The 137,469-nt window shown below is 56.6% G+C and overlaps 3 protein-coding genes, 1 long non-coding RNA gene and 1 pseudogene across 14 annotated transcripts in view; 3 read left to right on the top strand and 2 right to left on the bottom strand.

The window, feature by feature from the left end:
* CARD10 (caspase recruitment domain family member 10) overlaps positions 1-20,905 on the top strand; it is a 25,483-nt gene extending 4,578 nt beyond the window's left edge. Inside the window, exons 5-22 of one of the 4 annotated variants that reach the window (XM_060023944.1) lie at positions 2,505-2,696; positions 3,453-3,545; positions 3,661-3,816; positions 4,537-4,662; positions 5,780-5,971; positions 7,144-7,278; positions 7,624-7,739; positions 8,532-8,560; positions 9,010-9,133; positions 14,479-14,638; positions 15,077-15,185; positions 15,852-16,095; positions 16,258-16,327; positions 17,358-17,460; positions 18,660-18,818; positions 18,912-19,027; positions 19,485-19,597; positions 19,852-20,905. In XM_060023944.1, coding sequence (XP_059879927.1) covers positions 2,505-2,696; positions 3,453-3,545; positions 3,661-3,816; positions 4,537-4,662; positions 5,780-5,971; positions 7,144-7,278; positions 7,624-7,739; positions 8,532-8,560; positions 9,010-9,133; positions 14,479-14,638; positions 15,077-15,185; positions 15,852-16,095; positions 16,258-16,327; positions 17,358-17,460; positions 18,660-18,818; positions 18,912-19,027; positions 19,485-19,597; positions 19,852-20,095 — 2,481 coding nt within the window. In that variant the 3' untranslated portion in view covers positions 20,096-20,905. Of the gene's footprint in view, positions 1-2,504; positions 2,697-3,452; positions 3,546-3,660; positions 3,817-4,536; positions 4,663-5,779; positions 5,972-7,143; positions 7,279-7,623; positions 7,740-8,531; positions 8,561-9,009; positions 9,134-14,478; positions 14,639-15,076; positions 15,186-15,851; positions 16,096-16,257; positions 16,328-17,357; positions 17,461-18,659; positions 18,819-18,911; positions 19,028-19,481; positions 19,598-19,851 lie in introns of all 4 variants that reach the window. The other 3 variants (XM_060023943.1, XM_060023946.1, XM_060023945.1) reach the window with 3 other exon arrangements.
* A 2,916-nt stretch (positions 20,906-23,821) lies between these two features.
* MFNG (MFNG O-fucosylpeptide 3-beta-N-acetylglucosaminyltransferase) lies at positions 23,822-39,065 on the top strand. 3 transcript variants are annotated; one of them, XM_060023939.1, is made up of 8 exons: positions 23,822-24,260; positions 28,808-28,856; positions 29,282-29,384; positions 29,798-29,951; positions 32,728-32,813; positions 34,682-34,847; positions 36,566-36,651; positions 38,113-39,065. In XM_060023939.1, the coding sequence occupies exons 1-8, from the start codon at positions 24,006-24,008 to the stop codon at positions 38,177-38,179; spliced, it is 966 nt and encodes a 321-aa protein (XP_059879922.1). In that variant the 5' UTR covers positions 23,822-24,005; the 3' UTR covers positions 38,180-39,065. The 3 variants fall into 3 exon arrangements, with proteins under 3 accessions (XP_059879922.1, XP_059879923.1, XP_059879924.1); XM_060023941.1 differs by having other exon boundaries at positions 24,124-24,260; positions 28,808-28,866; XM_060023940.1 differs by lacking the exon at positions 36,566-36,651.
* Positions 39,066-42,837: 3,772 nt separating this feature from the next.
* LOC132434651 (small nucleolar RNA SNORA11) lies at positions 42,838-42,930 on the bottom strand (annotated as a pseudogene).
* Positions 42,931-75,509: 32,579 nt separating this feature from the next.
* On the top strand, positions 75,510-133,289 carry ELFN2 (extracellular leucine rich repeat and fibronectin type III domain containing 2). Of its 6 annotated transcripts, none has more exons than XM_060025618.2 (3): positions 75,510-75,601; positions 84,977-85,116; positions 125,360-133,289. In XM_060025618.2, the coding sequence occupies exon 3, from the start codon at positions 125,820-125,822 to the stop codon at positions 128,277-128,279; it is 2,460 nt and encodes an 819-aa protein (XP_059881601.1). In that variant the 5' UTR covers positions 75,510-75,601; positions 84,977-85,116; positions 125,360-125,819; the 3' UTR covers positions 128,280-133,289. The 6 variants fall into 6 exon arrangements, 5 of the variants coding, with proteins under 5 accessions (XP_059881601.1, XP_059881600.1, XP_059881598.1 ...); XM_060025617.2 differs by lacking the exon at positions 75,510-75,601 and adding an exon at positions 76,074-76,121; XR_011246660.1 differs by lacking the exons at positions 75,510-75,601; positions 84,977-85,116 and adding an exon at positions 115,160-116,945 and having other exon boundaries at positions 125,360-130,660; positions 131,179-133,289.
* Positions 104,292-108,002, bottom strand: LOC132434058 (uncharacterized). Its single transcript, XR_009521262.1, has 3 exons — positions 107,830-108,002; positions 105,171-105,716; positions 104,292-104,564 (listed from the first exon to the last, which is right to left on the bottom strand). It is a non-coding gene; the product is annotated as an uncharacterized lncRNA (long non-coding RNA).
* Positions 133,290-137,469: the final 4,180 nt, after the last annotated feature.

Here is a 137,469-nt window from a genome sequence, read left to right as displayed (position 1 = left end):
CAGGTTGACGGGCCCAGGCTGCCAGGCCTACTTTAGCCTCAGCTTCCTCATCCTTGAAGCGCAAGGTCATGGATGCAGATGACATCACAGCAAGACAGCACCTCCTGTGCAGCAGGCATGGTCCTCTGGGCTTGCCGTCCATCAACTCCTTTAATTTCCCAGCAACTCCACTGGAATGGGGGTTGGGGGGGAGCTCTGTTATTATCCCCGTTTATGGATGAGGAAACTGAGGCACAGAGAGGTTGGTTGGAGTGCTTTCCCAAGGTTCGAAGATTGAGCATTTCTGACTTTGCTCTGGGCACTGCTGGGAGTGGGGTGGGGTGGGGTGGGCTGGGGGCTGGTGGGGAGAGCCTGCTCAGAGAGGACAGCACGATGGCCACCGGCCCCCCTGGGTGTTGGGAGGGGCTGTGGCCTGCACGGTTGGTCTCACCTTTGTGACTGGGGTGGGGGATGCCCTGTGTGCGTGTGCAGCTGCCTGGAGTCTCCTGGGGTTGGGTAGGGGGATGTAGAAGAGGTGTCGGAGGTTCTCTGTGTGTCTGCGGTTCGGCTGTAGGTGCGCACAGTGTGGCCCTAGGGGTATGGAGATCTGCCAGTAGGCAGATAATAGCTGCTTTTTGCCAGTTTAGCGATGGAGGGTAAGGGATGAAATTCAATTAATAGATAAGCTTTTCTTTAAATGTAGCTACCCTACATTTGCCTTAACTTACTGGAGCTTTTTGGCAACAAATTAACAAAGGCTTTGCCGATGGAAATGAACAGAGCAGCTGATGGTGCTTTTCCCGGCAGCTTGGGTTCCCTCCCCCTGTGGACGGGTGTGTAGTGGCTGTGATTTAATACTGTGTTTTATAAGGTGCAAATGTAATGAGCTGTTATTCCTAAGCAACATAAACTTAAAGGAACGAATGCTGTAATTTTGTGCTAAGTGAGTTTGTACACCAGGATTAAATGCATCCGTATTTCTTGGCGTTCAGCGGAGACTCCCAGGTGCCCCGTCCCCTGAGCTCATCGGGGGAGCCTGCTGGCCGTGGGTTGGGCGGGAGGCCATGGTGTGTGGCTGCGGTTTGCTGGAGAGGGTGTGACCACATTTGCCCTTGTAACTAGCTGTCTTTCTCTGGCAGTTCACAAAGCGTGTTTTGTGAGGGGAAAGGAATGTGAGAGTCATGAATTTCTTTCTGAGTCCTCTGCGGAGGAGGAGTGGGGGTGTTAATTCGTGGAACGGCCTGACCCAGCCTCCAGACCCTTGCGTGTGTGTGTCGTGGGCGGGGGGAGGAGGGGGTTGCCATGCAGGCTCTGGGGGTGTGGGGCTGCAAGTCCTTTCCAAGCGAGGCCAGGGCACTCCTAGGGCACCAGATGTCAGCATGCCTGAGTATAGCCCCAGAGGTCATTGTGCCCTTTTTCCAACAGTGACTTCATTTTGTGGCCTGCCACCTGCTTCTCCTCTTGTCACTGTCTAGCCATCACAGGTCTAGCCACCTGGACCTGCTGGACACCAGACCCCGCATGAATTTGGAAAATCACTCTGGCCAAGTGCATTCATAATCCAGCAAACTGGCCGTGCATATCTGCCGTCTGCCAGGCGGCCACCACCCAGCCGCCCGCCCAGCACCCTTGGCCAGTTTCTGGCTGCCCACACTGAACCGGTGACAGTTGGGGTCCTAGGATTTTATTTAAAGCTGTAAAGATAGCTGCTGTCACACCCTCAGCAGCTCCATAGTTTAAAGGCCTCCGTCCACCTGCTGTCTTGTTTGATTCCTGCAATGACTTTGGGAGGCAGGTGGTGGAGCAGGGGGATTGAATGGGCCTATTTTCCTGATGGGGAAACTGAGGCTCAGAGGAGGTAAGTGACTTGCTCAGGATGACAGAGGGTAAAATGGTACAATTGAAATATGGATCCGGGACTTGGAATTCACGTTGGGGTGAACCAACCTCATAATCTTCCCAAGTGGAGGCTCTAGTAGGAATATCTTTAAGGGAGGGTGAGACGCACATGTGTTCCATGAGTGTATGTTGAGTGGGGAGGCTGGGTGAGAGGGGGACATCCTGGCCCCTGGGCTGGGTGAAACCCTCAGAATCCTCCTCCTCCTTCTTCCCCCCACAAGGAGATGAGGAGATTGAGGCACAGAGAGGGGCTGTGACTTGCCCAAGGCCACACTGAGTCAGAGGCCGAGCTCGGCCCAGCCCCTGGGTCCTCCTCCTTCCCCTCCGTTATGCTGGTCCTGTGCACAGTGTCAGAAGTGTGGGACAGAAGAGCGTGTTATATACGGCCCCTCCACCCACAAGTCCTTGAGGCAGATTCCCCTGGGAGGGTGGCTTGGCCTTGCTGCCTCCCTTCCTTCCTTATTGTATTTGTCCAGCCTGTCCCTTCTTCCTAGACACGTCTGGGGAGGACACCTGCTTGGGCCTCTCTGGGAATCGGGGAGGCACCCAGGAATGTGGGACAGGACCTCTCCTCTCTGGCCTGGCTGGTACTCCCTCCCCGAGCTGACCCCTGTCCTGGGCCCCAGGTGGACCAGCTGAAGCTCAAGGTGAGCCGGCTGGAAGAAGAGTGCACACTGCTGCGCAGGGCCAGGGGGCCGCTCCCTGGGGCCGAGGAGAAGGAGAAAGAGCCTGACAGCGCGGACCTGGTTTCCGAGCTGCGCGCGGAGAACCAGCGGCTGGTGGCATCGCTGCAGGAGCTGCAGGAGGGCCTGCAGCAGGTACGGGGTCGGGGGTGGGGGCGAGTGGGGGCAGTGCCGGGGGGCGGGGGGAGGCCAGACCCTCCTGCTGCTCACTCGTCCCCCTGAGGCCTGGAGAATGAGGATTCTGGATCCGGGGATCTGAGATCTGGATGGAATCCTGGCTGGCCCCTTGTCTTAAGCTCTGAGTGGAGGGCCTTCAGTGCTCAGCTTGCGCTGGGTGTTGAGTCTGGGGTCTGCGGGGGATAGGGGGGTGGGGTCGGGTGGGGCAGGAAGCCTCTAAACTCCCTGAAACTGGGTACCTGATTTTGTGTGTGAGCATTTTTCCGGGGAGAGGGCCTCAGCTTTCCTTGGCTTTGTAGAGGAGTCTGACCCTGGAAAGCTTGAGACCCCTGGGTGGCCCTGGAGCTTGCGCAGGGTCCTGTGGCAGGTCAGTGGCACTGTGGGCCTACCACCTGGCCACTGCTCCTCCTAGGAAGGGGGAGAGGGAGCCGGGGCTCTGGTGTATTTCACAGGGTGTGGCGTGCCGGCTGGGATGTGGGTCTGTGGGCTGGATCTTAAGCCTTCGGTCTACCTCCCTGGGCCAGGCTCAGACCCTGTGAAGACCCATTATCGGGGTGGGGGGAATAGGCCTTGGAAATATTACCCGTCTGCTGTCCTGGGTGGCAGGTAGGGCCCAGAGCAAGAGAGAACAGGCCTGGTTCTTGTTGAAGAATAAGGTCCTGGTCCAACTTGTCTGAGCACGCCCTCATCCACTTACCTCATTTGTACCCCCAGATGCTCCCTGGAGGGTGGGCAGGGCTGTTGGCGCCACACACACTCTACAGAGGGGGAAGCCGAGGTCCAGAGAGGTCAAGGCCCTTGGCCAAGGTGGCAGAGCTAGTAGGGTGGGGATGAGGGCTGAGGGCTGTTTGTCCCCCTTACCCCACACTCAGGGTGGACCCTGAGCCAGGGGCTGAGGCAGCCCTGAACTCTGACCCCACAGGAGGCAAGCCGGCCAGGGGCCCCAGGCTCAGAGCGCATCCTCCTAGACATCCTGGAGCATGACTGGCGGGAGGCGCAGGACAGCAGGCAGGAGCTGTGTCAGAAGCTGCACACCGTGCAGGGGGAGCTGCAGTGGGCCGAGGAGCTGCGGGACAAGGTAGGACATCTCCCCCCTCCCCTCGCACCTGCCTTGCCCCCACCTGCCTTCTTCTTTTTTAACATCTTTATAACTGCTTTACAATGGTGTGTTAGTTTCTGCTTTATAACAAAGTGGATCAGTTATACATACACATATATCCCCATATCTCTTCCCTCTGGCGTCTCCCTCCCCGCCACCCTCCCTTCTTGCTAACCGCCTGGGGAGGGCATCACCAGTTTGCTTCAGCCAGCCTTCCCCCAGCACCCGCTGTGCGCCAAGTCCTGTGCCCAGAACTGTGCACTCATTTGCTCTCAAATATGTATCGAGATCGATGGGTGAGCGGAACAAAGGTCCCTGCTCCCGGGGAGGGCAGATTCTAGCAGGGGAGACAAACAGGACGCCATACACGTAATCCGCAGTCCATCACCTCATGTCACAGAGGGCGATGAGTGCTGTGGAACGAGTAGAGCGGGGTAAGGGGGCAGATTGCACTTGAAATGGGGAGGCCCAGGTTGGCTGGGACGGGGTTGTTATCCCCATTTTACAGATCAGGCAGCTGAGGCCCAGTGAGGTGATGTCAGTCAGTGGCCCAGGCCACCCAGCTGGGGAGGTGGGCACTCGTTATTGGGGCTCAGGCCTCTCTCCCTGGACCTGCTGGACACCAGCTGGTTAGCTGCCCCTGTCCCCAGCCCTGGGGTCCGGCCTGGGCGCGTCCCACCCCGCTCCGCCTGCCCACAGTACCTGCAGGAGATGGAGGACCTGCGGCTGAAGCACCGTACGCTGCAGAAAGACTGTGACCTGTATAAGCACCGCATGGCCACCGTCCTGGCCCAGCTGGAGGAGATCGAGAAGGAGCGGGACCAGGTGAGCCCGGCCTGCAGTGTGCCCGGCCCTGGTTTTCGTCCAGGGGAAGATGACGAGAGGCAGACGGGACTGGAATTGTAGACAGAGATGAGCAGTACCCTTATCAGTTTAGGAGGGGACAAGTAGGCCAGGAGAAACAGACAGGGGGCCTGAGATGTACCAGCCCACCCCCTCAACACACCTGCCTCACTGGGCTCTTGTGACAGGTATGAAAGTTGGTCCTGGCGGCCTTCGCATCTGAATCCCTTGTTCTCCCTGCCTCAAGGGCAAGGCCTACACAGTGGGAGGTGCTTACAGATACTTGCTGGTGAAGAAATCCTCAAAAGTTCTGGCTCCCAGGCCCTGGGTACCATAGCCCTCATCTCCTGAGGCCATAGGGTAGGCTGAGGACCTCGGGCCAGTTCCTCTGGGCCCGCAGCCCTCCTTGCGTGAGGCTCCCCATGCGGGAAGGGCAGGAGGTTTTGTCCTTGGACCACGTTTGAATCCCACTAGAGGAGTTGAAGTGTACACGTGAGAATAGGCCTCAGGATCCCCTGGAGGGCCTGGTGAAAATGCAGATTTGAGGCGTCGTCCCCAGACATTCTGATTCGTGTGGTCTGGGGTGGGCTCAGGGATGTGCGCTTCACCTGCCTGCTCCCAGCCTGTGGGTCTCTGGCCCCAGCTCCCTCTGAGACAATGGGTAGCAGGTCCTGGCCATGGGCCCAGCTCTCAGGGACCCTGGTCTTCACTGTGGGGAAAGGCACTTTGGGTGCACTGGGCTGGATTTGAACCCTGAAGGCTGGGAATAAAGACCCCTGCACCCAGTGGGTCCCACAGAAGAGTTCTAAGTTGTTTTGGGGAAACGGTACGCGCCTGGACTCTGCAACTCTGTCCCTGCTGGCTTGGTGTCCCTGTCTGTAAAATGAGAATAGTGAGAATCTCTACGTCGGAGAGTTAGTGTGAAGATTAAATGAGCTGATACTTAACACAGAGGGCCCGGCACCCAGGAGGTCCTTAAGAAACGTTAGCTGCTGTTCCTGTTGCCACCCCCGCATCTGAGAGGTCAGAGGCCAGGACAGCTGAGCCGATGCGGCTCCTCAGCTGCTGGCCCAACACCCTCCCTGCCCTCTCTCACCAGGCCATCCAGAGCCGAGACCGGATCCAGCTGCAGTACTCACAGAGCCTCATCGAGAAGGACCAGTACCGGAAGCAGGTCCGGGGCCTGGAGGCCGAGCGGGATGAGCTGCTGACTGCGCTCACCAGCCTGGAGGGCGCCAAGGCCCTGCTGGAGGCGCAGCTGCAGCGGGCCCAGGGTGGCCCCTGCCTCAAGGTGAGCAGGGTCAGGAACCCAAGCTGGAGCTCTTGGCCAGGGCGGGACCTGGTGGGAGAACTCAGCCGGGGGTGGGGACAGGGGGACCCACTGGGAGTCCTCAGCTGGGCCTGGGAAGATGCAGGTTCTGGGAGGAAATACGTGGGTCTTGGCTGGAGCCCTCACCCAAGGTCAAGAACATGCCAGTCTTGGAGGGCCCTGTTGGCCAGGGTGGACAAAATGTTGCTCGGGTAGTTGTGGGTTGGTGTATCAGGGAACAAGACAGGAGCGTGGGAGTCTCTGAGTTTCTGGAGTTGCACCTGGGGCACAAAGGATAGTTTGAAGCCTGGCTTAGCATATACTTGGAGAAGCCCGGCTGCCCGAGGGCCTGTGAGCATCTTAGAATGCAAAATGTGGGCCCTAGAAGTCCCTCAGAGACCAGCTAGTCCAGTTCCCTCATTGCACAGGGCCCAGAGAGGGTCAGAGGCTTGCCCGAGATCACACAGCCAGCCAACGGTGGAGCTGAGCCCCCAGATCCCTTATAAACCAGACACTGGCTCTCAGATCTCTCCCTGGAACTCTGCCTTTTTCTATCTTGGGTTTGCTTAAAGATGATCAGTTGAGTTTGAAGCTTGAAGAAATAGAACAAAGGAAGTGTGACTCTGTGATTTCTGACTTTTAAAAATCCTCAGTGGCTTTTAGGTAAAGGCAAAACCCCTTACCGTGCCCTAGAGGCCCTACAGGGTGCCCCTCCGCCCCTGAGCCTGGTTCTCTCGGTCTCAGCCTTTTAATTCCTGGAACGTGTCACAGTGCTGCCTCAGGGCCTTTGCACATACTGTTCCATCTGCCTAGACCATCCGCCCCAACTTTCACACCTCCTTATCCTTGAGTTCTCAGTTCCAACCACACTTTCTCTGGAAAGCGCTCTTATGCCCCCGGCTGGGTGGGGCCTTTGAGTGCCTTCCCCACCCTGGCTACCTTCCTGCCTGGCCCTCCTGGCCGCTGAGCCTTACTTCCTTCATCTATCTGCTTGTTTATAGCTTATCTCCTCCACTAGGGTGTGAGCTCCACAAGGGCAGAGATCCAGCCCTCCTTCCCCACCACATCCCTGTTCCCAGCAGGTGTTGAGAAAATGGCAGGGGCTGGCCCTGGCCCAGGGCTGCTGACCTCTCCCCACCCCCTTCCTCTCCCAGGCCTGCGCCTCTTCCCATTCCCTGTGCTCCAACCTCAGCAGCACCTGGAGCCTGAGCGAGTTCCCCTGCCCGCTGGGAGGCCCTGAAACAGCGGGGGAGGCGGCTGTCACAGGGGGATCTGAGCCCCACACCTCGGTAAGACACCTGCCCTAGCCCGGACATGGCGGGTATGGATGGCCGTCGTAGAATTACTGACACGTAGAGTACTCTCCAGTTTGCTGACAGTTCGGTTTCACACGAGAGGAAATCGAGGCCCACGAAGGCCAAGTGCCTTGTTTAAGCGCACGCAGAGCCAGCTCAGTGCTGGGCCTGGGCCTGGGCGACGGGAGAGCTGGGGAGCCACTCACATGCCCATAACCTTGCAGAGCCTACCCCTCGGCTCTGGGCCCTAGTTCCCATCTGTGAAATGGGCACAAACTAGGTACGATGAGTTGTGGGCAGGTCCCGTGGGGGTGATCAGGCCCTGCTGTGGCTTTGCAGGAGGAGGCCACGGACAGCGAGAAGGAAATCAACCGGCTCTCCATCCTGCCCTTCCCCCCCAGCGCCGGCTCCATCCTCCGCCGGCAGCGGGAGGAGGATCCCGCACCCCCTAAGAGGTAAACAGCTTCCTCCCAGGATCCCTGATGCCAGAGTCAGGTCCAGGCTGTCACCTCCCTTTACTGCCCTTAAATGGCTGGAGCTCTGGAAACCCAGGTTGCAGGAGTCATAGGCATGAATGAGGTCAGGGGTTAAGACAAGGTCAAAGGGCAGAGTGGGCTCAGTCCCTGATGAGCACCTTGACATGAAAGTCACTGGGGGTCAAGCCTCAAAGATCCTTAATCCAGGGGGAAGCCTGGGTGGTTCAGGGCTAGGAGACATGGAGGAAGTTCCCAGGGGTCAGGGACCTCAAGCAAGAAAGTCAGGCCCCAGATTCAAGCAGCAGCAGAAAATGGGGGCCAGAAAAACTGAGCCGTGTCACTGATGGCAAGACGAAGGGCAGGAGACGCCTCCTGGCATGTGTCGCCCGTCATGGGCTTGGTCCGATGGATGAACTTGCCATGATAGGTGTGTGATGGGGAGATCATGGTCTAGTGTTGGAGGGAGGCAGAGCCCAGAGTCACGAATGACGAAGGTAGAAAGTGAGGCTGAGATGGGGTGTGAGAAGTCAGGGCGGCCTTCCGGGAGGGGGTGGCATTAAAGGACAGGCTAGGGCATTCTAGGTGGAAGAGCCGGGCAGAGGTCAGGATGTTAGCTTCTCCAGTGTGTTTAGGGGACTGGGTGGCACGAGTGCACTGTGCCTGAGATCCCTCCCGGGGTCTAGCCTGCACGTGCTTGGGGGTTGCGGGACATTTGGGAGGCACTGGAGCGCCGTGCTCAGTGCAGGCCCCTCTCGCCCTCTCTCTGCGCAGGTCCTTTAGCAGCATGTCGGACATCACAGGTAAAGGCCTGGGGACTCCGTGGGGAGGGCTCATCTGGGGGCCCACCTGAGGGCTATGCTGCCTGCTCTGCCCTTGGCCTGCGTCCCCCTCCCTGAGGCTTTGCTGTCCTCTGGCCGGGCAGGGAGGCTCTGCTTGGGAGGCCCTGGGGGAGTTGCTTCCCACCTCTCACCCCGAGCCCACCCTGGTCCTCTCTCCTGGTCCCGGCTGTGCTCTATGGGGCCCCTCAATTCCAGCCTGTCCTCCACGCTCTTCTGGGAAACTGAAGGGTCACCCTGGTCAGCCCGGGCCCAGCCCTGAGCCCCGTGAGTCCAACGTGTTCCAAGGGCCTCAAACCTGCCAAATCCCCAGGCCTCTGGGCCATGGGCCATCCCAGGGCTTGAGGGGCTCAACCCCGGGCCCTACCCCATTGCTCAGTCTGGCACCCCTAAACCTCACTCCTCCTCTCCAGGGAGTGTGACGCTTAAGCCCTGGTCCCCTGGCCTCTCCTCGTCCTCGTCCTCCGACAGCGTGTGGCCTTTGGGAAAGCCGGAGGGCCTTCTGGCCAGAGGCTGTGGCCTGGATCTCCTCAACAGGTACTGCAGCTGCCTGGGGTGGGGGTGTGTGGAGCTGGGGGCTAGTTCGGGTTCCCAGAGAGGGGCGAGCAGGGGCGAAGACTTCGCCTCACGGCTGTCACACCATTAAGGTCTTTAGACAGAGTCACACGTCGGATTCATATGCCGTCACCACCGCTTATCGTCTGGGAGACTTGGGCTGGTCCCTTCACCTCCCTGGGCCTCAGCTTGCTCACTGGCTAGAGGGCCACAGTGATGTCTTCCACAGGTGGCGTTCGGAGCTTTAGGACTCGTGGCAGCAGAGCCCCCCACTTTGCCAGGCGCGTGGTGGGTGGATGGTAGCTGTTACTCGTGCTGCTTGCCTGTCCTCGCGGCTTGGGGTTCCCAGCAGGACTGAGCCTCCCGGCACAGTTCACGCTGAGGGTGGGGTGGGGCCCCTGCAGCTGGGCTGGCCCCAGGCCCACAACTGAAGTCATGCATCGCCTCGGCCCAGAGCGTGCTGCAGGCCGTGTGCTCTGTCCGTCTCGGTGGATGCGTGGTCTCCCTGCTCAAGACTGTCCGTGATCTCAGGAGGGCAGGAGATGGAGGAGGCCGGTCTGAGAATGTGGCCTTTGAACTCAGGAGCAGGCATGGGGGTGCCGCTGGGTGACGTGGAAGAAGAGAGAACAGAATCTGTTCAGGGATGGACCTGGAGTTTGGTGGTGACTGGAGCGTGAGGGTGGGGGAGGGGAAAGGCGAAAGGCTAGGGCAGACTTTGTGAGTCAGGATGGGGAAGTGTGGATTTTGGCTTCTGCACCCTGGGAGACCTGGTGGTGGCTGGGGGAGCTTAGCTATTACTAAATGCAGGGCCGGCTGCTGGCTGCCTTACAGCATTCCCTCTGTCCTGGGAGGCAGGCGTTATTATGATTACCCCTGTTTTGTAGAAGAGGAAACCGAGGCTCAGAGAGGTTAACTGACTTGCCTGAGGTCACACAGCTGGGACGTGCCAGGGCCAAGGTGCAGAGTGACCTGATCAGATTTGGGTTTTGGAGGGGGCATAGGAAGCGCTGGTGTCAGAGCTGGAATGCGGGGGATACTGATCCCAGAGTGCAGGTCACAGCAGAGCCAGGGGCCTCCTGCCTCCTGGAAGCAGCTTGGCCAGGCCCCTGCCCCCACTCTCACCCTCCGGCACAGGGCCCAGTGCGACATTGTTTCTCACTGTGCAGGACGTGCTTCTGGGGGAAGGGGCGGAGGCGCCTCCCTTCCTGCCTGCCTCGGCCCTTCCTCCCTTCCTCCGCTCAGGCCTGCAGCAGGGGTCCTGGCTGCTGTCCAGGGGGCGCTGGGATGCAGCAGAGGGAGCTGGAGGTTCTGGCCCAGCCCCCACCTGGGCCCCATGATCACGTGGGGCCACCTCTGCCGCCCACGAAGTTCCTGGGGAGGAGGGAGATGGGGGAAGAACGAAGACTGAGGTGGACCGGGAGAGAAAGGGGTGGAGCGATGGGAGGTCAGGGACTTCAGCGCCCTAAGGGGCTGGCGAGTGCTGTTTGCGTGTGTCCTGGGCTGGAGGCAGGGTTACAGCTCAGAGCACAGGGGGAAGAACAGACTTGGGAGCCAGCTGAAGTCCAGGCTCTGTCACTCGCTACCGTGGGGCCTTGGGCAAGTCATTTAATTTCTCAGTGCCTCAGTTTCCTGCTCTGTAAAATGGGTTCACAATAGTGCCTGTCCCCTGGGGTCATTGTTGGGGGTTCCGGTACTCCTCCTACTAGAGCGCTTAGTACAGTGCCTGGCTCGCGGCGAGCGGGAAGCTAGCTCTCAGCTATTATTATTGGTGCTGTTGTGGCCTAACCCTCAGGGTAGCCCTGCAAGCCCCATTATACAGATGAGGAAAATGAGGCTCAGAGTCAGGAATGTGTCCCATGGCCACTTGGTGGTGGAGCTGGGGCTTCTGTTGTCCCTTCCTCCCGTCGAAGCTGCTTTAACCTCGCACCCGTGTTGAGTGCCCACTGTGCTCTGGGCATTTCAGCCCTCTGCTCTCACCTGCCCCTCTTGGCTCCCAGGGCAGGATGGGAGACATGGATGGACAGGCAGAAAAAGTGAAAGTGAGGTGCTGAATGGGGAGGGCACTGGGAGAGTATTGGGGTGCTGTCTCCCGGGCAGGGCCACCCCTGTCCGCGCTTGTCACGTAGACATTGGGTCTCCAGCACTGGCCGACCCTGCACAGGGAGGGTTTGGATAGGTCATCACCTGACTCCACCACTCACCACGTGTGTAACCTTTGTCAAGTTATAACTTCCCCAGGGCCTCAGTTTCCCTCTTCTCTAATGTGGGGGGAATAACAGGCGGCTCCCGAGGGTTGTCGGGAGGATTCAGTGAGGCAATCTGTGTGACATGCTTAAGTGTCAACTTCAAAGGTCCCTGGCCTGCCTAGGGATCTTCCCACAGTGCCCTGGGGTAGGGCAACACTCATCCAGGCCACTTAGCCCATCACTGCTCAGGGCTGGCAGAGTGAAGGACTTGGCCCCATTCCCCTGTGACCCAACTCCTGACCTGACACTGGGGAAGTGTCCTGGGACCCCATCCTTTCCACCCTCCACAGGCAGGGTTGGGGTCAATCAGAGTGTGCTGCCTGAGACCCAGGAGTCCTGAGAGGCTGGAGCAGGCAGCCCCTGCCCCCTGCGCATTCTTTTCTCTTCCGAACCCACTTGTCTGCTGAGGCCTGGGGCTGAGGGACCTGGCCTGGACCCTGCCCCCAATGAACCGCCAGGTAGTAGCCTGGGGCTGTGGAGGCTCAGAGAAGTCACTTGGTCCCTTGGGGAGGTGGGCAAGGGCATCCTGAAGGAGGAGATGCCTGAGCTGGGTCTCAGTGCCTGAGCTGGGTCTCAGAGCAGCAGGAATTGGCAAGAAAAGCCTGAAAACCTGGGGTGGCTGAGAAATTGCCCTGATCCTGGAATTACAGGGACGGGAGGGGGCGTGCTTAGGCAGGGGTGGGTGGCGAGCAGGTCGGTCCTGGAGGGCCTGGATGCGGGCTGCCCGCTGGGCCCTCGACTGGGGAAGCTGTGATGGTCAGTTGTCTGTGGGTTTGAAATGGGTGGGGAAATGGGGCCACAGAGAGGTGACTAGTCCTGAATCGCACCTGATGACAGTGAATATCTATTATTGAGCACTTAGATTCACTGGGCACTGTTCCAACAACGTCCCTTTTTTTTTTTTAAAGTAATTTTATTTTATTGATTGATTGATTGATTGGCTGCGTTGGGTCTTTGTTGCCGTGCACGGGCTTTCTCTAGTTGTGACGAGTGGGGGCTACTCTTTGTTGCGGTGTGCGGGCTTCTCATTGTGGTGGCTTCTCTTGTTGCGGAACATGGGCTCTAGGCACACGGTCTCAGTAGTTGTGGTTCACGGTCTCAGTCGTTGTGGCTCACGGGCTCTAGAGCACAGGCTCAGTAGTTGTGGTGCGCGGGCTTAGTTGTTCCGCGGCATGTGGGATCTTCCCAGACCAAGGATCGAACCTGTGTCCCCTGCACTGGCGGGCGGATTCTTAACCACTGCGCCACCGGGGAAGTCCCATGTCCCATGTTTTAACTCATTGAGTTGTACAATGAGGTAGGTAGATGCAGGTGGGACTGCTGAGAACGAGGCAAGCAACCTGGCCGCCTGGCCCCAGAGTTCCTGCTGGTGCCCTCCATGCCACTTTTCTCAAGCTCTTCTGACCACAGCCCTCCACGTGAGAAACCCAGTACATGTCCCTGAAGCAAAAGGGTTACAGGAAGATAGTTGGATTTACTTGAAGGGAGGCAGGCTTATGTTTTCTATTCCATTCCATTAAAAAACAGTGCTGGTCATGACCCAGTGAATTTCACAACCCATTTAGTTGGAAGGCCCTGCAGCCCTCTGATTTCCACCTCTACCTGCATTATCTCTATATGGGACCCTCACACCCACAGTGGGAGACGGGTGCCGTCATCGTTCTTGCTTTAGGGATGCGGGGACAGAATCAAGTGGCCAGCTCACTTGTCCAAAGCTAGGCCACAGCGAATGCTGGGGTTGGAGCTGGACTGTGTGGCTTCAGCCATCGGGCCACTGCACAGCATAGCCAGGCCTGGCCTCAGGCCTCCTGTCTCTGCCGAGGCCTTTCTGTGCCACACTGATGTGGCCAGGACAGTCCCGGGGCTGAAGGAGCCTGTAAAGGCAGCCCTGATGCCTCTAGCACCGTGTCTAGCCCCAGCCCCTGGGGCCTGGCTCTCTGTTTGGACTGAGGGGGCAGGAGCCAAGTCGGACTCCCCAGGGCCAGGGTTCCCCCCCTGCATGGGTGCTGATTGGGTTAAGGTCTTTGCAGCCTTGCCCACCCCGGGCTGGCAGCAGGGGGCAGTGTGGCCCTGTGGCTGCAGCTGCCAGGGTGGGTGGGGAGGCGAGTGAACGCCTGGGTTCTTCCTGGGCCCCCTCTCCAGCTGGGGCACACCCATGGACCCTGGTCTCTCTTCTTCCCCAGAACTGTGGGGGCCCATGGGGAGACTTGTGGTCAGTTGTCACTTAGTCTGGCCACAGGGCCTCACCACTTCTCATCCGGGGACACGCAGAGCGCTGCCATGATGGGGGTTTGGTGACTCACTGCCCATGAGAGGAAGGCCAGGCGCCTTCATTCCGAGCCCTCCATAGGCTGGCTCCAGCTTGCCTTTTCTGGGAGTTAATTAGGGCAAGGAGCTTAGCACGGTGTCTGGCACATGGGAAGCACCCAGGGTTTCCTGCTACTATTATTGTTGTTGTTATTAAGTTCTTCCACACTGTATCCTGTATCCTGTCCTCCACACCTTTGCCCATGCCAGCTCTTCAGCCTGGAGCCGTGTGCTCTCTGTTGGGTCCCGAAGTGCTTCTAGTTTTCACCATGATGTATGTAGCCCAGCTGCTGCTTCCTCTGGGAAGCCCCTCCCCTGTGCGCTGCCACGGCCAGCAGTAACCATCTCTGATCTGTTGTGATCTAAAGGTGACCTCCCGCCTAGACTATGAGCATAACAAGCTTATATTAGTCATCTGCTATGTGCCAGACACTGTGTTTGGTGGTAGGGATCTGAACATGACAGCAGGCTTATTCTCAGGGCGTTCTTTCTGAGCGAGGCAACAAATGGGAAAATACAAAAACGCGGGGCTTCAGCAGGAAGCTCCGCCTCACCATGTGCAGGGGTTGGGGAGGGAGAGGTCGCTTTTGACCTGAGCTTTGAAGGATGAGCAGAATTTGCCAGGCAGAGAAGAAGGGGGTGGGCATTCCCTGCAGGTGCAGTGGCCCGAGGTGGGAGTCATGGCATCCTTGGGGAATCACTATGGTTCTCCAAGAATGTTGAACTGAATCAAAATACTGAACGCTAATTCCCATCTCCTTTCTCTCTTCTCAGGTCTCTGGCCATCCGACTGTCTGGCTGGAGCCCCCCGGGGGGGCCTGAGCCCCAGGACAAGGGACTAGATGGCCTGTCGTTCCTCGGGGACAGCTGGTCTGGGGCTGTCGTTCGGAGGGTGCTCTCTGGGCCCGGATCGGCCAGGGTGGAACCAAGAGAGGTGAGGCCCCGCCCCTCTGAGCTGGGGGCGGGGTCAGTGCTTTAGTTGGGGATAGATACCCTCTGATTGGTGGATCTAGGTCACTGGGCGGAGTTTCTACGGATTGGCCGAAGCTGAGGCGGGCTCAGTGACTAGCGGCTGGTTGCCCCGCCTCAGCCAGCATCAAGTGAAATCTGATTGGGCAGGGACTGGGAGGTGGGGCAGATTGACTGAACCTGGACACATCCCCACCCTTACACGTGGGAAAGACCAGACTGAGACAGGCTGGGTGAGGAGGGCAGTTGCCAAGAGCAGTGTCTGACTGGGCACCACCCTGTGAGGTGGGGGCAGCTGAATTTTGAGACATGGTCACCCCCACACCCGATGTCCTCCAGCCCCAGGGCTGTCTTCGGAAGCCCTGGGAAACTCAGTTCCCTCCCTGCCTGGGTTTTCTCCCAGCCAAGGGCAGAGGCTGCTGGTTTGGAGCGGGCAGTCCTGGAAGGCGAGGCGCAGCAGAGAACCTTGCCCTGGAACCAGACATCCACACTCCCTCTGATGGACTTCAAGGGTAAATCTGGCCTGGGGGGAGGGACCTAGAAGGTCAGAACTGAGGGCCCAAGAGAAGACTCATCTGGTCCATAGTGTGGGTGGGACAGCCAAGGCCTGAGAGGGGGGTGCTCCGCCTCCTGACCCCTGGCAGTTCCCTTCCCTCCCACAACCCTGCCTTCTTGCCGGTTGTCCTTGTGCCCTTCCTCTGTCTTGTCCTCAGTAAACAGCTTACAGTGAAAGGAGCACTGGATAGGAGTCCAGAGACCTGGGTTCGGGTCCTGGTTCTGTCCCGAGTGGGCTTGGTGGCTTTGGGCCAGTCCCCCACCCTCTCTGGGCCTTGGACTCTCACTTTAAGAAGGGGAAGGTGGGGACTTCCCTGGTGGGCCAGTGGCTGGGACTCCTCGCTCCCAATGCAGCGGGCCTGGGTTCGATTGCTGCTCGGGGAGCTGGATCCGCGTGCCACAACTAAAGATCCCGCATGCCACAACTAAAGATCCCGCATGCTGCAACTAAGACCTGGCGCAGCCGAATAAATGAATAAATATTAAAAAAAAAAAAAGAAGGGGAAGGTGGGGTCCTGGCCGCTCAGGCCTCGAGAGGGCCACATTTGTGGCCTTTCTGAGGCTGATGCCTGACTTTCCCCTCTCCTTATCCTCCTTGCTGCCCCCTGCCTGTCCATGCCCAGCCTGCCAGTCCTTCCATGAGGCCCTAGACGCCTGGGTGAAGAGGCCGGGGGCTGAGCCCTTCTACATTCGAGCCAACCTCACCCTGCCTGAGCGGACCGACCCCCATGCCCTGTGCGTGAAAGCCCAGGAGATCCTGCGGCTGGTGGACCCGGCGTACAAGCGGCGGCAGGAGTGGTTCTGCACGCGGGTTGACCCCCTCACGCTGCGGGACCTGGACCGGGGCACTGTGCCCAATTATCAGAGGTGACACTTCCAGCAGCCCTGGGAGCTGGGACTGGGATGGGGGACTCTTTCTCCCTCCTTCAGTCCCTCGCCATCCTCTGGGACAGGAATGGGGGGCTGGAGGAGAGAAGGTGAGGGGCTCCCCTTCTCCCTACAAACGCGTGACACGACCCCCTTACACAGAGCCCAGCAGCTCCTAGAAGTTCAGGAGAAATGCCTGCCCTCCAGCCGACACCGGGGGCCCCGCAGTAATGTAAGCAGGGCTGGGGGGGCAGGGCGAGGGCCTGGGGAAGGGGTACTGAGGGGGGCCCCAAAAGGGAGCGGACAGGCTCCATTATCCGGGAGCTGGGGGAGGAGACCCCCCCCATGCTTGGTGGCTCGTCTTCCTGGTGAGCTTCCTGGTTGCCTCTCCACCCAGACTGGTTGATCCTCTCCGATGTGTCCAGCAAAGAGAACAACAGGGCTCCCGTCTGGGTAGTTGAGAAGGGGAGGTGAGGAAGTGTGCCCGCTGCCCAGGAGCATGTGTGGCACGTGGTGAGCACTTAACGGAACAACAGTCACACCCCTTCTCTAATCCCTGGACCAGGGCTGGGCTGGGTGATGGCCCCCACTGTGCGCCTGGGCTGAGTGAGGCTCAGAGAGGTTAAAGCGGTCTCAAGAGCCCACGGTGCTAGAGAGAAGGTGGAGAGCCTGGGCTCTGGAGCCAGGCCACCCAGATTTGCATCCCTGCTCTGCTCCTTCTCAGCCTGTGATCTTGGACAACCACGGGACCCTCCCTTGAGGCTCTGTTTCCTCATCTGTAAAATGGGGGGATTATGCTGCCTGCCTCTTGGGTTCGTGCACGTGGGATCTAGTTAGTGTCTGTCACGTTGTAGGCTTTCAACACCTGTCAGCTATTGGTATAATTAGTGCTGTCCATATTGGTTTCTGTAATCTATCTACCCAATGTCACATTGCTAATTCATTGGAAGAGACCCCAGAGTTTGTCTCTTATGTCTTATTCTGGACCTCGGTTTTTCAGTCTCTAAAGTGGGGGCAGACCTAAGGCTCCTCTAGCTCTAACTGGGTCTGGCAGTCTTGCTTCCCTTGGTCCCTAGTGATGGTTGCCCTTCCCTGCCTCGGGGGCTGTGCTGGGCCGGGTGGGGGCAGGGGAAAGCCTGGTGGGGAGGGGGCTCTTGTGCTGACCCATGAGCCTGGACAGTAGTGGCAGCGGGGCCCTCTCTCCCTGAGAGTGGGATGGAGCTGAGCTCTCAGGTGCCCCTCTTTCCCTACCCGTTCCTCAGCTGAAGAAGCGAGCCCTGGACCAGCTGCGGCTGGTGAAGCCCAAGCATGTGGGGAGTCCTGCTGGGGACTCCCCGGAGCAGCTGCTGCTGGAGCCCTGCTCAGGTGCGTGCGCAGGTGTGAAGATGCAGCCCGTGCTGCTCACGGGGCCCAGGAGTGTGCACATCTGGGTGTCCTCGGCCTTGGTGGGCCCTTTGGCCTGGAAGGGCCTGGGTTCCGGTGGGGGGCAGGGCCCATGCCAGGGGCCTGGTGGGAGATGGGCCACCAGGGTTGAGGGAGCTGTCTATGTCCAGGTGTGACTGTGGGTCTGGGTGAGTTTAGGGCACGCACGAGCACGGGCCTCTCCTTATCCTGCAAAGCATGCGTAGCTGTGTTTCTTGCCTGTGTGTGGTGGCAGGTGCCGTGACGACCCCAGAGGGAGTTTCTGGAGGCAGGAGGGTGAGGCCTTGGGCCAGAGAAGGGAAGAGGGGCTGGGGGAGCCCAGATGAGGGAATAGCAATTCTGAGGGGCAAGGAGGAGAGGGTGGTTAGGGAAGACTTCCTGGAAGGGAGGTTGTTTGAACTGGGGCCTTCACTGATGAAGAGGAGTTTGTGCCGGGCAGAAGGCACAGCTCGTGTGAAGGCTCAGAGGCATGGCTGCATGTACTGTGTTTGGAGGACACTGAGTACAGCAAGTGCATAACTCTGTCATGTGTGTGGCAGTGAGGAGGAGAGAGGGGAGACGGGAGGGGGGAGGGGGAAGGGGTCCCCGGGGGAGGGGGAGGGGGAGGGGTCCCCGCCTACCTGGGGACCTGGGAAAGCATGACCTGGACTCTGAAAGGAGAGTTAACTGGGCCACCCCAGGGCATGCAAAGGCCCTGTGACTAGAGCTGCTGAGCTGTGAGGCAGGAATGGAGTCTGTTGTGAGGGGCACTTGGCTCGCGGCTTCTCCAGGCCCCGGCAGGTCTGGCTCACCCACGAGGAGGATGTGGTTTTCTTCCTGAGAGCTGTGGGGAGTCACTGGTACGTTGAAAGCAGGGGAGTTACAGGATCTGACCTCAGTTTTAAAGCGTCCCTGCAGCTGCTGAGAGGATAATGGCCTGTAGGGGACAAGGGTGAGGCAGGGGATGGGGCGGAGTCTCCTGCGAGGGTCCCAGGTCCCAGCGAGGGAGGGGGCAGCTCTGCTGTGTGTAGGAGGAGCAGCCGGGCTTAGGAAGGGAAAGAAGTTAGGGGCCTTGAGAGTATCAAGGGGCCTGGCTGCCCTAGGAAAGAGGAGCTGGGGCCCTGCCTGCACCCCCATCTCTTCACACTGCCTTCCCTGCCCAGAGCCAGAGCGGAGCCTCAAGCCCTATAGCCTGGTACGGCCCCTGCTGGTTTCTGCCCTGCGGCCCGTGGTGCTCTTGCCTGAGTGCCTGGCGCCCAGGCTCATCCGCAACCTCCTAGACCTGCCCAGTTCCCGGCTGGACTTTCAAGTGTGCCCAGCAGGTGAGCCTGCACGCCCGGAGAGGGGAGGGCTGGGTGGCACCCTGGGGCAGCCAGGCCCACTGGCCCTTCGTTCCTACCTTTCCCTGCCTGTAGAAAGCCTCTCTGGGGAGGAACAGTGCACATCGTCAGCGCCCGGAGCCCCCAAGGCCCGACCTGCCACCCCTGGGCTGGGCAGCAGGATCCGTGCCATCCAGGAGTCTGTCGGGAAGGTAGGTGCTTGGGGTGGGGCGGGGGATGCCCTCTGGGCCCAAGAGCAGAGTCTGAGTGCAGAGTGACCCTGGGCAAGTCCCTTTCCTTCCGTGGGCCTGTTTCCTCACCTGTGAGATGGGTGGCCTGGGGCAGTCGACCTCATGTGGGTCACCCTGGAGAATTTGGCTGGTACATTTCACCTGTTTGTCTTTGCCTTCAAACTTGCCTCTTCCCTGGGAGCTGGGGCTGCCGGGGTCAGCTCCATCCTACAGATAGGGAGGCTGAGGTCCAGTGGGGGGAAGTGACTTATTTCCCTGGGTCTTGGCCCTTCCCCTCCAGTTCTTTCCTTGTTGCCAAGGTCCCCCTGGATGCAGAAGCAGGACCCTGTAGGGGGCTGTGTTATGGGGCCCAGTCAGGGGGCAGGGAGCTTAGGGTCTCTGGCCTGAGAGTAAAATGTAGCCTTGACCCCCGGAGAAGAAGCACTGCCTGTTGGAGCTGGGTGCTCGGGGCGTGCGGGAGCTGGTCCAGAACGAGATCTACCCCATCGTCATCCACGTGGAGGTGACTGACAAGAATGTCCGGGAAGTCAGGTGAGATGGGCCGGGAGGATGGGAAGGACCCCAGCGCTTCCCCCTCTTTGGGTGCCTGTGTCTCTGTCTCTGTCCTTCTCTCTCCATCTCTTCCTCTTCTCCATCTCTTTGCTTGCCTTCTGTCTCTCTCTCTGTCTCCCGCTGTCCATCCTCTCCCTCTGACTCTCCTGTCTTACTCTGTCCCTCTCTCTCTGTCTCACTGTCTATCTTTATCCCCCACTCTGACCACCGCGCACCTTCCTCTCTCTCGGCAGGGGTCTGCTGGGCCGGCCGGGCTGGCGGGACTCAGAGCTGCTGCGGCAATGCCGAGGCTCGGAGCAGGTGCTCTGGGGGCTGCCCTGCTCCTGGGTGCAGGTGGCGGCCCACGAGTGGGGCCACTCAGAGGAGCTGGCCAAGGTGGTGCGTGGCCGCATCCTGCAGGAGCAGGCCCGCCTCGTGTGGGTGGAGCATGGCAGCGGCAGAGGCGGCTGCGGCGGTGGCAGCAGCAGCGAGGCCTGAGGAGTCCCCTCCGACGCCTGTGCGTTCCTCACGCACTTCAGAAACGGCCCCCGGCCCCCGGCGGGGACCCTGGTGTGTGCAGTGGAGCTGGGTCCTCCCCATCCTGAGCCTTCCTAGACCCTGAGACACTCGGCGTGGGGCCCTTGGCTCTGGGCTCCGGGCTCTCTCACCTGGAGGAGCCCCCGGGGCAGAGCTCCCTCCCATCCCTGTACTTGCTGCTCTGGGCCTTCCCGTGGCCCCGTGTCTCCACGGACCCATCTCATGGGTCTCATGCACACGTCTGTGTCCTCTCCCTCGTCGCTCACCTTGGAGCATCTGCGTTCTCACCCCTGTGCACTGGTTTGCACACCCAAGTTCCCATGGGGCCGGCTCGCGTCTGCCCCTCCCCCTGGCACACGAGGTCTCCGGGCTCCACAGCCTCTTCTGCTCACAGGAGCCCTGAGCCCGTCATGCGTGGTGCCCACCCGTCCAGCTCACATCTCTTGCGTATACCTCCACGGGGGCGTTGTGGCTTCCCGGGTCCACTGTCACCTGTGCCCCTCGTGTCTTCCTGTCACACGTGTGTCTGTGGTTCTCCCCTGTGTAAATATCATGCCCCCACCCCCGTGACCCTTGGGCACTGACCCGCGTGTGTTCCTGGTGAGCACGCCCAGGACCATGTTCTCACGGCGCCTGTACCCGGCCCTGCCTCCTGGAGGGACGGCCGGGGAGGGGGCCGGCTGCCCCGTTATCAGAATGTACAGCTCGTAGATTTTTAACGGGCCTTTTTCACTTAGAAGCTGCACATCATGGAGCATTAAACAGTTTGTCATAGAAGCTGGTGGCGTTTTGCTTGCTTGCATCCCTGGCCCGGGGCCCCCTTTCCATCCCCCGCACTTGTTGCCACCACGAGCTCAGGTTGATACCACCTTTCAGGTTCCCGCTCTCCCGTGGGGAGGGTCAGATTTCGCTCCTGACTCATCCCGGAGCTGCCTGCCATCTGTGCTGGCATCACCTTACCTGCCCCGGAGTGACTGAAGGAGGGCCCCACAGATGGGCCACCCCTGCGCTCAGCTCTGCTCGTGTCTGATCATCTAAGGAGTGTCCCCTGGAGTGGGGATGCCAAGCCAGCAGGGTGTGGTCTTAGGCTAAGGGGCCCAGCTGCTGACTAAGGGCAAACCCTCAGTGTATTACCAGGTCCCTGAAACTGCTTCACTGGACAGGATGATCACCTCCAATGGGAGAAATCTAGGTGGCCTCACTGCAGGAGGTGCTGCTTGTGCTTGTGTTGTGGGATTCCTTTCTTCAGGAAGCACCTATTGGACTTCCATGCCTATATGTTCTTGGTCCTCCTGTGACTGTCCTCAGTCGCAGTGATGAATTTGGGCAGGCTCCTAGGAGGTTTTGGGGGAGTGGGTGTACTAGTTGGAGGGAACCTCAAGAGCAAAGGCTCAGAGGCAGAAAATGGGTTGAGATTGGCCACCTGGGGAGTGGTGGGAGATGAGGCTGAGAAGTCCAAGTCCAGGGGTCGGGGGCTGCTTAAATTGGAGGCCAGGCTCAGACACCAATTCCGCAAAGCCTGCCTGATTCTCCCAGCCCTTGGGAATTCTCCTGGGCCATGCCATGCTCTGCTTTGTGGCAGGGTGGTGGGTCTCTGTGGGTGGCTCTGGGCTCCCTGGCCATGGAGACTGGGTCACGCTCATTTGGGTAAACAGACCTCTCTACTTCCTTGCTGTGTGCCTGGTCTAGTGCTTGGTCTATGGACATATGAGTCTGGGTGAAGATGCAGGAGCCCAGCAGCTGGTCCCATCTTAGGTGCCCTTTCTATGGGGGTGGAGAAGCCCACCAATTCTTTAATCGTCACCAAGTCTTATTTTTGTCCCCATCTGACAAATGAAAGTAAAGTTCAGAGAGGTGAAGTAACTTGCCCAGAGTCACACAGCTAGGGAGAGCCCCAATCAGGATTTGAACCCTGGTTTGTGTGGCATGAAGCAGGGGCTCATCCCTTGGTGATGCCATTCTGAGAAGACAGACTGTGAAGGGGCCTGGCACGGGGCTGGCCCATAGAAGGGTGACTCAAAAGGGTTGCTTTTCCTTTCCTCTTCCTTTGTGGGGCTAATGCAATTCACCAGCCATCTGGTACTTTCTTGTGTTTAATTAACAAATATTGATTGAGCTCCTACCATGTGCCGGGCACTGTTCTAGGCACTGGGGATTCAGTGAATAAACAGAAATCCCTGCCCTGATATTCTCATGAGGAAGACAGGCAATAAATAAAATGTACAGGATGTTGGAAGATGAAAAGTGCTATGGAGAAAACAGCAGAAAAGGGGCCTGCTGCGAAGGACGGGCGAGAAGGGATTCCAACTTAAATAAAGTGGTCTGGGAAGGCTTCACATAGAAGACATTTTTGTGTAAACTTGAAAGAGGTGAGGGTGAGGTGTATGGATCTCTAGGGAGAGACCCAGGCAGGAACAGCATGTGCAAAGGTCCTGAGGTGGGTGTGTCCCTGAACTGGCCAGAAGCCCACTGGGTCTGGAGTGAGGAAGCAAGGGGAAGATGGTAGGATATGGGTTTGGAGGTAACAGGGTCCCCCTTACACGGGGCCTGTAGGCTGGTGTCTGATCTTTGACTTTTGTTCTGAGGGAGGTGGGAGCCATCAGGGTTCTAGCGGAGGGAGGACAAGATATGAGTGACCTTGTACAAAACAAGACGGAGGTGGTAGCTGCAGAAGGTCCTCTGTCCACTGGCCTGGCTGGGAGAGAGGCAGCAATGACTGCTGAGCAAGATGGGCTGCAGTGGGCCACGGCAGGACAGGCACCCTCAGGGGCCTCTGGTGGGCCAGACGAGGGCCAGCGACCTGGGTTCTACCTGGCCCTGTGGCTGAGCTGCTGGATCATCTTAGATCATTCTCAGCCTTATGTGCCCAGCTATGAACTGGAAATAATTCTAACACTGTTGTGAAGACCAGAGGAACTGAGCTAACTACTGTGGGAGCCCCAGAGGCTGGGAGGCTTCCTGGAGGAGGGAACCCTTGAGCTGAGCCTTGAAGTCCAAATAGAATTAAGCCTGGTGGAAGGAACGTGGGTGAGGATGGTGGGGGCTGGCGAAGAGCATCCAGGGCGAGGGACAGCGTGAGCAAAAGCTGGGAGGCTGGACACCAGAAGATACTGGGTATTGAGTGAGCTTAGCCGGGGGTCTCTGGGGAGTGGGAAGGCTGGAGGGCCCCTCCCTTCCATCTGGCATGGAGGGGTTGCTTTTTTTTATTTTTAATTATTTTTATTTTTATTTATTTATTTTAACATCTTTATTGGAGTATAATTGCCTTACAATGGTGTGTTAGTTTCTGCTTTACAACAAAGTGAATCAGTTATACATATGCATATGTTCCCATATCTCTTCCTTCGTGCGTCTCCGTCCCTCCCACCCTCCCTATCCCACCCCTCCAGGCGGTCACAAAGCACCGAGCTGATCTCCCTGTGCGATGCGGCTGCTTCCCACTAGCTATCTACCTTACGTTTGGTAGTGTATATATGTCCACGACATGGAGGGGTTGTTGTTGCCCCCACCCCCCCTGCAGCAGCGGGCAGGGCCGGGCTGTCCCTTCCGCCGGGGACACTTTTTCAGCCACCTCTGGGCTCTCCTGGGCCGGCCCCGCCCCTGGGCTGCCCTGGAGGCAGGGGCGGGGCCAGGCGCCCCAGAGCCGGCAGTGGGAGGGCGGGCCCGGGAGCAGGTGGAGGGCTGGCGGCAGCGGCAGCGGGGCTGCCATGGCTCGGCCTCCGGGTCCAGAGCACCGACTGCCACCTCTCCCCTCCTGGCCTGCCCCCCATGCCTGGCAGACCTTTGCCTTTGCCGGGGCTCCCGCCTGACCAGCCTCCCCTCCCCGTCTGGTTGGGATTTGGGGGCTGAGCCGTCTGGGGTCCCAGGGCCAATGCAGTGCCGGCTCCTCCGGGGCCTGGCTGGAGTCCTCCTCACCCTTCTGTGCATGGGGCTCCTCTCCCTACGGTACTACTCCAGCCCATCCCCGCAGGGCGTGCCGGAGACCCCCGGGCTGAGCCCGCCAAGCCCTCGGCCGCCGGAGCTGCAGCTGCACGATGTCTTCATCGCAGTAAAGACAACCCGGGCCTTCCACCGCTCCCGCCTGGAGCTGCTGCTCGACACGTGGGTCTCCAGGACCAGGGAACAGGTGACAAGCGGGTGACTGCGGGCCGCAGGAGTGGCCTCTGGTCTGAGGGACTCACAGAGGACTTTCTACCGAGCTGGGGTCCCTGGCGGCCTCGAGGGAGAAGCTGCTCACCCACCTGCCCCACCTGGGCTGTCTTCTCGCTCCTTCCTGGGAGGACCGGGGGCTCCTGCGGCCCTGACTGTGTCCCTTGCTGGCCCCGGAGCCAGGCGCTTCTCAGGCCCACTGCTTCGTTTCTTTTGGGGCCAGGCTGGGCCCCTGCCCCGGGCTCCTGGGTCCCTTCTGGGAGGTGGTCTCTCTATTCCCTGGTTGTCCTGGCACAGGTTTCGTTCCTGCCCACTCTGGCCCAGCCTGGCATCGGGGGCAATGGGGGCTGTTGGGCAGCTGCGACAGAGGCCCCCGAGAGGTCCTGACTCTGACATGCACCCAGGCCAGGCCGCCCCCTGTCCAGGCCCTGGGTGCTGTCCTTCTGCCCTGGCTGTGAGCGTGGAGCACAGGGACTGAGCCGCTGAAGAGGGGACAGTCTGGGGCGGGGGGGGGGGGGGGGGGGGCTGTTCGGGGAGAGCGGCAGGGGGGCATCCTCTCAGAACTCCTGAGAGTCCCTGCCCCCATGCCTCTGCGGCCCAGGGTGTGCCCAGGGCGGTGCACCTCACCTCCTGTGCTCCATTTCCTGTGGGGCACTTTCCGAGCGAGGGAGGTGGGGCGTGTGCTGTGATGGTGGCGGCTGAGGTAGTGGTGGGCAAGAGGTCAGGGCAGAGGTCTGCCTGGCGTGTGGGATTGTGTGTGTGTGTGTGTACACCCGCGTGCATGCTCACCTGCACGGAGCCAGTGTCAGTGTTAGATGTGCCGTGACAAGAGGCGTGTGTGCCGCAGGGCTGCGTGGCTGCTGTCGTTCTGGGGAGGTGGCTGTGACACGCCGAGTCCCTTCTGGCTCTTGCCCTCCTCACATCCAGTGCCCTCCTCAAGCAAAGTCAGTGATTCGGGGGTGCTGGGAGTCATCCCTGGGGGAGGGAGATACACACACACACACACACACACACACACACACACACACACACACACACACACACACTGTCCCCACTTCGGCTCAGTGGAAGTGACGAGCCTTCAGAGGGGGTTGGGGGCTCCTGGAGACCAAGGAGCGGGGAGGTGGTGCCTGGAAGAGGCCAGGGCCCCCTGGGGAGGGGGCACCCCTGCCCTGATTTCCTAGCACCCTGGATTAACCCTTTCCTTGCTGTACCCCCAGCACCCCAGGCTCCTCCCTGGGGCTCTGCACAGCTTCTCGTCTTGGGCAGATTCTGGCTCCACTGGCGGAAGTCGCCAAGCCTGGCCCTCCCCGCAGACCTTCCTGTTTATGGTGCTGTCTGTGTGTACCCGGGAGCGTGGCCTCATGTGGTCAGAGGCCCTTTCCTGTCTCGTCTTGATCACTATGGTGGTGTGCTTGCTCCGGATGAGGAAACTGAGGCCAGAGAGGAGGAAGTGCTTGCCCCGAAGGCCTGAGGGGGCAGAGCCCAGTAGGAGCCGGCTGCCATCTCCCGCTGGGGCCCCTCCTTCTCTGCTGAGACCCGGGATCCCAGAGCTGCCTAGTCACTTGGGCCTCCAGCCTGGGTGTCTGGGCCTGGCAGGACCAGGCCGGCAGAGGAGAGGCAAGCAGCCCCCCGCTGTGCCCTGAGCTCAGCCCCAGATGCTAACCGGCTGCTCAGCATCTAAGTGACAGCATGTCGGTGCATCGCTCTGTGGAACCTTCACAATAACCCGAGTGGTAGGTATTGACATTCTCAGTTTACAGGTGAGGAAACTGAGCGAGGTTAAGCAGAGGTAGGAGATGAATTCACTCAGTTGGACGCTCCCACCCCCCCCACCCCTGCCCCTAGCACAAGGGGCAGAGTCTAGAAATCTTGTCCTTTAAGGCAGGGTTGAAAAAAGGAAAGATACTCAGAGGAAGAGGAGAGGAGACAGAGAGACCCACTGCATCTGGGCCCCCTTCGTTTCCACCCTTTGGCTCATCTCTTCCTGTGACCTTGGCCAAGGCCTTCCACCGTTCAGCCTCAGCTTCCCCAGCCACACAGGGCAGGAGGGTCTCGGAACCTCTTTCAGCTCTGCTATCAGCAGCGGTCCTGAGCTGGTTAACTCCAGGGCTGGGCACCCGCCCCAGCTGGTTAAGGCAGCCGGGTGGCAGGTGGGCCTTTGTGGCAGCGAGCTGGGGCTCGTGTGGGGCCTTTGTCCCAGGCAAAGGGGGTGGGCTCGGGGAAGGCACATTTTGTGATTCGGGGGGGGTCTTCCTCTTCCCCACAGTCCTCGAGGAGGGCGGGTGGGGGATGGGGGAGGAACAATGGCCCCACATCTCCCCTCCTCTGCAGCAGATGGCCCCCGGCCACCCCTCCCCTGACCCCAGCAGGCTGTCTGTCCCTTTGTTCTCCTGCGAGGTTTTAACCATTGTCAGAGTCCCTCCTTGAACAAATCACATGCAACCTTCAGCTCGGAGGAAACTGCCCGCCGCTCTGTGCCAACCTCAGGATTCCCAGGGACCGAAACACCAGCCTCATGCACCCTGCTCAGCCCCCGGGCCCTGCTGCGGGGACCCCTCCCCTCCGCCTCCCCCCACCGATTCATTCACAGGCATTCCCTGGCCCATTTGGCCCACGCTCCAGACTTGAGAGGGTTCCGCTATCTGGGTGACTGTTTGGTGGCAAAGTTTGCCAGGGAGCAGGGCAAGAAAGGTCAGGCTCCCCCGGGGGCTGTGTTGAAAACAGACTTGGGGTAAGGCAGGACGGAGCAGGGAGAGCAGGGAAAAGGTGACCAGCGAAGCGGGCAGGAGGTGACGAGGGTGGGCTGGACCGAGGGCTGGCCGTGGAGGCTGGAGGGAGAGGGTGCACCCTGGGCAGTTTGAAAGTTGGGTGGACAGAATTTGTTGACAGACTGGATGTGGGTGTGAGAGAAAGAGAGGAGGCACGGTGACCCCAAGGTGTTGGGTTCCAGCAAGATGGGGAAGAGTGAGAGGAGCCCAGGTTCCGGGGGCGCTTGGGTGCTCGGTGTTGTCGCCCTCAGTCTGAGGTGCCTGCTAGACCCCCAGGGAAAAGTCTGGCTGTAGTGGGAGTTGAGGGCGGGGAGAGGTCCAGGCTAGGTTCAAATGCTAGCTCTCCTCCTGCCAACCGCACCGCCTTGCTCCATCACTCAGCTTCCGTTTTGCCATCTGCGAAGCGGACAGATCATAACACCTGTCTGGAGGTTTAGTGAGGTCATGGGGGACCAGGTGTATGAATGCTGTTGGTGGGTCACCTCTCCTACCTGGCAGATGTGCAGGGGCCCCGACACTTGCACAGGGAGTTTGCGTGGCTGTGAAAGTCGTGACCGTCTCTCTAAGTAGTTTGGTGTCCTAGCGTGTGGGTCTGTCTACTGAACAAGTGTTTAGGGTTCTGTATATGTGGAGGGGCCAAGCGGGACTGTGATGTGTGTGAGATGTGATGTGTGATGTGTGATGTGCGATGTGATGTGTGTGTGTGATGTGATATGTGATGTGATGTGTGTGTGATGTGATGTGTGATGTGATGTGTGTGTGATGTGATGTGTGATGTGTGTGTCCGTGATGTGATGTGTGTATGATGTGATGTGTGTGTGTGATGTGTGTGTGATGTGATGTGTGTGTGTGTGAGTGATGTGTGTGTGATGTGATGTGTGTGTGATGTGATGTGTGTGTGATGTGTGTGTTGATGTGATGTGTGTTATGTGATGTGTGTGTGTTGTGATGTGTGTGTGTGATGTGATGTGTGTGTGATGTGATGTGTTTGTGTGTGATGTGATGTGTTTGTGATGTGTGTGATGTGATGTGTGATGTGTGTGTGATGTGATGTTTGTGTGATGTGTGTGTGTGATGTGTTTGTGATGTGTGTGATGTGATGTGTGATGTGTGTGTGATGTGATGTTTGTGTGATGTGTGTGTGTGATGTGATGTGTGTTATGTGATGTGTGTGTGTTGTGATGTGTGTGTGTGATGTGATGTGTGTGTGATGTGATGTGTTTGTGATGTGATGTGTGTGATGTGATGTGTGATGTGTGTGTGATGTGATGTTTGTGTGATGTGTGTGTGTGATGTGATATGTGTTATGTGATGTGTGTGTGATGTGATGTGTGTGTGATGTGATGTGATGTGTGTGTATGTGTGATGTGTGTGTGATGTGATATGTGTGTGTGTGTGTGTGTGTGTGTGTGGTTGATGAAGGTGCGATTCTGCTAAGGGTGTGTGACTCTGGTAGGGACCCTGTGGGTGCTGGTCTGTAAGGGGGCTGAGTGTGAGCCTGATGGGCTGGTGTATACCGCGAAGTTGTACAAAAGCTGGGTTGTGTGTGTTGTATGGCGGGGGTGGGTTGGGTAGTTGAGAAAGTCATGTTGTCCTAAAGGAGCGTGTGACTGTGAGAGGGGTGTGTGTCCATCACTGAAGGAGGACAGAGGTCTGCCATGTGTGTATCCACCTGGACTTGGCTGTGGTGGGCTGTGGGCTGCCCGGGACTCTCCTTGGCCAACCCCAGTCCTGATTCCTTTCTCCTTCCTAGACGTTCATCTTCACCGACAGCCTGGATGAAGGCCTCCAGGAGAGACTGGGTAACTCTGGGTGGGTTGGGGGCCCCTCGGCTGTTGCCAGGGAAAGCTGGGGTGGCTGTCCCCTGGCCTGGGGTTCCCCAGGAAACACGGCTGCCCACCCTTGTCACAGGGGGATTCCCCTTTTGCCCAGGACGGGAGCAGGCTCCTTCCCTGGAAACGGGTATGGGTGTGGGGAGGGACTGTGCGAGACAAGACCCTGGACACCTGGGTCCCAGCCCGGCCTACTGTCCATTAGCTCCAGGGTCCTGGGCAGGTCAGCCCCCCCCCCCCCCCCCCCCCCCGACCTCAGCTTCCCCATATGTAAAATGGGACTGGAGGCACTGCTCCAGGCTTTCTGAGGCCCCGCCTTCCTCTGCATTCTCACGCTGCGCAGGGCTGTTGGGAGGAGCTGGGCAGGGGCCCCTGACCTGTCCTCCCTTCTTCAGGGTCCCACCTCGTGGTCACCAACTGCTCTGCGGAGCACAGCCACCCTGCCCTGTCCTGCAAGATGGCTGCTGAGTTTGATGCCTTCTTGGCCAGCGGACTGAGGTGAGTTCACCTTGGTCTCTGGGGGCAGGCGTGACCTTTGCCTCGGGCCAGTTCCTAAATGAGGTGTCTTGTGGAAAAAGTAAGGTTGTCCGGGCCCTGTGAATTTAATCACATGTAGGGCCTGCTGGGATCTGTCTCTGGACAGACAGATGGGATTCCAATTCTGCTGTTCACTGGCTGTGTGACCTTGGGCAAGTGTCTTAACCTTCCTGAGTCTTGGTTCCCACCTGTGAAGTGGGCACAACTTCCTCATGAGCTTACACCAGACGCTGCCTGGCACAGCACACACCAGTGCCTTCAGTGTTAGCCTCCCCCACCCCATAAGTCTGTTGAGGGCGCAGGGCGGAGTCTGGCTGGCTGGCAGCCCTTGGGAACCCCCTCCAGGTTCACTGTCCCGCGTTCCATCCCCACAGGTGGTTCTGTCATGTGGATGACGACAACTATCTGAACCCGAGGGCGCTGCTGAAGCTGCTAAAAACCTTCCCGTGGACCCGCGACGTCTACATCGGCCGGCCCAGCCTGAACCGGCCTATCCACGCTTCTGAGCCGCAGCCGAACAACCGCACGGTCGGTTCCCTCGCTGCCTCCTTTGTGCATTGGCCGCTGGCCCCGGGGGCGGGGCCATGCGGGGCGGGGCCATGCGGGGGCGGGGCTGTGGAGGGGTCCGGTGGGTTTTCTGGGTTTCAGATTTGGCTGCAACCGGGTGTGTCTCGGCTGGTGGCTTCGCCTGTGATCCTCAGTCTCGTCCTTTATGAAATGGGGAGATTGAGATAATGCAGGTAAGGCACAGAGACTGGTGCTTAGTAGGGCCTCGGCCACGGAGGAGCAGTGGCTCGTCCTGGTCACACAGTGAGCATGGGGGTGGGGGTGAGTTGAGGCTTCCTGACTCCACGGCGGGGCTCCTAGCCACCTGGCATCACCATGTAGTTGTACAGATTATTAAAATGCTGAATCCGCTGGGCCGGGTAGTAAATTGTGGCTGCCGGGAGCCCCTGAACCCTCCCCTCCCCTCCTCTCCTCTAGACACCCCTCGTCTTTCCAGATTTCACTAACCAGCAACTGAGTTGACACCTGGTACAACAGGGTTCCCAGCACCGGCTTCAGCTCCAGACCTGAATGGACAGGTTTAGGTCGCCAGATTTTGCCCCTAGGGCTTCCTTGGCCCCTGTGAAGAGTCAGGCCATGGGTCCCCCTCTCTAGACGTGGTGCCTGGAGCGGGAGCTGGGCCAGTTGTGGGGTTTTCTCCCTCCCAGGGTCACCATCTGCTTCACTAGGGAAACCAAGAGCAGGGAGCACAGAACCTTAATTATCTGCAGCTAATCAGCCTCTGAGCCCTAATTAAATCTTCCTGGGCCTTGGGGGAGCGTGTGTGAGCGAGCTGATGCCAGGTGAGCCGCGGGGTCTTCCAGACTCCCACACCTCCTCATCCCTGACCTAAGAGTTTGAGAGCTCCGCTCTGGAACCTGACTCCCAGGGTTCACACACCAGCCCTGCTACCTCCTGGCTTTGTGACCTTGAATGAAGTCACCTCACCTCTCTGTGCCTTGGTTTCCTTATCTGTAAAATCAGTGAAAACAGTCACTACCTCATAGGGCTGTTGTGAGCAAAAAAAGAATTAAATGCGGTCATCTATCCAAGGGCTTGGAACGGGATCTGCCACGTGGTGGACACTAGAGTGTGTTATCAATCAGCACCCGACTCAGCACAGCCTCATCTCTGAGCTGTGTTCTTCCCGTGCTGGTTCAGGACACACCCAGTCCTGGGCACACCCCGTCCCCGACCTCACAACGTGCATGAATGCCCTCCTTGTCAGACACCCCACCAGCGGGATCCCAGGACTCTGCTCCAAAGTGTCCTGGTCTGTTAAGACCCTGGCATCCCCCAGGGTGGGACAGCAAAGGGGGCAAGGGCTCGGGCTTGGAGTCAGTCCCAGCTCTGGGACCTCAGTTCTGTGCACCTTGGTCACCTCACCTACAGCACAGGGCTCTGCATAGTCAGTGCTCAGGGTTAGGCACTTGCATGGTCGCTGCTGACGTTGCTACAGTTCTCTGGGAGTGGAAGCCCTGCCCTCATCAATTCATTAAACAAGCATTTATTGGGCACCTCCTGTGTGTCAGGTCCTCAAGAAACCATTCATTCTGCCTGGTTGAGGCCTGACCTCTCTCTAAGAGGGCAGAGTTTCCAGAAGTAAGCTCGTAGAGGTCTTTAGGAGGAGGACACCTCTGGGCCAGGAGAACCACCGGATTTCAGAACTGGAGCCAATGTTGTACTCACAGGTGACAAATCTGAGGTACAGAGAGGGGCAGGAACTTTCTCAAGGTTACACAGCTGTGCAGTGGAGGAGGCGGGGGCCCTTCCACTTTCCAGCTCCCTGCCCACGGCTCTTCTCACTGCTGCATCATGGGAGGTGACCCAACCCAATGTAACACGCATCAGTGAAGCACCAACTCTGTACTTGGGAGAAGGTAACTTTAGGGCACTTGTTTGACCAAGAGATGATACAGCTGAAGAGGTTCAGTGTTTCTCAAAAGCCTTAAAGAAATTCATGTGAATTCACAGGTCCTCACAGAGGAGGTAGAAGGGGCCTTGGGCCATGGTGATGTTGGGTGAGGGCAGAAAGTGGTTTACACCCCAAAGGGGTGGTATTGGTTGCTGAGATTGAAATGCCAAGGGGTTTGCTGGCCTTAGGGGCTCACAGGCCTGCCTGCCCTTCTCTCTTTCCTCCATGAGACCTCATTCTCTCCTTTTGCAGAAAAGCTTTCTTGGTCCCAGGAGTTGGGAGTGGTGAGGCCAGTGTTCATGGCCCGGTGTAAATGGCATCAGGATTACCTTTACTGGTGACCCTGTCAAAGCATCTCTCCCTCACAGCATATGGAGCTCAGGCGAGGACTCTGATTGGCTGGCTGAGTCTGTTGCTGAGCCAGTCACTGGGTCAAAGGTGTGGTCTTGTGATCCATCATTCCTGGGGCACCTGCCTGTATCTGTGACCTATGGGAGCAGGTGCTGTGTTGGGCAGTCCCTCCTGAACCACATGGGGATGTTTCTCTGAGGATAGGGATAAGGTGCACTGGGTGGACAAATATGATATGTGTCCTCTTTAACTGAAATCCAGCCAGATTGGGGTCTAATTGTTGTCCCCATCATTCTTAAATAGCTATGTGACTTTGGGTCTCGGTTTCCTTATCTATAAAATGGGCATAATAATGTCAGGCTGTAGGAAGACTTTAGTGAGATGTGAAATAAAAAGTTTTGAGCCATGCTTGTTGGGGGTAAGGGGGGCCCTGGCTGTTGCCCCCACCCCAGGCTCACCCTACGTTTTGGCCCTCCCCATCTCTCCCCGCAGAGGCTGGTACAGTTCTGGTTTGCCACCGGGGGCGCCGGCTTCTGCATCAACCGCAAACTGGCTTTGAAGATGGCCCCATGGGCCAGGTAAGCAGAGACCTAGAGACTGGTGGAAGAGGTGGGGGGGTGCAGAGAGGGGGTGTTGGCTGGTGTGTGGGTGGGGCCTTTGCAGCAGGAAGGGCTTGAGAGCGAGCTCAGGAGAAACTACCTCTCATTCCCGCTGCATCACAGAGTTACACGGTTAGTGGTGAGCAAGCCACCTGTCACCATGCCCTTGGGGGTACACCGCCTAGTCACTCTGCCACACACAGGCAAGTTGTGTAATCTCCAGGAGCCTCAGTGCCCCCATCTGTAAAATGGACCTGATAATACAATGGCCAGTGGTTGTTGTAAGGGTTAAATGAAAAAGTGTCTGGGCTGGCACCTGGCAGGAGCCCGGCAAACGTTAGGGCCCGTTTTCAGCCCTCTTCTGACTGGTCACTGTCACAGGGGAGGTGAAGGCCAACTGGAAGGGCACTCAGAGGAGGGAGTAGGGCCTTCTGCTTGGGGAAAGGAGGGAAGGCTTCCTGGAAGAGGTGAAATTTGAGCTGGGATGGTCCTAGAGGGCTCAGACTGAGGGGGATCGTGGGAGTAGTGGAAGCCCTCAGTACCTGGTGGGGGTGCTGATATTCTAGAGAGGACGTGGCCGAGGTCTAGCCTCTTGAGGTCTGCCGAGCAGGCTGTTATTAACAGCTGCATCAGTGTCGCTACCTTGAATTGAGGGTTGGCTCTGAGCCAGGCCTGTGCTTTGCTAAGAGTATCACAGCCCCCGGGGAGGAAGGGGCGTTGGCCTTATTTCTACTGGGCTGAGGAAACTGAGGTGCTGAGGGGCTAAGCAAAGTAATTGGTTCAAGGTCGCTCAGCTGCTGGGTTTGGCTCTAAGGCCTGCGTGCTCTGTCACTACACCAGCCTGCCGTGCCCTACCCTGGACGGGAGGGGTCCTCCAGGGCCAGTTTGTGCCCTGGCTGGGAGCAGGAGTGCTGTCCTAGCATCTGTCGACAGCAGGCATGTACACACAACCAGGGGTCATCCCTGTGCCTGGGCTGCCCCCATCGAGGCTTCTGTCCACCTCTATGGTACATTTGTGTGAATTAGAAAAATGTACCCACTCTGGGCAGGTGCAGCCTGGGGAGGGGGGCAACGGCTGGGTTTCTGCACCCACTCGACCCCTCAGTCAGGCATCCTGCACAGCGGGGCAAGCTGCCCCGCCTGGCACCCCCGCGGCGTTCGTGGGGTACGCAGTCAGGTGACGCCCTTGCCTGGAACACCGCTCCTCCCCTGCTCGGCACCTGGCTGACTCCAGCTCATCCTGTAAGACTCTGTTTAAAAACTGCTACTGCCACGATTAAGTAAAGAGCAAAACAAAAGACTGCCACATCCTCTGGGAATTCACCTTGTCCTCCCTGTGTCCCCACGCCTCGTGCTTCCCTCTGACTTAGTACCAGTCCTCTGAAATGACCTGCTCATCTATCTGTCTCCCTCCAGAATCGGGGCTGCTGTTGAGGGCAGGAAGCATTTCTTTCTCATCTCTTTGTCCTCAGCCTCTGTGTCATGGTGGCTGGCAGCAGGTAGATGCTCAAACTCAAGAATGAATGAATGAGTGAGTGAATGAATGAAAAGAAAGAGAGAGAAAGAAAGGATACATTTTTTAAAAGGGCTGCCTTTCACCTTTCCTCCACTTAATCCTCGCAACAGCCTTGTGAGGGCAGGGCCATTATCATGCCCATTTTACAGAAGAGGAAACTGAGGCTCCTTGTGACTTGCACAAGGCTACACAGTATGCAAGAGGCAGATGCTAGAGCCAAGCTCCGTTTTCCCAGCTGGCCTGGGCGGAGGCAGGGTCTTCAGGGAGGCAGGGAGGGCTTTAGGTGTCGAGGGCCTTAGGCCAGTGCCTGCAGCATGACTGTGTCCCTCAGTGGCCCCCGCTTCGTGGACACATCTGCCCTCATCCGGCTGCCTGATGACTGCACTGTGGGCTACATCGTCGAGTGCAAGCTGGGCGGCCACCTGCAGCCCAGCCCTCTCTTCCACTCCCACCTGGAGACCCTGCAGCTGCTGGGGGCTGCCCAGCTCCCAAAGCAGGTGAGCCAGCCTTGGGGCAGGTGGCACTGGGGAAGGTGTTTGTGGGGGCTCTCCCCTATTGATGGAGAAACTGAGGCCCAGGGTGGCAAAGGATCCCCTTGAGGGCATGCAGTGACTCAGCTCTCTCCACCTCTAACCCTCAAGGGTCTGCATTTATGATGCTAAAATTATTTGATCTGGTTCCCAAATGCCAGCTGGAGGGACCTGCACACATGAGATGAAGCTCGTCTTGAGGTTCAGACCACCCAGCTCGCCACATGCTACCTCCTTCCCTCTCTCCTCTCTTCAACCTCCCATCCTCCCCGCACCCTCTGAAGGGGCCAGTCCTTTTCACCTGCCTATCGGCAGCCCCCTCCTTCACCAAAGCTTACAGGTGTCACTGGGAAGGACCAGGTCTTCAGCAGGGACATCCAAGTGTAATGTCAGGCTGGGGGAGGGGGAGGGACCCGTCCCACTACCTGGCAAGGAATGACTCTGCTGAGGTCCAACTGGCTCTGCCTTGCAGACACGCCCTCCAACTCATGGGTTTCCAGCCCCGTAGAGGGTCCTGGCTGGGAGGCCCCTGGGATCTTCTGCCTCATGGTGTGAGTGAGTCAGAGCCCTTTTGGCTGCAAGTGACAGAGAGGCAACAGACTAATTAAACAGAAAAGGTCTGTTTAAGTCGCGTACCTGAGAAGCTGAGGGCTTGGCCTGACTTGCTAGATCTGGCAGGGTCTGGGTGCTCAGACCCTGTCCCCTCTCTCATGTGCCCTCCCCCACGTGGGCCTCATTCTCAGGCAGGCTCAACCCTCATGCTGGCAAGGTGGCAGCCCCTGGTTTCCACCCCACCCATGGGAAGAGAGCTCCTCCTTCCACCAGATCTCAGGACTGGTGCTCATTGGTCACATGGCCCACTTGGGTCACATGACCTGTCTCCTACCAGTGCCTAGAGTTAGAGTTGATTGGCCAGACCTAGAACGGGGATGCAGATTGGTCCCATTAGGATCACAGCCAGGAAAGAGGGGCAGATTTTGGACGGCCAAAACCAGGGCACCCTACAGGTGGGGTTTTCAGATCCCCCGCTGTGCCAGGCAGCACACTGGGGCCTTAACTTCTTTAACTCTCTGCTTCCCCACAGCATTCACGTGGGGGTGAGTCCTAACATTATTCCCATTCTACAGATGGAGAAACTGAGGCCCAGAGAGTGGAACTAACTGTGGCACACAGCTAGTAGAGGACAGAGAGGGATTTGAACCCTGCTTGGGTGGCCCCTAAGCCCACAGTCTTTAACCAGTGTGCTTGGCTACCTCTTGACGGGTGTCATCATCCTGTATCCTCATTTCTCGTGGAGTGACCTTAGGCTCCGGGTGGAGACGGATTGCCCAGGCCCTAGAGTGGGTCTCAGGAAACCTCCGTTCAGGCATGCAACTTTCTGGAAAGGTGCTTTCCCGCCTTGAGCCTCAGTTTCCCAATCTGTAGATGAGGGAATCGTTCCAGCCTCCCTAGTAAACTGGACCGTTGGCGGCACAAATGGGATTATGGTCAAAGGGGAGTGGGGTGGGGCCCTCAGCGGAACAGCCATTACTGACGGTGGAATTTCAGGTGCAGAGGAATGCTTTTTGTGCCCCTCAAAATGCCTTCTGTGCCTTCTCTGTTTCTGCCCAAATGCTGCCCCCTTGTGGGGTCGCCAGTGGGACGCCCTGCACCCTTCACTCTCTTCTCTGTGTCTCTCTGCGCAGGTCACCCTCAGCTATGGCGTCTTTGAGGGGAAACTCAACGTCATTAAGCTCCATGGCCCCTTCTCCCCTGAGGAGGACTCCTCCAGGTGGGTCTGGAGGCTGAAACTGTAGGATGGGAGGAGTGGGGCCTGCGTCCAGGCATCCAAAGATGGGAGAGCCAGGAGGGAGGGAAGTGAGAGAGGCCAGTGACTGACAGCGCAGAGCTGGGAGTGGAGGGAGTGGATTTCAGTCTCCGCTCTGTCACTGGCTTGCTGTGTGACCTTGGGCAGGTGCCTTGCCCTCTCTGGACCTTAGTTGCCCCATTTGTAACACAAGGAGGCTGAGCTATGTGGATCTGAAGGGCTCTCCCAGGCCTGATCCTCTGGGAGACTGTGGAAGACTGAGCTCTCTTCACTGAGCAAAGGAGATGCTCTAATGGAGGAGCTCCAGGCAGTCATGGGGAAATGAAAAGAAAATCTTTCTTAGGCTCTTTGTTTCTTTGATGATACTTTTTGATGGATAGAGGGTTGGAATGGGGGCTAGAATGCCACTTAGGCACCTTCCAGGTCTGTCCCCAAAGACTCCCTGGGGGGATTAGGGCTGCTCAGCCCAGCCCCCTCCGTCCCCCCCCAGCCCCACCCCCAGCCCCGATGGCTGTAGGGCAGCTCAGAGCACAGCCAGTGACATACTGTGTCAGGGGAGCAAGACCTGCTTAAGGAAGTAAAAGAAGCCAGTGTGGCTGGAATGTGGGAGGAGAGAGGAGAGTGGAGTCAGATCCAGTTGGGGAGGTGGCGGGGAACACCCTCTCCCATGCCCCCCAAGGCCCTGTGGGCTCTGTCTGGACTTCGGATTTATCCGTAGGGTCATCCTTAGGGGAGCCAGCACTCCTGCCCCTGAAATTCTGCAGAGCTGTCTGGCTGGGGGCAGAGGACTCACAGCTATCCCAAGGCTGCCTGGACCAGGGCTGTGTTGAACAAGTCGGGCATTCCAAGGAGACAGAGTTTGGCTCAATTTCTAAGAGGAAAGGAGCTGCCTTCTAATAGAGTGAACTCCCCATCCGTGGAGGCGTGCAAGCTATGGCTCTACTGCCAAGGCGTTTAAGAATTCGTGTTAAATGCTCTCAAAGCCTGAAGATTTAGAATCTAAAGGCTGCTACCTAATGGGCTGGAGCCAGCTGGGGACTCAGATATGTGCGGTCAGAGGGTGTGGCCTCAGCTGAGGCCTCTTCATGGTTTCTCTGGCTTTTGAAGTCTCTATAAACCAGCCGTTCTCAACCAGGGACCATTTTGCAACTCCCCCCCACGCCCCCCACTAAGGGACAATCGGCAGCGTGTGGGGGCATTTTTGATTGTCAAGACTCAGAGGATGCTTGCTGGCATCTGGTGGGTGGAGTCCAGGGACGCTGCAAAGTGTCCTACGATGTACGGGACAGCCGCACAACAGAATTATCTGGCCCCCCGTGTTCATCGTGCTGAGGTGGAAAACCCGTGCTCCAGAGCGTCTCTGTGACGTGCTCCCCAGGAACCCGTGGGAGTGACCCATCTTGTCCATTTCTGGTCTCTCCACAGGTTTCGCTCCCTCCATTGTCTACTCTACCCGGATACTCCCTGGTGCCCACAGCTGGTGGCCCGATGAACCCTGAACCTCCGGGCAAAGGTTGAGCTGAAGCCTTTGGTTGCCCTTAGCCTCCCAGGCGGCCTTGAGGGCCCGTGGCAGTTCCTGTGTGGGCAGCAGTCCCTGGCAGGGCCTCTGTGGTGGGCAGGCCCAGGATTGGATGGTGGCTGGCGGTAAAGGCATCCCAAGCCCCTGGGAGGTGGGCTGGACAGCCCAGGACCAGGTGCACCATGTGAGGGCCAGAGAGGCCTCAGGGGCTGGACTTCATGGGCCTTGGGTGGCTGGACTGAACAAGGGTAGGGGTCCTTGAGCTGCTCGGGCTCAGGAGTCCTAACTCTCCAGAGAATTACATGGGTCCCTTGGTGCGGTCAGAGCCCCCACCTCTGGTCCCTCAGTTACTCTCCCGGGGTCAAGCGCTGGGCCACCCACTCCTGGCTTCCTCGGCTGGATCCCCAACCACCGAGGGGATGCAGGTGGAAGAAGGGCAGAATCCAGGGTCTGCGGCAGATACTGCTATTGCTGACCAGTCTCCGGTCCCTGCTCCCCACCCGATTCTGTCTGGAGCATCCGCATGTCCAGACCCAGATGATGAATCAGAATGGGTCCTAGCCAATCACGATGATCCTTTTGCTCACTTTCCCAGCTTCCCTTTCTGTTAGGAGCTACTATATGACCCAGCCCTGGCCAGAGCCAGAGCTCTGTCTGTTAGTGCAAATAAAGCAAAACCAATAGAGAGGCTTCTGGGGAAGGTTTTGCGGCCCCAGACCCCATCTTCCTGCTGTGAATGTGGGTGTGATGTCTGGGTCTAGGGCAGCCACTTTGCCACCATGAAGGAAAGGCCAAGACAATCATCCACAGCTGTCCCTTCCAACATCTGGTTGTGTAAGAATATTAAACCCTTATTTGTTTAAGCCTCTCTTGGTTCAGTTTTCTGTTACATGCAGGCAAAGTCGTTCCTGACCGGGGCAGGGTCTTTGATCTGTCTGTCCCTCGGCTAGACAGCCCTGCCCTATCCTTGCTGGCTGTGTGACCTTGAGGAATCCACTTGGTCTCCCTGGCCTGTTGGCTCATTTTATATATGAGAAAAGGAATACCTACCTCGCGGGTTGTAGGTGAAATGATGCAGTTTGTAAAGGGCACAGCATGGAGAAAGGAATGGCTCAGTGAACAGTGATGGAAGTAGCGTGTGCTGGGTCGTTGCATGCCAGGGCATATAAGAGCGCATGTGCCGTACACCCTTCTACGCTCGTCTGTGCCTAAGGACATGTGTGGGGTGTATGGATGTGTTTGTGCCTGTGTCACACCTGTGTGTGTGTGTGATGTGCACGCATGTGAATATCTGTGTGCTATGAGGTGCTGGTTTGCTGGGGACGATTCTTCCTTTTATCTGTCTTCAGGGCCTGGGTTGGTGTGGCCAGAGAATAAGGCAGGCTGAATGGAGCTAAGGGATTCCGCCTCTGGTATCAGATAAAAGGGCACTTTGACAGCCCAGGTAGGAGCTGAGTTAAAGGTAAATGCCCTTAGAATTTCATGTCCCAGAGAGGCTGCATGACTGAATGAAAGTGATCGTGGTGCAATTTCAGGCCTGATGGTGCCTGTGGGGAGGGCTAGGAAGGGAAGTTGTCTGCTCCCCGCCAGCACTGTGCTCAGAGATGTTGTGTAATTGGCGTCACAGTGGGGCTCAGGGCTGAGGGGAGGAGGGAGGGAGGACAAAGGGGCTCTGACCCAGGCAGCTGGGGCTGGGGGCTCCTTTGGAGCACGTCCTCCAGCCCTCGAAGGGCCTCGTCCCTGCCGCAGCTCTGTCTGGGCTGATGGAACCGCCGAGCACCGGAGGCTTAGCACCTTCTTTTCCAAGGAGGAGCCTGACCCAGAGGGAGGCCGCTCTGTGCGTGTTAGGCGCAGGGCTTCCTTTCTTTCTGGGTTGACCTAATGCTGGGTTTGTGGGATGCGAGCCGAGTGGGGCGGGCCCTGGGCCCACAGCCCAGTGGGGATGGGATAGCGTGCTGTACTGCCGCTGTCCTCTCCACCCTGAGCGCGGAAGGCTGCTGGCTGGACCGCTTTTAGAAGCAGCAGCAGTTTTGCAGGTTGCTCCCAGATTCTGAGGGTCGGGTGGAGGGAATAGGACTCGGGCCATCTGCTGCCTCCATTGTCCCAGAATAGCTGCTGTAGGGCGGGGAGCAGAGTCAGCAAGGATCAGAATTGGGATGGAGGAAGGAGGGAGGCTGAGTTTAACCCTCTGTGGGTCCGTATGGGAGGGTGTGAAGCTGCCTGTAGGCTCTGCTAAGGTGACCTGTGTGGGCCCCACAGGCAGGGACTGGGAGCAAGGTTGGACCACCTTGTCTAGGCTTTGCTGTGTACCTTGGGCAAGTATTATTTCCACTTTACAGGTTAGGAAACTGAGGCACAGGGAGAAGGCCCTTGGTCCAGGTCACAGGGCTTTCAGGTGCCAGGGCCAAGGTTTGAGACTCCACAGTGGTCATCACAGCATGGGATGACCCTGCAGGGTCAGAGGGCCTCCTCAGGCCGGGGCTCTATCCTCCTTTCCCCCTCTGCCTCTATGCCCTTGGGCAGGTGACTTCACTACCATTCACTGGCCTCACCTGGGAAATAGGCACAAAGACCTCTACCTAGTGTGCAGGGGCAGTTTTGAGACGCTGCACGGAAAGCTCCTGTGGCGGGTAGTCACTCAATAACCACCGTCTCCCTGCCCTCCCCAAGCTCCGTGTTCTCGGCTGTAAAAGGGGGTGGAAGGGGCGCTGGACTGGCCATCACCTCCACTCCGCCATCCGGTCTGGGTCATGGTCAGTCTCTCCTGTGTTACCATAGCAGCCTCCTCGCTGGCCTCCCCTCAGGTCCACTCACCCTTGCCCACCGGTGCTGAGCACACGCGCCTCCTCGTGACTGCTGATGGGTGCGCAGCTCCTCTGCCTGCCCCAGCTCTCCCTCTCCCTGGAATGCACGACTGGATCGCTCCTGTCAAGCTCCAGTGTCCTCTCCTAGGGAGGCTGTCCTTGATCACCCACCACAAAGTGGCTGCCTGACCACCATCACCTTGCTCTGGGGTAGCTCTCTGCATGGCTCTCAACGTCTCTTGTTGGGGTACCTGCTTGCTCGTGTATTTGTTGTTCGCCCCCATCTGACTGTTGGCTCTGCGATCCCAGGGATTGTGGTGGTTTTTCTCACTCCTGCTCACTGCCTGGTGCATAGTAGATGCTCAACAAATATTTGTGGATGAGTTGAAAAACGAGTGAATGAGTTTCTCAGAGCTATTCCAGCTTTGTCAGCTTTAAGATTTTATGAAAGGTGCTAAAACCCCTTGGGGACCGGGTGATGGGGAAGATTTATAATGGAAGGATCAGGCTGGTAACATTGATCATTTTTAGTGTCACGCACGAAAGGAATATCTGACCTTACTTGCTTCTGATATGGTGCACTAGGAAGGACACAGCTTCACCCAGGAGGTCTGCTTGCCAGAATAATTGACTCTACACAGATCAACCCTCTGGGTCTAAATATCAGTGTCCAGGAAATGGGCGGGGCGCGGGCAGTGGAACATGTAAAAGGACAGCAGGAGGGCTCAATCCACCAAATCAACAATGAGGACGATTCTCCAGGACAAAGAGCCTGGTTTCTTCAACAGGTAAAATGACATAAAAAAGGGAAGGAGGAAGGACTGTTAGAGATTAAAATGGATTTAAGAGTCATAGCAACAAAATGCAGTGCACGGAGCTTGTTTAGATCCTGGTTCATAAAAATGGACCCTAAAAAGACATTTTTTTTTTTAGATTAACTTGTTCTTTTATTTGCCAGTATAACTACAGTAGCCTGCAAACTTTTTTAATCTAAAAAGTACATTTTACATCACAATCCAACAAACACACATATATAATATGTATACATATAGAAAAGTGAAACAAAAGTTTTGCCAAAAACGTCTACCCTCAGTGTTAATTCTTTTTAAGACGTTTTTTGTTTTTTAAACCAAGGCTGAACTGCACTGACACATCATAATCACCAAAGTTCCTAGTTCATCTTAGGGTTCACTTTATGAAGTGAATAATGTTGCACGTTCTGTGGGTTTGGACAAAAGTATGATGACAGAGGGCTTCCCTGGTGGCGCAGTGGTTGAGAGTCCGCCTGCCGACGCAGGGGACACGGGTTCGTGCCCCGGTCCGGGAAGATCCCACATGCCGCGGAGCGGCTGGGCCCGTGAGCCATGACCACTGAGCCTGCGCGTCCAGAGCCTGTGCTCCGCAACGGCAGAGGCCACAACAGTGAGAGGCCCGCGTACGGCAAAAAAAAAAAAAAAAAAAAGTATGATGACATAAAATCATTATGATGTCATACAAAGTATTTTCACTGCTCATAAAAACTTCTGCACTCTGTGTATTCATCTCCCCTCTCCCCTCAAACTCCTGGAAACCATTGATCTTTTCATTGTCTCCATTGTTTTGCCTTTTCCAGAATGGCATATAGTTGGAATCTGTTTTTCGTTTTTCTTTGAAGGGAGGGGTTCAAAGCCTATATGCCTATAAGACCACTCATGGCTCACCCACGTGTGGACAGGACAGGCTGTAGGTGGCAAACTCCCCCACTGAATACTGTAGCTTTCCTTCCAGTACTGAGCCCTGTCTCACTGGTCCTGCATAGCAGCCACGTGGAGGTGCAGGGGGATGGATATGTGTTGGGTATTTGTTCATAGGAAGGCCACAAGGTTTGTGTCCCTTGTCACAATGAACCCAGATTCCTGTCGGGTGTTAAAAAGACATTTTTGATAAAAATGAAGAAATTTGAATGTGGACTTTGCATTATATGGTATTAAGAAATTGTTCATTTTATTAGGTGTGATAATGAGGTTACTTTTTCAGAAATGTTCTAATGTGTGAGAGATACATTCTGAATATATTCTGAAATGATATATTGTCTGGAATTTTCTTTAAAGAGATGCTTGGGGGAAGGAATTAAATAAGGATGTCAAAATGGGGACGGTTGTTGAAGCGGGGTGATGGGCACATGGGGGTTCATTATTCCTATTCCCTTTATTTTGGTGTGTGTTTGAAATTTTCCATTAAAAAAGTAAAATTAAATAAATAAGAGGGCCTGTGGATATTCCATTTTGCTAGCTATGGCCCTCCCCCTTTGCTTTTCCCCTTTCTCTCTCCCCTGTCCCCTCCTCCATGCCCCACATTCAGGCCCAGAGAACATCTGTTCTCATCAGACACTGCTGTCCTGAGTCTACTTCCTGTTCTCCCCAAACACCCAGAGAAAGGAGAGGCAGGCCTTGACCAGAAGCTGACCCCTGCCTGATTTGCATTTTGCCTGTTTTCTGGTTTCCTTGAGGCCCATCCTGACTTCTTTTGGTTCTGAGCACTTGTCCCAACTGCTTCATAACCCAGCAGCACTTTCCTCGGGCACAGTCACTGGGCAGATTCCTCTGCCCACTTATCACTCCCCCTACTCATCCATCCAATAAGAATTTACTGTTCACCTCCTCTGGTGGGGGCATGGGGAGGTCCCGGTGTTAGAGGCTACACAGGGGAGTCAAGGGTAAGCCCTACCCTCAATAGGGAACTTGAATCCCAGTTGGGACAATATTGAAAACATGGTGTATCATGTAATCGATGAGGAACTGTGACCGTGGGACAGAAGAAGGGAGGGCTAAATTCTAGGGGGTGTAAGGGGCAGCAGGAATCAGGAAGATCTGGGTCTTGAGCCATGAGGAGGTGAGCAGGAACGGAATGCATCACATATTGCCTTGAAGATAGGTCTAGGGAGACCCTAAGGAAAGATAAATGTTAGTTATGGTTATGATTACTGTTTTCACGTGCCTGCTTATCTCACTTTGCGGGACAAAGATGAAGTACGTACCTGGCACCGTGTCCACGTAAAACACAGCAAGTTCTCTCCCTCCTTCCCTCCCTGCATCTCCTCCCGAATGACTTTGTAAATTCCCCCAGAACAGAGACCTTGCTCGATGCAGCTCTGTGCCTAATAGTATCTGGCACAGTGCTGGGCACATAGCAGGCGCTTCCTGAAGACCACTGACTATTTAGGTGGGTGAGTCAACCTCAGGCTAGTACCAACCTGGCTGTATTAGCATCACAGGTGCTTGGTAAAAACAGATTCCAAGGCCCCATCTTAGATCCTCAGAATGCAAGTCTCCAAAGAAGGGGCCAGGGAATCTGCATTTTTACCTGGTTTCCCAAGAGGATCTAAGCGGCCGCTGGGTTAGAGAACAAGGATTTGAGGCGCGTTCAGCACCATGGACAGAACCTCACGCCGCTGCCTTTCTCTACTCTCCTTCCTGGGACGAGATGGGGCGAGGGCATTCTAGGTATGTATGCGGCGGGAGTTAATGGTCTAACCCTGATGGAGGCCGTGAGACAACTGTGGCCTTGGCCCTCAAGTGACACAGCCCTTGTCTTTGCTTCAGGAGCACGTTTCGGGGTGGACACTGGTCCTGCTGCGGGAGACAGCTCTGACTGCACAGGGAGAGGCAGGATAGTAAATATTGCCTCTATTTCTTTTGTAAGTTGTAAGCGACCCTCATACTGTGCAAGCGGCAAAGCAGGAAGCCTGAGCCGGTGTGAACAAATCAATCCCCCGACCGTGGTTTGAGCACCTACTGTGTTCAAGGGCTGTGCTGGTAGCCAGGGGGCAGAGGGATGGGTGAGATACAGCCGCCAGCCTCAGGGCCAGCAGCTTGCCAAATACGGTTCATTGACTGTTAGAAAGCAGAGCTGCCTCGAAGATAACCAGACCCGGAGTCAGTGAGTATGCTTACTGGAGAGGCTGCCAGGGGAGTGGAGAGGACAGACACGTGGCAGAAGAGGCTTCCTGGATTTGAGACCTGGCCCTGGCGCACCGACTAGCTGTGTGGCCTTGTGCCTGCTGTTTAGCTTCCAGAGCCTCAGTTTCCTAATCTGAGAAATGGGAGTGACTACGTCCTTCCATCTCCCAGGGCATTTATAAGGAACATGCCTACTCAGCCCGGTTCCAGCGGTGCAGCCCCAGCACCATTCATTCACTCATAGACTCCACATTTATGCCAGGCACGGTGACAGTCACTGTGACCAAGGGGCACGAGAACTGGCACACAGGGGGAGTAAACTGGGGGGTAGGGCCACCTCCAGCCTCCCTTGCAGCCAGAGGGTGGCCACGTGACTGAGTTCCGGCTGATGGATGTGCCCCACTTGCAGGCCTGGCCCATAAAATCCGCCCCCCACGAGATGATCTCTCTCTGTCCTCATCACTGGCTGGATGGGGAGGACTTTGCGTTGTAGGAGCCTGGAGGTGGGAGGAGCCCAGGTCCCAGAATCTCTTCGTGTGAGTCTGTCCATCAGACAGATGCACTGAAGTGTTAGAAGAACCAGAAACAAACTGGTGTTGAGTTGAGCCCTTGGGTTTGGGGATGTTTGTTACAGCACTTAGCCTACCCTGGCTAATAATACAGGGAGATACAGCAAACAAGTAAACAAATGAGCAGGAGTTCTAGAAGCTGATGGAGTGAGGAGAGCCACACACAGGAAGGAGACAGTGGGGGAATGTTTGCAGGATACATTATGGATATATTTTTAAGTTCTTCTAAGCTTAAAAAATAAACCTTTAGCCCCTCAGTGGTCCAGGTCTGAAATTCTCTGGCTTTGGCCATATAACTTCCTTCTCAAGCCTCCTGAAACCCCATCTTGTGTGATGTATGTCACTCATAACTCCACCTTCTGGATTTTATTTCAAGGACCTGCTGACCAAGTTTTGTCTTTAGTCTGGCCCTGCTGGGTCAGAAACCTGTCCCTTCATGCTACATAGCTCCAGTGACCTTTCTCTCTCCCGTAACCTGGCCTTCTGGGAAAAGAGTCTCCAGATGGACCTGTGTTCCCACCTCTCCAGCCCACTGAGCCTCCCCCCACCCCAGCTTTGTTCAGTATTTGGGAGAAAGTATATCTGCACCTTTAATGACTTTACAGAGGCAGGATACAGACCATGAGAGTGAAAACATCCAATTTACCAGTTGGTTTGCAAGAGATATTTATGTAGTCCAAATCTGTTTTATTTGTATGTGATTATTTTTAAATTAAATTGAAATAAATTCTAATACATAAGTAATATGTTTACCATTCCATTTCCCATCGCTGCATAACAAACTACCCCAAAACTTGTGACTTAGAACAGTGACACCACTTATTTTGCTCATGAATCTGAGATTTGGGAAGGATTTTGTGGGAAAGCTTGTCTCTGCTGCACTTGGTGTCAGCTGGGGCAGCTCCGGCTGGGGCTATGATTATCTGAAGGCTCTTCCTCGTGTCTGACACCTGTCTGGGGAAGACTCAGATTGCTGCTCTCATTCTATGAGGCCTCTCTGGTATGACATTGCGGGGTAGAGGGACTTCTTACATGCTGGCTCAGGGTCCCAGGTATAAGCTGGGTTGCCCCCTGTGACCCAACTTAGGAAGTCCAGCAGCATCAACCAAAGCCAGCCCATATTCAAAGAGGGGATTTAGACTTCCCACCCTTGCCTTTAAGAAATTACGTTATTAATTTAAAAAATTGTGTTATAATATATATAAAACATAAAATTTGCCATTTTAATCATTTTAAGTGTACTTCAGTGGCATTAATTGTATTTGCAATGTTGTGCGATCACCACAAAAACTTCTTTGTAATGTTTCATCCATGTTGTAACATGGATCAGATCTCCATTCCTTTTCATGGCTGCATACTATTCCATTGTCTGTATATGTCACATTTTGTTTAGCCATTCATCCATCCGTGGACACTTGGGTTGCTTCCATCTTATGACTATTGTGAGTAATGCTGCTATGAACACTGATGTACAAATATCTGTTTGCATTCCTGCTTTCAATTCTTTTGGGAATATACCCAGGAGTGCAATTGCTGGATCACATAGTAATTCTGTGTACATTTTTTTTGAGGAACTGACATACTGTTTTCCATAGCAGCTGCATCATTTTACATTCCCACCAGCAATGCACAAGGGTTCGAATTTTTCCACATCCTCACCAGCACTTGTTTTCTGTTTTTTTAAAAAATAATAGTCAACCTAATGCATGTGAGGTCTCGTCAATGGGTGGGAACCATCTCATTGTGGTTTTGATTTACATTTCCCTGATGGTTAGTGATTTTGAGCATCTTTTCATGTGCTTATTAGCCATTTGTATGTCTTCTTTGGAGAAATGTCTTTTCAGGTCCTTTGCCCAGTTTTAAATTGGGTTGTTTTTTGTTGTAGATGAGCCCTCATTCTTTTTTGCAGCCACGTAGCATTTCAAAGAAGAGTTATAAAATTCTTTTACTAACCACTCCTCTGCTGATGGCTATTCGGGTTGTTTCCAATCATATGCTGTTCAAGCAATGCAACAATGAATTTTCTTGTACACATGTTATTGTGCTCATGTGTGAGTATATTGAAAGATAAATTCCTAGCAGTAGGATCGGTGAATTGAAGAGAAGCTGCATTTATCGTTTAGGTAGATACTGTCCAACTGCCCTTGAGAGAGGATGTGCGGATTTATATTCCCTGTAGCTATGTAAGAGAGCAAGGTGCAGCTTTAAAACTAACACATATGTTTTCGGCATTGTGCCAGAGATTTCTTCTTCCTTGGGGATGCTAGTCTGACATTTCCTGATACCGATTAAAACATTGGCCTAACGCTGCCCTCTGTTAAGGGATTTGCAACTCAATTGCATTAGTTCATAAAATGGAATTAATATCGAATAACTTGCCAACAACAGAACTGATTTTTGACCCTGTGCTATGACAAATCTGTTCATGGTTTTTGTGTGTGTGTGTGTGTGGTACGCGGGCCTCTCACTGCTGTGGCCTCTCCCGTTGCGGAGCACAGGCTCCGGACGCGCAGGCTCAGCGGCCATGGCTCACGGGCGCAGCCGCTCCGCGGCATGTGGGATCTTCCCGGACCGGGGCACGAACCCGCGTCCCCTGCATCGGCAGGAGGACTCTCAACCACTGCGCCACCAGGGAAGCCCTATTCATGTTTTATGTTTTCAAAATCTATTCAAATTTAAAAAGCTGCTCCTTAATACTATTAAAATGATATAAAAAATTAGACTCAATCTCAATAGGTATGCCAATCTTTCCAAATAGGATGCAATTTATTTTTATCAATATTTTCCCAGAGGTATAGCCATGAAAATTCATGATGGGAAATTCTTTTCTGTTATCAGTGGTATCTAACAAGATAATGGAACAACTCACACATCAAATATTAACTCAACCTGCGCTTTTTAGATGACGTGTGGATTTAGAAGCAAACAGCATCCCTTTCCAAAGCCAACGCCAAACACCTCACTCCTCCAACTTCTAATTAAGAAAGTAACTGAAAGATGTTGTGATCAAACCGGGATCCAATTAAAACAGATAAACAGACTGTAGCCACATTAACTACATTATATTAATATATGTTCATAATTAACTAGACACAGTTTTCAAGAAGAAGGGGATTTTTTTTTTTTTCAGGAGAGAAAACTCCCGTAAACGAACTAACTTGTAAATCAACTCAGGACAGCAAATTCTATATCCTCTGTACGGCAACTAATGTAATATTTATATTAACTGATAATAAAGACATATGTCAAATAAAACATGATGTGCAGCGTGAATAAATGAGAAATACTTAATTAGTATGTTAAAACCATAGTGAACACACATTAACTTTGGACTGTGTGTCAATGTAGAAGCTAGTTCACATAAAGAATAACTCACTTCTCTTTCCTTGCACGATAACTTCAAGTTCATCCAGTCCAATCTCTTACTCAGCAAAGGAGTCCCAGGTCACCCAAGCAGAGCTTTCTTCCTCCAGTGATGAGTTTTACTATCTCAAATGGTAGCGAAGCCATGCTGCTCCTTATAAGTCACCTAGATCGGGTGGTTTGTGTCTTTCGTCTCCTCTGGGAGCTGTCCAGGACACACTGGCTTCTTCCTCAGCCGCCGGAGATTCAAAGACACATACCTGCCCAGACATATACTTTTTAGAAAGTTCCCCCGGTGATCTGTTTACAGCAAAGTTTGGGACTGTCTACTTTCTGCTCTACAAAGAGCATCATAACCTGCTGGTCATCTCCTCATTCATTTATTAGCATTAATTGAACACTTTCTGTGCTAGGTCCTGAGAATACCCATATGTTACTTACTTAATGGTTTTCTTTTTGTACCTAAAGACCTTTGTTTTAAACAGAAAGTTTATATAATGGATTGGATGGGCCAGATCTATTATATCGAACATACATCAAAATAAGTACATAATTCTTAAAATAAACAAGAATTATTATCTAAAAAGTACACTACTATCTAAAAGGTATCTTGTATATTACTAGTGATATTTACACCACCTTTTAGGAAACAATGAATTCATTTCCGCATTTGTTCACTCATTCTTTTATTCATCCATCCCACGTTGCCTGAGCTCCTCTGATGGGTCATGCTTGATACGGGCATCCTCCCCTGCCTTTTTTCTTGACCATACCTAGTGTCCATCTGCCACCCAGGAGCCCCCCGAGCTCCCTGCGGCTGGAACAGGAATGGAGCCATCCCCAATGTCTTCAGGCCCAGATGTTAGACCTGGGGGTGGAGTCCCAGTGGGTAATGTAGGCTGTTACCACCAGGGGGCACTCCTGCCTCACTGCTGGCTTCTCCCCCAGGCCAGGGACCGGCAAGGTGGGCCCCAGCTGGAAGGTTAGGATGCCTGGGATGCTGCTGGGGGCGGGGATCAGGCCAGGTTTGGGAAGAGCCTTGTGGGATAAGGAGGCATAGAAATGGGCCCCCTGCACTCAGATTCTAGGAAGTTTCCCCTCCTCCCCGTCAGGGGAAAAGAGCACACAGTACGTCTTTTTACACAGGAGCACCTGGGGACAGCAGCCATCAATTAAATAATCCTGCCATTTGGTGAAGGGCAAGGCTGCCCCATGTGCAGACGCTGCCCACCATGAGCACCAGACAGCACGCCTGTGGCCGATCCGGAACCTGCCCTGTACCTCAACCCTTTGCTGATTCTTTCCAGGGAGAGGAGAGAGCTGATGGGGGTCAGTGGGGGCCTTTCCTGGGGTCTGAGGCCATTCCTGGGGTCTGAGGCCACACTGATCCCCACCTCCAGCCAGGAAGACCAGTCCAGGTGGACCTTCTACAACTGTTCTTCCCCTGGGTCTCAGTTTTCCCTTCTGTAAAATGGGGCTGAAATCATTTCTGCCCTGCCTGACTCTCTTGGGAGCACGGCTGTGAAAACTGCTGCAAACAGCAAAGAAGAGGTTTAAACAGAAACAAGAGGATCTAAGATGGAACTTGGAGCCTCCCCTCCCCGCCCCCCCACCCCTTCCTGTTTGGAATTTGTGCCAATTTGTAATCTGTGCCAGTGAGTCTGCGCTTCACCACGCCTTGCTGGAGCTGGTAATTAGGTGCGGTGGTGGCTCCTGCTTTGCCCTCCGATGATTTTTCTCTAATTGCTCTAATCTATGTTTTCACGCACTCGCTGGAAAATGAGAAGAGTCGCCAGCTCCACAGAGGAAGGGAGATGAAGAGTGAGCCCCAGGCAAGGGGGAGGGGGAGGTGTGCCGAGCACCTACTGCCTGCAGCCCTGTTCCTGGGAGTTGCGTTAAAGGAGGACATGTGGGAGGGTGGATATTCCTAGGGGGCCTGCGTATCTGGGAAAGGGGATGGGTGAGGATAGGGAATCCTGATTGGGTTTGACTCCTGGGTAGAAGACTAGGGGGGCAGAGCTAGTTAGGGGTAGGAGTGGGGGCACAGGGCAGAGACACCCCAGGGGAGCAGGCCTGTTGGTGAGTGTGTTTCAGGGTGCGTGTCCACCTTGTTTCTGGGAGCGCACAGTTGTGGCTTTCTCTGAGACAGGACGATTCCCTGTGGTCTTTCTGGATTTGTCTTGCCTTTGGGAGGACAGTTCAGTGTGCATCTGTGTCTGGGGTTTTGTCTCTGACTGTGTGTCTGTGCGTGAGTGTGTGTGTGTGTGTGTGTGTGTGTGTGTGACAGAGAGTGAGGTTGTCTGTTACTACCGGTAGCTGCTGGCTCTGGGATTCAGCTTCCAGCCCTGCAGGGTTTCCTTTCTGAACCTCTGGGAACCTCACCTTGGGACAGAGGTGGCTGGTGCAGCTTGGGGGGGGGGTGTTAGCCTAGATAGCAGCTTAAGCCCCTGCTGCTGGGGTAAAGCGATTATCCATGTATGTGTGCATGTGTGTGTGTGTGCGCACGCACGCACACACGCTTGGGTAGGTGGGTGAGACTGAGCTCACAGCTCACCCACCCCAAAGAAGCTGCAAAAATGTTCCCATGGTGTTTCCTTCCCTCCCTTTCCTTGCTGTGATTCGCTCCCCCTGACCTGGATATGTGCGTTTACTCCAAGACGCTCTGTTCCTAAATTGCTTCTCTTCCTAGGGGTTCTCTGGCTCTCATGGTGGCATTTCAGTCAGTGTCAGAGGGGGCCACGGTTTGGGACATAGGGTGCTTCCTGCTGTTGCCTTAGTAACATGGACAAGTTGAGATTCTTGACCCTGTGTTTGACAAATGAACCATGTATAACCACCACTTAGTTTTACTCGCATAAACTTCACCAAGAGGGAAAGCTTTGCTTGCTCTTCCTGCTGCCCGGAGACTCTACACAGGGTTAATTATGATCAGAGCAGTGAGTGTGAAGTCTGCGAATGAAATGTTCCAAAACTGATGAGTAAATTCAGTTTCCTGTAACAGACACATGGTAAAGAAAGTTCTCAGCACGAACATGTCAACAGTGACTGATACTTAATATCTCCTCCTACATATCAGGACTGAGCTCTTCCCAGGTCAGCTGCTAAAACCCTCAAAGCCACCTATGGTGCCCGTTTTATAGATGAGGCACAAAGAGGGTAAGGAATTTGCCTTGAGATCACACAGTTCATGGAGCAGGGACTTGAGCCCAGGCTGGCTGGTACCCTTGCTTAGTACCCAGCCGCTAGGCCATGCATTGTAGGACAGCCCTGTAAGGTGGTCTCAGTGTGAGTTTAATGGTTTCCCCTCTTGCAGGAGACCCACAAACCTTAGTTTCACATGGCAAAGACAGGGGAGGACAAGTTTAAAAGAGACTTTTACCCCACCTGGCTAGTATTCGTTTTGTTTGTTTGCTCTTTGCGAATATCCTCCAGCTTCTCCTTTATTTCTACAACAGGCATGAGTTTCAGCCCAGTGCTTTGCTTTCTCAACTACACTTGTCTCGACAGCTCCAGATGCAGTGACCAGCGTGGAGCACCACTCACCCTGAGTTGTGGGGCGCCCTCCAGGTCAGGCCAAGGCTTTATTTAAACAAAAATTATTTATTTAATTTATTTGTTTTTGGCCGTGTTGGGTCTTCATTGCTGCGCACGGGCTTTCTCTAGCCGCGATGAGCGGGGGGCTGCTCTTCGTGGCAGTGTGTGGGCTTCTCATTGCGGTGGCTTCCCTTGTTGCAGAGCACAGGCTCTAGGCGTGCAGGCTTCAGTAGCTGTGGCACGCGGGCTCAGTAGTTGTGGCGCACGGGCTTAGCTGCCCCGCGGCATGTGGGATCTTCCCAGACCAGGGATCGAACCCATGTCCCCTGCATTGGCAGGCGGATTCTCAACCACTGCACCACCAGGGAAGCCCCCAGGCCAAGGCTTATTCACAGTGTCTGGGAGCTGGGATTTGAATGCTAGTCTTTTGGGCATAATGGAAATCTGAGAGGGAGGCAGGGAGGCCGGGGGTGCACTTGGAAAATGAGGGTGCACAGTAATATCTACCTCACAAGGCATTTGTTTTTTAGTTGGGATTGCTTCCTGTTGCTGATAATAGAGACTGGAAACGACAGTGGCTTAAACCAGATTTAGGCTTATCTCTCTCTTACATAAAGGATGTCAGGAGAAAAACGTCCAGGACTAGTGGGGGGCTCAACGGTGTCATCAGGAACCTGGGCTCCGTCTCTCTTTTAGTCCCGCCAACTTTGGGTTTCCCCAAAGTTGGCGGGACTAAAAGTTTCCCAGCATGTGGGTTTCATCTTTAAGGTCACTTCACGCTCCAAGAATGTTGCTGGATCTCCACTATCACATCTACTATCTGGGTGTGGTGCGCACAGACTGGCTGAATGTCCCCCTCTGTCCCATCTAACAAGTTAGGCTCGCTCCCTCACTGGCCTCTCCTAGCTGCAATGGAGGCTGGGAAATGGAATTTTCTGGCTGGGCCCAAGCGAGTGTTTGTCACTAAGGTAAATGGGAGACAGGATATTGTAAGTCTTTGCCACAGGGTACAGCAGAGTCCTGTGCACCCCAGGGTGAAATCCATCTCTTTTTCCAGGTTCTGTGACTGTTTCAAACCAAACAGCCAGACAGGGTGAGGGGAAGGAGCCCCAGCAGTGAGTGCCAGTTCCCAGGCCCTCCAGAGGCCTGCTAGTTCGGGGGTTTATTTCCCCTTTATAGTATCCAGTAGTGGTACCAGCCTTGGAGAGGCAGATTCTGCTGGACAACCGTGGAGGGCTTTGGGGGAGAGAGGGAGCAAGCTTCCAAGCTCGGGGCTCTGTGCCTTGCAGGTATGTTCCAGAAGGAACTGTGAAGCAGCAGTTATTGTACAGCTTGGCCCTGAGTTGGGAGGTCCAGGTGATCCACCTGGGAGGGCAGGATGGGGTAGCCCGGAGTCTTTTTTTTTTTTTTGCGGTACGCGGGCCTCTCACTGTTGCGGCCTCTCCCGTTGCGGAGCACAGGCTCCGGACGCGCAGGCCCAGCGGCCATGGCTCACGGGCCCAGCTGCTCCGCGGCATGTGGGATCTTCCTGGACCGGGGCACGAACCCGTGTCCCCTGCATCGGCAGGCGGACTCTCAACCACTGCGCCACCAGGGAAGCCCTAGTCTGGTGTCTTGAGGATGTGGGTGCCCTGTCTGGGAAGACCCCCTGACCCTCTCCAGCAGGCCCAGCCAGCCCCCCGCAACCCAGACCCGGTGGCCAAGTGTATGCTCTTCCATCTCTGCTGGGCCCTGACCATCCGAGGGAGCATTTAACTGCTCAAGGCACATTCCTCCATTTCCTCACTGATCCTCTCCACATATTGGTGAGGTTGACAGAGAGTCTCACCCCCATTTTACAGATGTGGAAGTTGAGGCTGAGAGAGGCTAAACCATGGGTTCAAAGTCACACCGTGGTCAAGCTGGGATGGGTCCCAGGTTCTTTGATTCCGAAGTGGGTGAGAGATGGTCTGAGTACATATTCCAAATGTACTATCTCTTCATTTCTTTTTTATTTTATTATTTATGTATTTATTTTGGCTGTCCCAACCAGGGATTGAACCCGGGCCCCCGGCAGTGAAAGCACTGAGTCCTAACCGCTGGACTGCCGGGCGAATTCCCTCATTTCGTTTTTATTTTAAATTAAGAGAAACTTGAGGTATAATTTACATACAGAAAAGGAAAGAAAGTGCCTGGATTCTAAATGTATAGTTTGATGGACTTACATGTTTATCAAATATTCTCAGCCCCCCAGAAGGCTCCTTCATGTTCCCTCCCAGTCACTAGCCCCTCCTCCCCCAAGGCAGCTACTACCCTGAGCTCTATCACTAGAGGTTGGTTTTGCCTGTTCTTACCCTTCATTTAAACAGAGTCATAGAGCGTGTTTTCTTTCTTTTGGCTTCTTGGACTTAGCGTGATGCCTGTGAGATTCATCCAGGTTGTGGCATGTGTATCAGTAGTTGATTCTTTTTCCTTGCTGAGTAATATTCTATTGTGGGGATATACCACCATCTGCTTCTTCATTCATTTGTTGATGACCATTTGGGCTGTTTTCTGTTCAGAGTGTAATAAGTAAAGCTGCAGTGAGGATTCATGTTCAAGTCTCCGTGTAGACACATGCTTTCACTTCTCTTGGGTAAATCCCTGCAAGTGGGTGATCAATGGGTGTAACTTTGTAAGAAACTCCAAACAGTTCTTCAAAGAGGTTGAATGATTAACAGTCCCACTGGCTATGTAGGAGAGTTGATTCTCACTTCCTTCCAATATTTGATATTATCAGTCTTTTTTTTTAATGAATTAATTATTTTTGAATTTTTTAAATTTATTTTTTTATACAGCAGGTTCTTATTAGTCATCAATAAGATGACTAATTTTGTTCTCTACATCTGTGTCTCAGTTATTATCAGTCTTTCTAATTTTGACTATTTGTGTGAGTGTGAATGGTAGCTTATTGTGGTTTCAGTTTGCATATCTCTGATAGTCGCTAATGTGGAGTATCTTTGCATGTGCATATTGGCCATTTTGATATTCCCTTTTGTGAGCTGCCAGTTCATATCCTTTGCCTATTTAAAAAATTGTTTTGTGTGGGTTTTTTTCTTATTGATTTGTGGGAGTTCTTTATATATGCTGGTTACTAGTCCTATGTCAGATATATGTATTGAATTATCTTTTCTGCATCTTTGTTTTTTTTTTTTTTTTTTTTTTTGCGGTACACGGGCCTCTCACTGTCGTGGCCTCTCCCGTTGCGGAGCACAGGCTCTGGACGCGCAGGCTCAGCGGCCATGGCTCAAGGGCCCAGCCGCTCTGCGGCATGTGGGATCTTCCCGGACCGGGGCACGAACCCGCATCCCCTGCATCGGCAGGCGGACTCCCAACCACTGCGCCACCAGGGAAGCCCTTTAATGCATCTTTGGATTGGCTTTCCCTTCTCTTAACAGTGTCTTTTGCTGAATATAAGTTCTTAATCATAATGAAGCCTAGTTTACATTGTTTTCTTTTATGATTAATGTTTTCTGCGTCCTGTTTAAGAAAGCTTTGCCTCCCAAAGGAGTCTTTTTAACATATGACTCCACCCGGCCCCGCCCCATCTGGCTACTCTCTCTGCCTTCTCATCCTCTATGAGGAGTGCCTCCCAGGAGCAAGGGGTGAGGAAGGCAGAGATGGGCTGGGAGATCTGTGGGGAGGAGCAGGGTTAAAGCCTCCCCAGGACAGAGATCTGTGTCTCCCACCCCTTCCTTCCCCTGTGTGGATTTCGGTTGATGCTGGGCTGCAAGATTAAAGCCAAAGAGATTAAAAGATTACCTCTGGCAGGGAAGGCAAATTCTGCCTCTTTGCTCCTAGAGCCATGAGGGGGAGGGGGGAGAGTTAGGGTGGGTGGGGGGTGGTAGTAATGGAGCCGCCTTCACCTCCAGGGCCATCCCTTCCTGCTGAGAGCCGCACCCCTGGAAGGCTGAAGCCTGGGCCACTCTCACCGTGTGTGGCCTTGGGCACTAGCTCACCTCTCTGGGCCTCAGTCCCCAAGTTATAGACGGGGTGGGGGGCTGAGCCGGATACTAAGCACCAACATGGGCTTTAGTGAGTCCTCAAAGCGTGACCCCGACGAGCGGTCCCAGCATCAGCTGGTAAAGTGTTAGAAATGCAGATTCAGGCCCCTTCCCACACCTACTGAGGCAGAAACTCTGCGGGATGAGGGGGGACAGCAATCTGTGTTTTAAAAGCCCTCCAGGGGATTCTGATGCACATGAATGTCTGAGCACCAGTGCCTTTACTTATGGTAACAATTGCTAATTTTTAGGGTAACTGTGCTCACCGGTGACTCTTCTAAAAGAGTATGTACCCACTCACTTATGGTGCTATTACTCACCCGACTTTACACAAAAGGAACTGAAGCACAGAGAGGTGAAGCTGCTTGCCCGAGGTCACACAGCTACTAAATGGCTGAGCCTGGACTCGAACTCAAGGAGGCTGCCTCCAGAGGCCAAGCCACTAACCAGTGCTGTGCATCCTGGCCTTTTCAGAAGCCCCCGGCTTTTGTCAGCTGCTCTAGGGAGTGGTGGCTCCAAAAGGCTGACTCCCTGGGGGCCCCTGGCTTGCGAGTTCCTTTCCCAGCTTCCCCCACGGCCCGCTGACCACAAAGGGCACCTTCCTGCTTCCTCTTCCTGCTGGGAGCCCCCTCGCTGAGGCTGAGGGAAGCGGGTGCCGAGAGCTGACCTCAGCTGCACAGTAAGCCAGACCCACAGACGGGGACCCACGGCTCCACGTCTCAGAAATTCATTCGTGTCTCAGTTCATTCCCTCAATCAGTGTTTATAAAGGGGTCCCGACCAGAGTGAAGTGGGGGCCAGCAGAAAGCTGGAGGCAGAGAGAAGGGAGAGGGGAAGAGGAAACCCGTCCGTTAATTTTATGATTCTCCCTGCGAGTCCCCTCCTGCCCCTAGGGATGGTGCCAAAGCCCAACCCCCGATCGGGGAACCGTGATCAACAGACAGCCAAGGCTGGGATTCATCCGGGCAGCGCTGGGGAGTGCTGCACCCCAGTGGGAGTGAGGGCACCGGCTGCAGGGAGAGAGCAATTCATCACAGCTCTCTAGGAGAGCAGAGAGCCTCCACCGCCTGGACCCCCACTGGCCCGGCCCACACTGGGCTGCCCAGCCCGCCCTGCTTCAGTGAGAGAGGACATATCTTTGGGGCTCCCAGTACCCCCCACTTCTCTTCCCCAGTTCTCTTGTGTCTGTAACCTCTTTGAACCTTTGACTGGGGCGTGGGATGGGGAGGAAAGACCTCTGGATACAACCCTGGGCAAGTGCCTTCTCTGAGCCTCAGTTTCCCCATCTGTAAAACCAGGGCCTCAGCCCAGCTGGCCATCCTCACAGGGCGGTTGTGGAGGAGAAAGGCCGTGGCCATGAGCTGCAAAGCTCTGTCCCACCCAAGAGATGACAAGTGTGAGGTGGGAATGAGGAACCTGCCTCCTACTGCTATGTTCCTGGGCACGTGCTGGGCTCTTCGTGGGGAGATGTGTGCCGGGCACACGGGGCTGCCGCCGCCGAGGGTCTGTGTGCGCAGGTGTGTACACCTGTGCGTGTACACGGTGCGTCCAAAGCTGCAGCTGCACGTATGGAGCATGCGCGAGTATGCATGCGTGTGTGCGGACACGTGTGCGTATGTGCGTGCAGCTCTACTGACAGCTGTGGGCTGAAGCTCTCACGTACTCCCTCCACCCCGCCAGCTTGAGAGGACCCCTCTGGAAGGGTGGGGGGCGGTGCTTATTCACAGGCCCCATCCAGCTGGTTATTTACTGATTAATTCTGCTACCAGCTGCTAGAGGCCAAGCCTGTGCCAGCCGCAGGCCCTGGGCTGATTTACATAATTAAAACCATCAGTAACAAGAGCTTGGCCTCACCCCCCAACTGCTTTCTCTAGCATGACAGGCCGAGCCTCCCTCTTCCACCCACACCCTGTCCTCTGCACCCTCAAGCCTCCCTCTCCTCCCAGACCCCGTCACTCTCCTGGCCTGCTCTGTGTCAGCCTGCTGGCCTGGGCCCCTCCATGACATCAGCCACCGCCCAGTCTGTGATGGAGAGACTGTAGTGTCCTGGGATTCTCCAGTCACTGACTCCAAGATTCTATTAGTCGATGGTTCTAAGGTTCTTTGGTGGAGAGCCTCAGATTATAAGATTCAGCTGTGATCCTCTGAGTATGTGATTTTTCAAGAGTCTGTTACTCTATGTGACAAAGGGGAAAAATGTTTGCTCTCAGCAGTCCTGCCTGCGCTCGGGGAGGTGGGGCTGCTATCTGGAGGGCCCGCCTTTCCGTGGAGGCCGCCACGGTGGAGTGGGTGAGTCACCCCTGCTCTCCAGAAGGAGGAGAAGTGTGTCACCGCAGAGGCCTGGGGGTAGGGTGGGGCTGGGCGCTGCAGGAACCTGGCAGAAGGGAGGAGGACCCAGGGACACCGGAGAGGGCTGGAGGGAGAAATCCTTGGTGGCGTCCCAGCCTCCAAGAGGGACTTTGGAGAATATCGGATCCCGTGGAGTGTGTGATGTTAACCCCCTTGCTGGTGTCACCTTCAGCATCTTCAGAAAAGCCTGAAGAGAGAGGCAGTTTAGGGGGAGGCAGTTTGGGGGGAGGAGTGTGGGCTGTTCTACTTCCCAGCTGTGTGGTCCTGAGGAAGCTACTCAGCGTCTCTGAGCTGCAGTTATCGCCTCGCTTGTGAGAGGGGGATTGTTGTGAGGATTAAATATTAACTTCTGTGAAGTGCTTAGGCTGTAGCTGGCGCCTGGTGAACCCCTCATGACTGGTTGCTGTTGTTGTGTGGGTCCTTTGGGGAGAGGAGTAGCAGGTTGGTCAGACACGGTGAAAGTACAGACACAACGGGGGACTGGGTCTTCCCTTCTCCATAGGTCAGCTCGCGGTGGGGCCGGTGCTCGGAGGAGGTTGGTTGAATGAATGAGTGATTCTCTCTTCTCTCAGCTCTTCCCAAACACGATGCCAGCCCCAGGCAGCCCTCAGCCAGCTTAGTGTATTTGGGACACATGGCTTCTCTCAGGTGGATCCCCAGGACTTTCTCTCTCCTCGACCATCTGTCCCATCTCTGCCTCTTCCTCTCCATTTGCACAGCCCAGCTGCGATGCTGAGCAGGAACTTCTGTCCCTCCCCCAACCACCTCAAAGATTGGTCAACATTTAAAAAGTCGAAATAAAGTAAGTTTAAAATTAATCATAGAATGCAAGATGGTGCAGCCGCTGTGGAAACCAGTTTGGCAGTTCTTCAAAAAGTTAAACAGAGAATTACCATATGATACAGCGATTCCACTCCTAGGTACAGACCCAAAGGAGTTTGGAAGTACATCCTCTGATGAAGCAGAAGCTCAAACAGCTTGTACCCCAGTGATCATAGCGACATTATTCACAACAGCCAAAAGGTGGAAACAACCCAAATGCTCACCTGCAGATGAATGGATAAACAAAATACATAACATATATAAAGGTATAAAGATACAACACAAATACATACAATGGAATATCAGCCTTAACAAAGGAATAAGAGTCTGATTTACATGCCACCACATGGATGAACCTTGAAGACGTTATGCTAAGTGAAGAAAACCAGACACAAAATGGCAGATTTGATTTCCAATCAAATTTCCAAATTCGATTCCAGTCAAATTCGATTTTCCATATTATACACTCATGGAAGTGTATGATTCCACTTACATGAGGTCCCCAGGACAGTCAAATTCATAGACACAGAGGGAGAATAGAGGCTGTCAGGGGCTGGCGGAGGGAGGAATGGGGAGTTAGTGTTTAACGGGTATAGAGTTTCAATTTGGGAAGATGAAGAAGTTCTGGAGATCGATGGTGGTGACTGTTGTACGACAGTATGAACGTCCTTAATGCCACGGAACTGTACATTTAAAAATGGTCGATTTTGTTATGTATATCTTAGCAAAATAAAAGCTTTCATTGAGAGAGATGATGATTTTGTTTGTAATCCTTCTATCTCTTTTATTTTTATTTTTTAATGTCCACCACCCATCCTCCAGGCCCGCATGTCCCCGGCATATAACAGGCCCTCACTCATCCCTTGCAGAGCGGATGAACGAGCCAGGCTTCCCATCTGGCCCCGCGCGGCGCCAGCTTGACCAGCGGCTCAGGGCTCCTGGTCCAGGCAGCTGTTTCTCTTTCCCTCTTGATTTCACCAAACCCTACAGCCCATGAATCAGCCACAGGTGGTCGGGGATGGGGACAAGTGCCTGGTAGCGATTAGGTGGTTCTGGGCTTTGAGGATTAGACACGGCCCCAGGTGACGGAAGAAGCAATTTCTCACGGAGGCCTCTCTTTAGCACTCATCAGAGGAGAAGGCGCCACCCTTGCGAGCTGGAAAACGTGGGGACAAACAGCCAGGCCCAGGCTTTTGTTGCATTTCACACCGGAGAGGATTCCTTCTTGTTCAGCTGGAGCTCTTCGATGTGGCTTTTAATATGTTTGTTGCTGTGTAATCGATTTCTCCCCCTGAGCAAGTGGAGAAAATCATCAAGTGCTGGGACAGAGTCAGGCCCTTGGGGATCAAGAAATGTGCCCCACATTCAGTCTTACAAAACCCTGGTTTTTTTTCATCGGCATCATTGTTTTGTGGGGAAAGACTTTCAATCTTGTCTCTCATTTCAAAAAAACTTGATGTGCACCTTTATTCAATAGCGAGCGTTGCTCAGGTTGCAAACAGATTTTTGTTCGGCCCATCTCTTCTGATAGATGCTGAAAAGACATCCACTCAGTGGCCTTGGTTTGATTGTACTTGCTATTTTCTCCATTTCTCTCGGTGCTGAATGAAGATGGGGAGGTACATTGTTGCCTGCCAGCTTCTCGGTGAACAAGCGCTGAGCGCTGGCATGCCTGAGCTAGAGCCCCCATCCACGGAGCTGTGCCCTTCCCTGCCGCCCGCAGGGTGGCCGAGAGTCAGTGCTGATCTCCGTGTCACTTTCCAGTCCACATCGTGGCTCACAGTGTTACCATCAACTTAACCAAAAAAAGTTCTCTCCTGCAGCATCAATGTTGAGTGATGAACAGGACCCAGATAAATCATGGAGCACATTCCCCTCGTATATGTACCAATCAGGCTGCAGGTGATGGAAAAAATCCAGCTCTAAGTACTTTAATAAATAAAGGTGCATTCCTGAGAATATCGGCCTGTCTGCTATAACAAAAGCCCAATAACAGTGGTTTCAGTAAGTCTGAGCTTCCTTCTCTCTTGATTAACAGTCTGAGCATAATGTGACCAGTGCAGATAGGCTACAGTTTTTTATTTTATTACCTGCCTTCCTCAACCACAGGTGGCTCCGCCATCTGGTTTAAGATGGCTGCTCCAGCTCCTGCCACTGCATCTGCATTCCAGCCTATTGGAAGTGCAGAAAAATAAATGGAGGTATGCATCTTTCCTTTTGAGGGCATGAGTAGGAAACTGCACAACTCCTCTCTACTGTCATTTCACTGGCCAGAATCCAGTCGTAGGATCACACTTACTAGCCTGGTAAACTGGGAAATATAGTCTTTATCTGGGCAGCTATGTACGTATTCAGCAAAACTTCTATGAGTACTGTGGAGGAAGGGGAGCGTGGATATTGGGGGATAACTAGCAGTCTCTTCATTAACTCAGTGACTAAATAGCATTGACCTCCTGTGGGGGTGAAGATGGAACAGTGAACAAGACGGCAAATGTTCTGTTTCTCCCAGAGCTCACAGTCAGGTGGGAGAAGAGCAAGAGGGGAGACTTTCAAGGGGGAGTCGTCAGCCGTGTCTAAGGTGGCTGACCAGACAAGTCAGAGTTGACGTGAGAGCCTGGTGACCTTGACAAGGAGTGGAGAGGAGGGACAAAGATTGACTGCAGGGCCTCCTGGAGAGGCACTGGGGTGGGTGAGCGAATAGAGACAGGTCTTTGGGTGTTTTTTCTTTCTGTAAAAAAAAAAGGAGAGAAATGGGGGTGTGAAGTCAAGACAGTTTTTTTTTTTTAATTTAATTTAATTTATTTTTACACAGCATGTTCTTATTAGTTATCTATTTTATTTGTATTAGTGTATATATGTCAATCCCAATTTCCCAATTCATCCCACCATCACCAGCTCCCCACCTGCCGCTTTCCCCCCTTCATGTCCATACGTTTGTTCTCTTTTTTTTTTTAAGATGGAGAAATAAGTACGTGTGTGGTGATGGGAATGATCTTAGAGAGGGAAAAATGAAAATGAAGATGAAGGAGAAAGAGGAGGAAATGATGGAAGAGCATCCTTGAGGAGATGAGAGGGGTTGGGTCTAGAGCACCATGGAGGCTTGGTCTTAGGAAGAGGGATGTGGGCATTGGTGGAGTCTTGTCTGATTACTTCTGCTTCCTCAGTGAGATAAGAAACAAGGTCATTGGTAGCTTGGGTGAAGGTGGGGAGGAGAGACTGGAGGATTGGGGACATAGGAGAAGTTACGCATCTGCTACCAAGGGGCTGCTCTCCTCACGTGACAAGAAGCCTCCCGGAGGGACAAGATGGCTGCCACCACTGGCTCCAGCATTATGCCAGCATTCCAGGTGGGAGGAAGGTGGAAGGAAGGTGGGGCCCCACCAGTTGTGTCACTTGAAAGAAAAGAAAAGCTTTCTCAGAAACCCACCAGCTGCTTTCTGCTTAGATCTCACTGGTCAGAACTGAGTCACATGGCTACTCCTAGCTGCAAGGGAGGCTGGGAAATCAGGAACAGGATTCTCAAGATTGGCTGAGAGGAGGGCACACTGCCTCATCAAATGCAGCCAGGGTGCAGCTAAGAGGAGGAAGAGGGATTGTCTGCCACGCCCTCCCGTACATGTGCCAAGGTCTGCTGTGCTCTGCCTGCCAGTGGTTTTGTGCATCTGTAAAGAAAGGGAAGTATCAGCCACTGTGCGTGTGTGAGCATTACAAGTCTTGTACATCGTTGGCCATTAATTTCATGGACCACCACCCCCAACTCCAATAGTGGTATTTGATAAAAGAGAAAATAATTTTGCCAATAGCTTAACCTGTTTGCTCTGACTTGGTCACCGTGTGGCCGGCTTTATAATGGTCCTGGTAACAGAGTGGTTTGTACCTGGCTTTTCTATGAGGCCAGCCACCTTGATTAACGCCTCTGTGTTTTTGGTCTCTTCTCTGCCGTTAGTGATGGAAGTCATCAATTTTGTACTGGAAAGCTTTATTTTGTGCTTGTTCTAGAAACACTCCAATGTTTTCCCAGAGTAATGCCTTGATTGTTTTCTGGGGAAACAGATGTGAAAACGTCAAAGGCTCCTACCCACCACCGGACAACCTGACATGAGAGACCCCGCACTGGTCACAGGTATGACACAGATCCACTGGCAGGTACATAGGGTTGTACTTTCTATTTTTACTGTTTGTCTTTGCTGGTGCAAAATCATACCTCTCCAAACCAGCGCATTCCACAGGCATATCAAAATCCTAGTCATGGGCTTCCCTGGTGGCGCAGTGGTTGAGAGTCCGCCTGCCGATGCAGGGGATGCGGGTTCGTGCCGCGGTCCGGGAAGATCCCACGTGCCGCGGAGCGGCTAGGCCCGTAAGCCATGGCCGCTGAGCCTGCGCGTCCGGAGCCTGTGCTCTGCAACGGGAGAGGCCACAACAGTGAGAGGCCCGCGTACCACAAAAACAAAAACAAAAACAAAAAACAAAACAAAACAAAACAAAAAATCCTAGTCACTATTGATGGTTATGCCTTATTCTGAATCATAGAATTTTTGTTAATATTTTCATCACTACTTTCATGTTTCAACAAACCGTTCTGCATCATCAATCCATTTTATTTCGGGCTGTAATACAACACAAACACGTCTGAGGGCTTCCTGTGTGCCAGGCAGTATTCTAAGTGCTTTATATATATTGTGTCAATTTTAAAGCACGCTCCCAATTTTTTGGACAATCCTCCTGTGAAGAGCTGGAATCTCCATCCCTTCCCTTTTCATCTGGGCTGGACTTATTGATTCGCTTATCACCAATAGAAGGCAGTGAAAGTGATGCTTTCTGATTTCCAAGTTCAGGTGCAAATACGCCATGTAGCGTCTACCAGGTTCTCCTGCGACTCTTGTTCTGGAGGAAGCCAGCCGCCAACTCCCCTGATTCTGCCATGCTGGATGCAGGCACCAGCTCCAGCAGAGCTGCCAAACTACAGCAGGCACCAGATGCCAGCCGTGTGAGTGAGCGATCTTGGACGTCCAGTGCAGCCCAGATGATGCATCAGCTGACGGCAGCCGCAGCCGGCATCTGACTGTGCCTGCGTGAGAACCCCCACCGAGAACTGCCCAGCTGAGCCCTTCCAGAATTCCTGACCCACAAAACTGTGAGCAGAATAAAATGGTTGTGTGTGGGATTTTTTTTTTTACCACTAGAATTTTTAGCAGCAATAGTAACCAGAAGATATAGAACTCATCTCATCTCGATTTTTCCGCTGAAGCAATTGAGCCCCAGAGAGATGAAGCAACTTGCACACGTTTTCATGGCAGAGATAAGAGATGAGTGCAGGCAGTCTGATTCTAATATTCTGCCTCTTAACAATGGGGGAAAGCAAAGTTAACCAACAAGCAGAAATGCACAAAATGTAAAAAGTGTGACAGCAAGGCTACAGCACCTGCAAAAAATCACAATGAATATTCCATTTCAAATTTGCAAAATGGAAGTGAATGAAATTCTTCCAACCTTTCCTCTTTCATCTAAAAACTTCCAACTGCCCAGGGAGGTCAGGGTTTTGAGACCACGTGAGGGAAGCCCACACCTCTCGACCCATAGTATCTTAGGCACGGGAGCTCTGAAGCTTCCTGGAAGAAAATATTAGAGCCATAAAATTAGAGGACATCAAATTTAACTGTTGGAAACACCTTGGAATTCATCTCATCCAACCTTCCACCCAGGGCAAGAGAAGGAAAAACCACGGGAGAGCAAAGCAACCTCTTGATACAGTGGCCTGAGCGACATCGGTAGGCAGCTGTGGTCAATGTCCAAGGAGCTGTAGAGGAAATACGGCAGGGTCAGAGCACAGGGTCAGGATGGTCACTGAGGGCGGGGGACTGGGTCGGCCTCGTGGGCATGTAACCTGTGCAGTCACTCAGGGCCTCCTGCCTTAAAGGACCCCACGTTTCATTTAATGCTCTGCATCGCTGTCTTGAAATTCTTAATAATTTTTGAACAAGGGGTCCCGCATTTTCATTTTTTACTGGGTCCCACGAATTATGGAGCTGGTCCAGGCTGGGGAGGTCTGAGAGCTGCCTCAGGAATGAGTATTTCAGCAGAGAGAGCAGGACAGGCAAAGCCTGGAGGCTAGAAAGCCCCAGATCAGCTTGGGAAATGGTTACTTGCCCAAGACCATCTAGGCAGGAAGAGGTAGCACAAGGAATTGAACCCAGTCTTGTCGGACTCCAAGACTCGTGGTCATAAACACTTTGCTCTCCTGTCTCCTGGGACAGAACTCACACCTTGAGCCAGCCTCCTGACTGTTCCTACAAATTGCAGGCTTCTCTTCTAGGGAGCCTTCCTGGATTGCTATGACCCATCCTTCTTGCCATTCCCCCCTTCCTTCATCCTTCTTACCTGGCTGAGCCTGTGCCAGCCTGTCTATTTTCCCTGCCCCTCCTGGCTAGCGTCTACTGTGGCTTCCAGGTCCCCGGGCCAATCCTTCCAGGGCCTTGTCTCTCAAGAAGAAGCCTTGGGCTCAGTCTTCTTGCTGCAAACCTCACGTAGATTCCACGGTGAAGCCTTTCTCACCTTCCCATTCCTAGAGCTAGGCTGCAACTCCAAAGAATTGGCAATGGGAATCAGGCGTGGTTCGCATTCCTCCCACCACTGACTAGCATGAGCACCTTAGCCTCTCTGAGCCTCAGTTTCCCAATCTGTTAAGTGGGCCTAGACCCCACATTAATCACTGGTCCTGTACATCCTGATATGCGGCCATGTCAAGGCCACCACACCTCTGCGCTCTTCCTCCCCACCCATGTCCCAGACCAATCATGAGAAAACTTCAGACACGCCCGAATTGAGGGCCATACTCCAAAATACCTGATCGGTACCCTTTAAAACTGTCAAGGTCAAGAAAAGCAAGGAAAGAATGAGATGCTGTCACAGATCAGAGGAGGCTAAGGAGAAACATGACTAAATGCAACGTGGGATCCTGGATAGGATCCTGGAACAGAAAAAGAACATTAGTGGAAAATGGGTGAAACTGAATGAAATCTGGAGTTTAGTTAATTGTAATATACCCGTGCTCATTTCTTAATTTTGACGAATGCATTGTGGCGATGTGAGATGTAAACATCAGGGGAAGCTGGGTGAAGGGTACATAGCTACTCTCTGGGCTCTATGTACATCTTTCTAAAAATAAATCTAAAATTATTCCAAAATAAGATGTTTATTAAAAAAACAACAAACCTGCACCACTGCTATTGCTTTTATCTGCCGTGTCCCTCCCCCATTCTTCTGCTGACAGGCCCTTCTCTGGCTACAAGGGTGTGGGTACCTGACCCAGCCTGGGCCATTAATCTGCCCTCATCACCCTGGCTCTTGGTCCAAGGGGTAAGCATGTGACCTGCACTGGGCCAGTCAGAGTCCTTCCCTAGAACTGTTCAGCTTGGAATTGGATGAAAATCTCTTCCCATTCTCGCCATGAATATGTAAGGCTGTAAACCTGGGGTCTCCTGGTTTCACTGAGTGGGGACGGTGACCCAAAAGAACTAAGCCTCCGAGAGAGAGAAAGAGAGAGAGAGAGAGAGAGAGAGAATGATGATGGCCTTCAAGGTGGCCTCGTCCTCCTTCCCAGTCTTCCTCAGGCAGACCCTTCCTGCCCTTCCCTGTTATGTGAGCCAATATATCCACTTTTGAGTTTAAATCAGTTAAAACTGGGCTCGAGCTGGGTTTCTGTCACTTGCAACCAATGAGTCCTAACATAACTTCTCAAGTTGTGTGAAGATTCGATGGCGTTTGTATATAACCTGGCACACGGCAGTCACCTGCAAATGGTGAGGAATGTGTTTTCTTCTGCAAGGAGTCTGGGGCCTGCCATGCACTTCCGCTCGTTTGGTTATGGCCCTGACACCTGCCTTGCTCCCCTCCTGGCTCCCACGTACCCTGCTGGGCATCCTGCTTCAGATGAGCCCATCTGGCTTCACACGCCCTCCCCTCTCCAAGCCCTGATCCCAGCCTCCTCCTCTTGATGTTGGGAGCTGAGTTTGCAGCTGAGATTGGGTTTTGCTCTGGGAAGGGTATCAGGGAGGAAGAAATGGAACTCAGCCTCTGGCAGAAAATTTCCTGCTCAGAAGTGGGGGGCAAAATCCCAACACTGGCCTGGCCAGACCCAGTGAAATCAAGGTGTAGCTGAGTGTTCGAATGCCAAGGTTTGTCTAGTGCTTGTTCTGGAAATGAAATGACGGGGCTGTGGAGACTGGAGTTCCATGGGCCCCAAGTGTGAGGTTGTGGGGAGCAGGAGATGTGAGGGGAGGTTTTAGAGAAACCACAGGCAGAGCAATCAGAAGGATTTGAGTGAGAAAGGGCAGAAGTCACTCTTTTATCTCAGGTCTGGGCTGTGGGCCAGGAAGGCTGAGACACCACCAGGGAAATCCAGGGAGAGTACTGAGGGCGTGCAGCCACCTTGCCCTGGAGCTGGGCTGGGAAGGACCTTGCTCAGCCCGAGGAGGGACGAGGCAGGTCCTGGGGTTGCCTTCCTGAGCCTCAGTTGCCCCGTGCTGTCCTGGCCACTTCGTGCATCTGTGCCTTGTCCCTTCCACCTGTCAGGCTGACAGGTAGCTGGAGCACCTCTCTCTCTTCTTTTGTTTTGCGGTGATTTAATTTTTTTTTTTGCGGTATGCGGGCCTCTCACTGTTGTGGCCTCTCCCGTTGCGGAGCACAGGCTCCGGACACGCAGGCTCAGCGGCCATGGCTCACGGGCCCAGCCGCTCCGCGGCATGTGGGATCTTCCCAGACCGGGGCACGAACCCGTGTCCCCTGCATCGGCAGGCGGACTCTCAGCCACTGCGCCACCGGGGAAGCCCAGTGATTTAATTTTTAAAAAAATTTTTATACAATTTAAAAAGTTGACTTTCCATTTACAGTTATTACAAAATATTGGCTGTATTTCCCGTGTTGTACAATACATCCTGGAGCCTGTCTTACACCCAGGAGTTTTTACCTCTCACTCCCACACCTCTGTATTGCCCACCGCCCCGCCTCCTGTAACCACTAGTTTGTTCTCTATATCTGTGAGTCTGCTTCTTTTTTGTTATATTCACTAGTTTGTTGTATTTTTTAGATTGGAGCATCTTTTCTTGTGCGAAGCATTCCTTTTGCCCACCACGCCCCCTCCCCCACCCGGCCTTCAGGGCAGAACTGAATTCGCTTGCCTTTCTGTCCCCATACGTTTTCTTTCCTCATCTGCTTTACTCTTCCTTCCTTCCTTCGTTTGTCCACTCAGGCATGAACTTGATCATTTTATTCAACAAATATTTTTGGAGTGCTGGCTGCATGCCAAATCCTGAGCAAACCGAGGTGAATAGGACGGACCGCCCTTGCCTTTGTGGCAGCGAGAGGGAGGGAAGGGGCTGGGTTTAGGGTACGTTTTGGAGGCAGAGCGGGTAGGAGTTGTTGATGGGTCAGATCTGAGGGGAGCCCAGGGGGCATCAAGGAGGCATCTGGGTTTTGGGCCTGAGTAACTCTGAAGCAGCCGCATACACCTGCCTTTCCCCACAGAGCCTGGGGAACACACAGTTACCCTAACCCTAACGCTAACACTAACCCACCCCCACACTTGGATTCTAGACTGAGAGGACATTAGCTATAAAGGCAAGGTGCTGGGAATGATGAGCCAGATGGGGGCTAACAATGGGGCTACCTGCCTAAAATACCCCAAGAATTCCCGTGGCCACAGCACGCTTCCATCAGCAGGAAAAACTGGGTGAATTGTAGCATTGCCTCTTTCTCACTGTGTGATCTTGGTCAAATCACTCAGCATCTCTGAGCCACATCAGTAAAATGGGAATACTAACAATAAGTACCTAGTGAGATTGCTGTCGTTATTCACTGAGACTTTAATTCACGGGGAACACTTGACATCCAGCCTGAATGAGACAGTAAATGCCTCCATTTTAAGTGATTATTATGATTCTAGGCAGAATGTGGCCAGGTTGCAGAAGACTCCAGATGCTGGTGTAAGGAGTTGGCGTTTTACCCTATGGAGTCAGAGCCTGAACATTTCTGAGCAGAGGAAGGACACAAGGAAAGCAGACAGTCAGCGCTTCTCCAGTCCCTGCAGCATCCGGAGCCTTGGAACCGGCTACAGGTCAGCGGTGACAAGCCCGGCCGCAGGGCCAGTGACTTCCAGCTCCCAGAGCCCTCCAGCTGCCCCACCTCCGGACCCAGGCAGTGGAAGCCAGTCTACCCCCCACCCCCAGCATCACTCCGGGCAGAGCCCGGCTCACTGAGCCAGCTGAGACTCAAGCCACCCCCACGGCCCCGACGCTGTGGCCACAGGGCCCAGGCCTGAGGCTCCAGCCCGACAGAATTCAGGAGCCCCACGTAAGGGTGCTTAGACCCAAATGGCAGACACCGCCACAGTGCAGGGCTCAGTGGCCTCCGGCTAGTGGGCAGTGGAAGTCAGATAGACGCACAGAGCCCTGAGCATCCCCCACCCTCTCCAGCTCTCCCTGGCGGGTGTCTCAGAGGAGACCCCTGGCTCAGAAAGCTGGGGGCAGGTGGTCTGTCATAGGGCTGTAGCGCCTGCAGACCCCACCTGTGTTGGAGCCGGCTCTCCTTGGTTTGACCCTTGCACCATTGGGTGGGGCCACTTTTGTGCCTGGCGAGGGGCTGGGCACCCAGGGTACCGACCAGGTCAGACACGGTGGCGTCTGGGAGTTGCTCGCATTCTAGTGGAGGCACCAGGTGTATCAACAGGGGGACTCACAGTCCTTCCCTGTCCCAGGGTACGCTCCGGGCCTGCTCTACCAAGACTGGCAGGGAGGCGGGCTGTCCAACCTCAGCCCCCAGGAATCTCAGCTCCAAGCCGGGCAAGCATGATGCTGTCGGCACCCCTAACGAGGTTCCCTGGGGCCCCTCCCATAACTGGATCTCTGGACCAAAGGGTATCCACCTGGACATTTCAAAATATCCCCCAGGGTGTGGTCTTGGCCTCTGGCCCTCACAGACACCCTCTCATGGGCGTCACACATGCAGCCACCCGGAACTCTTGTCTGGCCTCATCAGGAATTTTATATTCATTCTTCAAGCTCCGTTGGCCTTGAGCTGCCCTTGATTCATGGAGGATGATAGACTCTCAGAAGCAGAGAATCCTCCAGCTCCTGTATCCGCACCCCTAGTTCTGTTTTTACCTTTGCTAGTGTGCTTGCAGAACACGGAACTTCCCCAATTTTTCCAAATATAATTGATCGACCTCAAGCCCACTGGCCCCCAAGACGGCTCCTGATGATACCTTTCTCCTGGAATTCACACCTGTGTCGTCCCCTCCCACAGTGAACAGGGCAGATCTGTGTAACCAATAGGAGATTGCCTAAACGATAGTGTGTACCTTCTGAGGAGAGGTCATCTGAGAATTGTGGCTTCCTCCCTGTTCTCACTCCGGGAGAAGCAGCCGCCGTGCTGTGAGGACGCTCAAGCAGTCCTGGTGAGAGGTCCATGCGACAAGGAACTGAGGCCTCTCGCCGACAGCCGGCACCAACTTGCCAGCCAGTGTGAATGAACCATCTGGGAAACAGGTCCTCCAGTGAAGCCTTCGGATGAGTACAACCCCAGCCAAACACCTGGACTGCAATCTTATGAGAAATCTCAAGCCAGAATCGTCTGCTGCCAGATTCCTGACCACAGGAACTATGAAATAATAACTATCCTTTGCTGTTTGAAGCCACTGAGCTGCGAGGTAATCTGTTACATAGCAATAGATGATTTATATGACAAGCATGTAGACTTTTCTGAAGACAGTGGTGGGGAGAGGTGGTAGGGGAGGCTGAAGTTGGGGGAGGGGCGTATATTGCCCACCTTTCCTCAATCCCCAGCTCCGAATCCTCTCATCCTTAATACACCCAGCGATTACCTGCTCCCTAAGCCCTACTTCTAACCCGGCACACGCTGACCTTTCACAGGGACTTGCAAACCAAAATGCCCTCAGCTAAGTGACCCCACTTTCCCGAGAAGGCAGCTTGAATCTGTCTCTTTATATTCAATTTGGGATGGTTCCGTGGTGGGCAAGGGGCAGGGGTTTTAGCGGGGAATCTTCATTATTTGTCCTTCTGGGTTCCGTGTCTTATCACTGGCTCGCACCCTCTGTGATCATAGCCCTTGGTTCCAGCATTGGAAGCACAGCAGAAAATCTGATTTTTGGTCTGGATCCAAAACAGGAATATGACACCCCGTCCACGGTCAATGTGTGTGTGTGTTTCTCTAAAAGAACCACTTAACCTAATTTCCTTAGCATCAACTCGAAATGCCATGTAGACCGAGGGAAAAAAAATTCACCTAAGTACAAAGGGTAGGTCTTGTTATTCACCTTAAACAGCCCATGAAGCTTTTCAGCAATTTATGGGTTCCTCACACTCTCACTCCTCTGTTTCCTAAGGCTGCAGAAAGGAAGATCTCCCTGAAACATGTCCTTGTGGCGATACGGCGCGGGCAGTGGGGTCGTTTGGACGCGAGTCACATCTGGTCAACTTAGGACAAAGGTCGCTTGTGGGTGGGCTGTGAGAAGCGGCTCCCAGGCACTGCCGGAAGATCCCAGGGTCTGGGATTCAGGACAGGGGTCCAGGCTGCCGGAAATGCCTGCCCATCTTCTGGCACTGAGGCTTTTGGGATGGTTCTGCTTCGGCTGTTTCTCATGTCCACGCGCCACTCCACTCACGACTCAGCCCAGCTGGGGGCTGGGGGAGGCACCTTGATTCAGATTCCACCAAGACTGTACATGGCAGTGGGGAGAGAGGAAATTGGGAGGCTGGTGGGAGGGAGGAGAGATGCTGGGTTCCCACAAAAACCCCCTAATGTTCGCTTTGTGACTTTTTAATGAGAATAATATATGTTAAGGGCCTTGCACGGTGCCTGGCTCTGAGTGAGCCCCATACAAGCTAGCTACTATGAGAGAGGTGACGGAGTGAGAAATAATTCGGGGGAGGACACATGTGAGAATGAACGATGCAATGTGATGTGTGCTGTCATTAAGATCTGCACTGACTGCTTTGGGGGCTGGTGGAAGAATAAGTAACTTGGCCAGCTCAGCTTAGGGGTGGTCAGGGAAGGCTTCACCAAGGAGGCAGCCTTTGAGCAGTACCTGATGATAGACTAGAAGTAGACAGGTAGGGAAGGAATATGAAAGGAGGAAAGTCTTCCAAGTTGAGAAGGGAACAGCATGCTCAAAAGCACAAAGGTGTGTAGGTTATGGGGTGAGAGATTCATGGGATGTTCTGGAAAGGACGGATATTGGTGTCTGGGACCCAGAACATGTGTGGGGTGATACAAGATGATGCTAGAAGAGTAAGGGCTTGACTGCAGAGGGCCTTATTGGGGCAAGGTGAGGAGTTTGGGTTTTATTCCCTAGCAGAGAGGGCGTACCATTCATCTCTGCGTCTGCACCCAAGGCAGACATCACCAATCGATCATGATGACACTGTCTTCAGGGGGAACACCCAGGTAGCTGCTGCCAATCACTTGGCATCGTCATGCAAAATGAAACACACTGCATCCCTGCATGGGCTCTGGGGAGCTACTGGAGGGTTTAAATAGGGTGGTGATGAGGGAGGATTGCTGCAGGTGTTCAGGTGAAAGACGGCAAGTCCTAGCCTAGAACAATGACAATGGGGATGGATTGTTGCCGCCCACATTTTTCTCAACCTTACCTGTTCAGCTAGAGATTCCGAGCAGTCTCTTCGTCTCCACCTCTCAGGCCTGGCCAGAGTGCTCGGGGTCCCGTGTGCGTGCGTGCGTGTGTGTGTGTGTGTGTGTGTGTGTGTGTATTAGCTCTGTCTGGGCTACATTGTGGGGAGAAAGGTGTTGTATTTCTGGAACTGTGCTAACCCATGTGGTTGCCATTAGCCACATATGGCCATTTAAATCTAAATTAATAAAATCAAAATTAAAAATCCAGTTCCTCAGTCCCACTAGCCACAGTGTCAAGCACTCAATAGTCACATGTGGTTAGTGGTTACTGTACTGGATGATGCAGCTAAATAACCTTTCCACCATCGCAGAAAGTTCTATTGGACGGCGCTGGTCCAGAGAGAGCCGAGTCGGGTGTCCAGATCACCATCCTCAGTTAGCCCAGGTCAACTCCATCTTCTATCTGGTGGTGGTGACTAAGAGTTTGAAAGCCTTGCCAAGTTATGTCTGCCTGCTAAGGACGAAGCCTCCGAAGGGAGACTCTTAAGAACGTTTCAGAGCTTAAAGCCATCTCCGAGCTAAGCCACCAAGCCTGGAGGTTCCGAGGGGAAGGGAGCGCCCTTGCGGTGACCCCCAGCATTGTGCTGGGCACAGGGCTGCTTCTGTTACTCGCATTTCCCAAAGGAGGAAACTGAGGCTCAGAGAGGGGTGTGACTTGCCCTTTGGCAGATGATGGGAAAGTCACGCAAACTGAACCGGAACAGACTGTTTAGCTGCGTGCTGCCTGGTGTTCCTTGGAATCATTGCTCAGTTTCTTGGGCCAGAGCACAACTGGTGGACCTCCTCCAGTGCCCATTTCTGCAAGCCTCTGCACGGGAGAGCCTCAGCCACAGGGGTAGATTGGGGAGATTTCTGCAGTTGCCCCCTAGATCCGCCAGAGGGCGCAGAGGCCGTTGTGCTTCCGCCTGAGGTGGGCGGGGCGGTGAGCGAGTCGTTCCTTCCAGCAAGGACTTTGGGCTGGGACCCTGCTTCTCGCCTGGCCTTATGAAGCGGACGAAGAATGTATTCCATGTGGCCCCTACCCTCTAGGAGAGCTCCGTTTAGCGGGCAGAGACAACATAATGGCTTGTTTGGGTCTGCAGCAAGGGGCCTTGAAGGGTGGATAGGAGTGTGCCAAGTAGCCTGGAGTCCAGTTGTGGAGGGCAGAGGCGGAATGCCCAAGTCTGTCTCCTACTCGGAGAAACCGTGACCTCGGTGGCCTGTGTCTCAGCGCTTGTCTACCCTCCTAGCCTCATCCTGGACCTGCTTTTCTGTTCTCAGTTGACAGGAGGGAGGAATTTCTGAACAGAGGTTCTGCTCTAGTAATACCTAACTCCCTGGAGTTCCTTGCACACACCAGGTGGTTTCATGCCTCTGTGCCTTTGCACATGCTGTTCCCGCGGCCTGGGACATACTTCTCCACCTTCTTCAGTTGACCAACTCCTATTCATCCGTCAAGATTCAGCTCAGGCAATGGCTTTTTCCAGGGAGTCTCTCCCATTCCTGGCCTGGGTGAGATGCTCCTTCTGGGAGTTCCTGCAGCCTGTTCTGCTGTGCACTACTTGAGGACAGGCACTGGCGCACAAGGCCCCATAAAAGTGACTGAGACGCATAGGGCTTGTCCCAGGCAGGGCTTCGACGGGAAGGTTTGTGGGTCCCAGGAGCCGAGATGGCGCCTGTTTCTTCCTGCACGTGACATAAGCCAAATCTCCTCACCAGGTACTTGTGTGCCCAAGTGTGTGTGTGTTGGGTGGGGGTGGGGGTGGAGGTATAGGCCCCGGATGTCAGAGCTTCTTTCTGCATCTCCCACCTCTGTGTGTGTTTACGTGGGGGGCGGTGGCCAGAGAGAGGCTAGGGCTCAAAGGTCTTAGGAAGCGTCTCTGGGCAGCAGCAGAGACCAGTGTGCCCCTGGGCATACTCCGTGAGGGGTGGGGAAAGGTAGTGAGCGGCAGCCCAGAGCCCTAGCCCAAGGGTAGAGAGACCCGGAGTCTACTACTGTCTCTGCTATCAAGCACGCTGTGTGACCTTGGAGGAGTCACTGCGCTCACCAAGCCTCAGTTGTCTCGCCTGTAAAATGGGAACGCAGCAGCCACAGTTCTCCGGTTGTCAGCGGTTGAGCACTGGACGGGCGAGCCGGACGGCTGCCGGGGATGGGGTGGGGTGGGGATCCACCTGTAGTGGGAAGACCAGGGGGCTCGGGCGTCTTCGGGCGGGCGCTGGGGGGCGCTGCGCACCTCCGGCGGCCCGCCCCGCAGCAAGTTTGCCTCCAGCTGTTGAACGCGCCGGCGGCGGCGGGACCCAGTCCCCGCGGGGTGAGCGGGGCTGGGGTCCGGGGCATGCCGGGGTCCAGCCGTCCGCGGGGCCGCGGGTGCAGCTGAGGAGCCAGGCGCGGCCCCCGCCCGGCGGGCGTGTGTCTGCGAGCGTGCGTGTGTCCGTGGCGGCCTCGAGCCGGGAGAGGGGGCGGGAGGGGTCTCGCTGCGGAGAGGCCTGCGGAGGGCGCGGAGGGCTCGGGCGGCTAGGGCGGCGGACAGACCGCGGCCGCGGCCGCGGGCCCTGACGCACGCTGCGCTCCGGCCCCCTCCCGGGCGCGGGTCCCGGAGAGGCAGAGGCGCGGCGGGCGGCGGCGGGGTCTGCGCGCACACGGCGGCTCACAGACACACACCGGCCGCGCCACAGACACACGCCACGCACCGAGCCGCGGCCGGCGCGCCAAGCCCGCCGGGCGCCGCGCGCATCGCTCCGCGCTCGCACTCGCACTCGCCCTCGCGCGCAGGCCCCGCAGCCGCCGCGGCCGGAGGCGGCGCTCGGCCAGGAGCCCGGCTGGGGCTGGAGGTGAGTGAATTCCTCCAGATCCGAGCGCCCGCGGCCGGCGGAGACGGTGGGAGTGGGCGCTGGGACCGGAGGACACCCCCTCCGCCAGTGGGGGTGGGGCTTGGGAGGGGGACACAGCCAGGGGAGGATGAGAGGGGGAAAGCCACCCGCGGCGCCTCCTGGGTCTGGGCATCCCCGTGAGACCCCCGGAGGACCACCCTATGCGGGGCGGCGGTGGGGCGGGCGGTGGTGGTGGTGGGCGGAGGCGGAGTGGGAGGACGAGGAGGACGGTCGGTGAGGTGAGCAGTTTCGGGGGCTGGTGCAGAGGCTTGGTGGTGGACGGTCGTGCCAGCCAGTGCCACAGCGCACCTCTCTGCCCCCATCTTTGCGAATCGGGGGCCCTCGCTCCCCTCTTTCACGGAGTGCTGCCGGGTCAAGGGATTCATCTTCGTAGCTGGTAAGGGGGGTTTGATTGGTGCGGGATGACAGCTCCAGCGGGAGGGGGCCAGGGTGGGGCTTTCCCCCTGCTTCCCCGCAGGAGGGCGATGGGTTTGGTAAGAGGACCGGAATTGGGGAGTGGAGGCTCCCAGCGGGTGGGAACCCTTACAAACGCTTTGCCCCTTTTTCTGGTGGCGCTGGTGTGGGGCAAGCAGGGAGGCGGCCCAGGGAGGCAGCAGAAATCGGCAGAAATCTGCAGACTGCAGCTCTGGCAGGGCCGGGGCCACTGCCGGTGTGTGCGTGTGTGTGTGTGCGTGTGTGTGTGTGTGTGTGTGTGTGTGTGCATGTGTGGGCTCCAACAACTGGCAGAAGAGAGGGGCAGGGGGGTGGGTGTGTTGGCTGGTGAGGCAGTGTGTGCACGTGGGGAAGGATGTGTGTGCTGTGTGTGCACACGGGGCTGTGTGCAGGAGTGGACCCTGTGCTGTCTGTCTGTACACACACACACACACACACACACACACACACACTCTCTTCGTGGCTCAGCAGGGTTTCCTCGGAGTGTTTGGAGGGGAGAGTGCTGTTGTGTTTGTCTGTGTGTGCTCGGGGAGCTCGTGTCCAGGACAGAGGCGGCCAGGCTGTGGTGTGTCAGCCGTGCCCAAGGAAGGAGACGACAGGGGATGGTGGCATTCACCCTCTCTGGGCTCAGCTTGGGAGAAATGGAGAAACGTGGTACTTGAGGGCACTTTCTGCAGCTCTGGGCTCCCTGCTGTGTTCCGTCCACCTGGACCCCTCCCACCCCAGGGGCTGCCTCTGGAGGGCGCTTCGATCCCGTTGCTGAGACACAGGTGTTGGACCGGAGTGTGTGTGTGTTTGTGTGTGCGTGTGTGTGCGTGTGTGTGTGTGTGTGTGTGTGTGTGTGTCCGGGCTGCGACTGTTGGAGGAGAGAAGCTGGGGGGGGAGGAGGGAGGTGCTGGCCGCACCTGGAGGAACGTGGTGGAAGCTGCAGGCCCCAGGCTGCCAGATTTAGTTACTGAGGGACATTTTTATCTGCCTCACCAGGGGAGTAATTTGCATGTCTATGTGTGTGTGCCTGGCTCGAACACCTGTTCTCAGGGCCTGTGGGCACCTGTGGGACGTGTCGTGTCTAGGCCATCAGCAGGGCATGGGGGCCTGCACATGTGTGTAAACGTGTGTCCTAGGAGAGGAATGTCTGCGCACTCGCGTGCGCACACGCGCGCACACACACAGGCACCGTCCGTAGATGCCTGTCCTGAATGAGCTGTGTACATGGGTGGGGACCTCTGGGCCATCGGCCCCTGGGCAGGAAGAAATAGGAGTAGTTGAAGGGGGTATCAGGGAGCTCTGTGTGTGTGTGTGTGTCTGCGTGTGTGTGTGTGTGTATGTGTTTATGTGTGTGACGTCAGTGAGAACCTCTGGGTGTGACATCAGCTCCAGGTTGCCGGTGACATCACTGGGACAGCAGTGTGAGGGGTCACCCCCAAGGACCGGGTGATGTCAGTGGGAGGGTGAGGGAGGTGTCACGGTGAGGGTGTGGGGCTCAGTGTGGTCACATCCCCTGTGTTGTGAGGGGTGAGGAGGGGAGAGGGATGGAGCCTTGGGGTGAGCAGTCCCTCCCAAGAGGTCCCATTTCCTGAGTGGACGTGGGACCCCTTTCCGTAAGGCCTGCCCCCCTAATAGCACATCTCTGTTGCCTACCCCCCGACCCGTGGTGTCCCCCCTCCCCCTCCCCTGCCTGGACCCCGCCAGTTCCTGTTCTCCACCCCATCCCAACGGGGTTGCACAGACCCTTCGGTGACTGTGTTCTGGTGAGTGAATGTATGTGTAAGTGCAGGTGACAACAGAAAACGGCCGCAGCGAGGGAGCCAGAGACCTTAGGTTCTAATCCCATGTTGCCTCTCTGTGTTTTGTGGTTTAGGCATTCCTGTCACTTCTCTGGGCCTCAGTTTCTTGTCTGTCACCTGGAAAGTGGTCAGGGAGGCGAGGGGGGATTACAGGAGTTCATGGGCTTCTGGGGGGCCAGATGCCCAGCACATGATAGAAGGTCAGTCCACGTGAGCCCCATCCCCTAGCCTCCTTTCCCCCAGCCCAGAAGCTGCTCCCCTGTTTTGCTTTAAGTCTGGCTTTGTAAACAACTTTCTCTTCTCTCCTTGGATCCTCACAGCAGTCCTGTGAGGCTGGTAGGCTGGCAATATTATGTGGCCATTTGACAGATGAGCAAACTGAGGTCCAGAGGGTAAAGTAAGCTGTGGTCGTTTCATTCCTTAGTGAGAACTCCCCTGCTTGGTGGGTGGGGGGAGACCCGTTTGATTGGCAGGGCACTCTCATTTAACGGAGGGACAGGGAGCTCTGCGCGGTGGGGGCAAGGAGTGGGAGGCGCCAGGGTGAGGGGCCCAAGGTGGAGCGGTCAGTGGCTGCAGTACAGGCTGCCTCCTGACTCGGTCCAGTGTCTGCTTGTTCTGCCCCATGAGATCCCGAGATGGCCCGGCTGATAGAAATGGCCGCATCCAGCTGCTTAGCCGCCTCTAGTGAGGTCAGCCAGGGGTGCTCACAGGAGGCTCTGTGCCTGCTCCCCAGTGTGGCTCCTTGTCCCCGATATCTGGTGGGGTGGCTGCTGTGGAAGTAGACCTCGTGCCAGTGACACCTCTGCTGTGTCCTGGCCGCGTGTGACGCGGGGATCAGCTCCTGTCTGTGTCCGAGGTGGGGTGGCTGCTGTGGAAGTAGACCTCGTGCCAGTGACACCTCTGCTGTGTGCTGGCCGTGTGTGACGCGGGGATCAGCTCTCCTGTCTGTGCCCGAGGTGGTAGCAGCTTGCCTTGTGGGCTTTGCTGCGCGAGTGTGGCATCCCCGTGCAGGGTCGGGAGTGCACCCATCACAGCTACTCTCACCGCTTCAGCTCCGGTGCCCCTGAGCCAGGTCCTCTCTCCTGCCACCTGCCCCCCACCGAATCTGCTAGGACAGTGCACTGTGCAGACACGACAGCCAGGAAGCAGATTGCCTTGAAGCCCAAGACTCCTTAACAAGTCAGGCCTCTTCGGGGACAGCGTTAATAGTCCAGGTTAACTCAGTCCTCTGTCTCCTGCTGTCCCAGCCCAATCCTCTATTAAATTAACCTTCTCCTGGCTCACTTAGCACCTGGGGCAGAGGCGCTGCCGTTAGTACTGGGGATGGTGTCGGGGGAGGGGGGGTTGGAATGATAGAACCCCCTCCTCCTCCTCCCAGCTCTGCAGACAGTCCCCAGAGAGCCCCTGAGGGCTGGCGAGCCACCTGGGCAAGCTTACATTCAGGGTGCCAAAGGAAGGGCGCTGGCTGCATGATGCTTCTGACGGCAGTAATTATAGTGATAATAATAATGATATTAGCTAATATTCATTGAGTGTGTACTGAGAACCAGGCCTGGTGGGAAGCTCTTTTAGGGGCACTCATTTAATCCCACAAAGCCTTCTGTAGTAGAGCTATTATTCCTCATTTTCCAGATAAGAAACAGAGAGGTTCCAGACCAGCTCAGAGCCACACAGCAGTGGAATGAGGACTGGAAGCCCCACGGGTGGACTCTTTGCATCATTAATTGTTAATTGATGAACCCTTTTGCTAGGGAACCCTGGGCATCTTGGGGTGCCCCTCTCTCTGAGGGACCTCTCAGGGCCTTGCTTTGCTTATCTGTAAATGGGGGCAGTGTAGGGAAGCAGTGGGTGTGGCTGCAGGCAGAGAGGAGCAGAAAGGCTGCTGGGTCTCAGTTCTCTCTGCATTCCTCCTGTGCGCCCCCCCTCCATAGTGACCTGTGACGTTCCCAAAGGTAGCTCCTTGCTCCCCGGTTCTCCCACAGCGCTGGGAGTACAGGGGGTGCTCGGTGGGGGCTCCCCTCAGAGGTGGAGGGGCTGCTGCTCCAGGATCAGTATGTTCCCCAGGCCTGAGTCTGTCGTGGCCTCAGCCGGGGGCCCCTGGCCACTCGGCCACACTCCCCCTGTCTCGCTTGTGGAAGAGCAGGGAGGGGCTCAGGGCCCAAATTCTGCCTCTTTTCATCCTTGATGTGTGTCCTGGGCAAGAGAATTCACTTCCGGAAGGTTCTGTTTCCTCAATGGAAAGTGAGGGTAGTGGTACCGCATTTCTAACTCTGCCGGGTTAGTTATATAAGAGAATGACAAGCGTGTAGCATTGTGTCTGGCACATAGTAGGTGTCAATTAGATGATTTCCCTCCCCCTTCCCATCTGTGTCCTTTATGCATTCCTGGTTCCCTGGAATGGGGCTTGGGCTGCGAGTCTGTGTGTGTGTCCATCCTTCCCTCTCTTTTTAGCCTCCACTTTCATCCCCTGAAATGCATAGGAACTCTTTCTTGGAGCCAGGCTGGGGGGCCCAAGGAAGCATGAGAAGGGCCTGGGAGCTGCGTACCCCACAGCTGGAGCGTGTAGAGGGGCTGGGGGCGGCAGGGCATGCTTTGTGGGTGTGTCTATGCGTGTGTGCGCACACTGGTCACCACCTCTCTCAGGGGCAAGCGGGGAGCCATTCTCAAGGGCCCAACCTCGTGGCTCAAGCCTGACTCAGTTTCCCTCCTTGGCCTGTTTCTATCTTTTCTCTTCCTCTTGGAACTTGGGGAGACACAGGCTGTGGGGTCAGCCTGCCTGCCAGCCTCCCTTCCTTGCCCTTCTCATTACCTGTGGGGGGGTCTCCTGTCTGTCTCTCCTGCAGCGTGTCAGCTCCAAATGGGCAGAGACTAGTGGGCCCTCAAAGAATACTTATTGAACAACTTTCTTTCATTTACGTGCTATGGAGGATGGGCTGATGTATTTTGTATTCAGTCCACACACACACACACACACACACACACACACACACACACAATTATAAGCACGTCTCACCCAAGGATAACTGCTATGCCCAGGACTCAGGTGGAAACCCCCAGAGATGAGCTCCTGTCCCGAGGAGACGGGAGATACCTGGACCATCTGCCAGGTGCCGGGCGTGGGGCCTGCACACAGTAGGGCTTCCTTGACAGGGGGTCCCTGTTAGTCTGTGGCCTGACTGACAGGGGGCTGGTTCTGAGCCAGCCTTGTAAGCAGGGCTGGAGAGGTTGGGACGACTTCTGCTCTGGGCACTGTAGAGCCCCCATGATTGCACACCTGCTACGTGCCAGGCACAGGGCGAAGCACTCTCTATTATCTTGTTTAATCTTGGCTGGAGTACTGTGGAAGAGGTCCAGCCGGCCTCTGGGTAGGGGCATGCCAGGTGGAGACCATGTGAGCCGAGGTCTGGAGGTAGGAAAGCCCGGAGTGGATTTTGGGAAGGTGAGTCTGGACATGTAGTTTGGGGATCAACCACACAACAACCTAAATGACCCTGAAATCTGGACGAAGAAATCCAGCATTATCCTCTTTGCCAGAGCGTGTCAGAGGCTCTGGGTGTTTGTTAAAATGCAGATCCTCGGGCCCTGCCTGCTGAGAGTTGGATTCAGGACGTTGGATGTGGAGCCCAGGAACCTGCATTTTTAGTGCATTTTAGAAGGTGAATTCGCCCATGTTTGCTGGGGGGATAGCAGCTGAGGGGGCTGCTGCGTGTCCCCGGGGATCTCCGGACTCCTCCCACGCAGCCTGGGAGGCAGCAACCCGGTTTCCAGAGGAGCCTGAGCTCAAGGAAGTGAGGTGCCCTGCCTTGGGTGACACAGCAGCAAGACCGAGACCGACACTGACTAATACTAATAATCTTCGTGTTCACTGACTGATGTTCTAAGCTCGAGAAGTCCTTCAGTAAATCCTCAGAACGACCCTCTGCATCATCCCTGTTGCACAGAGGAGAAACGGAGGCAGGGTGTGCGGTCACAGTTCAAGGCCTCACTGCTGGGAAAGGCCTGAAGTGCGGTGGGGATGAGGTGAGGCTGGAGAGGGCCTCCCTCAGCATCTTGGACAGAGCGATGCCCTGATGCCCTACGTCTCCCTTCCTTTGGTGCGAGGGCGCGGGTGGAGCTGAGCCTGCGGCTGTGCGTGTGAGCAGAGGCCAGAGGCGGGGGTGGAGGGGGGAGCAGAGAAGCCTGGAGGAAGGCGGAGAGCCAGGAAGGCGTCCCGGAGGAGGCGGCGACGCAGAGTCCCGTAACGGTGGCCAGAGGCTGTTCATCCGGTGGGCGCTCTGGCCGCGGCAGGTCCGGGTCTGGCGGGCGGCGGGGAGCATCCGTCCCCGGTGCGCGTCCCGGGCTGGTGCAAGCGGGCGCAGCCCCCTGCTGGGCACGTGCGCGGCGGCGGGGTGGGCGGGAGCTCGCATACAGCCTCCGCCCCGGGCCCCCAGCCTCCAGCCCGCGCGGCAGCGAGGCCCCGCGGGGTCCCAGACCCGCCGGCCGCCGCTCTGCTGCGCCCCCGCCCCGCGCGGCAGGCCCGGCTGGGTTTCCGCCTTACTTCCCTGTGCTTAGAATTTGCAGCCGCATCCCCTGGCGCTCGCAGCCAATTTCACGGCCTCTGGGCTCGGCGCGGTGCTCGGGATCTTAAACCGGCCCGCGCGCCTCCGGGGAAGGGGACGGAGGGGCCTACGGAAAAGAGGACCAGCCGAGTCGTTGGCGAGGGGGTGTGTGGGTCAGGTGGGTGTGGACGGCGGGGGGGCGGGGCGCCGCCGTGAGCTGCCCTGGGAGAGCTGGGGCGGGTGCGCAGGCGTGGCCATGTGTGTCCGGAGCCGTACCCCGCTTTGGGAGCTAGCTTGGAGCATGTATGTGTTGGCCTGTGAGTCTTTTCAGGGACCCCTGTGCCCGTGGGCATGCTTGTCTGGGTGTGTATGGTGAAAACTGTGTGTGTGTGTGTGTGTGTGTGTGTGTGTGTGTGTTGGGGGCCCGTCCCCAGTGAGTGGGCGCCTGTGTATTTCTGTGGGTGTGTTGACATGTGTCTGTGCAGTGTCCCCAGGCGTGTTGGCACATGTGCTGGTCTGCAAGTTGGAGCAGACACCCCTGTGTCTGGGTTCTGTGGGCAGCTGGGTACAGTGCATCTGAGTCTGTGTGCACACGTGTGTCGGAGGGAGTGTGAAATTCTGGTGTGTTGGTTGCTGTCTGGGTGTGCCCTGTGGCTGTCTGGGTGTGTGTGTGTGTGTGGGCATATAGTGTGCAGCCTGGGGTGCGTCCCATCCCTGCTGCCGCTGGGCTCAGGGTCAAGTGTGAGCCGGGTAGCTAGGGGGAGGGTGTCCCTCCGGACCTGGACCTGGAGCAAGCTGGCTGCTTCCTCCTCCTCTGCCTCTGGGTGTGGGTGGTGGATTGAGGTATGGCGTGATGGGGGGCGGGTTGGGGGGGTGGCCGAGAGTGTGTTTCTGTTTTGTCGCTGCCCCTGGCTGCCAGCACTTGGTGGGTATACATATGTTTGTGAATGGCAATGTCGAGGGGGCCGAGGTGTGAGCCCCTGCCTGCGGGGGAGGGCCAGGAGTACCATCTGGGCTGATGGGGTGCGGGGCCAGACAGAGAGAGGGGCCTCCGCGGGAAGGGGATGAGTGTGTGTGTGTGTGCACGTGTGCGCACAGATGGGGGGCAGATTCGGCCGAGGCACGTCAGTCCGGGAGTCTGTGTGTCTGCGCACGTGGAGGTCAGGCAGGTACGGTGCTCTAAGGGTGTGTGAGCATGTATGGCGGGTGGTGGGGCCGAGGTGTTACCCCTGGTGGCACACGGGCGGGGGGCCCCAGGGGTGGGTGCCAGTCCTTGCAAAGTTTTGAATAAGAGATGTGCTGGGGGGGAGAGGGGTGCTGGTTCCCTGCAGCAGAGGGGATGGGGCCCAGCTGTAGGAGGGAGTGGGCCGAGAGCGGGTGTTGGGGTGGCCGAGAGCGGGTGTTGGGGTGACGGAGAGGAGGGCGGCGTGGCTGGAGGGGTGTGTGGGGGTGCCGGGCATCGGGTCAGCATGAGGGTGTGTGTGGCCATCCCCACCTGGGTGTGTGTCTGTGACCGGGAGTGAGGTGTGGGGCTGGGACAGTGACTTGGGAGGACCGTCCAGGCTGAGAGGCCCAGCAGGGGCTGAAGAGCACGGATGGGATGAGGTGGGTGGGAGTGGGGGCCCTTTAGCTCCCAGAAAATCTCTCCATCTGTTGCTTGCACCTCCTGCCCAGGGGCCGTGGAGGGATTGGAAGAAGCCCTGCGGCCCTGGCTCCTCCCCTCTCCTCACCCGAGAACCCTGTGGGGTAGGGTGGGGAGTCCCCAACCTTCCTTCTGGGTCTTGAGGCCCTTCCCTTCCCTCTTTCCTGCCCCATCATCTTTCTGTCTCCATCTCTCTGCATCTCCCTCCATTCCTCCCCTCCCTCTGCCTCCCTCCTCTCTCTCACAGTGATATTCATTTGTGGTATATTCGGTTACCATGGGAAACCTAAGAAAAAAGTGAGTGTACCCTTCAAGACTTCAGCATTTTTCCCTCCTCCCTCCCTCCTGCTGTCCCCCCCCTCCCTCCCCGTTCTCCCCCTCGCCTCCTCCCCGCAGAAGGAGAGGACTTGGGTGAGGAGCTGCTGCCGCCCGAGCTGGACCGGGACCTGAGACTCCATCGCCGCCGCCGCTGCTGAGACCAGGCCAGGGACAGGGCTTCGCTGGCCGCAGGGGCTCCCTCTGCCCGCAGAGATCTGGTAAGGACAGGGTCCTTCTGACGGCGTGTGAGTGTGTGGCTGTTGTGAGCACGGCCCACGTGACCTGGCCTTGAAAACCCGTGATGTAGCCCAGCCTCTGCCTCCTGTTTGTCCCTTCCTGCCCTGCCTCACCCCTGCCCCCAGCTGCCGGCACCCCAACTCTGCTCCCCCCCGCCGGCTTCCCTTCCACAGGGCCTCTGAGGCAGCTGGCAGAGTGGTGGGCCTTTGGGGGGCTGGAACAGGTCCACTGGGGAGGGGAGGGAGGCAGCCCCTGTTGGCTCAGAGACCCCACTCCTGCCCCTTTGCCCGGCTGAGAGCCAGAGCCTGGCCTGCCTGCACCCCAGCAGGGCAGGGGGCATCTGTGCCCCAGCTGGGGGTGGCGGGACCGGCCTCCAGGGGTTGCCCTGGAAGAACATGGCCTCTTCTGTCTCGGGTGGGGCCTTTCCACGTAGAGAGGGGCGGACGGAGGGGCCGGGAGTGAGCGGGGAGCAGGGGTAGTGCCGGCAGAGTCAATACCAGGCCTGATCCAGTGTCATTGAATTTGGGAGGAGGCAGGGGAGCAGTCTGACACTAGGAGGCCGCAGGCAGGCAGGCCGGCCACTGGCAGGAGCTGTCCAGGCTGGGGCTGGTGGCTGCCCTGGAGAGGAGAGGCCGAGGCTGTCGCTGTCACTGTGGCTGTGTTGGTGGTGGCCACGTGGAGGGAGCTGTTGTCCAGGCGGGGCGCTGAGTGACGGTGGTTGCTGTTGCCCTGGCGAGGGAGCCGCCTCTGTGGCATTGTGGTCTCCATGGAGAGAGGAGGAAACAGAGGGAGGAGGCTGGCTGTCTGGGCTTGCTGTTGGTGGTTGCTAAGGAGAGGGAGATGCCGTTTCTAAGATGTGGTGGTCCCCATGTGGAGGGGCCGTGGCTGCCAAGGTGTTGGGGTTCTCTGGGGGAGGGCTGGTGATGGGTGCTCCGTGGAGGATGGGGGGGGTGACGGGGGGGGGCTACTGCTGGGGACTCGGTATTGCTGGCACAGGCTGAAGCAGGGTTCTTTGGTGGTTTGGTGGGGGCAGTGAGGCACACTGGGTGGGTCTGAGCTGTGCTCCCCACTTACGTTGCGCATCCTGCCCTGTCCAGGCCAGACTGCGGCCCCTGCTGCACCACTGGCATCCCTCCTCCCATGGCCTTCTGTTGCCTGTCCTTCCCTCCCACTTCGTGGCCAAGCTCTCCTGCCTCTGTTCCTTGAGCCCTCTCCCTCCTCGGGGACTTGGAGCATACTAGCCCCCCATCTGGACGCACGTTCCCTCCTTGTCCCCAAATGACTTCGTCCCCATCCTTCGTGTTTGCTGAGCTCTGGGAAGCCTGGCATTGATGCCTGCCTTTGAGGTATCAGACAGGGGAAGTGACTTGCCCAAGGTCACACAGCATACATGTGCTGGGCCTGGGATTTGACCCTGGGTGCCTGCCTCCCCAAATATTCAACTCACCAGGCCTAACTCCTCCCCCAGGACTCCGGCCCCCCCACCCTGCCTCCCGCTGTTCAGAGTTGTCTCTCTTCCCTCAGTCCCCAGGTATTCATTTCATTTTGGTAACAGTAGGAGGCAGCGTGGAAGAGCACAGAGTTCGGGGTTTGAATCCTGGCTCTGTCACTTACAGCTGTATGACTCTGTGCCTCAGTTTCCCCTTCTGTAAAATGGAGATGATGCACATACCTCTCGAGGTTGCTGTCACTTGGGATAATATCTGATGCTCTGGTTCCTGGCACCGAGTAGACTCTCAGTAAGTGGTAACCACCACCATCATCGTTACTTTCTTTAAAAAATGATTTTCTGACATGTCTGGGGTGGACAAGGTGCCTTCTCACCAGAGATCTGCCTCATTTTTCCTTTCCTGTGTTCACTGAGCAGCGGAGGTATTGACCTGACATCAAGGAAGCAGGAGGCGGGGCTTGGAGAGGAGGAGGGTCATGCAGCACCTTGGTCGTGGAGCCAGGACGGAACTAGGTGTGGCTGGCTCCCTGTCCGGTGCTCCCTGCCTGCTAGCTCCAGGGGCCTGGGTGTGCACTTTAATCATGTGGGCCTTGTCCCCCGAGCTGTGCCTGAGCCCCCAGCCTCCTGGCTTCCTCCCCAAGGGCCCTGTGTTCTGCCAGCTCAGCCAGCCCTGGCTGGTGGTACCCTGGGAGTATCAGGGGAAGTCTGTCCTGTCAACCTTGGCACCACCAGGGGACAAGCCAGGCAAGGGACTGAAAAGGATATCCAAAGAGGACTTTTTAGGGATTTGCGGAGTGACAAGCAGGATGTCTTTTGAGTGACAGAGATCTGAGTTCAGATCCTGCCTCCATCACTGTCTAGGTGGATGGCCCTAGCCACGTTTCTCTACCTTTCTGGACCTCAGTTTCTTTTTTTTTTAAATTAAAAAAAAAATATATATATATATATATATATATATATATATATTTAATTGTATACTTTTTGGCTGCATTGGGTCTTAGCTGAGGCACCCAAGATTTTTGGGTGCAGCACGTGAGCTCTTCATTGCAGTGCGCAGGCTTCTCTCTAGTTGTGGCATGCAGAGTCATTAGTTGCGGTGCGAGGGCTCTCTAATTGTGGCACACAGCCCGCAGCATGTGGGATGTTAGTCCCCTGACCAGGGATCAAACCGGTGTCCCCTGCGTTGCAAGACGGATTTTTAACCACTGGACCACCAGGGAAGTCCCTGGACCTCAGTTTCTTCATCTGTATAATGGGTATGATAAGAATCCTTACCTCACCTTGCCAATGTGAGGCAGGGGAATGAAGTTAAAGCACTGGGCCTGGTGCCTGGGGAGGAGTTTCCTGCAGCGGCAGCTGCTCTCTCTAACCTGTCAGCCTTCTCACCTTTCTGGCTGACTTGGGTAAGAGAAGATAGAGAGCAGTCCTGGGTGGTCCCAAATGGCAGAAGTGGGACCAAGCAGGCATAGGCCTCAGTTCATCACAAGAGACTTTCTAACAGAGCTGTCTTGGGATAGAGAGAAGGAGGTTCTGAGCACTCTAAGTACAGTGAGACCACAGAAGGCTGGCAGGAGCACAGAGTTTGGGATTACAAGACCCAGGTTCACGTCCTAATGTTGCCCTTTATGGGCTGTGGGATCTTGGGAGCCTCAGTTTCCCCACCTGCAAAATTGGAGGAATAATAATGGAACAAGGGTTACTTTGTTTTTTAAATTTTATATATATATATATATTTTTAAGTTAGATTTTAATTTTATTTTAAAATTAAAAAAAATTAAATTTAAAAAAATTTAAAAAAAATTAATTAATTTATTTTTGGCTGCATTGGGTCTTCGTTGCTGTGCGCAGGCTTTCTCTAGTTGTGGCGAGCGGGCATACTCTTTGTTGTGGTGCACGGGCTTCTCATTGCGGTGGCTTCTCTTGTTGCAGAGCATGGGCTCTAGGTGCACGGGCTTCAGTAGTTATGGCTTGCGGGCTCTAGAGCGCAGGCTTAGTAGTTGTGGCTCATGGGCTTAGCTGCTCCATGGCATGTGGGATCTTCCCGGACCAGGGTTCAAACTCGTGTCCCCTGCATTGGCAAGCGGATTCTTAACCACTGCGCCACCAGGGAAGTCCCAAGAACAAGGGGTACTTTAAATGAATTCATGTAAGTGGAAGAGACCTAGGATTCCCTTGAATCCTCACAGCATCTCATTTTCCAGAAGAGGAAAGAAAGCAAGATGCAAGGAGCTTAAGGGGCTTGTAGCAGTAATACCAGTACCTGCTGTTTACTGATTTTCTGCTACGGGCCAGGCATTTTCCCACATGCTCCAGGTGTCATTGAATTCCCCAGCCTTTGCACTTGCTGTTCCTTCTACAGGAGTGGCCGTTCCTTCTGGGCCTGTTGCTGCTCCGCAGGCTTGTGGCGTGCGTGGCTGTCTCCTGTTCTGTCTCACTGTCACCTCCTCAGGGAGGCCCTCCCTGACCACACTGTTCATTGCTCTCGTTCTTCCCTCTCTCTTTGTTTCCTTCTAGCCCCTACCACAACCTATGCTATTTTGTTTATTTGCTCGTTTATTATCCACCCTCCTACCGTGAGAGCTTAGAGTATCAGCTCTGTGAAGGCAGGAGCTTTTTCCGTCTTGTTCCCTGCTCCATCCTAAGGGCCTTGAATGGGGTCTGGCACATAGTAAATGCTCAGTAGATATGTGGTGAAGGCGTGGGCTAACCCTGCCAGCTACCCTGGGAAGTCATCTCATCATTCCCATTTTACACATATGGAAAGTGGCTCTAGGGAAGCTTGGTAAACTGCCTGTGAACACGCAGCTGGAAGTAGGTGGCAGACCTGGCGTTTGACCCCAGATTGGGCTGGTTACGGGTCAAGTGCTTTTCCTGCTGCGCTACACCGCCTTGCCCGGGAGCTTTGCATTTTAGGTTAGAGAGTTTAGACTTTACTCTGAACACAGATGCAGAATCACAGAAAGGCTTTTAAGTAGGGAAGACTCCTGCCTGAAGGAAAACCTTATGTTAGCAGCCAGAATTGTCAAAAGAAATGAGTTCAGCTGCTCACTACCTGTGTGGCCTTAGGCAAATTACTTAACGACTCTGTGTCTCAGTTTACATGTCTATAAAATGGGGATACTATCTTGAATCAGTTCAGCTGCTCACTACCTGTGTGGCCTTAGGCAAATTACTTAACCACTCTGTGTCTCAGTTTACATGTCTATAAAATGGGGATACTATCTTGAATCAGTTCAGCTGCTCACTACCTGTGTGGCCTTAGGCAAATTACTTAACCACTCTGTGTCTCAGTTTACTTGTCTATAAAATGGGGATACTATCTTGGCTGATCTGGGCTGGCTTCTGGGAGGCAGTGGGCTTTGACCTTTGATTTGCAGCCTTGGCTTCAAGTCCCCCTCCCCAGGGTGGAAAGAACAGCATCTGCTGAATCACCCTGGTCCCGGGGGGCCTCACTGCCGGCCCTGAGGGATTTGAGATTTTGACTTCTGAATGGGGGACATTTTAAGTGCTTGGAACAGGCCATTTTCTGCCCTAGCAGCCTGGGCTCTCTTATCCTACCCCAGCCCCACCTCCCTTAAAGAAAGAGAGAAGATCAGAGAGGAGAGAGAAGGTTTTAATTGAGCACCTACTACGCACCAGAGCCATTCTTATTTGTATCCCCTTTCACAGTCACAGCAGCCCCTGCAGAGTATATTCGTTATGCCCATTTTACAAATGACCAGACTCAGGCTTGGGGAAATTCTCCATGGGGCACAGAGCAGGGATTTGGACCTAGGCTCGGAGGCTCCTGTCTGCTCTGTCTCATAAGAGGGGAGAGAGTGATGGAGGTGCCCGGGATGGGTCTGCTCTGGGGTTACCCAGAGAGTGAACTATTGGTCTCAGCCCCACCAGGATGGCGCTTAGAGTGGCCCCGATTTCAGAGGCTGGACCTTGAGGGGTTGCGGATGGGCAGACCGCTCCCACCAGCCTGGCTCCCCCCACCCCAACTGCTGGCAGCCTCACTAGCCCCTGGAATAGATCTGGCCTTGTGTGCGGTTATCCCAGTGTCTCAGTCAAGACCCCATTTGTTTGGGGAGGAGAAAGGGGGGTTTGTGGTGCCCAACAGAGGTGGGATTCATGGACAGGGCCGGGGCGGGGGTAGCCTGCCTGGTACGGGCCAGGCCTGGAGGAGGGCCAGGAGGGAGTGAGAGGAGGGGGCTGGGGCGTGGCCTGGGGTCCTGCCTGGGGCAGAGTCTTGGGCGGGGGCGGGGGGCTGTGTGGATGGAGGTGCAGGAGGAGGGGGGTGGGAGTCCCACTCTCATGACTCCTGGTCTGAAGGAAGGAGAGCATGTCGCTCTGTCCTGAGGGAGCCCCAGGTGTTAGGGGAGGTGGGGAGAGACCGAGCCATCAGGATCCTTGTTTGAGGGAGACACAGCCTGACTCCAGGGAGTGCCCCGTCTGAGGGGAGATAGAGCCTCGACTCCCAGGAGCCCCAGTCTGAGGGCGGAGGCACTGTGGGTGTCCTGGGCTCCATCTGCTTTCTGAGTGCAGGAGGAGGGGATGGTCCCACTGAGTGGAGTCTCCCTGAGTTCTGGGAAGCCTTCCTGGAAGAGGCAGTCCCTGAGGACTGGGAAGGGGTTGGATTCAAGGCAGCACCTACAGGAGGGCCCGTTCTGTGGTTGGAAGGAAGGCCTGGTGGGTTAGATCCTGATTCTCAGTGGTCATGTGCACCTGAATCTCAGTTTGCTCATCTGTGAAATGGGGACACTGCTGGGCACCTGGAGGGGATGGGATGAGATAGGCTTGGAGGGAGGAGTACCTGTAGACAGTAGGCCCACAGGGCTGTTGGGGGCTGCATGGTTAGTAAGGCCTGAGGAGTTCCAGAAGCTGACGAAGGCCCATGCCCCCACTCCCTGTCTCCACCTGGGGTCACAGCTCAACTAACCCACCTTCAATCTTTACCAGCATAGGAGGGAGGGCAGACTCTGGGCTGAGCTGTGAGGTGGACACAAGGGCTCCTTCTTGCCTCCAACTTGTTGTGTGACCCTGCCAAGTCCCTCACTCTCTCTGGTCCTCAGGGGTGCAGTTGGGGCCTGCCAAGGACCCCGAGCATCCTAGCAAGAGACAGACTACACAGAGGGGTCAGCAAAGCAGAACAGGTACCCCAGACGATGGTGGCTCAGGGGCCCTGGAGCTAGGCAGGGCCTGGGGGAGCAAGGCCTTTACTGCCTCTGCCAGACACTCTGGGGTGCTGGGGTGGGGACAGCGGGTCAGAGCAGAGAAACTCCTGGGGCTGTAAAAGGGGGTGACACAGTGGTCAAGCATGTGGGCCCAGGCCTGGGGTCAGCTCCTGATTCTGCCCATAACAAGTGCCTCAGTATCCTCATCTGTAGAATGGGAGTAAAAATAGTACCCACTTCATAAGGTGGAAACTATAAAGTGCTTGGCACTGCACCTGGCGTACAGTGAGTGCTCAACAGATGCTGACTCTGCTTCTGGTGGTGGGAGCAGGCAGGCAGGGCTTCACGGCCTTTCCAGCCACCACCTTTTAGGCTGTTGAGGACAGGCTGTGGCTTACGGAATCCCAAAGCCTGGGGTGCTGGGCCAGGAAATGTGGGGCTGTCTGCCACTGTGGCTCTTCCCACTCTCCCCAGTGCCTGCTGAACAAGATGCTGTGGAAAGAGCCAATGAATTTCGGAGTAGGCAGCGTGGGTTCCATCCCAGCTCATTCATCCCCTTGCTGCCTGGCTCTGAGCAAATCATTTTCTGAACCTCCGTGTCTTCATCTATGAAATGGGATCAAGGGCCTTCATGAGGATTAAGTGAGAGGATACAGGAAGGCAGGACCCATCTGCTCCTTCTGTACAGATGCGTGTTGGTACCTACTGTCTCCTGTAACTGCTCTGCTCTTCCCCTCTCTGATTTGGTGCTGAGGTTGCTGGCAGGGAAGGGGCTTTGGAGACGGAGTTCCCAGCCTGGTTGAGATGGCAGCTGACCCAGAAGCTCTGTGCTGGATTCCGGAGGGAGCTTGGGGTGGGGGCTGTCCTCGGGGACCATCTGGGCCTCCAGGGCAGCTGCAGATGCTGAGGGACCTGGGGAGGGTTGGGAGCTGGGCTTTTTTTAAAACAATTAATTAATTTATTTAATTTTATTTTTGGCTGCATTGGGTCTTTGTTGCTGCACGCGGGCTTTCTCTAGCTGCAGCGGGCGGGGGCTCCTCTTAGTTGTGGTGTGTGGGCTTCTCATTGCGGTGGCTTCTCTTGTTGCGGAGCATGGGCTCTAGGTGCGCGGGCTCAGTAGTTGTGGCATGTGGGCTCAGTCGTTGTGGCACGTGGGCTCAGTAGTTGTGGCTCGCGGGCTGTAGAGCACAGGCTCAGTGGTTGTGGGCTCTAGAGCACAGGCTCAGTAGTTGTGGCACATGGGCTTAGTTGCTCCGCAGCATGTGGGATCTTCCCAGACCAGGGATCGAACCGGTGTCCCCTGTGTTGGCAGGCAGATTCTTAACTACTGTGCCACCAGGGAAGTCCGGGAGCTGGGCTTTGATGGGGGATCAGGACCCCAGAGCACTGGAGAGTCCCAGCCAGCAGGGTCTGGGCTCACGCGCATGCTGATGCCCAGAGAGGTCCTGGCCCGGGGTTACCCTGCCCCGACTGGCTGGGCTGAAAGTGGAATGTGTTCTGGTGGCTTCTAGCTTAGGCACTCACTTTCCGTGGCCCCTGGGCCAGGATGAAGTGGCTGTGTCTGGACAGGGTCACCCAGGGCCTGGGCTCAGCTTTCTTAGCTCTGCCTCTGTCTCTCTCTCTGTCTCCTTCTGCCCACCCTCTGGCCTGTGCCCGCCCTGCAAACAGCCTGGCCCTGTCTGTTTATGGCAGCCTTCGTGTCCCTCCCTCAGCCACCTGAGGGAGGTGGAGGGACCAAAGCCGGGTGTGCGTGGGTGTGAGCACATGTGCCCCGGGTGGTTTTGTGTGTTTGTTGTGTGTTGGAGGGTGTGCACCCCCTTTCTAACTAGGGGCCTGACACATGCTCTCTGTGTGTAAAATAAGAGAGGGGTAGGCTGCTGCCCCTTCCCTGTCACTGGGGGCCCTTCCCCATGTTTCTGGGCACCGGCGGATACCTGTACGGCATGTTTTCTTCCCCATGGGATTTGCTGCGCGGCCTCTACCCGGGAGGCCCTGACTCCGCTCTCCAGGCACCTCCCCTCAGGGCACAACGGGGCCCATCCTCATCCACCTCGGCCTGGGGTCTCCTCGCATGGCTGTGTCTGTGTTGTGGAAGGCTGGGTTGGTCACAGTTTTTCCACTTTCACCAGTAGTGCACGACTTCAAATCCTCACCCCTCTGACCCACACGGGCCGCCCTGTGACAGGGGTGGGCTTGTTTGTGGGCCTCTGCTGCCGGGGCTGAGTGTGGACGTCTGGGCTCCCCTTGCCGCTCTGGGCTGAGGGTTTTAGGTGGGACCCCCATTCTGGATGGGATTCCTGCCTGTGGGACTCCCTGGGGCCTGGGGAGGGGTGAGGTGTGGGGGGCCTGGGCCGGGAAGCCCCTGGCTGCCCCTGGAGCAGGATGCCGGGGGGCCCCGCTGCCCCGTGCCATCCCCACTCTCTGGGTCCCAGGACCAGTGGGCCTTGGGCCATCGGTGCCAGGGGGAGCTGCTTCACCGCCTGGCTGCCCAGGGCCCCTGAATGGCACAAGAGTGCCTGATGCCTTCTGGAGCTGGGGGTGGGGGAGGGCGGGTGAGTGACAACCACAGAAGGAGGAGGTGCAGGAGTCTGGGGCAGGGTCCGGAGGCCTGGCCCCCAGCCTGCACTCTCACCCGCTGGGGCCTGAGTCTGGTCAGTCCCGGGACTTCTTCGTTCTCTCGCTTGAGTTGGAGGCGCCTCGCTGCTGTCGGGAGAGACCTGGGCTCGGGGTCTGAGTGTCAGCTCTACCCTTAACCCTCTGTGGGACCCAGTTCTCAGGCGGCCTATAGAATCTAAGGGAGTCATTTATTCTTTCTATTTAACAACATCTGTATAACACTTACCAAGTGCCAGGCACTGTTCTAAGAACTTTACAGAAATTAAATCCTCACAAAATATCATTATCCCCATTTTACAGATTGGGAAACCAAGGTGCTGAGAGCTTAAGGATCCTGCCCACAGCCACACAGCGAGCCAGTGATGTGATCGGGATTTGAACCTGGGCCGTCTGGCTCCCTGGGCCGTCCCAGCCACCTGTGTTGCAGGCCCGTGGTAGTCTGTGGAGGGTGGTGCTTGGGCCGGGCCTGGGCCAGCCTGGTCCCTTGGTCTGAGCCTTGACGGTGGGCCAGGAAGGTGGTCTTGGCACACAGTAGGTGTGGCAGCTTGGGATCAGGCCAGATTTGAGTCCCTAGCTTGTCACTTACTAAGTCACTTGACCTAGCTGAGCCTCAGTCTCCCCACGTGTAAAACAAGGTAACAGTACCTGCCTGGCAGGACTGTTGTGAGAATTTGGTGCGATGTGGTGTGCGGGGCCCTCAGCATGTGGTGGGCAGCTGTGATGGCCCCATGGAAGGGTGAGAGGGAGGCAGCTTAAGGGGTGCCCCATGCCAGCAGAGGGCAGTGTGTGCCCCTGGGAGCCTGTGATGGACTCCCTGTCCATCTGGTGCGTCCACTGTGCAGCCGGGCTCGAGGCTGGGACACACACAGACACACGCACAGTGGAGAAGCAGCTGAGCAGCCTTGCGTGTGAGGGCTGGGACGAACCCTGGATACCGTCTCACCCTGCTCCCTCGTTGTTGCAAGTGGGAAACTGAGGCCTGGAGTGGGGAAGAGATTTGCACTGGGACCCACAGTGGGTTCAGATTATCTGAAATTTCATTGGTGGGCGGGGCCTTTTCCAAGAAATGCAGCAACAGTCCCTGCCTACATTCTGCAGGGTCCACGCCCTGCCGGGCATTTTTGCTGGTCTGTTGACCAGCTTACGTGCGACTTCCTGGCTTGTTTCCTGGCTCGTCCACCACCGTGGAAGCCGTGAGGACTGGGACCTTGTCTGTCCGTTCACAGCTCAACCTGTGTCCCCAGCACAGAGCCTGGTGCGTACACAGTAGGTGCTCAGTAAGCATTGGTTGAGGAATAAGCGACCTTAGGAAACATCCCCTCTGACTCTGTCATGGGAAAGTCTGAATTTCAGACGGGTAGAGAGCTGCCCAGGGCCGAGCCGGGCACTGAAGCCAGGCCTCCTGGCTCCCAGCCCTGAGCCCTCTGTGCGTTTGTGAACATATGTAACACACAGAGACAGCCGTGCACACACACACAAATGCACACACTCTACGCCATGATTCAGAAGCTTCACGCTGATCATTGCTCAATTTTCTAGCTTCAAAGTGTCCATCTGTCCATCTCTCTGCCAAGGCCGTGGGCTGGACACCTACGGAGGCACCTGCTCTGGGGCCTCCCCCACAGCCTGAGGCTGTCCCCAGGAAGGGGCAGGGGTCCTGGTAGGGGAACCTGGGAGGGTGCAGCCTGCCCAAGTGAATCCCCCCGCCACCCACCCCCCCCCCCGCCCCAGGTGCATTCCCTGCGCTATGCCCAGTGGATTCTCTGTGTCCCCTTCTTCTGGCCACGTCCACCCAGTCCCACCTTGACAGCCCAGCTGCCCAAGCCTGATCCCTGCCCCCATCACTGGGCTGTCTGAGGCTTTGGGGGAAGGGGTGTCATTCCTGGGGACCAGGAGGATGGTAATTAGCATGAGGCAGGCTGATTAGCTCAGAAGTTAAGTCTTTGTTTTCCTCACTCCCCAGTTTCTCTAACTGAGCAGATGTAGAGTGGGGGAGGGGGAGGGGCTGCTGGGTTGGTCCCAGGGCTGGGTGGGGGCACGCATGGCTGTGTGCTTGCTGCAGGGGGTGGCAGGGTGGGGGGCACCCAGGTGGGGGGCGGCCTGGTGGAGGAATGCCAGGGCAGGAGCGCCCGCGGGCACGTCCCCAGGCTGCAGCCCTCTGGGGGTGTGGTTGCATGGCTCTGGGAGGGCATCACACCTGGGACGCCACTGTGAGCGCTCGTCTGCATTCGCTCATTCCTTCCGGTCTTCGCATCCAATCGCGAATCATAACTGCTGTCATTTATTGAGCACGTGCTGTGTGCATTCCCTGGGCTGGATGCCGCTTGCGTATTGCCTTGCTCAGTCCTCAGACGATGGTGCAGGTATGGGACCCTCATTTCTTAGGGGAGGAATCTAAGGCTCAGAGAGGCTAGGTGACTAATCTAAGGTCGGAGTGGCCAGGGCAGGGTTCAGACCCCGGCGGTCTCCCGAGGCCCTGCCCTGGGCTTAGGGAGCCATTGGGGCTGGGAGAAAGGGGAGCCTGTGACCAGGTGGTGGCCAGGCCAGGTCCTGGACACTAGGGTTGTTAGGCCTTGTCCTTCTCGTCGGTTGCATGGGGATCAGTCCATCCACCTTCTCAGGCTGTTGGGAGGAGGAGTAACAACAGCTGTGGTAATGGCAACGGTGATGATTGGTTGAGTGCTTGCTGTGTGCCAGGCAGGTGACAGATGCTCTACATGTTTTCATATTTCATCCTCGCAGCAACCCCGGGAGCTCTGGGTAGACACCCTTATTACCCCATTTCACATTCACAGAAGCCAAGGATCTGGGAGGTAAGGAGCCTGCCCCAGTCCCGGTTCGTAAGTCGGGGACCCAGGATTTAGCCGGGAGCCGTCTGACTCCAGGCCCTTCCTCCTTGACTGCCACTCCATGTGGTGTATAACCCCTGTGAGGTGCCTGCCACATGGCAGGTGCTCAACAAAGGTCAGTGGCCTGCACCCTTCCCGCAAGGGCTGGTTCCTGGAGATCCTGTGTCTCTGGGGCTTAGCTGAGTGGTCCAGGGGGGACAGCCCTCTTCATGATATCCTGTGGGGTAGGTATTACTTTTATTTCCATTTTACAGGTGGGGAAGTTGAGGCTCAGAGAGGTGAAATGACTTACCCAGGATCTCACAGCTGGTGAGGTGAAGGGGCCGGGATTTGAACCCAGGTGGTCTGGGTCCAAGTGCAGCCGTGCGGCAGGCTCCTGGGCACAAGCGTCTGCTCCCAGCTGTGTCCGTCCCTCAGGGGTGATCCTCCTGGCCTGATCCTCCACTTCCCTGGCTCCTCTTATCAGCCGTGTGCGGGGATGCCTAAGTTTCCATCCTCCACTGTGCCCTGCCTCTGGCTGTTGGGCATTGGGTGTGGCCACCTGATGACTGGACATGTCTTTCGGGGTGTCCCTCTGGCCCTGAAAACTTGTCCAACGCAGGACTCTTCCTCTCTCCTCCTGCATATCAGCCCATTTGCTCCTTCTCTGAGGCTCCCCGTTCCAGGGTGGGCACTACCGTCATTCCGCCACCCATCTGGACCTGGAAGTCATCCCCGAACTCCACCCCTGGTCTCCCACCTTCATCCTGTAGGTCACCAAGTCCTGTTCTTGTCCCATCACCTGTCCACTCCGCTGCCCTCACCTGCATTGAGTCACCATCGAGAGCCTGGAGCATTGCAGCAGCCTCCTCAAAGGCCAGCTCTCCCCGCCTCCAATTCATTCCGCACCCTTCTGTTGTCCTGGGCTCCCTAGCATGTCACTGCTTCCTGTTGTCCTGGGGCTGAAATCCAGGAGATTGGGTTATTTATGATACAGGTGATTCTGGCTTTTTAAGTGAGGAGGCCATAGAATTGCAGCGTTGTATAGTTACGGTACTTGATTGGTAATTGTACCAGTCAGAATCAGCCTGGATTCTGGGACCTGTTGGACTCGGCCCAGCCATGGGGCTCCTGCCTCTGGGCTCCCTCTCCCTGTCCCTCTCACATACCATTATCCCGTCTCCTGGCCTCGTTCCAGTTTCTCAAAAGTGCTGTCTTCTGGGTGCTGCGTAGGCAGTTTGATCACCAGGATCACCCTCAGCAAAACGTTCCTTGACCGCAGGATAGATGAGACCCCTCGGGTGCCTCTGCACTGGGGACGGCCTTCTAATTCTCCTAAGAACCCTTGGAGGGGAGCAGTGCTGCTCATTTTGCAGATGGGGAAGCTGAGACTCAAAAAGCTAAGCTGGCATCTGAACCCAAGTAGCTCGCCATGGAGCCCGTGTTCTCCCCCGTCTGTACGCGTGTGTGTGCACGTGTGCGCACACTGCGGGCTCTGTTGTCTGCTGTCTGAGCCAGGCGGTGTTTGGGCTGGGATGAGCCGCTGCCACCTTGGGAGAGGAGGTCCGAGGTTGCCTCTGGATGCCGGAGCCCGTCTCTTCCTGTAGGGGGTGGAGATGCTACATGTGAACGTTGTGTGTGTGTGTGGGGGGGGTGTCAGTCCCTCGCTAGCCCCCGAGATCACAGCCTCCCCGGCTCCTCCAGCTTCTCTCCCCTTCCTTCAAAACAAACACCCGCGAGCCCAAACCACCCATCCAGCCAAGGCACAGATAGAGCCAGAGTTGGAATTAATTAATCCTGTTGCCCGGGCAACTGGGATCCAATCTTCTCCGTCCAGCCCGCCCCCGCCTGCCAGGCCCCGCCCCTGCCTGCCAGGCCCCGCCCTGCCTCTCTTGGCCCCACCCCTCAAGGCTTTGGCCCCACCCTCTCCCCCACCAGCAGCTGGTGGTGCCCTGGTGTCCTGGGAGACTCTTCCAAAGTCGAGGACGGAGAGGGTAGGGGTATCTAAGAACTGGGTTCAAGAACCCACTCAGCCACTCTTGGGAGCGTGGGAGCGTGGGAGCGTGGGCAAGGCCCTGAACCACTGGGAACCACGCTATGACTCTGCTTACCTGGGGAGGGGCACCACCGGGGGATTTGAGAGATGTGTGAGAGAGGAAGAATGAAAGTGGCCTGAACTGGCGATACCATTGAGACCAGCGGTGGGTGTGCAGGGCTGCAGGAGCAGGTGTCCAGTGACAGGAACTGTTACAGCTGCAGTTGACGGCAGTAATGGGGCCGCCTCCCCTGGCCACAGGTTCTGACTCAGTTCCCCCTCCTCCATCTCGACCTTCCTTTCATCCTCTGAGCCTGCACCCCTCTGGCTGGACACCAGCAACCCGGGTCGTGTTCTCCATCCTTGTCTGTTGGTCTGTCCACCAGTCCACCCCACTCTGTCTCTTCCTGGGTGACCCTGAGCAAGTTACTTAGCATCTCTGTGCTTCCAATTCCTTGTCTGACAGATGGGCCTAGGAGCCCGCACCTAGGGAGCCGTGGAAAGCCCCCTGCGTGGTGTTTAGTCTGTGCTAACCACCCGGTTGCTTCTGTGCCGCTGCTGGCCGCAGGCCAGGGGGTGCCCTGTGAGAGGGGCTGTGGGGAGCACAGGGGACAGTAGTCCCACCTTCCTCTTGGGGAAGCCGAGGCTCGTGACCATGGCCACATTGTTGGGTCGTTGAGGCTCCCAGCCCTACCACTCTTCTCTCTAGGACCAGCTCACCGTGTCAGGCTCAGCCGTATGGCATTGCAGATGGGGAAATCAAGGCCGGCATGGGGTGGGGGGGGTGGTGGCAGTTGTAGCTGGTGCTTCAGGGGCTGACCTTTCTAGCGTGGCCCTGTTTTCTGGATCTTGCTGGCTGGTGCTGGCTGGAGGGTAGCACAAGCCAGGTCTTTGCAAGCCGGAGCTTGAGTCTCCCTCTGTTGTAACCGTAGGGAATGTGCTTCTCTTGCTTGGGCCTCAGTTTTCTCTTCTGTGAAATGGGAGATCATGGGGGTGTAGCTGGTGGTAACTCTGACTGAAGCAGGTTGGAGTCGTGGCTTTTTAGGCTTTGTGCTAGCAGAAGGGGGCCAGTGTGGGCAGACGAGGTGCAGTGTCTGGCCAGGGCCGTTCCTGGCGGTGCTGTCAAGGTGGAGGATATAGAGGGAACCTGAGAGGAAAATGCCAGCTCTCACCCCCAGCCCCCATCTTTTGGAGTCCCCCGTTCTGGACTCTGCCGAGCTTGGCAGACTCAGCAGTGAGCTGGGATGAGGCCCAGGGCAGGCCCTGGCTCCTGCTCAGCCTCCCACCTGGTCCTAAGCCTGTGGAGGCTGAGTGCTGGGTCTCCCATGATCTGTCTAATAGGCCATTTGCTCCTCTGTGTGCCAGGGAGGTGTCTCTCAAGCTGGCATGGTGGGGCAGGGGCTCTGGAGAGAAAATGGCCAGGACTGGTGATGGAACTCTCCTTGGCTCCACAGCCCCTTCCTCAGGCACTGTGGGTAAGTTGCTGCCCCTCCTGAGCCTCAGTTTCCTCATCTGTGAGCTGGGCCTAATGATGTAATCAATGATAACACCCGTTGTAAAAGCTTTTTAAAAAAAATTTTTTTATCTATTTATCCATTTATTTATTTTGGCTGCGTTGGGTCTTTGCTGCTGCGCGCAGGCTTTAGTTGCGACGAGCGGGGGCTACTCTTCGTTGCTGTGCACGTGCTTCTCACTGCAGTGGCTTCTCTTGTTGCAGAGCATGGGCTCTAGGTGCGCGGGGTTCAGTAGTTGTGGCGTGGGATTAGTTGCTCCTCAGCATGTGGGATCTTCCCGGACCAGGGATCGAACCCATGTACCCTGCATTGGCAGACAGATTCTTTATTTTATTTTTTTTCATACATCTTTATTGGAGTATAATTGCTTCACAATGTTGTGTTAGTTTCTGCCGTACAGCAAAGTGAATCAGCTGTAAGCACACACATATCCGCATAGCCCCTCTCTCTTGCGTCTCCCTCCCGCCCTCCCTGTCCCATCCCTCTAGGTGGTCAGAAAGCACCGAGCTGATCTCCCTGTGCTGTGCAGCAGCTTCCCGCCAGCCATCCATTTTACCTTTGGTAGTGTATGTATGTCCGTGCTACTCTTTCACTATGTCTCAGCCTCCCCTTCCCCACGGTGTCCTCAAAGTCTGCATCTTTATTCGTGCCCTACCACTAGGTTCATCAGTACCATTTTTCTAGATTCCATATATACGCGTTAGCATACGGTATTTGTTTTTCTCTTTCTGACGTGCTTCACTCTGTATGACAGACTCTAGGCCCATCTACCTCACTACAAAGAACTCAATTTCATTTCTTTTTATGGCTGAGTAATATTCCATTGTATATATGTGCCACATCTTCTTTATCCATTCATCTGTTGATGGACATTTAGGTTGCTTCCATGTCCTGGCTATTGCAAACAGTGCTGCAATGAACATTGCTGCAATGCAATGTGGTAGATGTATCTTTTTGATCATGGTTTTCTTGGGGTATATGCCCAGTAGTGGGATGGCTGGGTCATATGGTAGTTCTATTTTTAGTTTTTTAAGGAACCTCCATACTGTTATCCATAGTGGCTGTATCAATTTACATTCCCACCAACAGTGCAAGAGGGTTCGCTTTTCTCCACACCTTCTCCAGCATTTATTGTTTGTAGATTTTTTGATGATGGCCATTCTGACCTGTGTGAGGTGATACCTCATTGTGGTTTTGATTTGCATTTCTCTAATGATTAGTGATGTTGCGCATCTTTTCATGTGTTTGTTGGCCATCTGTAAGTCTTCTTTGGAGAAATGTCTATTTAGGTCTTCTGCCCATTTTTGGATTGGGTTGTTTGTTTTTTTGATACTGAGCTGCATGAGCTGCTTGTATATTTTGGAGATTAATCCTTTGTCAGTTGCTTCGTTTGCAAATATTTTCTCCCATTCTGAGGGCCGTCTTTTCATCTTGTTTATGGTTTCCTTTGCTGTGCAAAAGCTTTTAAGTTTCATTAGGTCCCATTTGTTTAATTTTGTTTTTATTTCCATTACTCTAGGAGGTGGGTCAAAAAGGATCTTGCTGTGATTTATGTCATAGAGTGTCCTGCCAGGCGGATTCTTAACCGCTGCACCACCAGGGAAGTCCCTAAAAGCTTTTGAGAGGCAAAAACGAGGGGTGGCAAACTCAGATGCCCACAGGGGCCGGGTCACGAAAAGTGTGCATCCGGGCAGAGGAAGGCAATAGGGTGAGGCGGGGCCGTGGTAAACGCCCGCGCTCAGGCTCTGCCTAATGGCATCAGACTCGGATTTGTATCAATACCGAGACTGCCAACAGAAGTGATCTGCGGGCTGCGTTTGGAGCTGCCGGCTTGCCCCAGAAGGCAGGCTCTACAAATGGATTAACTGGGAGGGGGATATTTAACTCTACTGTACATGAGAACAAGGGCTAACATTTATTGAGGGCTTCCTCTGTGCCAGGAGCAAACTCAACACTTCGCTCGGATTACCATGTTTGATCCTCACACCAAGGGACCCGGAGGGCCGCAGGGCGCAAGTGCAATTCCTGCTTTGTGGATGAGCCAGTTAAACCAGAGAGGTTAAGTCAGAGCCCAAGGTCACACAGCTGTGGGGGAGGGAGCAGGGCCCACCCTGGGACTTCGGATTCCTTATTGGGGGTTTTCCCCTCCGGCCTCATGGGGGTAGAGTGGTGGGGGCGGGGGGGGGGCAGATCTGCTTGGCACAGAAGCACCCAAATCTGTGGCTTTTTGTTTCTCTCATAGGAGGCTGGGAGAGGGAGGAAAATGGAATTCAACAGATGAAAGGTGTCGTGGGGCTGAGGAAGAATAACGTTTTTTGTGAGCTTGTTAACATTTGTGAAGTTAAGTAAGCAGAAATTTATGCCGTTCATTTGCATGCATTAAAGGGAGGGTTCCCTGGGCCCAGTGTTGTACCTGGAACCTCACCAGCCTCCCAGGGCAGCTGACCCTCAGCCCACAGGAAGCTGCTCCCGCGTAAGGAGGATTTGTTTTGGCTATTTTCTGTGATTTCTTCAGATCCACCTGTTTTTGGATGGCCTACTGTGTGCCTGGCACTAGCCTTCTGCGGCTGTGGCTGTCCTTGCTGTGTTTGGGAGCAGCTGACCTGGATGCCGTCAGAGCGGCCTGGCCCTTCGTTCAGAGGCTGAATATTCTAGATACGGTTTCCAGCCTCTCCAGGGACTACAGAAGGTTCGGGAGGCCCAGGGACCACCAGCTTTGCTGCCCAAGAGCTGGGGGACCCAACTTTAGCTCTCTGAGCCTCAGTTTCCTCATCTGTGAAATGGGGACAGTAGCAGTACATGCTCATCTGAGATGACATTGGCTTGTGGGGATGGTCTGCCCCCTTTGCTAGTTGACATGGCTCTTTGGGTCCCTTGGTTTCCGGTGGAGCTGCATGAACTGATCCTTTCTCTAGGAGGCCTTCCCAGACACCCCCCATGGGCCTTGGCCACCTTTTCTTGAAGCCCCACGGCACCCCCACTTTCTCCCCCAAATAACTGGTCTCCTGCACTACTGCCTTTGAGCTGTGAACTTCCTCAGGGCTGAGCCACCTGTGTCTTGGTCACTGCGAGGCCCTGCTCCTGCCCCAGGGCTTGAGACATGGTACTAAATGAATGAGTGGGTGAAATACTTAACCTCAGCCTTGTTCTCACTGCTTTGGAATGAAAAGTCCCTTCCAGGTGTGTAGTGATTCGTGGTTTTAAAACACTTTCAGGCTGCTGCTGTCATTTGATCTCTACCTTTTGATCCCCACGTTCCCTTTCCCGCTCCCCCGCCCAGGCAGGAGCGTCAGGATTTGAACCCAGCACTCATTCATTTGTTTTTTTTTCATGGAAACTTCTGAACTCCTTCTCTGTGCTGGGTATGGAGTTTCTTATAAGGAGTAAGACAGGGTCCTGCCCTCCAGGGGCTTTGAGGCTGCATTCAGACACAGTGAGGGTCAGGGATCAGGAAGCTGCAAATCCTCGTTCTTTCATTCACCCAAGAGGAGCAAGGTGGCCTTTGGTGGGGCGAGCACGTGAGTGAGGAGAGAGGTGAAGACGTGAAGTCAGGGAGGGCTGTGGATTTTATTCAGATGTGATGGGAGTCAGCAGGCAGGGGAGCGTGTCGGCAGGGAGGAAGGTGATGGCCACTGCAGTAGTTCAGGTGTGCAGCTGGAGGCCAGTGGAGGTGGGGAGAAGCGGGTGGGTTCACACTGGTCGCGCTTGGCTAATGAACTTGTTCCCTCTGCCGCCAGGAGCTCTGGGAAGGCTCAGGAGGGAAGCAGCGTGTTTTTTCGGCAGACGGTTCTCAAGCATCTGGTGTGGGCCAAGCATCCTGCAGGGTTCTGGGGGATTGGGGGTGAATGAGAACTGTCCCTGCCTTCAGGGATCCCACAGCCAAGGGGAAGGCAGAGGAGGCTGACTGATGCCTGGGTAGGCTGGAGGGCTTCGTGTAGGAGGGAGCTTTGAGTCTGAGGAGTAGCATTCAGGAGGTGGGGGTAGGGCATACCAGGTTGTGGGAATTTCAAGGGGAAAGGCCAGAGGTATTGGGTGAGAAGGGTGACGCTCCCGTGCTAGGGCCTGAGCGTGGGGAAGGAGGACGCAGGAGTCTGAGGAGGAGGGCAAGGCCTGTGAGCTCCCTGCAGGCCAGGGGAAGGAGTCCAGGCTGTGCGTCTTCCAGCAGCAGGGCTCACGCCGGGGCTTTAGAAACAGGGTTGCACATGATGCCATCCAGGACTGAGGGAGTGGCAAGAGCTGAGGAACTGGGGAGGGGAGTTCTCAGAGGTTCTCTGTTCTGGGATCGGGTTGAGGGCTGGGAGGCTAGTGGTGGTAGAGGAGGGGTCGAGGGAGAGACACAAGTAAGGGAGGAGTCACAGGACAGGGTGGCCCAGAGCAGGGTGGTGGGAGGGGCATGTGTGTGCAGAGTGGGGCGCCGTTTTTTCTGACTGTACCCTCATTACAGGAGGCGTGTTGGAGGACAGATTTGCAGAGACAGGGCCAAGCCCGATCTTGAATGCGGGATAAGGACTAGGGAGGCACCGGAGGCTTCCAAGCAGAGCCGTGCCCCATGAGCCTGCTTCCGGACGTTTCCTCCGGCAGCTGTGCAGAGGCTGGGCAGAGGCAGGGTCGTCCGGGCATCTCCTTAGGAGACTGCTGCACCCGTCTGGTCCGGGGAGCTTTACCGGCTGGCATGGAGTGGAGGGAGTGTGGCAGAGCTCAGGGAAGGCTCAGTGGAAGAGGTGGCATTTGATCCGGGCTGGAGATGGTGAGAGGGTTCGGCTCTGTGGGGGTGGGGAGGAGGACACAGCAGGTGGCTGCAGTGGAGGTGGGAGAGACCAGTCTATTCAGAATGCCTTTGAAAGAAAGGAATATCATTATTGAGGACCTCCCCAACCCCCCGCCCCGGGGCGATCCTTCTCTGCCCAGGGCTGCACGCCCAGCTCCTCATGTACAGCCGCAAGGCTTCGGGTAGGTCCTTTGTGCCTTCATTTCGTTGCCTGTAAAATGGGGATATTGTTAGAACCTGACTCTTGTGGGGTCATTGCGAGGCTTAGGGGAGTTAATCCACCTGCTGCCCAGCCTGGGAGATGCTCTGTAGTTATTGGCTGTGGTCATTTCAGTCTCATTTAACATTCACAGCAGGCCCGCAGGGCAGCCTCCCATCTCCGGGGAAAGATGAGAAATGGGCTCAAGAGAAGCTCTTCAGCCTGCCTGAGGCCACACAGCTGGGAGGGGTACAGAGCAAGGGTCTGAATCCAGGTTGTTTGGGACCCCGGTCTTGATTCTCTGTCCTCAGTGCCTGTGGCCTCCTGGAATGCCTGTAACAGCCCTGGACACTGGGTGAAAAATCGCTCCCTTCCTTCGGCTTCGAAAGCTCCTGGATCAGGTGAAAGGAGAGTAGGCAGGAGTCAGGCTCTGATCCCTAACTCGGCTGCCACTGGCCGTGAGGCCCCAGATCAGCTGCTTTTGCCCTCGTAGCCTCAGTCTCCTCGTCTGTAAGCAGAGGCCCCATGTGCCCAGATAAGAGCTTCTGGGCCTCCTTCAAGTTCAGCTGTGTCAGCCCCCTGGCCCAGGTGAGGCTCCCAGTAGGGGCTCCATTCACATTCCCTTGCTTCCCGTGTTCCTCCGCCCCTGCCTGACCACACTGCTCTGAGCGGGCTGGGGTCAGAGTGTACGTGGGAACCTCAGCACTGGTCAAGGCCCCAGTGGCCATGTTATTGATGATAAGGAGCTGGGAGGCCCTGTTGTCATCATTAGTAGTAATGGGCCCACTCAGCGAGTGGGGCGGTGGGCAGGTGGGTGGGGGCAGAGGCCAGCTGGGGATGCCATGCCTGGGGGCTGTGTGGTCCTTGTGCTTTTTCAATTCCCTATGCCCCAGGCACCTCCTCTGTGCCAGGCCTCTTGTTGGTACTGGGGGCACAGAGTGACACGTGGTGCCGCCTTGGTACCGGGGTCCGGAACTTATGCACTAACAGTTTGCTTTGGCCAGAATTACTGAGCACCTTCTGCGTGCAGACCCCTAAGATGGGGCCTGGGGCGGAGAGCGGACCCTGGCCGTGGTCCCCAAACCCTCAGCGCTCACACTGAGAGTGCAGTGAGGAAGCACCTGGAAATCCACGCGTGTTCCCCTGCTTTGAGCAACCCTGATCTGTGAAAATTCAGATTCTTCATGAGAGAAATTGGAGGCTGGTTCTCTGTTTTCCAAACTAGTTTGCAGGAGGGTTTCCTTAAATAGCAGAAGTCCCCCGGGCTTCTGGGTCTCCCTTTGCCAGTGGGTCCCCTACTGGCCCCTGAGTTCCTTGCCCATCTTTGCTTCTTCCACCGTGCGCCATCCTAGTCCAGGCGCACAGCAGGCGCTCGTTAGACGTGGAGTGTCTAGTTGGCAGGGTGCAGCCGCTTCGGGGATCCCTCAGAGGTCCTGAGCCCTCCCGGTTAACCATCAGATTCTCTTCTGCCCTCCTGTGGGCTTTGTGCTGCTCTCGGTGGCAGCAGGCAGGCACTTGTACCCTGTTGCCCCTGAACCCTGAATGAGGCCCCTGCCCCTTCCCACCCGGGGTCCCCCACCCCCTGGTGATCCCCTGCGGGCCAGAGACTGGTTTTGCTAGCTCAGGGCCTGGTGCGTTGTAGGCGCTTAGGCGTGTGGATCAGGTGCCGCTGATGAAGGGACACCTGGGTTGTCTTGTCACCCTCTTCCAGATGAGGGAGCCACAGTGGGCTTCTCACCCAGGGCAGCTCTGGCGGCGGAGGCCTGGGGAGATTTGAGCAGAGCTGGAGGAACAGACTAGCTCCACGGCCACAACTTGGTGTGTCCCGGGCTCTTCCACTTCCTAGCTGTGTGCCCTTGGGCGAGTGGCTTCGCTGCTCTGGGCCTCAGTTTCTTCATCTCTCAAATGGGTATATAGTCATGCCCATCTCGCAGGGCTGTGGGGAGGGTTGAACGAGTTAATGTAAAACCTCGCTAAGGTCTGGCGTGTGGTTAGTGTCTGGCGCTCAGGCCCAGGCAGCAGGGGTTGATCCTGGCCCCACCACTTACTAGTGGTGACCCAGGAGCCCACTTTGTCTTTCTGAACCTCGTTTTCTCACTTGAGAAATGGGTCTGATGACATTTACCTTGTCATCCTGTTGCGTGGGGGCTGTGTCTGCATGCAGACAAAAGAGTGGTGAGGCCGTCACCGGGTCTTCCCGGGTTCCCGGTTGACACTGATGCAGCCCCGTGGGTTTGCCGTCTTGACGGAGGTGTTCGTTCAGCCTACAGCACTGCTGGGCTCCCTGTGCGGGGGGCTGGAGCTGCAGCGGAGAACACCCTATGCTCACTGGCTGGGCGATGTGGGAGGGGCAGACACCATCACAGGGTCAGACAGGAGACGGGAGAGTCACTGCGGCAGAGTGGAGAGCTGCCTTGGGAGGAACGCAGGAGGGAGGGTCTGGAGTGGGCGGTTGGGCCAGGCCTCATAGGGCCTTGACCTTTAGGAGGACTTTTGGCTTTAGCCTGGAGCCACGGAATTTTCTGGAAGGGCCTTAAGGGAGGGCCCTCAGTGGGTCCACAATAAGCAGGCTATTTTGAGAGGCTCTCTGGCAGCTAAGCAGAGGGTAGGGGAGGAACCCAGGGGACACTTGGAGATGCTGGAAGGCAGTGTTGCCATCCAGACGAGGGCCGTCAGTGGCTTGGGCACACAGATGTGTGGCCCGGGCAGGCATCAGGGTGGATTGGAGATGAGGGATGAGGAAGAGGGTGGAGTCAGGCGTGATTCAGATAATGAGACCGAGGCACAGAGAGGTTTGTGATGGGCCCACAGCCTCACAGCCAGGGAGTGAAGCCTCAGGCCCGGCATTTGTATGAGGCAGCGGCCTGGCCTGCTGCCTTGGCGGCGGCCCCCCACAGAGACGCCCGTGGAGCAGAGGGGAGGGCAGTGGAGCGGCGTCCTCCCGCTGCGTTCCTGGCCTCTGCTCTGTGCCAGGCGTGATGGAGATCGATCAGGGCATCTGCCAGGGAATGAGGTTCCACTCCGTGCTGCCTGCGGCCCATTAGGCAGGGATTGGCGTATAGAGGAACCAGTCAGGGAAGGATGGGGCCAAGGCAAGGTGGTGGCCGACCTGAGTGACGGTGAGGAGCTGGGGACCCCCGGTGAGATGGGGAGACGGCCATGACCTCACTGGCCTTGGTTTTCCCATCTGTAAAGCGGAGGGGGTTCTAAGAAGGATGAGGCAGTACAGGACTTCGCCCAAGCCCTGGGGCGTGGTATGTGCTCCGGAAATGCTGGGCGCTCTTATGATTATTGTTGTTGTTGTTGTCATTATTGTTTTGTGGTAGCTGGAGTCCACCCTTGCTGGCCCCGAGGGTCAGTTAGCCTCTCTGATTTGGGACATGTGGTCTGCCAAGCCAGCTTAGCTCAGGGACGGATGATGCTGGCTACAAAGCCCAGGCCCAGGCCCGGGTATGAGAGAGGCTGCTGGTGGGGGAGGATAAGGAAAACTACAGAGAGGACTGGTTCCTGTTTTGTGAAGAACAGAGGGTCATGTGAGTCCAAGAAAGACGCATAGGTGCAGGGAGGGGTCGAAGGAGTCTGCAGAGGATGGGACGGGCCGGCTTTGACAAACCCAGGCGGTGCTTAGAGACTGTCCTTTGCCTGATTTTATGCAGGAGGCCCAGAGAGGGTGAGGGCCTGGCTCAAGGTCACACAGCAGCTGGTGCAGACCTACCAGCTTGGGGGCCTGGGCGTTGCCCCACTCTGTGAAGGAAGGATGTGATCATTTATCAGGGGAGTTTAATAATGAATGAAGTTGAAGTATCTTAAATGCAGGCAGCAGGCCCGAAGTAATAAGGGGCCTGTATTAATTCGGAAGTTAATGAATATGCAGGTGTGTCTGAATGATTAATGGGGCTCCCGAAGGCCTTGGAGAGGGGTGTGTGAGCTGCTGCTGATGGAAATATGAATATTGCATACATCTGCGAAGTTGGTTAAACCAGGGAGCAGGTGGGCATTGATGAACCAGAAGACTCTAGCGGCCACAAAGGGCTGAATATGTGGCTACAAAGGGCTGAATATACGGATACTTGGGGGCAGATATACAGGGTCATGGCCAAGTGCTCTCATTTCTTGCTGTGTGGTCTTGAGCAAGTCACTTAACTTCTCTGAGTTTCCATGTCCTCATCTGCAGAACGGGCATAAAAATAGTACCTGATTCCTAGTATCCTGAGGATGAAATTCATGACAGCTCCTTAGCACCAGGGGCAGGCATAGTGCGGGCATCTGATAAAAACTGTCACAGCCTTGTTAGAAAGGATGGCAGAGGAGTGGTTGAGGAAGGACAAGGAAAGTATAACAGTAATAATGAAACTCCCTCGAATATGGCTAGCACTTTACAGTTTGTAGGGGGGTTGGTCTCTCATCTGCTCCTTGAAGCAGCTGCGTGGGCAGAGATGGGTCTTGGGGAAGCTGAGGCTCAGGGCTGGTCCCTGCTCAAGTCACCCAGTCGGCAGAGGCAGAGTCAGGCCTGGGCCCAGGTCTACACCCCTTGCCAGTGAATTTCAGAGGGGATGGAGGTGGGACTGCCGGCTGGCAGGAGGGTCCCGCCGATGCACTGACCAGGAAGGGCCTTCAGGGTATTTGTTGGGCCCGGGGTTGGGAGATCCCACGTGCCCTCTCAGAGCCTCAGTTTCTCTGTAGTGTGAGGATCTGTCTGCCACTCAGAGCTGTTTTAAGGCTTTGGGGATAAAATGGGACACTGCACCCTCACCTGTGCTCAGCCTTTGGGGAGTCCCAGACTCTGCAAACATTATCGCTCTGATGCTCGCAGCAGCTGGACCGGGAGTTTGTGTGCACCAGCCCTTGTGTCTGGTGTCTTATGTGCGGGGAGCTGTGGGTCCTCGGCCACTCTTGTAGCTTTGGGTCCTTGGGCACATCCCCTAGCCTCTCTCAGCCTCAGTCTCCCCATCCTTCAAGTGAGCAAGTGATATATTAAGTGTGCGGGCTCCCTCCAGCTGCCCCACCTCCCCCTGCGCCCATGTCATGGCCTTGTGTATGGGCGTCCTTTCTTTGAATCTCTGTGGCATTTTATTCATTCTTTTCTCCTTTTGTGAACATTTATGTAGCGCTTCCTGGGTGCTGTGTTGGTCTCTGGGTTTACAGGGTGAGTGAGATCACCTTCCCCATCCCTGTCCTTGACAAGGTCCTGGTCCAGGCACAAGGCGAGTGTGAAGCGAGTGTCTGGTGAGGCAAGCTCGGATGGGGCATGCGAGCCAGAGGACGGCCTCTGGGCCCAGACATGGATTGCGGGGAGAGGTGCTTGTTTATCTTGCTGTCTTCCCCGCTGGAGCTTCTGCCTGAGGCTGTGTCTTTTGGCTGTGAGTCCTCTGCTCCCAGCAGGAGATGGTCAAAGAATGGCTGTTGGAATGAATGAGGGAGTGAATGAGGGAATGGCTGGTATCTAGGCCCCTTTCCCTGCCTCTCCTGGGCTCCAGGCCAGGGAGCAGAGGCCCAGCCAAGCCCTCCCTGGGTTGTCCCAGGTGGATGAGGGCAGCCTCTCTAACATCCTTTTCTGTTCCTTCCTGGGTCTCTAGCCTGGGCTGCAAGGCCCCCGCTGCTGGCCTGGCTGGGTCACAGAACTGAAGGTTGTTGGGTAAAGACCCTGAGCCGTCGTGGTTGTGGCGTAGCCTGCTGTTGACAGACGGGGACGCCGGGAAGGGGCCTGTGGGGCAGGGCTGGGGTTAGAGCGCCCGCTGGGCTGCTCCTCGGGCTTGGCCCTGCAGTGCCCAGCCTGGCTGTGTATTTATAGTCTCTGCTGATCTATATTAACACCAGGGCCTGCCCAGGCCTTTGCAGCCTCTGGATCTGAGGATGGCTTTGAACCAGCACAGCCCCGGGGCTCACGCTGGGCCTGGAGTTTTTTCGCCAGCCTGGGCCTGGGCTCTGGCCACCCTTTGGTGGGTTCTGTGTCTTTGGGGTTTGTTATTCCTCGCTTCCGTCCTCTGCAGGGAGACTGTGAGTACAGCATGGGCTCAAGCACTTGGGCTACGTGACCTCGGGGAAGCCGCCCTGCTGTCCGAGCCTCAGTCTTCTCATCTGTAGAATGGGCCATAATTCCCACGCAGCTTGGTGTCTCAGGCACTGAGCCCTCAATGCTTGTGAGCTGGAGTCACTGTTTACCCTCCTCACGTCTCTTCTGGTCCTCATCACAAGCTGTCCTCAGAGCTCCTAGGGACTGGAGTGTCATCTCCATTGGACAGATGAGGCCACCGAGGCCGTAGGGGCGGTGTGACTTGCCAGGGCCACACTGCCTGTTGGGGCAGGATTTCGGACTCATCTAAGTCCGAATGTTCCAGCTTCCCAGACCCCTTATCCTTTCCAGAGCCCCTCAGGGTCCTTGGGGCAGGCCGCCTCCTCACCCCACCAGCTTGGTTCCCACCCCTGTCGCCACGGGAACGGCTCCACTAACTCTATGCTTCTCTTACAGAGCAGAGACGACTGGCCGCCCTGAGCGCAATTCAATTCAACAGACATTTACTGAGTGCCTACTATGCGCCAGGCCTTAGGCTAGGCACGGGGGTGGGGGCACAGAGAGGAAGACGGAGTCCCATCCTCAGGTAGCTCCAGGCTGGGGGGCGTGGAGAAGACAGGCCAGGGCTAAGCAATGACAGCTCAGCTCCAGGAGAGAAGCTGCCTGTAGGGCTGGAAGCAGCAGAGGTACCTAGGTTCAAGTACACCCCTGGAGAGCTGCTGTCCCTCGCCTGTGCCTCAGTTTCCCCATCTGTAAAATGGGGGGAAGGGAGGTGGGGTGAGACAATCTCTAGGATCCTTCCAGGAGTCCATGGGGATGGAATCAGGGCACGGGGGCAGAGTAGAGAGGCCCACACTCTCCCTGTGGAAAGGAAATCTCTGAAGGCTTCTTGGAGGAGGAGGCATGAGGTCTGGGCTGCAGGGGGTGGGGAAGGTGGAAATGGTACCCCAGGCTCAGGAAGAGCATGAGCAAAGGCCCAGGGGACATGCAGAGGGGTGTCTCTGCAACTCCATAGGTTGTGAAGGGGTGTCGTGGGGTATGAGTTTAGAGAGGGAGGGAGGGGCCCAAGGGCTGCATGTCGGGGTGTGAGCTCTGTTCTGTGAGCTGTTGAGGATGGAGAGTGAGGAACAGTGGTCCTGCTTTGTGCCACCCCCTTCACCTCCCCTCTCTCCTGGGTACACTTGACCATCACGTTCCCGTAGAACATGTGGCCATGGTGGTGCGCGTACCTTCCTAGACATGTTACACATTAGTCCCCATGGCAACCCCGTAAAGTGGGCATTACTGGGCCCAGTTCACAGATGAGGACACCGAGGCTGAGAGGGAAGCTTTTGCCTGTTATGATCTGACTCCCAGCTCCCCCATGCTTCTTCCACTAGCTGTCACTGTTGGGAGGGGGGCGGGTCTCTGTCCTGTGTTACACCTGCTATGCTAGGAACCCCCAAGCTCTGAGGAGTACCTGCCAAGGGGAACACAGTTGAGTTTGGAGGTGAGGGTGGGCAAACCCTCAGATGTTGTTAGCAGGACCGGCTTTTTCCAAGGCCTGAGCTTCTGCCCCTGCGGCCACCCTCTGAGATGGGGGTGAGGCAGGGCTCCTTCCCACTTTACAGATGAGCAGACTGAGGCCCTGGGGGTCCAAGGTCGAGGCAATGACAGCCTGGGCAGGGAGCACCATTTTCTTATCATCCAGCTGAGGCTGGAGGGAGGTTCAAATCCTCCGAGATCTGTGCCGAAGCTGACCCACACAGCCCTCCCCAGGCAGTGGAAAAGACTGGCATGGAATCACAGACCTGGGTTCAAATCCTGCTTTTGTCTCGCACAAACAGTGTGATCTTTGTGAGCAAGTCATTAATTACTCTGAGCCTCAGTTTCCTTGTCTATAAAGGGAGAGCGCAGACCTCCTTCATTCAGTCATTAACAGACGTTCGTTCAGCACCTGCCGGGTTCCTGGTGCTGGGCTTTGATGGAGACTCAGTCCCTTCCTTGGAGGACTCAGTTCAGGAGTAAGAGCAGCAGTTTTCGTTCGGTTGTGATGGAAGAAGCCCAGGGGGCTGTGGGAACCCACAGGAGGGACCCCAAGCAGACCATTTAAACTGGTGAGGGCAGGCAGGAGGGCAGGATAGGAAAGCAGGAACCAGCTCTGCAGGACCCCAGGGCCTGGGCTTCAGATGTCTGTTGGAAATTTCCCAGATCAGTAGGGAGCCAGGGAAGGCTTTTGAGCACGGGAATATCGGAGGCCGGGAGCCCAGTGAGGATGCTGATTGAGAAACTCATTTGGGGTGAGGAAGGAGGCTGAGGCAGGGCAGGAGCAGTGGGAGGGTACAAAGGCCTTCCAGATGTGGGCAGCTGGGGCCGCTTCGAGCCGGCTCAGGGACCGGGCAGAGAAGCAGGGCTGGGGAGCATGTGGGCAGTGGGAGGCGAGTCCAGTTGTGGGGTTCAGGTGCCAGGGAGGGGTCCGAAAGGCAGCTGGCAGTCAGTACCAAGCTGATGACAGAGACCCTGAGAGGGATGGAGATGCTGGGGGGTGGGAGTGGGGAAGCAGGTTTGGGCAGAGCAGAGGACCGGAACCAGGACCTCAGAGAAGGTCACTGCAAAGTAGCCCAAGGGGGAGCGGCCTAGCAGGTGGGAGGAATCCCGAGGTATAGGGACTTAGGTCTGCCGGGAGATGACAGAAGTCACCTGTGGCGGGCACTTTGCCCAGTGCCAGGCTCACAGAGGGGCCCAGGAGGGTCAGTTCCCACCTGGCTTTCGCTGGGAAGCAGAACCGTAGTCTGTCCCCTGCCATCCCGAGGAGGAGGCTCTGAGGAGGAAGGTGTTTGGGAAGGAGGGAAAGGGGAAAAAACATTTGCGTGTGGAGCAAGGCTGAAGCGAGGGAGAGAGAAAGAGGGAGCAGGGGATGAAAAGAAATTACCATCCGCCGGGATCTTGTCATTCAACCCAATTTTCAAAGGACCACAGCTGTCGCACTGAGATAATCTGTTAATTATAACAGCCATTGTGCTGTGGCAATGGGAGAGAAACCGAGGCTGAGGAACAGGCCAAAGGCAGGGGTGGGAGCCTTTGGGGGGCAGGAACAGGCAGGAAGGCAGACACTGTCAGGGGCCAGGCCTCATCCCTTCCTTGCCACCACTGTTGCAGCAGTGGGTGACGGGGACCCGCTGTGTGCCGGGCACTGTGCCACGCCTGTGAGCCAGGCCACCATAACCATTCTAGAGGCAGCTAACTTTATTGAGCACTTACTATGTGCCATACCCTGCTCTGAAGCTTTCATTCTCCCACCCTCTGAGGTAGTGCCCTTCTAGTCCCATTTTACAGAAGCGGAGACTGAGACTCAGAGGAAAGAAATTGCCTGCCAGGGCCATACTCTTCGTTCAGTGGCAGAGCCAGGATTTGAGTTGAATGTGGCCTGTCCTTCTAGGAGAACGCTAGGGAGGGCCGGTCCCCATGGGTTGGCCATGCGGGCTTGGTGGCCACATGTCCTGGGCTGTGGTCTCAGCGCAGCCGGCAGTCCATGGGGTAGCCCCCCCCAACCCCGGGCATTTCCGGGGCTCCTTCTGCACGAACAGGGCTTCCTTGTTCTCTGATGCCACAGCTGCAGGCCCCTGCAAGCTCCCCCCCACCGCCATCCGCACCAGAGAAGCTAGTCTCAGGGCCAGAAGAGGGACCCCATACGACCGCCTGGTTTGGGGTTGTGATGGGCTGCGGCCCTGGGAGGGGTCTCAGCCTGGCCCTGGCTGGCTGGCTATGGGGCCCCGGGTGCTGGGGCCTGGGAGAGGCAGTGGGGAGGGTGGGCAGGAGTCCCAGGTGAGCAGAGTGAGGGGATCCTGAGGTCTGTGGGGAGGGGCAAGAGCAAGGGGCCATTCCAGAAGGCCAGGGAGCTCTTTGCCGCAGGCCCTCCTCCGGGGTGTGGCTTCAGCAGCCAAGGCCTTAGGCCTCCTGGTGTTCACAGCGGCCTTGGCTGGAACCTCAGCGCAGCCTGGCTGGCAGCGTTTTACGGAGTGGGAATCCTGTTTGGGAGCAAGTAAGCCTCAAACCCCAACAGGAGCCCCAAACTTGACCCGGCAACCCAAGCAGCATGGTTGGAGAGCCAGGGACCCCACAGGTTGACAGGCAGGTCTCGGAGGCTGTATGGGTGCTCTCCTGGTTTGGGGTCCCCACTCCAGTGGGCCTGCTTGGAGGCAAGCAGGGTTGTGGATGGGCCCGGGCAGCTAAAAGTCCTGTAGAACTGGTGTCACAGAGGCCAAGACTCAGTAGACTTTTAGGATCAAGGGATTTGTAGAAACACTGTAGAACTCCTGCATCCCAAATTCATAATTAGAGACCTCCCCCCGCCCAAAGAAAACGACCCGTGCCATTAGAGTGTCCCAGAGCCACAGAACCAGGGAGGCAGGTACTGTAGCACCCTCGGGTCCCAACCGGGAGTCTCATGGGATTCCCCCCACAGGTCCGGATTCTAACTGTCGCCACTCTGGGGTTCCCTCTGTTGCCCAGGGGTGAGTGGGAGCCTCAGCCAGAGAGGCGGGGAGGAGGATGGGTCCACCTAGGCCTGTGCCACCTGCTCTGTCTCTGCAGGGATGCAGAACCTGGGCAGCCAGTTCTTCCAGGTTTTTCAGTGGATTCCAGAAATGAGGATTTTAAAAATAAAATCTCCAGAGCTATCATCATTGGCAACTAATTAAAATTTTTTTAAAAAACGATTGTCCAGATGAAACAGGATCCCACAGCATCTCTTGACCCAGAGCCTGGTGCCATGGAGGGTCAAAACCACTATGTAGTCGTTGTGAGACCTCAGTTTCCTCCTCTGTAAAGTGGGAACAGCAGCATCGACTCGTGAGGTTGTGCAGAGGGTTCAGTGAGTTAACGTGCTTAGGCCTAGCCCGTGTCAGCCCATGACTCTGTTTTCATCTTGCCCCACGCTGCCCGTCCCTCCCCTGCCAGGCTGCCTCCGTGTGGGCTGCGCGCTTTGCCACCGGGAGCCCCCACGGCTCCCCGTGGGCTCCAGACACACCACTCTGCCTTGGGCCAGCCCTGAGGGTGTGGGAAGGCAGGGAAACGTTCACCCCTTGGGGCCCTGGAGAGGGAGCAGAGCTGGGAGGGAGGCCTAGCCGGCGCCTGGCACATAGTAGGTGCTCCATAAATGTTTATTGAATGAATGAATGGAGGCCATGCAGGCAGAGGCAGCCGCGCGTGCGCAGGCACTGGTGAAAGAGCGGGTCCCGTGGAGACTGGTGAGTAGTGCCCGGGGCTGCAGCTGAGTGGGGCCTGGGGTTTGCCGAAGCCAAGGCCAAGAGACCAGCAGGGGTCAGGTGGGGGAGGCAGAGCCAGGTGGGGGAGGGCAGGGGTCGTGTCGGGGGAGAGGGGCAAGGTGGGGATGCAGGGGTCAGGTGGGAGAAGTCAGGGGTCAGATGGAGGAGGCAGTCCCTTGAATAGCCTGGAGGATTCTGGGAAAGCCAGAGATAACTCCTGGGGTGGGACTAGGAGATGGACTTTTAATACAGATCATTCTTGGCCATGAGCAGCAGGGTCCCATGCTCTACACGGCACCGGCGGTGGGTGGGGTGGATGCTGGGCTGCTTAGGGCTGGGGAGTGGGTACCAGGGAGTGGGCCGTGTGAGGGGGCCGTCTGTGAAGAGCTGCCCCCAGAGCCAGTGTTGGGGCTTCTCCTGCCAGGCTGCTGGGTGGTTTCCCAGGGCCAAGACCTTCTGCTAAAAACCCTTCCGTCCTCCTCCCTACCTCCTTCCTCTGAGGCCTGGACACAGCGCAGGTGCTAATGACAGATCCAACGCCCCTGGGAGCAGGGGAGGCCCAGGCATCAGTTGAGTTCCTGGGAGATGACCCAGTGAGCAGTTACAGAGGGCTTGGGGCGGGCCCCAGCAAACCAGAGAGACACAGGTGCTCAGCTGTTCTCCCCCTAAACAGATGAGGAAACTGAGGCCCAGAGGGGGCAAGGTGCTGACCTGCCCAAGGTCACACAGTGAGCCAGCCCTCTGTGTGTCATAACAGCTCGTGGCACAGCAGACTAGCCCAGCCCCCTTCTCTGGCCAAGGTTACTTGGCTTGGAGACAGATGCCCAGTACGTCGGGGCCTTGCCAACCCAATTAACCCCCAATAACTGTCAGCTGTTGCTGCTGTCGATGTGGCCATGTTCTTAGTAAGCTCTTTTGGGTAAGTCAGAAACTCGGTGAAGACAGGGTGCATCTGTCTGCAATACTGCACATCATAGGCGCACAGTAGGTGTGCAGTAAATACCTGCGGATGAGTGAGGAGCGCAGGTGAGCGTGTGGCTGGTGGCACAGCGTGCTCGACCTGCCCCAGTGGTGAGCTGCAGGCCCGTGACACGGATGCAGCCACGGCCTGCTCACCCAGTGCAGGATGGCACAGAGCTGGGAGCGGGTGCCGTAGTATCAAGGGGCAGGAGCCAGCTCCCCCGAGATGTGGGGCAGCTGGCACGGAGGGCTGAGACTAACAAGACGTGATGGAATGGGAGTGGGTGGAAGCCTAGCACCTCGGGTGAAACCCAAAGAGATACTTCCCAGAGCTGCCTGAGGACGTTCTGAGGGCATCGGGGCTGCCTGGCAGGATGTGAAGGGGCCCGGGGCTTTGGTTGACATCTAGGTCAAGGTGAGGACACACTGCCCTGCATATCCACGCTGCTCTCACGGAAGTGTGGCGCCCGAACAAGGGAAGCAGAGGGCCCCCGGTGCCGGTCACTGCTCGGACAATGTTGGCGCTGAGGCTCAGCTCCAGGTGACACCTTTTAGGAGGGATCTTGACAGCAAGCATGACCCGGGGCAGCTGGACCCAAGGGTGTGGGACTTGACACCGTGGCTTTGGAAGAGCAGTAGAGGACGTGAGGCTGTTCATCCTGGATACGTGGATTGCAGGGGCATGAGATAACTGATGAACAAATATCAGAAGGACCTTTGCGGAGAACTCTTGGCTGCATTGGCTCCAGACAGGCCGTATCTGGCCAGTGGCAGGTTGGGACCAGTGAATGAACACAGGTACAGGAGCTAGGTTTGGCTTTGTAATATAAAGAAGTCTCTAATAATCAGAGCTGTTCAGGAAGGGAATAAGCCTCAGATGGGTGCTGAGATCCCTGTCACTGGAGGTATGCAAGTTGGGGGAAGTCACATCTGCAGGGATCCTGGAAAGTCTGGTAGTTCTAAGAGCTCAGGCCAGTTCAAGTTCCTGGCTGTGTGGTCTTGGGCAGATCACAGCCCCTCTCTGAGCCTCAGTTTCCTCATCTGAGAAATGGGAAGTGTGGGTCATGGGGCTAAAAAGAAGCCTCAGCACATTTCTTGCACACCGTGAGCACCTCATCAGTGGTGGGGGCCCTCCCTCTGATAGTTATATAAAGTCCTGATTCGGTGGAGTCACGGACCCCAGGATCTCCCTCTGTGCCCCATCCCCATCCCTAGCCCTGAGCTCTCATTCCACACATCATGTTCTGGGCACCTGCTAAATGTCTGAGCCTGTTCCAGGTATGGAGGTTGCAGGTTAGCTTGAGATAAAGCCTACTCTGACTTTATTATGGGGGCAGGGAGGGGCTTATAAGGGACTAAGTGATGTCTAGTATTGTTGAGGGATCAGAAGGGACCAAAGCCAGGGTGGAGTGACCAGTGAGTCCTCTCAGATTTGGCGTCAGGGAAGGTGGGGTTGTGGGGAGCAGTTGAACAGAGATCTGAATGAAGTGAGGTAGTGGGTTGTGCAGATACTGGGGGAAGAGCATTCCAAGAGGAGACAATAGCAGGTGCAAAGGCCCTGAGGTAGGAGTGTGCCTGGGGATATTTGAGGAACACAGCTGACCTGGACTGAGTACTTCCTGACTGATGGTAGAATTGAATTCTCTCTTGGTTTATGGATGGTCCACTCTTGTACACTTTCCTGATAGGGAGGGAGGTGCCTACCCGAGGGGCAGGAAACTCACAAGGTGGCCTGTGCATGTCCAGTCCCTGCAACGGACCCAGCTCTTTGGAGGAAGAGGGGAAGGAGGGGGCCTCAGTTTTCTCATCTGTAAAATGAAGCCAACAGCACTCACCATGCAGGGCTGATATAAGATTCAAGGAATGTAAAATGTCAGACACAAATGAGCCATTGAGTAAAGGGTAGCTGCGACTATCTTATGGACAAGGAGACTGAAGTCCTGAGAGGTTGATTAATGTGCTCTATGTCACACAGCTCAGCATTCAATACCAGGACCCTTTGTCTCCAACATCCATGCTTTTTTCTCTCCATCCTGCAGCTGGGGCTCTTTGCACCTGAAATCCAAATGGTTCACTTACCATACGGTAGTTCAGTGGCGAAGGTATAATTATCCCATTTTACAGATGAGGAACGGAGGCCCAGAGCAGTCTGCCCGAGGAGCCCTGGTGAGGTGGAGGCAGCTACAAGACCCGGCATCCAGTTCCCAGGGGGTGGCAGGCTTTGTCCCGGAGGGTGGAGTGGTGGCAGCCCATCTCTGGAACCCCTGGCCTGGTGCTGCGCTTCCAGCAGAGGTGAGGTGGCTGCCCGCCTGTCGAGTTCTGGCTGGAACCCAGGAGTCCTCGGTCCTCGTAATCCTGGGTAATGGCATTGACACGGACAGGGTCAATGGCACCTTAGAGAGCCTTGGCCAGCCTGGCCCAGGGAGGAGCCCATGCCAGGACTGATCAGCTGCTGCAAATGAGATTTCCCTGGCTAAGCCTCACGTCCCACTCCTGGGAGGTCAGAACACGGGCCTCACCTCCCCCATCCACTCCCTGGACCCTGCGAGCATCCTGCGGGAGTAGGACCTTACGAGCAGGAGCCGTGCATTTGCCGGGCCTCCCGCCCTATACAGAGCGTGTTTGTCTCTACTATGTTCTGGGATTTCGTGGGAGCCCCGGGCGATGGGAGGCACTCACCTTGCCACACAGGTGGAGAAACTGAGGTTTGGAGGGGGCCTGCAACTCACCCAAGGTCTCAGAGCCGGCCGGCCCCGCATCTTCCCTGCTGACCTCTGCCTCCCCACTCCCCACCCCATCTGCCCTCAGCCGGGGGACACACAGGCAGACCTCACCCTGTCCATCCTCTCTCCCAGCCCAGGCAGGGGGAGCAGCCCCATGACCCCCTGGCCCTCACAGCCCCACAGCCTGGGGCGGAGAGGTCAAGGCTCCCCTCTGACTGGGGAGCTTGGGGGTCAGCCTGCAGTGGAGGGGTCTGTGGCCCAGGGGGTTAGGGAGCCTGAGTCCCGGGGAGCCCTACTCTTAGGTGATGACGGTTGTGAGGAAATAATGAGAAAAACCTCATGAACAACGGTAGCTGACGTTTTCTGATGCTGCCTGCTACGTGCCAGGCCTTGCGTCCGCACCCGCCACGTCAGCTCACTGCAGCCTCGCGGGCAGGGATCGTTTGGCCCACTTCCTCGGCAAAGGAGGAGGCTTGTGCCCAGTGTCCTGGGGTAGCTGAGTGGGCCGTGTCCGGGGCAGTCAGCTCCCAGAGGGCACTCGAGTTTGGCAGATCAGGATCTGTCGCTGCCACCCTGGCCCCTGAGCTGACCTCCCACCAGCTGGACGTGTCCCTTCCCCAGTGCTGGCCTCGGTTGCCCCTCTGACAGTGGCTGGGATTGGGCTAGAGCCAGGGCTCCTCGTCCCTGCTGCTCTGAGGCTCTGGGATTCTGAGTCCACGGAGGGGCCCTGAACCTCGTGGCCCCTGGAGGAGGGTGCAGAATCCAATGGGATCGACCGGTGATGTCAGGGGGCGGGTATGAAACCCAGAGAGGGAAGGCCTTTGCCCAGAGTGACTCAGACTTTCCTTGGCTGTACCGAGCTCTGAACAGAGACCTCCCGTCAGCTCTGCCCCTCAGACCCGTACGGTCTTGCCCACTCTTCTCCCTCCTTTCTGTCCAAGGGTGTCCCCATGAGAGTGGACATCATGCAGTGTGTAGCCTGCTAGACGGGGGGATCCCTCGACGGCACGCTGCCCCCCAACTTCACCACATTCCTCCTCTCTGTGGTGGCAGGAGAGAGGGACCCTTGGAAAGGTGCTGGTTGGGCACTTTGGGGCTGCCCCCGCTCTGGCCAGAGTTCACTCATTACCTGACACCTGGGGGAGGGGTCCGTTGAGGTCAGGTCCCCTGGGAGCGCTGCTCTTTGCCCCCTCACGCCCTGGTGCCCTGGCCACTGGCCCACAGCCTGCTTCCGGGGTGGCCACGCCCTCCCAGGTTTAGCACCGTTTGGGTCCTAGGCAGAAGAGGCCTCTGCTTCCAGCACCTGCTCCCTGCCGCTCCCCACCCCCTTCCTGGGCTGCTCACCGTCTGCACTTCGGTGGCTCAGCCAGACCCAGTGCTCATCTGACCCCTGGATGGGGGGGGGCAGGCACTGTGTCCCCTCCCTCACACCCCCGTATTTGTCATCTCGCTGTGCTTTGCTGTGCTTTTCTGCCGATCGATTCCTTTGTCTCCGACGCGCCCTCTCCGTTTATCTCTGTTCCTCTGCCTCTCCCTGCTCAGCTCTCTCCAGATTTTGGCTTTTCCCTCCTCCTCAGCCCTCGCCTCCTGTCTGCAGCTCCCTCACCTCCTTTCTCTCTCTCCCCAGCCCCCAGGTGTGCTGGGGTGGGTAGGGCCCTGTTCTTGCCACTGGTGTCTGGGCTGGGGCATCACTCCCGTGGGAGCAGGGGAAGGCCTGACCCCAGGACCCTCAGCCCCAGGTCTGATAGCTCGGCGGCCGGCTCGCCCCTCCCCACACCTGGAGTGGGTGTGCAGCCGGGCGGGGGGCCAAGTGCTGCTGTCAGCGCCTTTGCGGCCTTGCTGTCCCCAGTCCCTGGATGCGTCAGGCCTCGACAGGTGGTGGGCAGGCAGCCCAGGGACAGGGACAGGCGGCTGACGCACACGGGATGGGGAGAGGGGGAGCCTCCTCCCCACTCTGAGTCATGGGGGGGAGTGGGGGGAGCCGGAGAGAGGGCGGGGTCACCTTGAGGGCCCAGTTGGGCAGCGCTCAGAGGGCCTGGGTTAGGGGCGTGGGGGCCACTGTACCCCCTGAACTGTTTGGGAAGGGAAGAGGCAGGACTGGACTAGTGCAGCCTCTCCAAGTCTGGGCGCATTCTCCTACTCCCCTCCCTTCCCCTTCGCCTCTTCTTACACCCTCAGCATGGGCTGGGCTTTCCAAGAGTCTGGCCAGCTCAGCTTAGCCTGACAGCTGCTGGGTCTGGCCAAGCGGGTGACGGTTTGAGCAACTCAGATCTGAGGATGAGGGGGCTCGATGCGGCTCAAGTTCCTCATGTGCGCATACATACATATGCACTCGTGTGGGCCACACATGTGCTTAACATGTCGACACACAGGCAGGTGCGGGCCTGTGTTCCCCAGAGCCGCTCCGCATGCATCCCTTCCCACCCCTCCACACACAGGCACGCCCTCGTTCACTCCTACGTTCACTCCTGTAGCTGGCCAGGCAGGCACACATCCTGTGCACACGGGCATACGTGTGCACAGCCGCCGGCCTGCACACCCGTCTACTCGTACACGTCAGCACGCCCCTGCTCCAGTGCTCTGAGCCAGCGCACACCTGCGCGTCACCTGCAAACAAATGTGGTCCCCAGACATTCCCAGCCAGAGGAGGGGCAGACAGGGTTCTCTGATAGGGCAAACTTGGCAACTCAGCCTCTTCCATTACAGCCTCGCTGCCTGAGGGGGAGGGGAACTGAAGCCACCGGAGGGGTAGGTCTGGCCTGAGGCCCCCTAGGAGCCAGCGGCCGCGTCGGATGGGAGCCCTGGTCTCCCGACTGCAGCCCTGAGAATTTTTGTGGCACAGCCAAGGACAGAAACGCTCTCTGCTGCCTGTCCTTGCCCCCTTCTTGGCCGACAGCCTCGTGGTTGCCCCCTCCCCTGCCCCCGTCCGGCCTCTCTGCCTAAGCTGGTCCTGCAGGGGACGGGGAGGTGTGAGGCGGGCCCCCCCGGAGGTCCTGATCGTCACAGCCTCTGACGCTGCATCAGCCTTTCACCCGAGGGGTCACCTGGACGCCCTGTTCACTTGCCACCTCAACAAAAACTGCCTGCCTGGGCTTCTTTGGGGACTTCTCTCCCTCTCCACTTCCCTTTCCTCTGTTCCAGCCCTCTGGGACTCAGGGCTGTAAATTGGTTTCGCTTTAACAGCAGAGGTTTCACATTTTTTCTTAAAGTGCTTTTTTCCTGGAGTTTCCCGGGAGGAGGAGCAGGACGCAGAGGTGGGCCTTGTGAACAGTCTTCTGCTTTCTTTATCCAAACATGGATTTCTCTGGCCTAATCTTCACATCCCTGACCAGTGCCCAGGGCGGAGGGAGGGAGGACCGAGTTCTCGCGGTCAGGAGAGCTCTGGGTGTGAGTTAGAAAGTGATGTGGATGAGGGGCCGTGTCTGGCTTGCTGGGTGACCGGGGCAAGCCCACCCCAGACTGAGGTTCAGTTTCCCCACTTGGAAAATGAGGGTCTGTGGGCTGGGAGCCCTGCACTGCCTCCCCTGACCCTCTTCATCTTGAGCACGGGCAGCATGGCTCACCTTACTTCTCCCCGCATCAGATGGCCAGGCAGGGGCTTGGTCCCCTACTTTATAGTTGTGGAGACAGACTCAGGGGTGGTGTGCTCCACCTGGCCAATCAGGCAGGGTGGGCGGGGCTCCAGGCCTCCGGATTCCTGCTGGCTCGGTAGCCTTCATCCTGGCCCAGGCTGTGGTGTGTGTCTCTAGGCAAGTCACTGCTCCTCTCTGGGCCTCTGACTCTCCCAGCCACTGAGGGGTTGCCGGGCTTCGGTCACGGGATTCCGGAGGCCTCTGGCTTCTTCTGCCTGAGGCGTCCCCTGCAGGATCCGCGCCCCCTACCGGAAAGCGCTTTGCGGAGGGGCTGTGGAGGGTGTGTCTGGATTCCCAGACTCTCACCCTCTCTTTCCCTTGGCTCTGCTCTAGCCTGCAGGATGAGCTCATCTTGTGACCTCCCACTGCGGGAGACCCCAGCCTCTATGCATCCCCCTGCCTGGGGTCCCACGGCCATGCTGCTCTGCTCCCCCTCCCCCATGGAAGCCGAGACAAGGGAATTATTTTTGGAACAGCAGCAGTTACACAACAAATGAATGATTTATCTTTGGGCCTGGAGAAGAGGAGGCATTTTGCTGGGCATCTTAATTCTTCTCTGGATTGGAGGGTGGCTGCTTGGGTACGTGGCCACGCGTGTGTGGGCCTGTTGTCATACACAAGACTGCAGGTGTGCGTGTGTGTATACACCTGTCGACGTGAGCATGCCGTGGAGTTCTGGCTCATGTGGGGGCCTGTGGGTCTTTGTGCAGGCAGGTGGACGAGTGTGGACACTAGCGTGCTGGGGCGTGTTTGTGTGTGTGTGCGCGCATGTGTGTGTATGCACCTGGCCTGTTAACTCTCCAGTCTCCCTTCTTTGCCCACTGGCTCCAGACTCTATCCCCTCCTCCCTCCCCCTCCCTTGTTTCTTTGGTCTCCCTCCTTCCATGTCCTGCGGCCCCCTCCTCCCCCTCTTGCCACCCACCACCCCCCTTCTTTTATGTAACAGGGACCCAGAGTGCTGCTGGCGCAGGAACCCCCCGGGAGGGGGTGGAAAAGGGACTGGGGGCCTGCACTGGAGCATAGTGGGGTTGCTCGGAGCCTTCACACTGATCTCTCACCCCCTCTTGGTGCTGCCTTTCAGGAACCAGGTGACAGATGGGTCTCTTCCTTCCTGTCCCCGTCTCTCGCGCTCCCCCCTCGGAGCTCCAGTCTCCAGCCTCCCGTGGGAATCGTCTGAAGTTCTGAGCCCAGAACCCCAGGGGGAAGAGGAGGAGGAGGGAGAGGAAGGCAAGCCTTGAGAGCCCGGGCACCCTCCCGGCAGGAGAGGAGCACCTCGGGGAAGCAGACTGTGGGGCCTGTAGCCCCCGTGGCCCTGGCCTGGCCGTGGCGCCCGGCTCCTGCGGGTAGCACCCCGGCAGGCCCCCGACAGTTGGCACCGGCTCTGCCTGCCTCGCTTGGGGCCCCCAAGCTGGGGGTCGCCCCCAAGATGGTGGCGGCCCCAGGGAGGACTGTGCTGCCGGCCCCAGCCTCTGGCCGCTAGGCCACCTGCGCCCCGGCCCCCGACCCCAAGCCCGGCCTGTGAGGAGGCCGCGGCCGGAGCCATGCTGCGCCTGGGGCTGTGCGCGGCCGCGCTGCTGTGCGTGTGCCGGCCGGGCGCCGTGCGCGCCGACTGCTGGCTCATCGAGGGCGACAAGGGCTACGTGTGGCTGGCCATCTGCAGCCAGAACCAGCCGCCCTACGAGACCATCCCGCAGCACATCAACAGCACCGTGCACGACCTGCGGCTCAACGAGAACAAGCTCAAGGCCGTGCTCTACTCCTCGCTCAACCGCTTCGGGAACCTCACCGACCTCAACCTCACCAAGAACGAGATCTCCTACATCGAGGACGGTGCCTTCCTGGGCCAGTCGAGCCTGCAGGTGCTGCAGCTGGGCTACAACAAGCTGAGCAACCTGACCGAGGGCATGCTGCGCGGCATGGGCCGCCTGCAGTTCCTCTTCGTGCAGCACAACCTCATCGAGGTGGTGACGCCCGCCGCCTTCTCCGAGTGCCCGAGCCTCATCAGCATCGACCTGTCCTCCAACCGCCTCAGCCGCCTCGACGGCGCCACCTTCGCCAGCCTGGCCAGCCTCATGGTGTGCGAGCTGGCCGGCAACCCCTTCAACTGCGAGTGCGACCTCTTCGGCTTCCTGGCCTGGCTCGTGGTCTTCAACAACGTCACGAAGAACTACGACCGCCTGCAGTGCGAGTCTCCGCGCGAGTTCGCCGGCTACCCGCTGCTGGTGCCCCGGCCCTACCACAGCCTCAACGCCATCACCGTGCTGCAGGCCAAGTGCCGCAACGGCTCGCTGCCCGCCCGGCCCGCCAGCCACCCCACGCCCTACTCCACCGACGCCCAGAGGGAGCCCGACGAGAACTCGGGCTTCAGCCCCGACGAGATCCTTTCGGTGGAGCCACCGGCCTCGTCCACCACGGACGCCTCGGCGGGGCCGGCCATCAAGCTGCACCACGTCACCTTCACCTCGGCCACCCTGGTGGTCATCATCCCGCACCCCTACAGCAAGATGTACGTCCTGGTTCAGTACAACAACAGCTACTTCTCCGACGTCATGACGCTCAAGAACAAGAAGGAGATCGTGACGCTGGACAAGCTGCGGGCGCACACCGAGTACACCTTCTGCGTGACCTCGCTGCGCAACAGCCGCCGCTTCAACCACACCTGCCTGACCTTCACCACCAGGGACCCGGTCCCGGGCGACCTGGCGCCCAGCACCTCCACCACCACCCATTACATCATGACCATCCTGGGCTGCCTCTTCGGCATGGTCATCGTGCTGGGAGCCGTCTACTACTGCCTGCGCAAGCGGCGCATGCAGGAGGAGAAGCAGAAGTCGGTCAAGGTCAAGAAAACCATCCTGGAGATGCGCTACGGGGCCGACGTGGATGCCGGCTCCGTCGTCCACGCCGCCCAGAAGCTGGGCGAGCCCCCTGTGCTGCCCGTGTCCCGAATGTCCTCCATCCCCTCCATGATCGGGGAGAAGCCCACCACCTCCAAGGGGCTGGAAGCTGGGCTGGACACGCCCAAGGTGGCCACCAAGGGCAACTACATCGAGGTGCGCACGGGCACGGGCGGCGATGGCCTGGCCCGGCCCGAGGATGACCTCCCGGAGCTGGAGAATGGCCAGGGCTCGGCCGCCGAGATCTCCACCATCGCCAAGGAGGTGGACAAGGTCAACCAGATCATTAACAATTGCATCGATGCCCTCAAGTTGGACTCGGCCTCTTTCCTGGGGGGTGGCAGCGGTGGCGGGGACCCTGAGATGGCCTTCGAATGCCAGTCCCTCCCTGCGGCCTCCACCACCTCCTCGACTGCCACCCCTGGGGGGCTGGAGCGGCCCAGCTTCCTCTCACCTCCCTACAAGGAGAGTTCCCATCACCCGCTGCAGCGCCAGCTGAGCGCTGATGCCGCCGTGGCCCGCAAGACCTGCAGCGTCTCCTCCAGCGGCTCCGTCAAGAGCGCCAAGGTCTTCAGCCTGGACGTGCCGGATCATCCGGCCGCCGCGGGGCTGGCCAAGGGCGACTCCAAGTACATCGAGAAGGGCAGCCCCCTAAACAGCCCGCTGGACCGGCTCCCGCTGGTGCCAGCGAGCAGCAGCGGGGGCGGCGGCGGCGGCGGCATCCACCACCTGGAGGTGAAACCCGCCTACCACTGCAGCGAGCACCGGCACAGCTTCCCGGCCCTGTACTACGAGGAGGGCGCCGACAGCCTGAGCCAGCGCGTGTCCTTCCTCAAGCCGCTGACCCGCACCAAGCGGGACTCCACCTACTCGCAGCTCTCCCCCAGACACTACTACTCAGGTTACTCCTCCAGCCCTGAGTACTCATCCGAGAGCACGCACAAGATCTGGGAGCGCTTCCGGCCCTACAAGAAGCACCACCGGGAGGAGGTGTACATGGCCGCCGGCCACGCCCTGCGCAAGAAGGTCCAGTTCGCCAAGGACGAGGACCTGCACGACATCCTCGATTACTGGAAGGGGGTCTCGGCCCAGCAGAAGCTGTGACCCTCTCCTCCCTGGTGAGGTTGGAGGGGGAGGGCCAGGGGCACGCGGGGAAGGGCCCGGGCGGCCGGGCGGGGCGCGCTGGGGGCCGAGGCCAAGGAGTGGACGTACACGCACACCCGCACGCACGCACCCACGCACACACCTGACCACCACCTGACTGTGAACCACCACCACCCGACAATACCGGACGGGAAAACAAAGACATGTTCACCTTAAAGTTTACACACTGATACTGAAACCAGTCGTCTCTACTGTGCTGCCCAGGGACTCTGCCGGGGTGTGCGTGCTGGGTGGGGCCAGCGGGCAGGCGAGGAAGCCAAAAGAGGGGGTGGGGTCTGGGGCTCTGGGACTAGGGACAGGTTTGGGGGCAAAGGAGCCCGGGGCGGGGATGGGCCGAAGCCCCCCCTGGGGCAGGGAGCGGGTCCCCCCGGCTGGGGGACAGGTCACGTGGAGATTTAGTAGAAGGTGGACAGTGGGCATCGTTTCCGTCCTTTGTGGATGGGGAAACCGAGGCCCAGAGAAGGGAATTGCTAACCCCAGGGTCACGTGGCAGGCGAGAGTCAGTCTCCCAACTTCCCGGCCCAGTGCAATCCCCCAGCCCCAGGAGCTCTCCCGGGGCCCTCACCCTCGGTTCACCCACTACCTGTTCTAGAGCTGTGGTCTCCTGGGGCTGTGGCACGTGAGAATCAGGCGGGTGCTTTTCCTTTCTAGAAAGCCCCATGGCCACGTCCCCCCCTTCCCGAGCGTGGAGCTGTGATTCATCACGTACAGGGGCCTCTGCGCCATACACACTCCCCCCTCCCCCCAACCCCCGCCGCCAGTACCCAGGAGAGGTGGGAGGTCCTGTGGACAGGGGAGGAGCAGGTACGGGGACGGTCCACCGGCCCCCTTCAAGTGTCTTCCAAGTAGCCTGAGGGCTGCCGATGGGGTCTGAGGAGAGCGGCTGAGCCAGCAGCCACCGCGTCTCAGGTGCAGGCCCCATGCCCTGGCCCCCCAGCCTCTCTGGGCCTCCAGGAGCCCTGCTCGTCCCAGAAGGGCAGCAGTATACTGTGATGCCTGGGAGCAGTGGGGAGGTGGGATCTAACGGGGGCCTTCCTGCCTCTGCCCCCGCATCCTGGCCTCCCACCGGCCCGATCCCCCCTCCCCCTCCCCGCCACGGCCCTCGGGGCAGCATCTCAGCCTGCCCAGAGGAAGGAGGGCTTTCCGGAGCTTTTCCACTCACCCCCTCTTGGTTGCCCATCCCTGCCCCACCCCCCTGGCCTGAGGGGCTCCCATGTTTCCCTGAAAATGGCCACTCCTCCCTTGCTGACCCCCATCCTACATCGAACAAAGCACAAATGGTGAGCACTCCCACCTCACCCCTGCTGGGAAGGAGCAGGCTGGATTCCCGGGGCCCCTCCCGTCCCTGGCCAGCCTCTGTCGCCATGGCAACCCAGAGCCTGGCAGTTGGGACCGTTGGCCTCTTGGGGGTTCTCTCTCTCAGTGTGGGTGGTAGAGGGCGGTGAGAGAGGGCAGGGCCAGAGGGGGTGGCTGGATTTCTCAAGAGCTAGGGGCTTCCTGGGGCGCTGTAAGGGGGTGGGTCTGGGTTCCTGAGACCGTGGGGTCTTGAACGCTGTCAGGGTGCTGAGGGGCTGGAGTCGGCCGTCCCTTCCCCTGTGGATGGGAGGTGGGCCCGTGGGGGGCGGAGAGACTGGAGCTTTGCCCACCTGCCAGTGTGCCCCTTGGTGCCTCACGCACCGCAGGCGGGGATGGAGCCCACTTGGCTCTCCCCACCCTCCTGCCTTTGGCCTGTCACCCAGTGAGATTTGGGGAGTGTGACCGTGGGGTGAGGGTGGTTGCTGGGAGGGGAGCAGACCTGCACTGCGGGGGGCATTCTGACAGGGAAGCTATAGCGCCGTTCCCGTAGGATCTGGGGGAGGACCGCGGAGGGCGAGGGGACCTCAGGGCTCAACCCAGCCCCTCTCACACCTACTTGGGGCACGGACCAAGCCCGGGGCTCACTTTGGGGGTGACGTTTGCAAGGAAAGGACTGTTCTCCTGGGGAGTGGAGGGGAGGGGGCCAGCATGGATGTGCAGAGCAGACCTCCCCCGGCTCCCCAAATCCTGCCCCCCAGCCCCTCCTCAGACCGGATTGGCAAAACAGAAGAGCAAGCAGGCCGAGAAGCCAGTGATGTGAGGAAGCAGATTCCCTGTTATATTTGCATGACGATTTTACTGTATTTTTCTGAGCAAACATCTGTCGTGTATGTGCCAGTTTGTCCAGACTCCCTTGCCCCCCTCCCCGCCGTCCCCCCCCCCATTCCCACAGTCCCTCTGTTGTGATCTGACAAGCAGCTCTTGAAACGTGGGGACGGGCCAGCTCTGCAAAAGACCCAAAACAGGTACCAGCGAAACACAGCCCCCGCCCCACACCCGCCTCCTATCTTTCCGGATGTTGGGCCCACAAGTGCCGCCTCCTCTCCTCCCACGTGGCCTCGCCCCTTGGCCTCTTCCTTGCTCGGGAAGGACAGCCCCGGGCAAGGGGGCGTGGGGGGACCTCTCCTCTGTCCCACTTGCTCCCATTTTGCAGATGAGGAAGTCGGGGCCCCCGAAGAGGGAGGGGGTCTGGTGATTTGGCTGCCGGGTGGGGAGGGTCAGGCACACTGCTGAGTACAGGAAGCCCAGAGCTTGGGGCTTCATGGGTGGCCCTACGGGGAGGTTTGGGGCCCTGAGGGAGGAACCTATAGGCGGAGGGGTCCCCCCTCCCGTGACGTTGGCCTGGCCTCACTGGAGACAGAGCCGCCTTCATTCCCCCATCATTCCTGGTTGAAGATGACCTATAAAAACCTCGGACGGGCCGGCTTCAGGGCGCTCTAAAGGATAGATCTCCATCTTAACCACAAGGGTCTTCCACTCCCAGGAGGTGAACCGACATTCACAGCCCAGGTCGTACAGATCTTTGAGGAAGAAGACGGTCCCCCAGCTGCCCAGGCCATGCCGTAGCTCTGGGGAGGGGGCCGCTGCACTGTAGCTCACCCTGGAGGCCTTCCTGCGTCTGTGTCCCGTGTCCTGTTCAGGGTAATTTTTCCTCGGGGGGCGGGCAGGGCGAAATAGTCACGAAAGTCAAATGAACATTTATGTCAAGGAGTCTGGCTGGCCCCGGTCCTGTGTTTGTAATGGAGGTGAGCACGGTGGACCTGGGCCATGGCCTGGGCGGGCCAGGAGGGCAGGTAACCAGGAGAGAAGGGAAGGTACCGGGGAGGAGGAACGAGGGACCTGGTGGAGTGGAGGGGGCGAGCCAGCTGGAGGAGATGTGAGTGCCGCATCCTGGACCTCCTGGGACCTGCCTTGGGTCGTGCCCAGGCTTGCCATCCCTTATCACAGAATCTCTCGAGCCTTCTGGGTGCCTGTTCCTGGGAAGGGGCACCCGTGGGTCCACGCTGTCCTGGAGAGCACAGGTAGGGGCCGCGAACCCTCTGTTGGAGCTAATGGCCTTCCAGAAGTGAAAAGCGGAGGTCTGGCAGGAAGAAAGCTTAGTCTGGGGCGGCCGCCTCCTTGGGGGTCCCAGGCTTGTTTCTCCCCTCTGCAGGAGGGGCCTGTATTGGCCACCTGAAGGCCCCTCGCCTCTGACCCCTCCGAGGGGACAGAGCAGGAAGACGGTGGTGGCGTGTGTCCAGGCCAGGAAAGGACTGTGTGCGGGGCAGTGGGAGTGGAAAGACCCTCTTGGGGAGAGTAGGTCTGGAGAGCCCTAGAGAGGCAAGGTGAAGAGGCTGGGCCTGGCCGAGGGGCTCTGATGGTTCCCAGCAGGAAGTCGCTCACCTGCCCCCCTCCACGTCCTGGGCATTTAACAGAGGGGGAAACAGAGGCACAGGAAGGGGAAGGAAAGAAAGCTTCTAAGGTCTCGAAACCAGTTAAAGACAGACTGAGGCCAGGAAAGGGGCCCGGGCATGGGAGACAAGAGTGACAGGTCCTGACTTATAAGGGGCTTACATGCAGTGACGGGACAACCTCAAACTGTTCCCCAGTGATGGGCACTGCACGGAGAATTAAAATAGGGCGACAGAGGGCGAGGGCCTTGGGGAGCCCTCAGGGCAGGGGTGACCGGCAGCCAAGCTCTCTGAACGACAGTCTGAGGACTAGACTGCCGGCTGTGGGAGGATGAGACGGGAGCGGGAGGGAGTAGGGTAGGAGGAGCTGGGTGTCCCCAAGTACCTCCTCGGGTGCCCCCCACTCCCCTGGCCCTGCCCTGCGAGGACCCCACGGCTTAGCAGCATCCCACCCCATTCCTGAGGGAGCGGGGCTCTGTTTCCGGGGGGGGGGTTGGGTGGTCAAGGCATGGGGAAGCCCTGGGGTGTCCGGCCCCCACGGGGCTTAAGGGGCAGGGCTGAAGCTTGCCCGCCAGGCCAGTGTGAAGGTTGGGGCTCACCTGACCGCAACGCTGATCTCCTCTCTGCCAAGACTTCTGCTCCACGGCCACCTGTCCATCCTCCCACCTTTAAGTCAGAACCAGTATTTAGATTCCTGTTCTCACGCCTGCTCCAGAGTCCCCCCTGTTAAAGGTACACCTCTGCTGCCCAGCAGTAGGGAGAGGAAGGGGGGTCGAATGGGGTGGGGGGAGAGGGTCTGGGCGGTCTCTCCTTCCCCTGCCTCTCGCCAAACAAGCACAGGGCTGGGGAGGGCCCAGGGGCCCACTCTTGGTTCCTCCCTCCCCAAGGAGCCGCCAGCCCCTCGGCCCTGCCCTGCCGCCTGGCACCTGGTTTGGGTCTGCAGAGTTGGGCTCCTGGCCCCGGGCTACGAACCTGTGAACCCTAGCTGTGTGTGGACCCTTCCTCCCTCGGTGGGGCCTGAACTGTCCTTTTCTTCTTTTCGGGCTCGGGGGGGGGGGAACTTCATTTATTTTCTCTTCCCTATATCTGCCTCCCCTTCCTCCCGATTTCCTGTTTTAAACCGAATGGCACGAAATTGTTTTCCTCAACTCGGAGATTCCTGTATGGAGAGAATCAATTTCTATATTTGCAATAAATTTCTTATTTAAAACAACAGGGCCAAGGTCTTTGTTGAATGCCGACCCCTCCCTCTGCGAGTTGGAGTCTCCGCGCCTCCAGTTTCTGGTGCCTGGTTTCCGTCTCCCTTTCTCACCAGAGCCTCACACTCAGGGTTATGGTAATGCCCGCCCCTGGTCAAGGAAAAAAGAAGTGTGTCCGCCAGACAGGGTGGGCCAGCAGGGAACTGAAGTGTCAGTGTGCCTCTCACCGCCAAGCCTAGCCGGCTGGGGGGCCTCGTGGCCTCTCCCCGCTGGAAACCTGGCAGCCCGTATGCCATGTGCCCCCGCTCCCCTTCCTGGTGTCCTGGCCTCCATCACTGGATCCAGACCTTAGGGGTGGAGGGGCATTGGGGCATCACTTAAGTCTCAGCTGATTCCTGGGATTACGCCACCTAGTCAGTGTCCGAGGGCCCCAGTTTCTCATACGCCTGCCTCTAACTGCCCTCAGAGGGTTGGGGTGATGCGGGAGGACCCTAAGCAGGTCCCCTGGCCTTACCGAGGACAACTTCCAGACTGCCTGCCTCTTCCAGCCCGTCTGCTGTCCTTTCCTCGCTGGGCCCCCGACCTGGGCCCCCTTACCTGCCTGTCCCCCGCCCTCCCCGCGCCACCAGTCTGCTGCCCTTTTCTCCACAGCTGTCAACCACCCCTGCGCCTTCTCAGGGATCCAGAGATGTCTCTCTGGGCAGGCACGGAGCTCGGGCCCTCATCTAGTGACCTCAGGCTGAACTGCCAAACGTTCGCTCGGGCCGGGGGAGCCCGGAGCCCACCTCCAAGCCCCAGCCTCCGTGACTTCCCAGGAGGCAGAGCCCCTCCCCCTCTCTTCCCAGACCCCTGCTCTCCAACCGCTGCAAACCCTCCTCTGGGCAGCCCCTGGGTTCAGCCGGGATTGCTACAGGGGCACTTGGAGTGGCCTCCCAGGCACTGAGCTCTTCCCCCGCGAGTGATGCCACACGGAGGCATTCGGCAGGCCCCGCCCCGGGGTCAGCAGTCCCTGTGGCCCTGGTGGCTCTTGGCCCATGGACCCTTCCTGATACCTTTTGCCTCCCTGGGAGTTGGTGTGGACTGGGGGGAGGGGCTCCTTGGAAGGGCCCAGGCTGGAGCCTCAGCTGGCCTCCTGTCCCCTCCAAGCTGCCCTCAAGCCACCTCAGTGCTGCTGTCCCAAGTTGGCCGCAGCCTGGGCCGTGGTCTCCCACTGCTCACTGGCTCTTCCCAAGCAGCTTGTGTCCTGCTTCCTGAGGGAAGTTTCACTGTGAACTTGCACCGTGGTGGGGTGGGGGGCAGGTTTGTGGGGGAGGGTTCAGAGGAGCAGGTATTGGAATCACACAAGTTCTGTCATCTCAGGCCTGCAGTTGGGACTGGCCTAGGGTCCCCCAGCCTGGCTCAGGCTCAGGCTCACCCAGCCCAGCTGCCTTCCCCTTGCCATCCACGAGGCCTCCCCAGGCCATTGTTGTGAGGATGGGGGTCTGCTACCCCTTCTTCCAGGATAGCCTTCAAATTCTGCTCCCTGACAGTAGGGTACTTACGGCGATCTCACAGCAGCTGAGGTGTTTTCCTCAATGTTTTCCAGAATGTGGGGCTGGAGAATCCAGTTGTGAGTCTGAACTTTCTCTTGGCCCCAACCCACCCCGCTTCCCTGGGTTACGGGTCCCAATGTGCAGCTTCTCAGCCCTGCATTTGCAGCCTCCTGCAGGGTAAGGTCTCAGCCCCCAGGAGCCGCCTTCCCAGGGCTCTTTACCTGCAGGAAAGGAGACCTTGTGCCTGACGCAAGTCAGGGCAAAGGTTCTGTGCACATTCATTGTTCCCCCATCGCCCTCCCACGGCTCACCCGGTCACCATTCCTAGCTCTGCTTTCCGCCTTGCTCTTAGGGAACTCAGCTACTGTCTCCTTCCTCGGGCCCTTAGCTCTCGGCGTGTCCTCCCCTTCACCCTTGTCTTTGGCACCAAGACATCCTGATGTGTGAGCCTGGATGGCAGGGTCTCTGGTTAACTCAGGGCTCACCTGCGTCCCCTCGCACTGGTGCCTGGAGGGGTTTGTGACTGGATCTCCACGGTCCATCCTCCACGTGAGGTCCAGGGCTGCCTCTCTGCCTGGCCTGGGTCCCCTTTCTCTTCCGCTAGGCCTGGAACCCCGGCTGGTCTGTCCTCTCTCTTCAGTGCCAAGTCTGCCGCACCCATTCCTGCCTAGCTCCCCTGGGAACTGGGAGCCCCGCCCCGAATCTCCTTTCTTGGGCTGAAACGGTCCTCCCCAAAGTCCCCGACAGCTTGTCTTGGGTCCTCATGGTTCTTGCCAAACCAAGCAAGATCATGTGTGAGGGAGTCACGGTGACGGGTGGAGACATGGGAAGTTGTAGCCTCTGAAAGTCCTTGTCCTCAAGAGTCTTGCCTTCCCTTTTCCTGACCTCCTCCAACAACTGCCCCTTCCTGTCGTTTGGAGAGCTACCAGAACCTGTAAGGAACCCGCCCACCCTCCCCTTCCTCCAGTCGCTCTTGCAAACAATATTTCTGGCCCCCCTCTATTAGTGAGGCACAATAGCTGTGAACTGATCAACTCTGCCCTGGGCTCTGTTGCAGACAGCAGAATTCTCTATAGCTAATTGAGCTGGGGAAGGATTAGAGAGGGGACCAAGAGTCATACAGACTCATCTGGAGGGCTGAAGACCCAGACCCAGACTGGAGTCATACAGACTCATCTGGAGGGCTGAAGACCCAGACTCAGGCTTGTGCTTTGTGGACTCACTTTCTAAGTAACAGCGCAGATCTGGACCACCTAGCAGGCTGCTGCCCCTTGGTCCATTAGCAGGACCCGGGCTGCTGGCGCCAGGACCACAGGAGCCCAGTGGATGCCCGTGGAAGCTGGTGATGGGCTGAAGGTTCCTCTGCTAAGGCAGGGGATGGTCACAGAAGCATACCCTCGGCCTCATTGCCTCCTTCCGCGTCTCTCCAAAGAGTAACCGATCTGCAGACCCGAAACCGCCTGCGACACTCAGCTTCAGGAGGGTCTTGCTTGGTGGTCCATTTTTAGCTTTCTGGCGTCCACAGTGCCAGGAGGACCTCTGCAGGGTGATGGGCCAATCCCATGTATCCATCACACAGACCAAGTTGCATCTGATTCCCACAGCAACCCTGTGAAGTAGGTGCTTTATTTAGCTCTGTTTTGCATTTGAGGAACAGAGTCAGCAACAGGAACTTCCCTGAAGTGGCATTGCTCATCAGGGGCAGCTGGGAGGGAATGCCACCCCATTTGACTCCCATGCTTTACCTGTTCCTCTAGATGGTTTCTTCCAGACATCCCCTCAGGCCAACGTCCAAAGGCCTGAGGCCCAGTTAGGACATGGCAGGATGTCCCAACCTGTAGTCCAGCAGAGAACAGACAGAAGGCCAGCTTTGAAAGAGGCCCAGGGCCTGTGACTGTCCTGAGCCTCGGACTTATGTGAAGATGTCCCAAGCTCTGTCAGACCCTGCATTCCGATTCTTGCTGTTAAAATCCTGGCTACTTCTAAGCTATCTGTTACAAATTCCTCACTTCAAGATGAGACAAATGAAGTCCAGAAAACGGGGAATGGGGAGAGCCTTTCCGGTCATAGGGAGCGTGGCATGACCTGGGAGGACAGAGGCCGGGCCTTAAAATATTTCGATTAGGCCCCAGACATGGGAAGGAAAGGAGGCAGAGGTCGGGACCAGGGTCAAGAGGGGCCCTGCCCTGGGCCGTGCACATCAGAGGGCCTACTTTGACCTGCTCTGCCCCCGCCCCCAATTTCTCCCTGCAGGGCGATGAGTCTGCAAGGCCGACATGTGCATGCCCAGGGCCTCCTCATTTCTAGACCCTGTTCAAAATACCTGGGATCCCCGGGACTGTCTGCCCAGGTGGCCTTAGGTCTGCTTCCAGGATCTGTCTTTCCAAGGGCGGACAGGGCCACCCATGTGGGCACAAGAGATGGCCAAGGGGTAGCCGTGTGTGGGAAGTGCGGGCAGAGCCTAGATGTGTGGGCTGGGGGGCTACGTGCATGCACGTGAGACCCCTTAAGTTGTGGGACGGCGCTGGAGTGAGAAGAGAAGGGGTGTGCGGTGGGCCAGAAAACAGGGGCTTGCTTCCCCTGGGCTGCCGCACTCAAGGAGTCCAAGAATTGGAATTCAGATCTGTTGTAGGTCATTATGAGGCATGTTTGT

Source organism: Delphinus delphis, chromosome 11, assembly GCF_949987515.2.
Source record: "Delphinus delphis chromosome 11, mDelDel1.2, whole genome shotgun sequence".
Taxonomy (NCBI): domain Eukaryota; kingdom Metazoa; phylum Chordata; class Mammalia; order Artiodactyla; family Delphinidae; genus Delphinus; species Delphinus delphis.
Note: the sequence above shows the minus strand (reverse complement) of the source record. Positions and strands in the feature narration are given on the sequence as shown.

Coding starts and splice junctions, on each gene's coding strand:
- ELFN2 (XM_060025618.2), top strand. CDS start 125,820: ATGCTGCGCCTGGGGCTGTGCGCGGCCGCGCTGCTGTGCGTGTGCCGG.
- MFNG (XM_060023939.1), top strand. CDS start 24,006: ATGCAGTGCCGGCTCCTCCGGGGCCTGGCTGGAGTCCTCCTCACCCTT. Junction 29,385..29,797: donor TTCTTGGCCAGCGGACTGAG/GTGAGTTCACCT, acceptor CCATCCCCACAG/GTGGTTCTGTCATGTGGATG. Junction 32,814..34,681: donor AAGATGGCCCCATGGGCCAG/GTAAGCAGAGAC, acceptor TGTGTCCCTCAG/TGGCCCCCGCTTCGTGGACA.